A 144,179-nucleotide genomic window follows, 5' to 3' on the forward strand; every position below is an offset into this window, starting at 1 on the left:
TCAAATTATAAACACTCTTCCAGTGAGTACTGCATCAAATGAAAGGTTTTTTTCTTCACTCAAAAGAGTAAAATCTTATCTAAGATCTTCAATGGGTGACGAGCGTTTGAGTGACTAATTGGTCATAGCGGTAGAAAAAGAAGATGCTAACAAAATAGATTTAGATGAGGCAGTAGATAGATTTTCGAAACTAAAAAGTAGAAGGTATAAGCTAGAATAGTATAATTAATTAAAAAAACTTATGAATACTGTACGTCTGTAACTGTATGGAATATTGTATTATTATTAAATTATTTATTATAATAAGTAAATAAATATAATATATTCATTTTATTTGGAATAAATTGCATTGATTAAATGTAGATACCTATACCTGTACGGCTGTACATATGTACCAAAAGGCAAACAAATTATTAATGAATAATTTGAATTCATTAAAATATATTCTTCAAAAGCCTAACCTAAATGATATTAAACGATATCTGCATTTACTATTTTTAAAAATGTGGCCTGACAAAAAAAAAAAATTGGCCTGCTTAAATGTTGGCACCCCTATTATAAAACTCAAATGGCGCCCCTGAACTCATGGTTTACAACATGATATAAATATTAAATAATATGCCATCTCATTTACTAAAAAAATTAAATCACAACTTAATTTTTAGGTACATATTAATGTATTTATTATATATATTTTTTTGTACTTGAAAATGAGGGTGTATTTGTATTTTATCGTCGCTGTATCGGAAACAGCGTATGTCGATTGGCTACCGTTTTCCTTGGAGCGCCACTTCCGTTTTAAGGGGTTCTATATAGGCAATTTTATTGTATATTATCTTACATCGTGTGAAAAATTAAAATTTCCTAGATAGCGAGATTACAATATACTATAGGAAAACGGTTATGCTTGAAAAAAAGAATCATGAAAATACTTATATATAGTAAAAAGCTTTAATGTTTAAACTGTTAAATTAATTTAATTAATTGCGTCGAAAGGGTATGTGCGTTCCATAGTTGAATCCTCTTCAACTTAAGTTGTATTAGATATTTTAATTAGGCAGGAATGCAAAGTTTGAATATATTATCGAGTAACCTATATAATTTCTTTTCCTAGTCAATATGGGTAATGTAAAAGTGACAATAAATGGAATGTTACAAGTTGATTTGAAACGTCTCTGAAACGTTTATATACGTGACAGAATATTGCACAGTGGTATGATTATCGGTCTATTGAAAAGTGTCACCTATTACCCGAAGATTAGTTGAATTTAAGTGAGGGAGTGAGATTTAGGTAAGCGCACATATTATCGTATCACTTATATTATTCACAGGCTCCCCTCAAAGGTAGACTAGAGTTACTCATATGTGTTTCTAAACGACTCTTCGCATTTTGATGGCACATATATTGATATATTACTATAATATGTATTATAGCCTATATAGGTATAGGATTCACATGCACCTACGCACACGTCATGTTAAGTATCATACGAGCACAATAATTTATTTATATAATGCATAATATGTATATAATTAGTATACTCTTTTTCACCAAACAAATTATATTTCAAATGATTATGAATGATAAAAACATTAGTATCCGTAATTTTTATGTCAGTAGTTTAGCATCAGTATAATATAAATCTAAAATGTAGTATTATTATAGCTTTAAACATAAAATGTCCTATTCGGAATCTATTAAACATAATACAATTTTTTTACCGCATAGAACAAATTCTCCTATAAAATACGGCACTAAAAATGAATACGAAAGTACACATGAGATCAAAAAAAAAAAAAAAAATAAGGACAAAAATCAAAACGGTAATATAGAAAATTATTACAATAATACGATATTGTTAGTATTTACTACGGGTATAATGAGAAAAAGGACGTATACAGGGTGGGTGATTTAATATAACAAGCATAATTAATATTATATTCTTACTGTCTAAAATGCGCAATAAAATGTAGTTTTTCGAGCTAAGAAAAGTTGATTTATACAAGAAAATGTAAAAAAAAGAAACAAAAAATTACGAATTATTGCACGTACGTATGGGTATAATAAATATAAATTTTAAATAACAACACACGATAAATTATCTTTACAAAATATGTATACAAATATTATAGACTGCGCGCATGTACATATTATAATAATAGTTTTAGCTACACAAATTTAATCAATATTATATATGATATAATATACCTAATAATACAATAGATACAAACAAAAAAAAAGATTTATTATTCAATATTTTTAAATAATAATAATGACAATATAATTTAGCGAACAAACACGTCGATGAATAGTATTGATTTATTATAATATCTATACATTATTGTTTTAACTTTTAAACCGTCCATTGGAGGGTTTCTTGAAAAAAAAAAATCTAAAACCTGAAATAAATCTGACGGCTGTTGTGACTAATAATAATTACATAATATTGTAATATGTTTAAATCTGTAGTGCAGTCGGACAAAGACATATTTTGGGAATTTTTCTTCGACAAACATGAACTGATGACCTATTTTACACCATTCCCACAGCACACACACATATTATACATCAAAAATCGCCCATAGTTTGTTTAATATTATAACGTTGACTTTCACCGTATGTATTCCTTATCGTAATCTGAATATTCCTGATTTAAAACAATATATTAATAATTATTCACACCTATTATTGTTTATTGCCCATGACCGTCATGTATCTATTGTTTTGTGTAGTAAACATTTATCCAACGGTATCAGCATGTTGTGATATTGATTTGGAGGGAGTATTCGTTTTAAAGTGTCTCGTAATAATATTGATGTTTATTGTTGTGATACCTCCATCGCACCCGAAATCATTTCCAAAAAATCAAGACAGGTATAGAGTCATAACCACGGCCTTAGACTAGTCATAACTCATACCAATATGACAAAGGTCAATATTAGGTCTTGTATATAATATACCTCTTATCCGTAATCATTCCTTAACCCCACCCATCGTGTCACTCCATAACATCATGCCTGAGCGACTGGGGTATAACTGAGAGGTTCACTGATGATGGGTAAACAAATAAGTAACTTACAAAAAAATCATCCGATTACTTGGGTAACCGTAACTATTATATTTATATCATGTGCATGTTGTACCTATGGTTATTTTTTCTCACTAAACGTATGTTGAGACGGTCTCGCACGACTCGTGTAGTACTGGGTGAATATAATTCGTCAATCGTTGTGCTTTAAAAGTAGTGTGAGAGGTATATATTTTTAATCGCTGCAGTAAAAAACGTAGTTCGACTATCGTTATCGGAGCACGTGTCAGAAAAAAATTGTATCGGTGCGCGATGCCATTCTGTATGAGGATAGCTGGGGAACGAAGACGGTCACACGATTAGGTAGCAATATATTAATTAAGAGAACAGACATTGAAGGAGGCGTTTGATTTTTTCTTCCTCAAAACGAAAAATATAAATATATTATGTGAATGGTACACTAATGCTTTTGGACAATATTGCATTTTATACTCGTTTTGAGAAAAAAAATTTAATATCACTGGTCTTGAAAGTATTCTCATATAATGCGGTGATGGTGATAGTGGTACGCTTGTCAGTTTGGACTAGAAGTAAAGTTGCGGAAGATGATATCATTTCGCTTGTTACAACGATATTACGGGCTTTTGGTGACTGTTGGTTGGGGTAGGGGGGGGAGGTATTAATGCTGATCGCGGTGCAGCGCTGCTACCCTAATCGCAAATTATTTTCGAGTGTGTTCGCCACCGCGGTTTGTTGCGAATTCGCCGATGGTCGATCGAATATTTGCAATAATATATTATAATTATTATGTATTGCAAGACCCCTTTGACATTGCGTTGGATGTTTGAAATGATACTGTAAAAACAAAAGGATATTTGACAAACGTCCGATTATGAGATCCTGGCGATGATCATCATGGTGTATACATAAATCGTTAGGTTTTAGTGCGAGGTAGTACACTACAACAGCCGACACTCGCATAATTATTTTTAGAACCCATTTGTCGAGCTAACAACCAGCTACATTCGGCTTTCGTTTAGCAAGTTAGGTTACCCGAAATCGCCTGGTATATAACACGGTACAGGTAGATAACCTGCGTCTAAACGGACCCACAGCTGCGACTGCAATATATAACCAGTTAAACCTACGCACTTCATAATAAATTGCGTTGTGGCGTTCGCCGACATGTCTGCATTTTACGCGCGACTACTCTAAATAATTATTTAATAATAATAAAATGTACACAATAATAATAATAATATTAATAATAATATACATAATACGTTTTGCAGTAAATCATAATGGCGATTAGAACATCGACGACGACGTGTCGGAAGACGTGACCATTATGTCGGAGCCGACCGCCTGTTGCTGTTGGTGGTGGTTCACGCCCCTCACGTTGTTGGCGTTGGCGTCGCAGTCGGCCAGCACTTGGCCACCGCCGGACGACGCCATGGCTACGTCGGCAGCTGCCGCAGCGGCCGCGGCCACGGCCACCGCGGTCGCGGCGTTCCGGCTGCGGAACCCGCCGCCGTTGTTGTTGACCAACATGAGTGCGTCCGCCGACAGACTGAGTATCTTGGCGCTGTGCTCCTGCGCCTTAGCCCTTAGGCACGCGATGCTGTTGTTCCGGAACTCTTCCGAGTCCTGCGCCCGATTGGCGGCCAATTGCATGACGGCCGCGTGGTGTTGCTCCATCTGGGATCGTATTTCTTGCTGGATCCGTCGGTGGGCTTCAGCGTTGGCCGCGCACTGCTGCTGTTGTTGCTGTTGCTGCTGTTGCTGTTGCTGCTGCTGCTGCTGTTGCTGTCGGTCCTGCGCGACTGCAGCGTCTTGTTGTTGTTGCTGTTGTTGTTGTTGCTGCTGCAGCTGCTGCTGTTGGTGCCGCTGCGGTGACGACATGTCCGTCGCCGTCTCCGGACTCGTCCTGGCCGGCCTCTTGCAGGGGTGGTTCTCTTCGTCATCGTCTTCGTCGTCCTCTTCGTCGTCATCGTCTTCCTCCTTGTCGCTCTTTTGGCTGGCACCGCTGCAAACGGTGTTGTCATCTTTCAACTGGTCCGCCGCCTCGATCGACTTGCGATGCATGCCTAAAACATTCAGGGTTACGAGTTAATTTTGACGGTCGTTAATAAGAGGGGATTAATACTTTCATTTTTATGTTACAGGAATAAGTATTTTCCAATATAAATTTCAATTTCAAAGATTGTTACGTTCTCCGTGACGAAGCAAGTTCGTAATGTGTCTATAATATGCAGTCTTTATAGTAAAAATATATGTACCTACCTACCTAGCTACCTATTTTGTTTTGCATCAGAACAAATGGATTTTGATTGTGAATACCAGACTGATATTAGTTTAGTATGGAATAAGATACAGAACGTATTCCGTTTTGTTTGAAGATTATTTCCTACCTTTAAAATTTTAAATACATATAGATATTTTTTTTAAGTAACGTCACTGAAATGCATTATTTTCATTGTATTATAATATATGTATGTATAAATAAGTATATATGTATACTTATGACACGTTTAATGAAATCTTAAAATTAAAATTGAGGTGTTAAAACATTATAAAGGTACTATTCGTACCTTATATTTATTGGTAGTAATTAAAAATTACTCTGAAATCTGGATTAGAATATGTTTCTTTATGTTATAGTCAAGTACCGAAAGAAATTATAAAACATTCCTATAAAATCTATAACTTTGAAAAAAATAAACCATCAAATTGCAAAAGCAATTTGTCATTTCGTATACCTACATATTCCAGTGTAACATTGATGCACCGTCGCACCGTTCTACCATAACGAGACCAACCATTTTAAAGGGAGAAAACATATCAATGCATGATGTATACGTATATTATTATATTTTGGTATTTAGAGGTTTTTTTTTTTTTATTATTAAATTTGAACATCGGTGGAGATATAATAGAATTTGCATGTTTAATGGAGTGGTGCGAGATGTTGAGGAATTAATACAATAATGCACTAAAAGGCGTGAAAGTAAAGTGCATGCCATGGAGTAGAAACCATCGGCCATTACTCTGGTAAAACAATGGCACTGTGATGGGAAACGAATCCTTAACAATGGACATTGTGCTAATTCATGAAGCTCATTTCGGTGTTCCCGTGGCAACCAATTTCCCGAACATATAACGAGAATAATATAATATAAAAGAGCGGGAGAAAAAGAGTGACGGAGACAGCAGCTGTAGCCTGTAGTTGTTGTATTACGCGGTAATAGGTACTTACCGAGCAACCAGGGCGCGACGCATTCATTCTCCTTTGCACTTTTCAGGATAGTCTCCGGCAGTGGTAATGAATGTCTGACCATAGCACCGTAAAGTCCATATTCAGCCATTATCGTGCTTCTTCCCCAACACTTTTCGGTCTTTCGCCACTTGGCTCGCCGGTTCTGGAACCAGACCTGTGCGAAACAAAAACATTGTGGTTTATTATATGGGTAGAATATGTCGCCGTACAACGAGTTGACAATGGGGTACTTGATAAAAAAAAAAAAAAATAAAGGAAATACAATGTATAATATATAGTTACGAGAAAATCTTGTCTCCACAGAATATTATATACATATTGTATTACCGCAGAGAAACTCTTACTTTCTTGTTATTATTATTATTATGAAAATAAAGCGTATTCCTTTCAAATATTTTAGTCGATCAAAAAATATGTAGGTGCACATCAAAAAAATGTGTTCCTACACATCGTGTTTGTATAAATAATGTATACTGCGATTTTATCGTATTCAAGTTTAAAAATATACGAGCTATAAAACCATAGGTATAACTATCAAATCATTTTATTGTCCTTTAATTTATTTTGAAAATAAAAAAGTTATAGTTTGTCCCACATTTATAATCGTAAATATAAACGATACAAATAAACGTCTATTCAATTGTCAGTGTTTTTAGGAAATACGTACGAATTAGTAATTACATTATTTTTAAATTGCTGATAGCCTTAACTATTACAATATGTATAACAGTAAATAATAAATTTGATAATTTAGCATACCAATTTGATAATTATTAAAATGTTCAGTAATTTAATAACTTTTGACTATAGTTTTGCCTGTTAGATTACGCTACTCGTAAGCGCGTAAATGTGACATCAATATTAATTTTTGGTAGATTATAATTACACGCTTCTATATTGCACTAATTACAGTAAGCATATGATATTGTTCAAATCTTCGCGTAATATATATTATACCTTCGAGCGGAGTATTGACAAGATTTTATTTAGCTTTCAATAAACAATATATTATTACGTATCGAAGAATATAATGCATTGTTTAACCGAAAACACAAACATTTTCGTTTCCTACTTCTAGATATAGTTTTCTCTAAAATAAATAATGCACCCCATAATTACAACTTATCATTTTGTAAATCGGTCGATTTGAAATAATTTGACTCTCGGATAAACCACTTATTATTATAGACGATGTATATACTATATTGGCATTATTATCGCCATCGAAACAATAATTATTTGAGTTCTTGTTTTTATTTTTTTTCAAACAGATTGGAAACGAGTCCTGTAGAATACCGATATACAAACACGGTAAAAATACCGCAGTATTGGTTTGGTTCAGTGGATTAACTTTGACCAGTTATAAAAACTAACATATTTCTACGAATCACGATGACGTTGTGCAATGAAAAAAATGTTCATATTTTATACTATATATAATATGATAATACGCTTGTGTGTTATACACGAATAAAAAAATTACGAAATAAAGATTGAATTTTATTTACTCAAAAATAACGGTATAACTCTAACAAGATAGAATATGTATAATAATATAATATTGCGTATACCTATAGCCCAAATGTGTTAAGTCCGATTGACGTACCTACGATGAGTCTTAAAATATTTTTTTTGGCTCGAACAAAAATCAAACCGTTTTTAAAACAATTGCCGGAAAGGAATATAAATCAATAGGACCTGTAGGTACATAATTGGCGCAAATCAATTCATCGTCGTAGACTCGATGTCGCCGCGACGATAATCATGACGTTATCGTTCGGTCCCGTTTCACGCCGAAATCGGAGTGGTCCTTAGTATCGTATAATATTATAATATATGCGCTTATTTTATTAATATTAATAATACTACGCCGTCGCGTATAGAGCGCAGTTGGCCGTGTCGCGGATTAAATCGGCCGGTCGTTATATATAATAAACGTCACGGTGTGAAACGGCAATAATTTCTACGAGTAGATACCCTCCGACCCCAACCCCAACCACCAGCGGCATCGCGGGCAAGTTATTAGAAATTCATTGGCGGCGGCGGAGCTATGGTTTTTGGTGTTCGGGGTAGTGTGGCAAGGGTGGCGGACGGGTGCCGGAGGACTGCTGCTAATCGAAGCACACCCCGCGGAATTCGACTTTATATATTATTGTCGTCGTGTGTTTTTCGGCGAAACTTCCCTGTCATCCTGTACGTATAACACTCACACACACACACACACACACACACACACACACACGTGCACACACACGCACGCACACACGCACACACACACACACACGAGCACACATTGCACGTATATTTAATATTATATATCTGTGCGCGTATGTGTGTGCTTGTGTGTTTGTGTGTGTGGGTGGGTGGGTGCATGCGTTAGAGGGTAGACGATAATGCGCCGGGGGTAATCCGATTATGACGTTTCGTCGTCGAGTTAATTGAATCGGCGTGAAACGTACACGCAGAATTTGTGGGGGTGTACATGGCCGTGGATGCAGGTCGGACTGCAGCGATGTCTTGGGTGGCGAGTAGAAGGGGGTTAATAATAAAGTGCAAATGGAAATATTTCCGAAAACTAATTATAATTTTTCGTCGTCGACGCGCATTCTTTTCCCTGTCCCCGAAACTTCTCCCCACTGGCGAGCTGCGAAAAGGCGGCGACGGCGGCGACGGCGGCGACGGCGGCGGGCTTAAAATATAAAATAAAATAGCTGGACAATGTTGTATTAATATTGTATGCGCATGCGCATTACGCGGGGTGTCAATAATAAAATAGTCTCTTCAGAAGGTCGTACAATACGAGTATAGTTTTCGTCGATGACCGTCGATTAAAATAATATATCTTATACATTCGTTAGAGGTATCTTAAAATACATATCGATTTGTATATATTTTGATCAAAGGTCATAATATGGCTGCAAAAGCTAAACGAAAAAATGCATAGCAATACTTTCGTCTTGTACTAGCGCATAATGACAATAACTGTGAGGTAGAATCGACCGGCAGGTTCGATGATTATCGAAATCAAAATAAAGGATACTAATACAAATTACAAACCGTGTATGATCGAATAGGTGTTTATAGACTGTGCACCACGACAACAGGGGGCGTCGCAGGTGTTGGTCAAGGGGAGTTTACTTAGGCATAAAAGAGATAAAAAATATAACGAAGGTGATGAGTGGTGACGATGGTCATTATGATGCCCACTTATGATGGCTTAGTGATAGTGGAAACGATCAATAAATGCATTAATATACATAAACATGAACATCATCTTTCTTGTCATCATAATAATATTTGGCCGTCAATATGTTGTGAAATGACGAAGGAGACGTATGGTTGGACAAATTTAATCACTTTTGCTGCAGGAAGAGGCACAGACATTTAGTTTGGCCGAAATTTAAGAGTTGGAGAATTTTTTGTGAGTACTTTTCAGTGACTAGGTGGGTGGGCGCTTAAGCTTTAAAAATGACTTTGTCATAGTTGTTTCAAAAACCAATGTTGCCTACCTATACTACAATACATCATATCAAATAGAAGCTCTGTCATTACTAAATGGACATACGGTTGGAAAAAAAAACATATTAATCTGAAAATATTGAATTTATATCTTCGTGCACAACACTGTGCATATCAACTGCAAAAATATATATATTTCATTTGGGTTTGTGAATCTATATAAATCGGCATATTACATCGTAGTTGTGAGTGATTTGGACATCGGAGAGATTACTCTCAATAGCTCGACTGCTGTGTATATTTATATCATTTATAAAATCACTGATTTTTTTTGTTGTCAGTTAGGCCATTTCCACTCTAATATAGTTTTGGGATTTTGATGTAGCTAACAAAGCGGGCAAGGGGTGAAATAATGTTTGGACACAGTCTACTTTCGCGAATTGTTATGTTTACCGACACGAGTTGTACACAACTCAAACCACTTGAAACATTCGATTCGGTAAATATAATCCGACTGGCAGAACTGGACAATAATATAATAATATATTATACGGTCTAAAAGTCATACAATGACTAAAACTTTTGTGTAAAAACTCTCTAACAATATTGTGTTGTTTACCATATTGGCGTACAAGCCACTACAGTTATTAATACACTTAATGCGAATAGTGTAGGTATTGAGTTTATTTTACTCATATAATATATCCTACCTTTATGATCCTTCCTGCAGTATTTTTTAAACGACTTGACTTTTAACTGCAGCAGCTGGTATGGAAAAACTTTTATATTTTATAGGCAATAAAGTTAACCTATTCCTACCTACAAAATGGTATGGGTGCGCAATATTATATAGTAATTACTAATTAGTAGTTCAATGATAAAATTATTATTATATTTACTGTCAAATTGAAAAAAAAATTTAACCCAAAAAGTACGGAAAGATATTATGGAAATTTGATTTTGATATTTTATTAATAACATTTTCAATTTGGTTTTTATTTTATATCAGAAAACTAATTTTGTTTAATATGTAGGAACTTATGTTTTTAATTTGATAATTGAGAATTGTAATTACATTTTGAATATTATAAGCAATAGGTGATCAACTATTTATCTTAAAACTAATAACTTTATATGAGTTAAGAAAATAATGATATATTGGAAGAGGCAAGGTTTACTATATACATATAAGCACTTTAAATATTTGCTTAATATTCAATAAACAATATTAAGGAATAAAAAATAGTTATTATGTTATAAAATATGAATTTAGAAAAAAAAGTTACATTTTAATAAATGTATGTAACAATTAATAATACATATTATTAAAGGTATAATTATTGGCTCACGATGTTGTATTATTATCAACAAAACAAGCTTTTAAGTGATAATTATTTTGTTTTCATTTTATTTCGCCGCAAGTGAACTTATCTTTGCTGCGATTAAACAAAAGGACCCTCTTCCATTGACGTAGACAACGACTATCGTTTGATGAAGTGATTTCTGGTTTAGGTAAAATGTGAGCGCCTGAGCGTGTGTTTTCACCCTCAAGGAATTTATTTAAAAGGTTTTTTGTTTTGTTCAAAAAAGGTTAAGAAATGCCAACGAAAGGTTTTATTTTTTCCTCTATCCTATAATAAACACGTAGGTAGAGGAATATAAATGAAAGCTCCTGAGCAATGAAATAACGACTAATACGATGAATGACGTTTGTAGGTTTGCTAGTATACAATTAAACGTGAAAAATCATTCTATGTTACAACTTACTGAATAAGGTTTGGTTTGGTGTAAGTATTACTCTATGATTATTTATGTAGTATCACGAGTAAGATAATATAATTGGTTTCTAATTTTTAATCCACTATAGTATACATATTTTCATTACATTAATTATTTAGCTATTTTCAACATTTTTAATGTGTATTACTTCATATAAGTGTGGTATGTAATTACCATTTGTATGAAAAACAAATTCAGTTTTGAATATTTAAAACAAGTAGTTTTCATAACGCTTAAATGTTAAAATTTTTCATGTAATTGAATTTCGTGTTCATATTAAGACTGTTGAATAAATTATTAAAATTACACAGTAATAATAAATTAAAAACTTGTTTCAAAAAAAAATCTTGATAGAGGTACTAATACAAATAAACAATGATAGTATTTTTATTTTACCAATAATAATAGATATTAATTATAGACAATAGTTAAAGGTAGTAATCCAATATAGTGTGGCATAGTGCGTATACCTAAACATTTAAAATTAAGTTCTTAGTATCAATTTATTTCAACAACCGTTCCCTATTTAAAGGATTTAATATCGATTATATCTTTCCCTATGCCAGATTGGTGACTCAAAAGTGTATAGAATAATGCTCGAGTATTGACTTATAACGAGTGTGATTTAAAATGCTATTTATCGTAATTTCTAATTTTAAATAATTTTAGTTTGATAAGCTTATATAGATTTACTCGCGCTTTGGTATGGTTGCGGAGTCACGATGATTATTATATGCGCTCGTTTTACACTGGCGTTTGCGATATTAGCACTTTATAAAACGTTTAGAGGTACGCACCTAAGTCGTTGGACGGTGATAATTAATTTGCGGTAAACGCCGACTTAACTAAATACGACAGTGTGTGTATTGATGCTCATCGTATATGGCAGCGTGGTGGCCGAATGTCAAGCTGACCGGACTGGTTAGGAGATAGGAGAGGGATGGTGATGATGACGATGGCGATGCGGAGGAAGAGGGGTGGTCTTGCAGCACACACTAGCGTACACGCATATTCTACATATATTATACACACACACACACACACACACACACACACACACACACACATATACATGTATACATATGGATACGTAAACGTTCGCGTGTACAGATGAGGAATGCCAATACCGCGGCTAGCACATACCGTCCGGCGGACCGGTCGTTTCTATAAGGGTCATTAATTTTGTTTGAGAACTCGGTAAGTGGAGGATTAACGAATTAGCGGGCGGCATTATGTGCGCCGGCACGGAAAAGGGCGTCCGCGAACGTAATTTATGGGCATCCGGGAAAAGTCAATTATCCGCTCGCCGAACACCGCGCGCGCACATTCTTGGGACGCCCCTCCGCTGCCCACGCCGCGTCGCCGCCCCCCGACGATATTATATGTTCCGCCCGCGTATAAGGTCGGCGTTCGCCTATCCGCCCGCAAAAGAATAGAGGAAGGAGCAGGACGACGACGACGACGATGCCGACGACGACGACGACGACGACGTGGATGAGGTAGGAGAGAAGTGAAAGGGGTGAGAGAGAAAGAGCGAAAGATAGAGGGGGTAGACTGAGACAGATAGTGTGTGTGTTTGTGTGTGTGAGAGAGAGAGAGAGAGAGGGAGAGAAAGCGCGTGCGCGAGGGAAAAGGAGAGAAAAAATAGTTTTTTTCGGCGGTGGTGAGTGGTGACTACGACAAAGACCGATTTAATAAAACCGTTCACGGACCGACCAACAACGCTACGAATATATATATATATATATGTATATGTATTGTATATATATGTGTGTAAGCTTTTTTTTCACTCCTTGCCCACAGATTCCTTTTGTCGTCGCTGGCAGCATATGTTTTCCTTTTTCTCTTTTTTCCACGTCCGCCGCAAATGTCGTCTATTATTTTTTTTTTCATCTAGTCCAATACGTGTCCCTTTACCTTATTCAAAACCAGACCAACAGGAATCGATTTTCCTACTTAAATAATTTATATAGGTTGTCATCGAATAGTAGCCGGTAATACGCGTTATTTATATATCCGTTGGCACTGTAGTCTAACACATTATCATTATTTATATTTAATTTTTTTCTCATGGACTTCCAGTCAACTCATAAATATATATTTGGTCAAAAAAAAAGTATAGTGAACGACGTGGACATGCAGAAGTGTGTTTAGTCTATCTTACACTGAGTGCCGTGGCCAGAGAGGGGAGAGAGTTACACGATTTTTCCCTCTATACCATCACTGACGCCCAAAGAAATATATGTAGTCTGGGGAAATATATTGAATTTTCAGAATATTTGAGACTTAATAAACGCAAATTTGTATACTTAGGACGTTTGATTTATTTACATTTACATGATATGATAAACTGCAACTGATATTATACTTTTCACACGATGTAATATCAGACAAAATACAGATCGAAGGGAAGAGAGGCAATCATTCACATCGACTCCCGCGTACCCCTAAAATACGTCCCCGATGTGGGATAAGATTACTTAATAATCGTAAACGACTGCACAGTTGAATGTATATTAAGGAAAGCCGAGTGTTGATATTGGATGGAACAAATTAATGTGTAAGTACGCGTACGATTTTCAGATATCCTTTCCATGCATTAACGTTCCATTGACGTCTTTATCTTAACACCCTTCATTATTAACAGCGTATAGCTGTCGAGGTCTATTGACGAGTGAATAACAAATGCAATTTAAGAGATAAATACAAACGGTATTAATGGTTTTCACTTTTGCGTGACAATAGCCACACAAACAATGGTCGATCGAGAATAATAAGTAGGTATATGAAATATTTATGTACTGTATTATGTTTATATCGTATAAATCCTGGACCCTTAAGCATAATATATTTTATAGGGTTCCCGCGTCATTTTTAGGTCCTACAGGAGTTCTAATTAAGAGACGGCGATGGAATGTAATACGCGAAAACCTTATTTTTATACGACTGCGAATATAATATTACTAAAAACGGTTTTGCAATAAATATACCTATTTAATAATCAATAAAGAAAAAAATATGTTTGCCCCTGTGATATTATATAAAAATGACCGTTATATATACAATACTGTCAATTCTGCAGTTTATATATCAAGTGCATAGATATTATTATTGTACTACCACTACTACCCAGTACCCATTATAATATTGCCGCGCGTTATTTAATTTTAATCACGTATTTGTATTTCATCATAATAATATTATTAACGCGACGGCAATTATTAATCAGTTCATCATCGGTGCGGTGGTCATTGAGGTACTTATTTCAGGGTAGAAATCCAGGGTATCTGCAGTAGTTGACCCGATTAGTTAACAATGTGCTTTGAACAGAGACATCGGAGCTCTGAGGGGCTATCACGGGATATGTCTGCGGATGAATCTTCGGCAGGTATTTTAGAGGATTAACCCTCAGTGTGGTTAATTTGGAATCGATCGGGGCGTTGAATAGTTTATAATATTATTGTACCTAGAGGTTCTGTTAACCGTGGTTTCGTGAGGTATATCGTCATGGACCGCTTCCGTAAAATTAAGTCAGTTAAATGTGGTGAGTCCAGGCCGACCCCTACGTGTGTGCGGTTGTTTAAAAGTACATAAAGATAAATCTCATACCCATAAAGTGTTTATATTATAATATGATATTATTGAAAAATGTCTAAAAACTTGATATTCAATTCAAAGTGAAAACATAATATTATAGATATTGATTAGAAACGACAATTATTGTTAAATTTTATTTTTTCTATAAATATATACAATATATTTTACTATATATTGTTGGTATAAAATTTATTATACACTTATTTTTTATACATTTATTTTTGATGTTAAATAATGCACATAAATTATCTTTGGGTCCCAAGACATAATTCATTGTTCTGGTATATTATTTTTATTATAATAATGCATGTCACAAAATATCTCACGTAAAGCCATGGCTAACCCAAAATGTAGTTTACCTATGGTTATACTAAATTAGTATGGTCTTATGAATAAAGTGTAGATAAATTTAATATTTTTCTCTCTTTATTATTACATTATATTTGATTATGTTTGACATTTTTCATCTAGTCTAGTTGCCCTAGACCTTCGATTTTTCCTCTTGTATTTTCAAGATACTTATAGTTTTACACAAGTCACCTACGAGTTGAAAATCATATCCTGTCCACTGGCGGTGGTACAAATGTATCTTCAAATACAGCCTTAACTTTACGAGAGAAACTGTTTTCATATGTTCTAAGCCTTCATACTGCATTATTGTGATAACTGGTCATATTAATGTCATCACTTGGATGTTTTCACGCTAATCGATTCCAAACGTATATATCAACAGCTAGTGCGTTTTTTCCACATTTTTAAAACTTGTTATCTGCTATAGTTGTACATTAAATTATCAACATCAATTTATGTATTTTACATATATACCACATACGTAATGTATATTGTTTATAGGTGTATCGTACCGACGACAGATCCTACCTGTATTAATGTGACGTGCTGAATACTTCAAAGGGGAATTTACGACTTGCGGGTACGTGGACGTGGTCGTCGTCGGATGAACGCGGCTGTCCCCAGTGCGAAACGAATAAGACAGAGGAACAAAAAAGCGCTTAAAAAGTAACGAAAAAAGAAACGAACAAACGACCGACGGACCGCCGTGGAACAGTGGAGAAAAAATGAGAGTATATCGGCGTGGAGGTAGAGTTGGTGGTGGATGTTTTCCGTAGATTGAGGAGGGGGGAGGTGGAGCGGGTGTGAACCCGACTCGAAAGAGAAACGGATGCGTAATATATACATGTATATGTTGTGTATAAAAAACGGTAAAAAAAAATAATAATAAATAAATAAATAGTGGTAAAGAGGAGGGGACCGGGAGAAAAACCGGGAGGAGGTTTATGGTATTAAACGTATAAACATGATAAACGGGTAGTTTAGATGCTCAGCGGTCCGTGGTTTGGCGTCCGTAATCGAATTATCTGTTGTCGAGGCGCATGTCCCGTCCGCCGCCACCGACGCCGTCGTCGCCCCGAAACTTTGTTAAGTCGATATGTGTGCGTGCCGCACAGCCATCGGGGCCGACAAATTATTGATATTTATCGTCCGCGTTACACCCACAAGCACGTCGTTATAATAATATAACGTAGAATATATGTACCGAACCGTCGTCGGCCGTGCGGTCCGGTGGTGAGGGGTTGGAGGTGGAAGTGGAAGTGGAGGTGGAGTTGTAGTGTATATGTGTATGTATGCAGACAAAATGAGAGAGAGTGAGAGAGAGGCGTAGAAAGAACACGAGAAACAAATGCGAATTTATTGCTCGTGCGGGTTTTGATTTAGCAATATAATATACATAATAATATTATTATTATATTATTATACGTTTATACACGGCGTGTATGCGACTACAGTGCAATACCCACTCGCCCCGACGGCGCGACTTTAATTAAATCTCGTTCGAAATAAACTCCTCTCCCCCCTCGCACATGCACCTCGCAAGCGTATATATATATATAAGCTAGAATACGCAAACTGCAACTTGCCAGTATATAATATCATAATATTTAATACGTATATACATTTTGCTGTGATATTTCCATTGACGTGGGCAACCCAATATCCACTAGCCACTAGGTATATACATAATACGATATGTATTATATTATATAATATTATATATATATGTATGTATATACCTGTCATGGAACAATGTGATGTGTTCGGCGGTTTAGTTCGAGCGAATATGATATCATAACACCCAAAGTATAATACTTAATTATGATTTTAACCTAAAAGTAGGTAACTGCAGTGGGTTTTACCTTCATGATGACTTTACCCACTGTCGGGTTCGGTTCGTCAAAATAAATATAATTAAGCTGCCAGTACCTACTCTGACCGTGGTATTACGAACTTACTTTTTTTGACAAATTAAAGATATATGAATATTAAATACATACATTCTGCCATAATAGTATTATAATACTGTAACTACGATATTTTATCAGGGCAAAACTATAATACATATTGTAATAATTTATTGAACATAATTTAATAATTATATTAAAGCTGAATAGTTATGTACCTATCTGCCTAATTTTCTGTATTTTATATTTAATTTTTGCATAATTAGCAAATTAATACATTTTAATTGAAAATAAATCGATTAAATTGTCATTTAATATTATTGTCATAAGAACAAATCTATCAAAGAAAGTCTTATTCTTATAAATAGTTGGAATTATAAATTATTATTAAAACAATAGAAGACAAACATTAAGAAAACCGCGGGAATCGAACAATTTCATACTATAAAGTCGGTCCCGATTTTGGATTTGGTTCTAAAAATAAATTAAAGAAGGGTTTCAGTGAAATTTTATTTCCAAATGTTCAGTTCGAATAACGAACAAAGTAAAAATAAAAAATATATGTTGATTAAATAACACAGTTTTAGAATTACACCAAATTTTTGATGAGCATCGCTATTACTAATATCTCCAGTTCTGTGTAGTAAATAAAGTAATCAATCAAACATTCAATATGTTAAGTTCAATTCAAATACATTTTTTTGTTATAATTTTTATTTTTAGCTATCTACAATTAAAATATTTTATCTGTTATTGTTATTCATAATCAATTCACAATTGAATACACTGTATACATTATCTGCATAAAGTCTGACCTGTTGCACTCACAGAAAAGTGGTTAAAATCCCAATTAAAATATCCCTTTAACCGATCGAATTACACAGCAATGAAAATTCAAAATAGTGTGGCCGAAGTCAAGTCGTCATATGATTGTTTATATTGTTTCATACTTTGTACCTATAAACTATAGTATGCATAGAATAAATATTGATGTTTAATAGATCTTATTATGTCTGTATTTAGAGCATAGGTACCTATAGTGGTTTATGTATCAGTTAAATGTCCGATTAATACATAACTTCAAATTAAATGATGACAGATGTATTGTGGACTGAGGTTTTATCTCCTAACACTTCAATTTTCAGATTAAAAACACATTGTTAAGTGTTAAAAATAGTTGAAGAAATTAGGACAACGTCCAAATGTCATTTGTCTATCGTGTGAGACAAACACAAGTGCACATCAAAATCATTTCACGTTAATAATTGGACGGGTCTTTAAAATTAATTTCCGTGTTTGACTCTTCATGGCTATATATTGATTTAAATCAAACGAATTTGCCAAAATGGCAAACAGTTATAAAGGATTTGCAATGACAAATTACGTTAATATCAGGTTGTTCAAATTTCAAATTTAAAAATATGCCAAACTCTGATGTAATGTTATTTTAGCTATGAAGTGTGGCAGTTTTACTGGGGCCGCAATGTCGATGTAATATGAAAGTGCTAAAAAAAAAAGCATATTGTGGTCTTACTTTTTTTTTTAGCCATTATATAATATTTGATCACGTTTAAATGCTAAAAGTATACAAGATAATATAAAAAATTAATACTGCAGCAGGTGTAGGTACGTGATGGTTGATTAACTAAAGTAATTTCGATTTTCGTTCAATGTATCTGTTGTATTATTTGCTAACAAAGACAAACGTTTCTTCTGTATATTATATAATATACTCCATTATATACTTCATGCAAAAAAGTTTGGTAATGGAACTGTACTATATCATTGTGCTCACCGCACGCACAAACATACAAACACACAAACGCACACATTAGAGCACATCACGATATAATGTAACAGTGCGAGCCTCGTGTCTTTGCTGCTGGTCCCGCTGTTGGGGTGAGTGTTAACCCTTTTTGGCGAGGGCAATAATTTCGTTTCACCAGCTGTTTAATGTGTGTAATGTGTTTGCCACGAGGGTGTTTGCAATTTGTTACGACGTCCTGCGTGTGAGCGTGTGTAGTGAGTATCATACATATATGTATATATATATAGAAAGAGCGAGAGATAGGGTTTCCGGGCTAGAGTGTATAAAATATATGTACATATTATGTATGTATACGTCTAAACGAAAAGACATATTATATTTTAAGACGGTGCACTGCTCCGCTATATAAATACCTGAACGCATTCTCGGTCTTAAGGTCGGTCCAACAGTCGCCGTTTTATAAGCTCTGATGTGAATTTATGTCGTCTAAACGACAACGGTTATAAAGCGCCACGTCAGATGATAATAAAGCGTCAGTGAGCGGTAAACACGTATTCCTGCTACAACTGTTATGCACTCATACAGTTGCATTGTACCTACATGATACATGTGTAATTGCATGTTATATAATATGTATAAAGCGAATTTGGCGACGTCGGTTGTGAATTATTGGTGACAATAGTTTTGAAGACATATTTTTAATAGCCTATAGTTTCTAGCCGTGTTACCCGGCGTTCCCCGAGTGGATGATAAAACCACTATAAATAAACAACTTTTTACAAAAAATTGTAAGTTGTAGAAATGCTAGAATGTGAGGTTAAGGTTTTAATATTATGTATCGCGGGTAACCCATCCTGAAGTAACTAGTTCAATTTACATAAAAACATTCTTTAATTGTTAAAATTGGTTGAGTATTTTTGATCCAATGTAAGTCTCAGCCATACATTTTGCCTCGTATTTATTTTAACAGCTCCTATTTTAAAATGCTGTTGCCAAAAAATATGTTTGCCAAGTTTGGAACCAATTGGTCAAGAACTTTGCATTTACGTGATATGATTCATTTAGAAATAACCCGACTAATAATATTTGCAGTATCTATTATAATTTATAATCCATCCATCTATCGTTTCGTTTTACTTCAGTTTAAATATTTTCAATTTATTGTTTTTTGTCAAACTTTTTCAAGTAATTTTTAGTGTATATATTCCTCAACCATAAATTATATATAACAGATGTTACTAAATTTTACATTAATATAGAATAGCTTTATTGAGCTAAATTACGCGATATAATACAGTATAGAAAATGATATCTAATAGAAATAACTTTTTTATTATCTGTGACCAATTTCAACCTCACCGATATAATATATTATATATATGAAAAAAAATATTCAATTTTTGTGAGCTGAAACGATATTCACATATATGACGTGTCACCCTATAGTGGTCTATTAAACGCTGGTCGAAAACCAAAGCTACAATCCCTTTCTGCTGGTCTCGAAGAATCTATATTGATATAACTTATATTGTAAACCGCTCAGAAGTAGGTATTTGATTCCTCGATATAGAGGACAAAGAAAGAAAGATTATTTTTTATTTATCATATAGATAACACACAAAACACCTATCGACTACTAATTACTACTATTTAAATATAATATAAACATGAACGGTGCACGAGATAGGTACGAGATTATAATAATATGATATTATAAAACTGCATCGGTATAACGAATAAACTGTATCGGCGCAATGGCTTTAGTTTATAAACTGTGTATATTCTCACACGCCAGCACGCGTATTATACTTTTGCGCGTAAACGATAAATAATAATTATGGTCTGGTCGCAAAAATGTATATATTTTAACACTTATTACATAATGGTATAATGCGGATGGTCGACACGTGTAGTGTAATAATATTCATATTAAAGGCCATAATATTATATACTTTGTTCAATGGTCCCCTGAGTCGTATTCACGCTGCAATAATGGAAAACGATATTATTACGTTACTGCTACAACAGTGTACACACACGACATCCCTTCGCCACCATCGACAGTATATTATATATATTATTATAAAACATGATCTATATCTATACATTTATAAATATATATATATACATATAAATTAACTGAATATATTATATACGATGATAAACATAGTATGTGTATTGTGTGTGTGTGTGTGTGTGTGTGTGTGGGTTCTTCCGACGGGTCAACGCAGTCGAAGGCCCCTATCGCAGCAGTTATACATTTTTTTAACGATCGCCAGAGGGTTGAATAATTGTTAATTTTATTAACTTTTCCTCTCCCGTGTATATAGTAGTCGTACACCGTTTCCATTTGTTACGAACGATTTGTCTCAGTTGAATTAATTTTAGAACAAAAACACACATCGGAAACGCATCAGTGTAATGCCGCGCAGCAGTATTGGGGTGAGCGCCCACTCGCGTTTCGAACAACAATTGCATTAGGTCGCGGCTACACGTCGGTCATGTAAAACTCGAAACTACAAAATATACCATGTTTTTTGTTCAAGTGCTACATTTTATAATATCCGGCACACGAGGGCATTTTGAAGAACCGGGTAAATGATATTACGAACAAAAGAACTACCTACCCTATAAGTTTGGGTATAAATAACTATATTACAAATTACAATATAGTCTCTAAACATTAAGCTGGTAGCACTGTGGAGACTAGTTAAATTTTTTTCAATAAATTGATTACAAATTGTATAGTAATATTGTAAGTTGTGTCGTAAAAACATATAATTAATATTATAGGTAGGTACCGGAGCATTAACCGAAACTTAAAATTTTTATTTTGACGAAACTTAAAAGACATGTTTCTAGTGATAAAAGAAAGACACAAATTATTGCAAGACGTGTAATAAATAAATGTACAGTTTTTCTCAGAATAAAAAATCACCAACATTAAAAATATGTTGTTTTATATTCTGAGTAGAGTGATGAATGTATTCATTTTACAATGTCGGGTCTCGGATGAAATAACAAATATCATTTTTGGATAAATGGTCTTTAAACTTTTGTACTAGACGTACTACTAAAAAATAAATTTTAATTTGTCGATGGTTAAAATTATCGCCAAACATTAATATTAGGATTCTCTAGACATGGTATAATTTATTCCGATATAATATTTTGGTTCCTTTTGAACTTTTAATAATATGAACATAATATTATATTGAAATTGTAGAAATTTTTTAGTATTTTTTTCTATGAAACATTGGGACCTAACTAAGAAAACACCAACAAAATCATACAATTCTTAAAAAATAACTATCTTATATAATTTTATTTTATTTCTTTTCTTTCTTTTTATTTCGTCTTGTAGTTTGCTACTGCTTTGTACTCTAACATTTCTATTGTACAATTTCATACTCTTTTTTTTTTTTTTTTAATTAAGCCCCAGCAATTATGGCCATTGGCAACAAAGAGTTAAACTCTAAATTATTTACATGATATATAAGTTACATATTAAATATTATTGATAAGTTTGGACTTAGTAATAAAGGCTATTATGTGTTTTATGTTGTCCGGGTGGAGGGCTTCTGATAGAATATTTGAAATGCCTATTTCATACTCTTATATTAATTAGTCTTATAATGTAAACTTATATTTAACTGTTGTCAATATTACGACCTTCGAAGTTGAGGATTTAATTTATAAAAAAAAATAACAATACTATTGTTATTACACCATATTTAAATCAGTACTATAATACATTCGATTCAATTTGTTATTGGAAAAAATTAATTTAACCTATGTGCTACGTAGAAAAAAGTAGAAACATAAATTACTAATAGTGCTTTATAAATATAGTATTGGTAATAGGAAATCCTGAAAATACAGTATATTCTGTCAGTATTAAATTATATTATTATATATTTTCATTTTAATAATAAATTTATAGGCGCACAATTTTTTTCTGATTTATATAATTATAGGTATATTATGTTTTTCAAAATTAAATGATATGCAAAAATCAGGTAATTTTTGGCACGTAACATTTCCAGAAAAATGATCCATCCCTGCTATATATATTATATTTAAAAATGTAATGTTGAAAACCTACAACCACAAAAAAAAAAACTACAACATATTCGTTTTCATTACCTGCGTGGACAATATAGTAAAATATATATTATATGGATGTGGAAACAATGTGAAAATTGAATGAACGTTACGAAAATATACATCAAAGCATGTAGCGTGGGTATACCGCTCGTTAATTTGTAGCGCCCTAATACCCCATATAATTGCGCCTATGAGCGTGATAATAGTATATTATATAATACTATACAACTAGCAGTTTACTGGGTACCAAAACATATATAGTGTCTGTAAATGCGATTATCGCGCCCTGTTTCTCTCGACCATTGGATTTAACGACGTCGGGAGAAAAAAAAATGATCACCAAATTTTATACACCTAACACGATATATCGTACGAGCGAAACACAAAATGTATTAAATAATATTGTTATACGTGGTATCAAAATGTATTGTAATGATTTTAGGCGTTGTATGGTATTATAATATATTTTACTATTGAAAACCGTTATAATCATCGTGTAAACGTGTAATATAATATTATGTAAACATAAATTTGTCACAGTTTATAAGCATACGGAGTGATACTTTTAGCGTAAGCTACTCTGGCATAAAGTGTTTCAAAAAACACTATTGTAGTTGAGAATGTTTATTTTGCACAATATTAAGCCAATACAAAACGACATTATTGGAAATACAATTATTTTTTTACTATTTGGAATGTAAAAATATTACAACTTTTAATTGCATATTCCGAGGTGCAATATTATTCAGAGTGTGTTGATCTATATATTCGAACAAGTAATTAATTAGTTATAAATTATAATTATTTAAAGTTAAGAAAATGTTGCAAACTTAAAATAATTACGTATATTTCTCACTAACTACTCGCCCATAATTCTATTTTTATATACATCGACGTATTCGAAAAAATATTTTGCTTTGAAATGAGTAATTAAAAATGCATATTGTCATTAAAAAAATAAAAAACGATAGCGATGAGATATATTCTTTAGCTACCGATTGGGGGTGAAAAATTAAGCTATAAACACGCTACAAATTTCAAGGAAGCTTTTGATGTAATTTTTATTGAAAACGATCCAGTCGTTTTTAAGTATATTTATCACACAGACCAACATTCATTTTCATTTTTCATTTAATGTATAGATAGATATGGTGGGTTGTAGGCAGATGATATCATAGTAGTTTAATGATGCCAATGTATTATATCGTATCGTTTCTTTTCCGAGGTGGGTAGGGAGGGGTTGTCGGAATATTCGGGGTGACTGCCGTGGGTTCTGCGAAACCGACGAAAAGTGCTCACGACCTCCAACTGCAGCCTGCAGCGGCGGGCAATGATCACACGCGCTTACAACGCGGTCGCCTTATTACTCTTACGACGATGATAATAATAATAATAATAATAATAATAATAATAATACGATATTGTTATTATTAAATACAAAATAATAATATTATTCATCCGTACGGCGAAAAGAGCACGCTTACGGACAATACGATAATAATAATATTATTATTATTATTATTTTAACAAGAACTAGGTAGTGTACCATATTATTATAATATTATACTGCGGCACGTATGTATTAGCGACAAACACTACGGGGCAACGTATTCGGTAATGAAACGTTTCGTTATTGTTATTCGCACCACGCACGCGACAAATTTCGCGGAATATAATAATATTTTTTCGCCGTCGGGTGCCTATATCGTTTACGACGACGACGACGACGACGACGACCGTCCCGAGGCAATGGCCGACAGAACCGCTAGCCCGCCCGTCGAGAATTTTGAGCGCGTGCAGTATCTGCAGCAAAGCCACCGACCCGCACCGACTGACCGACCGACAGACAGACAGACCGACCGACCGACCGACCGAGTCGGTTACACGGTACGATGATTCGCGGGCGCAATAATTTGTAACAAACCCGAGCGCGCGCGCGGTATTTATTCGCAATTATATCGGACCCCCGGCGGGACGCCGCCGTCAGTACGCGTGCGTGTCGTCCGCGTCGCCGTGAGAAAACCGTCTCGTTTCGGCGTTGTTATTGCTCGACGCAATAACAATGATGATAATAATAACATGTAACAGCGATACTGTTTTTTTTCCTTTCTTCCCCGACCGTGTTATTATAATATTATATTATTATACATGATAAAAACGCATAATGTTCGTTGTGTCCCGAAATTAACGAGCTGAAAAAAGACGACCGACGACGACCAGATGCGCGTACATCGTTACTGCAACACGCGCGCAAATAACATTAAACTGTATAATAATATATATTTTTTGCAAAACATCGCAAATATATACGATTAAAATAATAATAATAATAATATGCCATATCGCGAAATAGTTGCATGCGATTATAATATGATGCCTACAACTTTATTGTTGTTATTGTACCTAATGATTTTGTTATGAATTGTGTGCTCGTAAAATGGCATCGGTTTATTATTTTTGATATTCACTTGTGTGCATGCACCTACGCATACACACGAATATACGACCAAATGGTGCAAAATCATCACACAATAAACTATTAGTAATATTACTATAATAGTATATAGTTTGATAAATATAATATATATCTTACATTTATTAATAATCGCCATGTTTGATAATGGTTCTGTTGTATTAAGCGTTTATTAATATAGGTACTAGGTAAAAGTTAGTAATAAGAATAATTAGCACACAGTCAATATGTTAAGTAAACAGTTATTTGTAATAGGCAAAATAGTATAATTTAGTCAGTAAGTATAATATAATTAGGTAATAAGTTAGTAATAAGAAATGTTAGATCATAGTAACTAGGGTAAGAAAACAATAATATCATTTATATATAATCAACTAAATAACTAGGTTAACACATTAAAATCAACAGAATGTAATCAATATACAAGGAGGACGAAAACATCCATGAGGTGAGTAATGGTGATCGTGAGATTCGATCGCCACTGAACACCGCGGAAAATAAAGAACTGTTAAATATTTTGTGTGTTCAATTATTGTATATTTCGTATAATCGGAGTATACGAAAGTTCGTAAAACGTCTACAATCCGTCTACAATCCCGTTCTTATCCAAAATAGAAACTTAAAAATGTTTTTGTAGACTAGTTGTCTCCGATGATCAAGCAATTCATGATATTATAAACGAGTTTTGTCCCAAAAATGTTCGCACCATAGTAAAAAAAATAGAATTAAATATAGTGGTTCATCGTTTTCACTAAAAGTGTATTAAATCGATACTTAAATCGATGAATTTATGTTTACGTATTGCGTAATATATTGTGTTAAAATTATAAAATATGAAGTTTACAGTACATATTATATAGGTAATAGCTATCCTGCACGGCGTTGTCCGTGACAAATTAAATGTCCATGAATTAACCATGTGTCTCTGTCTTAAACTCCGTTAAATGTAAACTAGACATATTTTTAACGCATTCATTATAGATTGATTTTTTTTAAATACTAAAAAAAAGGTCTAAAATTATATCAATCATATACAATAACTATTTTATTTTCTGTAACCAATGGCAACGTTATACAAACAAAAAAAATATTCGGTTTTCGTGGGTTAGAACCCTCGAACCCCTTTTTAAGAAGCCAAATGTTAAAAATTGTCTCGAAGTGCACTTCTTCGGGTATAAGATTACCTAAGTACCACACCCAAATTTTTTGATATTTAGAATTACACAGTACAAATAGTGCAATATTAAAAAAATCATGAGTATATTAGCTATTCCTACATTATAAATTATAATAATAATATACATTTCTACAAATAATATACACAACTATTAAAAATAATAATATAATTAGTCAATCAAAAAATATTTGGTAATTACTTAAAATTATAAATTTATATTTCTGAATTATATTGGAAGGAAACTGTATATAATATCTATAACAGACTCTTTTCGTTTACGGTACAATTTAGGGAACGCCGATAGATATTTCGTATAAAAATGATCGACCTTTATATATTTTAAAATTTAGAACTTCAACTAAACTAATATTTACTTGGACATTATATTACTATTCATTTGTTTTGCATTTTAGTATTAAAATATACCAAAACTCATATAAATTACCATTATAGCTTGATAATTTTAGCGTTAGAATGTTAGATGTCGAATCATTATCTGAAAACTCTATTTTAATGAGATAATAAAAATGTAGTTTTTGAGCTTATTGCTTTTTATTATTACTATTATTATTAACGAAACTCCAACTCATAAAATATGATATAATAAAATTAAACGAAATAGGGCTTTAGTTCAATGATTTTTTTTCATAGTTTTATATAATTTTATTTATTTGTTATTCATTATAAATGGCTTTAACGACAACAAAGTCACTGCAGCCGTTATATGGATTAATATTCAAAATCGTACAATTTGCTAACCGTTAAATTAAAACGAATATGAATATGCGTATATTTAGGTGCCTTGGAGTCTACAGTTATGTATGGTTTGTATATTATGCATGCTGCTGGTTACCTAGCTATTCTGCTGCACATATAGTATTTAAACTTAATGGAAGGTCGTACGTTTGCTAAGATATAATATAGGTGGGCATATATACTTAAACGAATTGCTATCATTTGCGTTAAACGCCTTTCACGAATGTAAGTACTCGCACCTATATGACGCATAATTTACAATATTAAAATAACATGCAGAGTATATAGAAGGTACCGCTGCATACAAAATGTATTTTACATAAAGTTAGTAATTTTGTATATTGTACAATGAGAAATGCGAGAAACACGTGATATTAACAAACAAAACAATTATTGAAACTATTTATTATTTTAGATTTGAATATAAAATACTTATAATGATTTTTACCAAGACATTTTTTTTAAAATTATTTAAAGTATACCTATCAGCTGCTTGTTTATTAGCTCGTGATTACATTATAGATACATTACTATTAGATATTTTTGATTCTCTGCAATATAATATGAAATGTATACCTAACAGTAGATTAATAAGGTTAACTTCAAATATACGAAATGATTTCTTATGATAAATTTTTTTGTATTATAGCAAAATATTATGCGATATCTTCTGGACAATTTTAAGGAGGTCGGCTAGGATTTAAAAAATAATTCAACTGAATCAATGGAAAACATTTATTTTATTTGAATTGACACACGAATGTGATAATAAGTACAGATAAAGTGATATGTATTTAAAACTATTGTATATATTTAATTTATTAACATTTTTATTACAACTTTCGGAAAAGTTAATTACACTCGAATCGTGTATATAAAGTTACTGGAATAATAGGGACTATAATCATAGTAAAAGTTTAATACAAAATTTATTCAGAATATAATATTATATTCTGGTTTATAATGAGTTATATTAAATTATTATTCTATATTATATTTAACGTGCTTTATATGTAATATATATTATTATATTACCTACACGTGTACACGTATATATTTTTTAATGAGATGAATGCTCGATACTCATTATATTTCTTTACATAGAAAAACATAATGCCAATTGACTGACGAAACGGTAATGTTGAATAGTACCTAACAGATATTAATTTTAATAATCCATTTTGGTTATACAATTATTTTGTGCGATAAAACAGTTAGTATTCTGATTAATAAAAAGAACTTTAAAAATATAATGTTAAATTAATTAATTCTGAATGCGTGATAATTCTTATTAAATATACGTCTACTATATGTAATTTCATACATTTTAAATTTCACAATGTCAAGTAAATATTCGTAATTATTCTGAATACTTGGAGATTGTTGAAAACTGTATAATACACTTATGATATGTATTTTCTGTTTAAAGTACTTATATTATATTTGAGTATTTTACTGCACTAATTTAACGATTTGAAGCAGACTATTTGTTAATTAAAACTCACACACTAAGAGTAGCAATTTTTATATAATAACACTGGCACATTGTCGTATATTTTGAATAAACTATAATATTTATAATTATACACATATAGGTACGTTACGTACATGATATTATGTAATATATATAATATATAAATAATAATATGTATATAATGTGTATTAATGTATTATTATATTGTTATGGAAACGGTCGGCTCAGCAACGCCCTCGGGCCCAGCATCTCGGATAGCAATAATAACATTTCGGTACATTACTCCCGTCTCTCGCGTAGTTACCCGACCGTTTGCCATTCGATTATCGTACTTAGATCGTTTATCCCGGCGGCATCGGAGTAAAAAGAGATAATAAAGTAAAATATAAATAAAATTACATTAGCGCTTAAAAAACAATGAGAGTATACATATTATATAGGTATATACATAAAAAAAAAACTGCAATAAATAGATATAACGACGCGACGACAACGACGACGACGAAGAAGAAGGAGAAGGAGAAGAAGAATGTAAGAAGAAGGAAAGAAAAAGAGCTGGACCAGTATAAGAGTATAAAAGGGTCGTAAACAGCCAAGTATATAAGAGTTGAGACGTTGTTCGGGTTTTATGGTGCGGAAGCATCCGGCGACGCCGAGATCATTAATAACAATTATAAAATGATTAATTGTGCGCCTCTCGGGTGACCGGCTGTGGATGGGCAGGGGGTGAGTGGGTGCTTTGGCGTGTACACTGTGTATAATGTATGGGTATATTATATATATATATATGTGTTTATCAAAACGCTTAATTTCGCGAATTCTCCCACTCCCCCCTCACCACCCCCTAGACCACTCAAGTCGACACCCCCTTGCCATCATCTCTAACAACGGCGTATAATGGTTTTGGCCGAGCGGGCGCCTATTTTGAATAATAATTGGATTACTGTCGCCCGACGTTTCCCGAAAATGCCCTTTCCTGTGCAGTGGATGGGGAACGAGAGGGCGGGATAGAGGATGAGAGTAAAAATCGAAATACACTGTTTGTTATATACGACTGGAAAAATATAATAAACGAAACAATGAGGGGCGGCTGTGAAGCAGTTGCGAGTAGATTTGTATAATAAATTACACATATTACACATTTACATGAGCGTACCTCTAAAACAGAGGTTTAGACGATGTATACAAAACAGATATATAGTTTCAAAATGGAAATCATTGAACTTGTCGATATTTTATACTGCAGTCTGCGTGCAGTGTTTCACATTGGGTGTGCGGTCGTGTTTATGTAGGTAAGCGATGATCTATGATAATATATTGAACTTTATTCATTGCAATGTATTTATATGTCTTATTATCGTTAAAAACAATTATTCTCGTATAAACTCATCACGGAATACGGTAGGTAGTGTACAAAGGGAAAAATGTGAAAGAGAGTGATTAATGAACGATTTTTTTTTTATTTTCAAGAAAACTCTACTTGAAATTGAGTTATTAAAATTAAATATAATTCAATCGTATAAATGTCATTCATATATTCCCAATGGAAAAAACCAATGAAATATTTTTTTAAGTCAAACATTTTTAAAAGGCATAAGTGTATTGCAGTTATCGTGCACCCTGCAGGTATATATATTTTTAAATTAATAAAACATCAAGATTATATATTTTTTTTTAATGATATTCGATGGTGTAATACTACAATAAGGCAATTATAAATTATAAATTCTCATAATACCATATAACCTTGTAGCAGATACTGAAAGTCTAATATTTTAATACGTCAAAGTTATGTTTACTTATATAATTATATTTATTTAATTTTGATTGATTACAAATAAATTACAATACATGCATGATACGCTATCGATATGTAATTAAATTTAATATGATACTAATTACATTTTTTTCTGAGAAAAAATACATTATTTTTTATTTATAATTAAGTATTCTTTCAACAATAGTTTACATTAATCCTATTTATTTACGAACAGCGCCTATAACAACGATTAAATTCCCTCAAAATATTTAACTTTATAATACTATACATTTATTGACTAAGTTAAATTTAATTATGTAACAGAACGTTGGGTGGGGGATGCAATATAATTTAATTTATCCATTGAATGAACGCTGTATACCCAAATATTAATCCGTTTTTCATCCTCAAAACGCCTTTGTATATAACGTATACTATAGATGAGTATTATTATTAATTACATATCTGTTACATACCCAATATCTATTATATACTATTATTATTATGATATATTTAAATACAATATATACTATGCGTCATGTCGTACCTATATATAACAGTTGTGTTGATGCTAGGGTATAGTAATAATACTATCATGTTAGAAGTTTCTCGTTTGTTTCTCCCCACAAAAAATAAACCCATACTATACAGACAGTCACGTGTATTTTCTCGACGACGCGGCCATTTCTCGCCTATATTCCGTCTGCTACTTTTTCTCTTCTAACGCTCCGTCTTCACCCTGTTATCCGGCACTCTTTTCTTTTTACCTTGTCTCCATTACCCCCTCCCCCCGGTAAGTATAATATAATATTGTTTTTTGTACGGCACGTATTACCGTACGTCGTCGGTTTAATGTCTGTATCTTGATTTGGTCCTGCGCATTGTAGGTATTCGTATACATAGAATATCATATTGTGTAATAATAATAATAATAATAATAATAATAATAATAATAATATGTCCAGACGTTTCGCGTTGCCGACTTTTATTGGATGAGTATAATATATAGACGACGTACAAATGTACAATATTGGTACAATATTAACTGCCGTCGAAAAACCGAACCGGCAGAAAATTCATTACGCTAAGAGTCAACGACGACGGTTTCAAAAGGCTATCGTAAAAGAGCCATTTTCCATTGAAAACCCAAGCGCGCAGAAAACTGTTATAAATACGCCAAAGGCCGAGCTATTCCGGTACCGTTTTATACGTGTATATATATATATATATATATATGCACACACTATACACATTTGTATGTATATATATATAACTGAACGTTGTTAAGTTTATTTACCAAACGCATTAATCCTTGTTAAAGCGCGAGAGCCACTCCTGTGCGAATGTGTTTGTATATATACGTATATACATATTATATGTATATAACACGGACCGTTACGTCGAATTACACCGATTCGCGTATATTATTCAATTTGTGCGAACACACAAAAGTCCGACCACCACAACATCCACCACCACCGCCGTCGACAGATCGATAGATAATATACATACATATATATAGGTACAGCGCTTATCGGCTCGAAAATGATTCTGCAACTGTGTGTACATAATATAATATATTACCTGAGCTGTGTGTATGCATATAACGCTGCATTGCTGCTCTATTGAAACATATTTATTATAACTCATCGTCCCGGATTTGGGGAGCGGGGTTCATTTTTTTATGACGACTGAGCGTTGTCCACGAATTTTCGGGAGATCCGCACAACAGCAAACGCATAATATTGGCTTTTATGTGTATCAGAGATAATAATAATTGTTGTAGTAAAAAACTGCAGGAATATTGCGGTTATTAAAATAATATCATAAAACCATTGAATTCAGCTAAAACGATAAATAACTTAGTATTATTCTACATTAGTTACAATACAACAATATTATTGTTTATTATATTGTAATATGAATATTTTATGTGATATTATGTTTATTGTCAGGTATGACTGCAGATATGAGTTAAAAGGATTAATTCGGATTCCAATAATTAGATTTCCCTTCTTCCATAATCGATTCTTAATCTCCATGATGGGTGGAAAAAGATGTCGCAATAATAATATGTTTTTGGCCCACAAGTTATTATGCGTCACACGTCGTTTAGAGGTAAAGTATTTGTATAGATATAATATTATACCATTTAACCATCTGTGGTAAGTGCAAGCTATTAACTGTTAAATTATATAGCACTGAGTTCAACATTTCTAAGATGTACTTATTAATGTAATTTAGGATGTTGATTAAAATAATATGTTCTATCATTAAATATATTTTGACCAGTTATGAAAATCGTAAACTCGTATTTATCACTATTTTTACATTAATATTTGTATATAAATGGAGAGAAGAAGGGAATAATAATAAATAATATACCTATAGGTACTCACAGGATTATACCTAATAATTTAACGACGATCGACTAATAAATTAATTTTTGTACGTAATTTTGTTATTGTATGTGAATAATATGACACAATGTAATTATTAATAATTATGCAAACGATTGAACCCATTTTTGTATCCGCTATAATAGTCCATATAGGGATGACTGCCACCTCATTCGGTTACAATATTGTTGTTCCAATATTCTTACTGCCGGCGCTAAATTATAGTTATTGTTGTTTATTGTTTAAAATTAAATAAAAAAACGTTCGTTTAATAATACTATAGTCATGTTGTATAAATAACCCCCCATACCCGAGTTATAACTTATTATACATAATATTTTATTGACGTTTCATTATTTGTGGACTGGGGTTCATTATTATTTATTCCACTCAACGTGACATCATTTTGTAATAATACAATATAGGTATCTTATGGATATAAAGTAGAGGCACTCGAGTTTATAATGTATAACCATACTAATAAAACGAAACTTTATTCTTTTATATGGAAATTAATACTTTCGAATAAAATGTGTCTATTTTCAGTTATAAAAAAAATGTTTTTACTTGCTAACAAGTTCTTATTACTAAACCGCAAAAGAAAATAAACAATATTTTGATACCATTAAATGTACCTACGCATATAAATTGTTTTTTTATAATGTTTAATTTTTAATTAAAACTGTAATTTGTAGTAATAATTTCAGAAAAATCAAACGATTAAAGATTATCATTTAGTAAGAATATTATTTAGAGCAATAATATATTATGCATTTTTATACGACATTTTATCCGTAGAAATTCTGAGTTTACATTTCAACAGCTATAATAGTTTGACCATTACATGAAAAGTTTTTTTTTTGATATTACTATTAAATAGTTAATAAAAAAATATGTTATTAGTAGTTGTTGTATACTTAACTATTGCACTTTCAACTGTGATTCTTACTATACTTTGTATAATATTAAAGTTATACATTTGATTATGATATCAATACCTAATTAAACATATTATTTTAACTAAATGTTCGTACAAGTTTAACTGTGACGGTGATGGTGATAATAATAATAATAATAATAATAATAATAATAATAATACATGTATATAAGACTACCTATTTAATTCATATAAATAAAACGTAGGAAAAACACTGCGATCGAGGGCGGGCACTGCAACATTATCCATCGGAATTTAAAGGCAAAACAGCGGGAACAACGAGTGGGGAAAAAAGAAGAAAAAAAATATAATAACGTGTTGTTGGATGCGTTGACAGGTTACGACGGTTATTATTCAAAGCACACAACATAATATTATTGTACCTCGCCCGCGTCAAGGGACACGATTCAACACGAAAAGTGTTTTTTACGACAGGGCACAATATATACTCGCATTATATTATTTGCGGCCATCATATTATTATTATATAATGCGATATTGTTATTTGTAACTACAGTAATAATAATATTATGATGGCAATCCATTCGATATGCGCATGAATAAACTACTATAATGTATATTCTTTAAATTCGTTTTATTATTTTTATGATATTGCGCGTTTACCAGGCATATTATTATTATTATTATTAATATACAGCAGGTGTGTACCTATAGAGCAGTTGTACAATGCGAAAACTGTGTTATTTATAGATCGTATTTTGCTGTAACTGCGAATGAAAACTTCATTCCAAACACCGTAAGAAAAACACAGTCGGGCGTTTCTCATATTATTATAATAAACCTACCTGCCTAAATATTATTATATTTTTCGCATCCACGCACTCACGGCTCATGAACACAATAATAATAATAATAATAATAATTATTATTATTGTAATAAACGCGATGGCGACGATTTCCGCGGGAGGCGTATAGTGGACCGACAACGACTACAACTGCTTTAGTAATTACATATTTTTAACTAATAAAAACGGTAATAACATATTATCATAATATGGAATTATAAAAAACTAGCATTTATTTATGTTTATTTTTTCACGCAGTCATTATAACTATTTACAACGATAATAATGATAATAATTGAGGGAACCGTCAACAATTACAAAACGTTATCGTGCGCAGAGAAAAGGTGTGAGAGAAAGAGGTATATATTTAGTTAGATGTGTATTTTTATTATTATTATACCATCAAGTGGGCCTTGGACCGTAATGCGTTTTTTGTAAAATCATTATAATAGATGATTGCCAATTATTGGGATCCAGTTGTAACGAGACGGCATCCGGGCCGTACGTGGGTATAACGACCTCTCTATCAAACACCGAATACCCGAAGACTGACAGTTACGATGATAATAATAATAATAATCGTACGCGCGCACACCGGCTATTATGCACGCGTGTATAATAATGTAAATACACATATATAAAATATAATAATTGTGATTCAGCGTTTTATAATTTCTGGGTTGACTTGTCTCCTCCAGTAATCAGCCCACACACAACAATGGTCCTGGCAATAATGACTGGGATATTTTTATATATTTTTTTTTTCTCCGGTCCTTGCACATGTAACTTTTTTTTTGTATCTCACCTTCAGACATGTATAAATGCCCATTGCAGGTTTGTCTACATTGAAATTATCTCTGAAATACCTGTATAATACCTACCTACCTGCAGCTGTACCAACAACAATATAATAATATTAAAACCTAATATAAATGTATTATTATTTATTATATGGTATTAGGTAGTATCATTACTATTTTACATTGCTAATTATTAAACGATTTATGTTACCTTCAATTTAAAAATGTAGTACATTTTATACTCGGCACGATTTTACAGAGTTATTTGAAATGAACAAATATACAATCATACGATGCTTTAGGACACAGGATTTCATACACCATTTAATTAATCGTTTTGGGTATATGTTATAACTGCAATGTACAAGTAAATCATCACCACAAATCGTCATAGAAGAGTTTCAAATATTCAGTGAAGTCAATTACTATTTACAATGGATAATATTCTGGAGCAAGTAAATATGGGATGCATTTTACTGTCGGTTATACGTTTTTCGTGGGACTTAGGGAACCCACACTGACACGTATAATATAAATTAGTACTACATTTTTAAAGGTATTATTTCAATTAATGTATTGATCATCACTCTAAATCTGGGAACTTGGAATGTACGACTTTTTAAAATCGGATTAATCATATTGAATAGCTGTCTAGTACTTATTGAAAATATATGTCATGCGTATTTTATGATAGTTACGATTTTGTTTATTCATGACGTTCATAAGATGTATAATTAATTATATACTAATTCTATAAAAATTAATTGTCTTCTAATAGTGATAATAAATTGACATGCTCACATGTCATTTGTATTCAATTAATTTATTCTTACAAGACACGTATTCAATTATAATGTTTAAATAAAAATGCGTACACGTGCATGCGCATGTGTGAAGTTTGTGTGTGTGCACTGTGCAGTTAGTGTTTGTGCTCGTATATTTCTGTACAGCGAACATATATTATATATAGACATATAGTGTATTTCGTTTCGGAAATATACTGTGTGTCGTAAACAGTCAATCATTCGATTTTGGGGGCGTGTGATGGGTGAGAGCTCGAGGACACTATGTTATTTTCACCGTCGCTGGATTGGGGAGTCCTGGAGAGTGAAAGAGAGCGATGGTGGGTGGGAGAGAGGGATGCTCAAACTGACGAAGAAAAGGGAGGAAGTTATTTTCAAATCAACATCGCGGCGGGGCGCCACGGTACGGCTAGTCATAGGGCCCCTAAATGTTGGAAATCTCCGCAAAAACGTCGATAATGAAACCAAACGGACTTGATGACAAAAAAAAATTACAAGGGTCAGTCTGACACTTGGGCGTATCGTTTTGAAATCCACATAACGGAATATAAATTTAAACACAATACAGTATATTATACATACGATTATACGAATGCTATAAAATTTGAATGGAATTTAAATCCCTTTTTAACGCTGCCGCATGGAACATTTTATTTTTAAAATATAATATAATACTAGTATCCTAAGCACATTATTTAGTTTATTATCATGTACCAAATTCATAAATCATAAGTGTCAAAAATGGAGATGCTATACATTAATTGTACTGTTCTATCATACAAATGCCTATTTCTTTGAATATTTCAAGTTTAAAAATATAAATACTGTAGTTAATGTAGTTAATTATAAAATTATAATTTATAGTTAATTATCTCATAAAATTATAATTTAAATAGATTTATAATATAGAAAATTGATTGAAATGTTCTTTTCATTTAGTATCTTTTTCCAATATTGTTAAAAAAAAAAACGTTACTGAAATATATTTTATATGTTTTTTCGTTGAATTAATAATGTACAAACACTTAAATATCAGATAGTTAAGCCTAAGTACTCAATACGATATTTCTTATACTTCTCTAAGATATTTATGTGGGTACATACTATAAAGAATGAGTTATTATTTAATATATATATATATTGAATAGTTATGTATACAAAAATATAAAATATATCAACGGATCATGTCGTTGAAATATTGCAAAATGTGTATACGCGTTATTCCTTTATATTATACCTGATTTTTGAACAAAGTAAGCTATAAACATTGTCCGAAAAAAGGTTATAGTAACTTTGAAGGATTTTCATATTATATATTTTCAACTTCGAATTTGATTTCATATAAGTCTTATAGTATACCGAGTGTCCACGAAAACAGTTTACATAAAACAAGCGAAGTTGTTGCTCATGTGCAAAATACAAGAATTACAAAATTATAAATGATAGGAATTTATTTTTGGTCTCAAATATGTCCCTCAAACAGAATTAAAAATTATGTTTAGGGTATATTGAGTAATATAAGTAACTAGGTTGTAGAGTGTGCCCTGTGGTTTTTGCGGAACACGAATACCTACGTAATTTTAATTTTAAATTTTTAGTGTTTGCGGTAACATTATTATTACGACTTGACGTACAAAAAGCTTTACATTTTCAAACAAAAACGAATACCAACACACGCCGCATCGTTCACTGCAATATGTTTCTTGTAACTTGCAGATTAAATTAGTAGGTGCGCTTTGGCTCATAAAATAAATTAAGGGTGACCCCGGCCTACGTCGCACAAATCAAAGCACTAACTTAATTAAAATCCTACCACACCACAGTCGTGCCCACAGATGTATATCGTTCAAACTACATTTATACGGTTTTCGATTAATTACACGAGCAGTCTGTATGTAGTGGCGGGTACAATATTCGTGTATCATATTCGTATGTGCGAATATGCGATGATGATAATAAAAAAATTAATTTACCTCGCAATACGCGTCATTACAATCATATTATATAGCTGCAATCGTGCTCTTTTCGGTTTACGAGTTTTCAAAATATGAACTCTGTCATCTGTTTCTTAACTCATTCGTGTAGTGTCGTTTTAAGCATTTATGTGGTATGTATAATTATATGTAAATATATATACGGTGACACTAAAGGTATAATTATATATATATATGTATTTGAGAGTACAACGGTTGAGCGATTTTAGTTGTACAAACATAATTTCTTCTACTGATCCCCAATTTTGTCTTTATACACAATTTGTGTCCTTTGCAGTATTTTCTATTGTATATTATATTAAATATAATACGATATTGTTAATATTATATTATCAGACGTATTTAATAAAATATTATTTATATATATGGCCATGTAAAAATAATATACTGTAATCGAACAAACCATCTGTCCTAACGCTCGACACCGCACTAGAATGAGAAATATATTTGAAGCTGAACGTAGAACATATTATATAAAGAATTCGGTTTCAATAATAATGTATGTATTATAATATTATATGTACCAGTGCTGCAGTAATGGTATTTGTTTATTGTGCTGTGGCCATTGTCTATGATTTTTTAATTATTTATTTTAATACCCATTATAAATATTATGTGAAATAAAAAAATCATAGGTTTTAGGTATTGTCGTATTTATCGAATAAATTTAATAGGATTGTATGTACTTTTTACATGACGTGTATTTCCATCCTACGAAATAATGCGAAATTACGACGAAATCGCACACAGGTGGTGCGGGGTAGAATGATATTTAGGTCACTAAAAATAATTTTAAAAATGCTGATGAATCCCAAAGAAAAGAAGATATTTATAAATTAGACATCCAAGCAATTCTAGCCTACATAAATTATTAATATAGATTTTATAATAAAACTTAATATCGATAACTTTAATAATAATGATTGAGAACAGCTTATATGGTTCATTAAGTTTAGTTAGTAAAAGGAAAAATAAACCTAAGATCGCATATCTTTGTTAACTTTTTATGCAGTTATGCAATTACGGAGATTAGATTTTTAATGTGTTGCTAAATATTTTAACTGAACTCGCAATTAAAAATTAACCAACGTTTTAAACTTTTAAACAATACCCTTTTAAATATTATAACTCAATGTCTTCTAAACTTTTTAACCGTTCAATTTGTATTTGCCTTTAATTGCCGAGCGTTTAATTATGATTTACGAGTATCAATGAAGATACTATTCGTATTATTGGCTTGTGTTATCTAAAATTCATACTGTTACCAATATAAAATGCATTTTTGTGTTAGATGTACTGCAATTGTCAACATTTTTTGATTAAGTTAAATCCTTACCTTCTAATTTTTAGAGAAAGGAGTTTAAATAAAATTAACAAATAGGATACTGCAAAACGAAAATTCAAGTGCGAATATAAAACAGGTAGAAGAAAATTAAATATTTTTTATCAAAACATTTTTATTTCTTTTTAATTCGTATGTAATATTCACTTATACTTTATATACATGTGTTAGTAAGTTAAAAATTCCGTAATTTCATGTTCAATTATTATTGAAAAACAATATATTTGGTGAATCACCCTAAGTATTTCTATGATTCGATTAAATATATTTATGTAGTTTTATATTACATATACACTGGATTTTCACATGTAAAATTATTGGCGATAATCATCTATAATTGGTTGTATACTTGTATACATACACAAGAAATGAAAAAAAAAAAGGAATTTTGTCGACGTATCCGGCTAGTCGTAGCAAGCACCATACCGTATACATAAATATTTGTTATAACTTGGAAGTATAATATAACGCGTATAATACAACGCGTTTAGTTTATACACAATATTATTATACACATACAGTTGCATCCGTTGCAGGGTTGACTTATCCGATACAGTCAATAATTTTACATTTCAAACGTATATTATATATGCATTCATAGTTCAATAGTCGTTTTCAACTATTATATAGGTACGACTACAGCGCGTATACTACACCAACAGCTGGTGCTGCAAAGACCTCCCCTTTAAAGAAAAAAAAAAACCGAGCCGACGGCGGTGCATGTTCGGTGTGTGTATAGACTGCGATATTGCAGCAGTGAACGCGGTAGCGGTAACAGTGGTAATAGTATGGTACATAATGTATATAATAGCAATGTATATAATTGCTAGGCGCGCGTTTCTAAATTTACGCGTCGTTCGCCAGTTGTTTCGTGTTTCCCGTCTAATGGGTTCGCGCCGCCCGGACGGCCACCGCGGCGCGTAGACTCCGCCTCGGCCGCCCTGCGCGTTAATTGGCCACTTGTCCAATGGCTGTGCTCCAAAACCATTCACTCGGTTAAATAAATATTTTCAATTTCCTTCACACCCCGCGGTATTGTGTATACCATTATATTATAATTATTATTAAGTGCACGCGCACATACCTGTATTCAGTATACACATGTACACCTCAAACGGAAGTATATATTATGTATTCGGTGCACTTAAGTCGTCGCAATTACATTTCATACATATTATAATATATTATTACATGCGATATACCATCTACACACCACCACTCTTGTGTGCACGCAAATATTGTGGTGTATACACTAATATTATGTTTTATGTGTAAAGGTTTATAATATTGTACGATATGATATTGCGATACACATAATATTCTGTTAGTTGGTATTGTGTATAGTTATTTGTAATATATATTATATATCGCGCAAATGCGGATCTAGAAATCTGAATTGGGAAAACTGATCTATTTGAAGCTATAGTACCTATCTACCCGATTATCAGCTAGACAAGTCGCAATAATATTATGTTTCCAAGGCAGAAAAATAAATAGAACTAATCCGAATTGACGAAGAATACTGATTAAACATGCATTTATAATTTGTACACACCTATAATATATTTTTGTTATTTAAAGTGTAGACTAACCAGCAATTTGTTTTATGATGCGCAGTAGAAATCGCAGTTTAGTGGTTTCTAATATTGACTACAAACTAATTATACATTATCAAGAAATGGTATAAACATCCTATTACAATTCACAATACAAACTATGCATCAATAAAAAATATTTAAAAATATAATTGTTGAGATGAAAAATGATAATTTATTCAATAATACTTCTTAATTAAAATGATATCTGTAATCATTATTTATTCCACGCACTACCACTATACCATCACTCTATATCTTTAAAACAGTTATAATATAGTATAAATATTAAACTATTAGATAAATAAGCACCATAAAATAATATGACTGCGTAAGTATTCTATTAAAATTTGAAACAACAATTTATAAAATACAAGTCAAATTGAATATTATATATCAATTCAATGGGAGGTTTGGTGATTCCGGTAATATACATACGTATCGCATAGGTACTATAAGTGATATTGCTCAAATAATAAATAGATAAAATCTATGGAACTTAATTTACCTCTTAATCCGATACAAAAATAAATTAAGATTATATACTGAGTGTAAATAGTTATGTGTTATAGACATTCACCTCATAAATATAATATCTACATATTATTATTTTATAGAAATAAAAAGAGGATTAAAAATGGATATAATATACATGTTATGTTCCGGCTCCGATATCTCAGTATAAATATATACTTATAATATATGTATGTACTTTTACAGAAATTGAAGACACAATACCCAAATTTACATTAGAAACGAGTCATTATAAACATGATTTCTAATGTAAATTAACACTACAACACTAATTGTATACATTTTAATTTTATTGATCAAAATACAATCAATGTACATAGGTAAATGCAATATTACTAAGTGTCATCATGTGGACCTGCCATAGTCAAAAGATAATAAATAAACTTTTCTTGATCAAATTATCTGATAAATAGTTGTTGAATATAATATATTACATTTAAATTTATCTATATAAAATTATATTGTATATTGACAGATTAAAGTTCGTAATATAGGATTTCACGTTTTGCAGGTGTAAATAGTCACACGCCGTATTTTTATTTTATATGTACTAGATGTACCTATATTTTTTATTGCATAATAAATTGTAAAGTTATTTTCATTATTAAACTGCGGTTTAAATTAAGTTCTATAAATGATTTTTCGGTTTGACCTATAAATTCAAATTTTTTTTTAAATACACTGTAGGTACATAATATTACGTAAAATGCACCTACGAGTATTATGTAACAATTACTGCTCTAAATATTGTTAGTTTAAATTTCATAAATGTATGGTATAATTTATTGTTTTCATAAGTTGTATTGTACATTTATCATACAGCTATAAGTAAAAATAGTGTGAAATAGATAGGACACTATATAATATTGACAATAATTTCCCAAATATATCAAAACCATGTTATTTATAGTGTATATTATAAATAAATATATAAAACGTTGAACATTTGTATAATAATGCCTGTATACACTATATTAAATGATGGTTTTAAAAAGAATAAAATAGATGTAATATCGGAACTAGAATTATAATTACGTCTTATACTTAGACTAATTTTATACATTTTAAATATTGGTCGATTAATATCAATCACGAACATTTTCAAGTCGACATAGACCATTATCATGAATCTGTAAGTTAATTTTAGAACAGAAAATTAAATAACTCAAAAACTACTCGTTCGGATTTTGATTGTGATACAATAACATTTTCAGAAAAAATATCCGCTAAATAATTTACAATAGAAAAGGGCCGTTTTCATTTGGAAAACATAAATTCGTTTCTCCACAGAACACTTTTTAAGGAGTAAAAAAGTCACAAAAATTTAACGTTATAATGTTTAAGTAGGTATGTTTAAAAATCACAAAGATCAGATTTTGAATAACTACAATATAAAAAATAAAACAGAATTAACGTGCTTGGTGCATCATTTTGTATAAACGCTACGGGTTCCGTAAACTTATTTAACCTATACTAAATACTTTGGAAAATTGAAATACGTACCTACTTATATATTATATAGGCTACGATAATTGTACCACTTATAAAAATGTTATATTGTTGAAATTATAGTTGAATATATTATTAATCAAAGGTAAGTACCTGTATTCGATCTTCGGGCAAATCTGTTTTTAAGGATAACATTTCTCTTGCATAGACGTCCGGGTAATGAGCATCTTTGAAAGCTTTTTCTAATTCTTCTAATTGGTAACTGGTAAATATTGTCCTATATAAATATTTTTAAAAGTTATAGATGTTTATAACTAATACAGATTAACGGGGAACCTATAAATATTTCTGGTAAGCCATTGTTTGGAATTTTTTTATTGATCAAATATTTAGGATTATAATTTACGAATATAATAATATCAAATGTCTCATTCAATAACCACTGATATTATCATTGAAAGCGTGGGGGATTTTTATTTAAATGCTTGCCTGTGCCTTCTTTTTTTCTTCTTCTTGTTGGAACCAAATGATGTTGTCATGGCTTCATTACTGTAGTCCTTGCCCGATTCTTGATGGTTTAAATGACTTAATCCTGAAACAAAAATATTATTATTCAAAATAAAATAAAACATATTTTCACGATGAATTGAGTAATGTTTAATAATAATTGATGGTAAATAATTTTAGAGAGTCCTCAATTAAAAGTAAGTACGTCATATTATTTTTGTTACCATTGATTACAAATAGTATATATTTTTGTAATAAATTCCTAGAGAAATGAAAACGTTCACTAAATTAGACACACATACCTATATTTTATTCAATTATAAAGGTGCATTATATATTATTATTAATATTATTTCGTAGGTACGTGATAATATTTTTCTGATATTCCAGAATAACTGATTGACTAATCATTTTAATGTATAGTAACAATATCATTTTTATAAGTTTTACTATAGGCATTTTACTCATAGATACGCTGCTGCATTAGCATTAGCACATAAAGACACTTTTAAATATTCAGAATAAGAATGTAGTTTGAACATTGTCTATACAAATAAAAATGTCTAATACTTAAGTGGAGATAGTAAAGTGAAAATGGTCAGTAAAATATATTTCGTAAACAACATTTTTCGTTCAAATAACCCTCTAATTTACATTTGTATGATATTTATTTATTGTTACTTGTTTCGCAAAAAAAAAACAATATTACACAATCTTACATGTACTTTCGCACTAATTGGGTACTGTTTTTTCAAGTGCCACTTCATAATATGCGCTTTATTGTTTACTTAAACAAATTATATTCTTGACATCTCGTGGCTTACACAATAAACGACTTGCGTTTGTTGCATACCCCTACCTCTATAAACATAATATACATAGGCACATTATAGTATAATTTTTGGTATACATAAATATATTGTATAATGATTATACTGTATATACTTACAATAACAATTTATAGTACAAAATATATCGAACTAGTAAATCTATACCTTTATATAATATATATACTTATTAGTTATTAGATATTTAATAAAATAGTTTTATAAACAAGCCACTAACAATAAAACTAAATGTATAACTATATGTATACGAGTATTTAATGAATAATAATAGTTCAAATAATATAAAATTTGATATATATTTTTAGGTATAGGTATTTCGACAATTTATTTAACTTTACTTTTAATAAAACTACATCATATGTATAGTTACCTCGTATAAGTTCCTTAGCTACCCTATAAATTTTGAAAAATAGATTTTGTATTATTAATTAAATAACCTTAAAATTTAAATCAACGTTTGGATGTAGTTTGAGAAATGAAATATTTTCAAAAAAACTTCTTGAAATTTTCAAGCTGCAAATGTATTATATATATATATATAGTATACGTCCCACAACGTAGGTATTCCTACCCGTATTTAATATAATATAATATTAATATAGAGGAGAAGTTCCAAAATACTGTGGTGGCATGCCCACGGGAAAAATGGTAAAATACAGATGTATTAAATATCATTATAATATTTAACAGATTTATCATTTTGAATAGTTATGCATTTAGTAAGCATAATATAGTAAAAAGTTGTTGATGATACACCGGTACGTGACTACTCCGTGGTAACCAAAAAAAGTTTGAAAACATCTACAGGATACCTAAATAATAACCTATTTTTTATATAGAGATATAGAGTAGAATAATATACAGGTACCTAATATTTTATCCAAGAATCAAATACCATTATCTTAATTAATAATTATTATCAATACAAATTAGGAATTTCGCTACGATTATATTTATTAAGAGTATAATTAAATTTTTTATAGGGAATATTATAGGTACTACTTAGTTATACTGTTTTCGTGCAGCGATCAAGTGCCGACGGGCTGGGAATATAATGTATATAAGGTGTATAGTGAGGATGTTTAAAAAATAAATAATAAAAACAACTTTTTCGCTTTTTTCCATTGGGGAAGAGCGATAAAAAAAAAAATAATAATAATAATAATAAAAAAATGGTGTATACACGTTTGCGCGCGGGTGTGTGTGCACTGCATGACACGGTCGCGGTGTGTACACACACACACACACACACACACACACACACACACACACACACGTATACGCACACGCACTCGATGGCAAAAAGCTATGGTTCGTTTCTGGTAACCATGGTGACGGCAGTACGACCTGCTGGTTTTATTATGTCGTACACTCGCATATATAAAGGCCATGGTGTATGTGCGCTTGTGTGCGTGTGTGTGTGCATTTGTGCGTGCGTGCGTGTGTTTGCAAAAGGGAGGAGAACGTTTGTCGGATGAGAGACGAAATAACGAGAGTTAGTGGGAGAGAGAGAGAGGGATTGTGAGAGGGATAGCTAGCGGGGTGAGAAGGATTGAAAGAGTGAGCGAGAGAGATTGATCGGACCGGGAAAAGAGGGGGGTACGAATAAGTGGGACGGGGCACAGGGGGAAAGATTATATGCGATTGCGTCTTGTTCGCTTATAAAGGGCGGCGCCGCCGCCGCCGCCGCCGGTTGCCTTGTTAACTTTTGTGTGCAAACTGCCAAACTTACGATTACGGAACCAGAATAGACACCGCAAACGGTGTAAAATGTGTGTAAGTATATATATAAATCTATTATTTGATTTAAGGGACACTAATTGGTGTGCGTCGTCGCTGTTGCCGCAACAGTAAATATATATTATACTCCACCGCTGCACCCCGTCGAACGTATATACGCGTAGTGCATATCCTTCGAGCGCATTATATAATATACTCAATGCTCTGCACGCACACACGCAGCGAGTCGTACGCGCTTTCTCGGTTCAAAGTTTTGTATGATAAATGATAATATATACTAATAAATATGATAATGATATTATCACGTTATCGAAATATCATAATAATATTATTATGTACATATTGTTGCAGCCTCCAAACGGTGGTTCCATTCAACAATCGGTCTAATGAAGATTCCCCCCGCATCGCCACAGCCACCTGAGAGCACGCCACAACACTTTTGCCGTTCATTAAGTAATAATGTAGTTAGGTAAAAACGGCAGGCATATATAGTCATGCGGTACCTATGCAGTATGCACTGTATAATAATGTAAAGATAATATGTTTATTGTTTATATTTAATACATTATACTGCGAGTGATGCCGTGACGGTGAACTCAAAGCAATTACATAATGATTGTCATTATTTTTGTCTAAGGTAACTATTATAATATAATATCATCGGCGCGGAGACTACATATCATGCAGTATTATTCAGCTTACACTTAACTGTTAGATAAACAATTGTTATTTTAGGTGCGGGTCAAATAAGAGTATACGACTAAACATATTGCCTATATATTTAGATTATAGGTACCCATCGTTGTTTTATTTTGATAGGTATGCCGCCTCCTAAAAAAACTTATATTAATTGTATCAAATTTGAAAATTAAATCCTTGAGTACAGTTTAAAAACATAAATTTAAAACTAGACATATTATATAGTGACTAGAACATTTATAATTATAACATATAGATTTTGGAAATTATAAATAATAATCAAATATTTCTAATTTTCCTTATTAAGATTCAGAAAATAAATATTAATGTAAAATTATGTATGCAATGTTTAATGCAAAATTTAAAATATTATTTTATAGACACTCAACATTAAACTTGAATTTATAAACCTCACATATTATAATATTTATAGGATGTAAAACCATTATACCCTTATAAATATTATTTATTTTAGCATCAGTTGTTCATATTGAAATCGTGTAATATTTATCATTTGAAAGTAATTTCAAACAAAAACAACTGAACTATTATTATTTTGTAAACATAATATTAAATATCGAAACTAAAAATAACCTATGATTAGCTTAAAAAGTTCTTTCTGTCTACTAGAGTACGGTTTCGATGTCTGTTTTGGTCTTAATACAAATTTAATAGAGTAGAGATTTAGGTTTCATGGTTCAAAGTTTCAGTTCTACCTTCTAATTCTAGTATTTCAACCCCTAAATCAAGAACGATTAAATCACAATATCACACAGTATATTCTGCTATTGACAAACGACTAAATTAATTCTGATGGCAATCAATCTAAATCAATCTATGAACATGGAAATGAATTCAAATATTATTTCTAATATTAAAATAATAGCCACATATATAATATAAAATGTTATTTATTTTGAAAGTAGGTTGAACATTCAAATTACCGTTTTATATATTACTTTTTCTACAGCACATTACTAAGATTGTACCGATAACGTATTTAATATGTTTAGTAATTAATTTGTATTCATACTGTTTGAAACAAATTTATTAGTAATTAATATATTATTGAATACTAAATTAAAGAGTTATTAAACTTAAATATGACGAATCGAATTCATAAACATAGTTAAAATGAGCTTTTGTCCTCAAACTAGTATGTAATACTTTGTATACATGTTTCTATTTCTGATGAAATATGTTTTATTTTATTTAGTATTATAGATTCACTATACTCCATTCACTCGGTATCCTAACTAATATCACAACATATAATATGAATGATAGATGCGGAGTACTAAATAAAGTTAAGATAATTTCTGTCAGTTAATAAATGACTAAAATAAAAAAAACTAAAATGACACGAAATCAATATTATGTATTTATGTAAGAGTATACTTGTCATTTTAAAATTTAATATTGACGACAAATTAGTTGAAGTGATATGGTGAAATAATATATTATTATGACATTAAAATTGATCAATCATAAATCACAACAGGGTCATATCAATGTCCTAAATTCTTTAACATTAAGAGAGATATTGTATGAAATAAAACAATGGACAAGCAAAACTGTATCAATCACTTGTTCAGAATAATAGACATGGGATACATTATTTAATTATCTTGCCACGTGTATATGTAAACTGAATGAATTGCTCATTATTCACGAAATAAATTGGAAAATAATAATAAATCGACATAATGTTGATTAATATTTATTGAGTAAAGTTAACATCTGATAATACGGGAATTTTTTTTATTAAACATTTTTTTTTAGATACTGATAGATTTGAGAAAGTATAGACGAGTTCTTTGGGGAGCTGTGTTATTTTAAAAAGTAGATACTGCAGGATCAGATTTTAATTTACATTTTAATTTTATAATATCTTATAGCCCTATACTTATGGGAATAATAATTCTGCAGTTTATGCAATTGTATATCAATACAAAACTCGTTGCAATTGAATGGAACAAAAATTATATACATTTAAACAATTAAATAAAATAATTAAAATTAAATTTCAATAAGTAACATAATTGGCAAAAGAATTGTAAATGATAAATATAATGATTTTAATTGTTGGTCTAGTTTTACTAAATAATGTACTATTTTTTTTATTCTTACTCACAATATTGTAAGGTAACAGAATCATATTTTTGTGCAAAAAGTGCTATAGATGTAAAATTATCAATCGATTTGAAATAATTGGACGAATATGATACACAAACAATGAAATATTAAGAAGTGTGTAGATAATACCTATAACTCATTCAATAAACTCACCAAGATTCATTTTTTGAAGGCGAAAATGTATTATTAGTTTTTTAACTTTCAAGCATACCTGTACATAGCAATAGTTTAATTTATATTATTTATTATAAGTACATATTATCTTGTATCTAATAGACTAGAGCGAGACGAGTGTTCAATATCACTGTTTCTTTATCCCGATTGGGTTTTAATATATTCAGTTAAAAAATTGATTATTTATGTTAAACAATTTTTTTTTAAATAATCAAGTTATAAAGTTTAAGTTTAAGCAAATATTGAGGTAAGTAAAGAATCTGTTCATATAGAATAATATTTTAAATAAAGTATACTTTTAGTAAGATAAACTTTTAAGCATATTTTGTAAAAAATATCGACAAAATATGTGATACGAGGTACCTATAGCACGGCCTCGTCTTCGAGTAACAAACAATGACCGCACTAGAATGCCCTGCATATTCTAAATTATTCTAAAACATAGACATTATATATTTGAATACATATTGTAGACGAACAATAATTACTTCGGCCACGGCGTATTGAGTTGTATTGTTTGCTGGAGTTGTCGGCACTTCCGGTGAATCTTTAGGCCGTCATCCGCGTTTGCGCCGCCACAATATATATATATATATAGCCTCACGAGAATACAAGTTCGTTATATTAGATTATTATTATTATTATTATTATTATTATCGTCGTCGTCGTCGTTCCTCGGCCGTAGGTAGAGTACTTAGGTATATTAAAGCGCATCGGTTAGACGTGAGTGAAATCGTTAAAGCGGCGCATATCACACACATATTGGTGGAGGACGAACGGGTTCATTCTTCGAACGACGATCGTCGTCGCTTGCCGCGGAGAGTGCATTATTATTGCCATAATTGTTCGTGAACGGATATCGCGCTGCGCGACACGAATAATCGCGATGTTTCCGTGTACAAATCCACTGGAAATCAATAGCCGACGTTTATATAATAATAATAATAATAATAATAATACGTGTTACCTACAACATGTATACATAGGTAGGTGTTGTACATCCGCCGTCACGGCTTAAGGATGCGACGAGCGGTGAGAGGAGGGAAATGCGTGCGTGCGTGTTGGCGTTGGGGTTGGGGGTGTCTGTGAGGGTGTTAAATACCGATTTTCGAGTGTATTATATGTGTAGGTACATATATAATAATGTAATACGCGCGCCCATTATATTATGAGTGTTGGCCGGTGAATAATCCTACGGAAAGGTGTAACTTTAGCTAACCCCTTTTCAATTTTTGGCAGTATAATATAGCCATCGCATTGTCCGCCCGCCGTTGACAGGTCGCTAATCAAAATATTCCGCCCACCAGTGTTGGGACCAATAAAAGACGTATTTGTCCCGCAAACGGTATGTGTGTGCACACTGTATACCTACCTGGTATACTCACCTCGGTACACGCGTATATAATAATAATAATAATAAAATAAACGTTATTATGTGTTATACCGCAGCAGTGCTTTTATTTTTCAAAAAAAAAATAATAATAATAAAAACGGTGGGCGTCGCGTGCAACCGGCGATTCATTGTTGCCAACATTTTGTCAGTTCCCTGTCACATTTCTTTATTCTTCCTCGCCTTATATACATCTAACCCTTCACTTACGGCTCACACACACTCACGTAGCAGATGTTCCCTTGTTCAAATATCATTTCCGTTATTGTTGGCCAAAATATACGCGAAGTGTAAAGCTGTGTTAAATGTGATAAAGATCATAATCATAATCGATGTACCTACCAATACAAATAAATATATATATATATATATACCTAATAAATATGTACCCACTTCCTACCTTCAATAACTATACATATATATTTATATGTAAAGGTGCAACCACATGCGGTCGTTTACAAAACTCTCAACAATACACATCACTTAAGAGAACGCGTAATACCCCCGTCCACCACGATATGTTCTGTCAGTCTCATTAACCCATAACATGGCAAGTTCCACGTTATAAGAAGAATCCGTTTTACTCTGTTATGGTTGATATTTCAATGAAATGACCTATTGTCAAATTTACAGGTAAGAAGATCGTCTACAGCACGTAGAGAGGGATTTTGATATTTTAATTCTGAAGCAAGTTGAGCATTTTAAAATTGTTAATTTTGTACACATTAAAATGTTTATAACATGTGCCGAAATTAAAAAATCATAGAAAACCTTTAGACACGGTATCCAGACAATATTCTCAACTTTTAATTTCATAATAGGTCAATTTACTTTAATATTAAAAAAAAAAAATTAAAACGAATGGCAAAACCGATTCTTCTTAATGTAACATATTTTGCCTTGTTATGCGTTACCTAATAAGATGAGGCAACATATTCGGATATAACTTCCAGTTAACAACGTAATGATTGAATTTGTGACTACCCAATGTTTCTATATTATGTTAAATAAAACTGCTGAATACGTAACATCGGCAATTTGGCTAACAACTTCACGAAATCGGCAACGGCGTTATAGGTTAGTTTACTACGTGATATTATTCGTTAAATATCATTTTTACTATTGTCCTTGATTTGAATTTATGAAACAAATTACTGTGCAAATATAGTTGTTGTATAATTTAAGTTTATTGGTATTTTTGTGAGGTTCGGTCTACACTTGGCATTCCAAATCCATGTATTATTAAATGTAATAATATTCAGAGCCTACACAGTTTCATTCATACACTCGAAAAGTATACCTATATTATTATGGCAGATGCGTTATGAATACAAACAGCATCGCAAGTCATTAGTGAGTCATTACCACAGAATCTATTACCAAAATTTACTAAGCTTTTATGGAAGCTTTTCATCCTGGGTGATTAATCTCTATAAAGTGTACTATGGAAGAAAACGTTTATTTTTACTGAGGTTGGGCATTCGGGAGGGGGAATAGGTACTTTTGTTTGAAAGAGAAAATGTATAGTATACAAAAGTGCTCACTGCTCTAATCGATTAATATATCTATGTTCGTATCATATACTATTCATACTAGAAGCCCGTGAGGTCCAGACTCGTCGCCAGCCACAATATATTTTTAACACACATTATATTTGTTTTTAACTCATTGATAAATTAAACTTTTCAAATTAACTCACCAAAAGTCATATACATATATATAAGTATGAGATGCCTATTAGCCTATACACATACATGTCTGGTGTTAAAACTAATTTATGATTTCAATAATTGTATAACACAAAGTAAATTTACTTCATTCTAATCAATACGAAAATACTTAATATATGTATTCAATATTTATCTATACATTATGAAAAAAATATTTCATTTCATCATTAGGAGGTACCTATTGTTTAATCTAAAAAATCTTATAATTTGTTCAATAGATAGTTGAGAAAATATGTTGCAAGTCATTAAATCAAATATATGAAAATAATTATTTAAAATAAAAAAGTAAAAATAATAGTTATTATACATTGTAATATTGTTTTTTCTTTTAACGAAAACAATAATACCGATATCAATATTAAAAGATTCTTCAGTGTCTGCACACACATATATATATACCAATATAATACCTATGTATATATATGCTATAATTTAGATTGTTATCCATTTTAATAATTTCTAAATAAGCAAAATGAAAATTATGCCCACACTTTACTTCATAGTTTTTTCACTTATGAATGGATTTGAACGTATACTAATATTATGTGAAAAAATCGACTACAATACACAGTTGAATACTAAAACTCTTCCTACGTATTGCATATGCTATAATTTGAAAGCGTTTATTATGTTTGGTAAAAAAAAAAAAAATGAGTGAGAGACAGACAGACAATTAACGTCTCAGTAAATTCGATAAGGTCTGCGTTACAATGGGCACGTTGACAACATGTTTTCCCTACTTCACACCTACACCCCTGATTCATTGTGTCCCTAGAATCTACAATTCATAAGAATATGATTGTGTGGTACGATTTTCCAAAAAAGTATTAATAATAATGATAATTATTATTGTTTTAACACGTCCACGTTATTTTTCTCGTCGATGTTTATAACAAAACATAAATATATATTGAATACACGCTTGGGGTATTGTGGCTATAAATATATGCGTGAACGGTATACATATAGATGGTGAACTATTGCACACCGTGAGGTGGTGACAAGTGACAACAATTATTATTTTAATACTACCAGACGCGAATGAATAAATCAAAAATCGTAATGTTTGCCCAAAACACTCACGTGAGTACAGCGTGCAGTTAAGGTACCCCAATATTGTATCATATTGTACAATATACATATGCGATGACGAAACATGTGACATATTGTAACGAACGCGGGACATGTCGCTGCAACAGTCTCTTGGGACGACAACTACTGCTGTATATAAGAGGGCAAGCCGGAACCGTTTCTTGGTATACTGCAACGCCGCGGTATATGTAGTCAATCGACCACGGTGTAGTAGCGGTGGTGTCGAAATGTGTGCCAAAATGGGGTGATGGAGAGCGAGGGAGAGGGAGGGAGAGAGAGCAATCGAAGTGATGTAAAGGAGAGGAAATTTTGGAAATTCAATTACAAGTCCGTTGTCGTCCACCACTTATGTCGATGAGCCGAACACACATACAAACACATACACAGCTCGTACATGTGTATAATGTTTCGATACACGGTGAAATCCGATGGAGTGTTAAACGTCTGGTCCGTCGGGAATTGATACGAGTGCAGCACAAACGGCGGCGACGGTAGCACATATAATATTATATACGCGCGAGCAATGCATGTGGCGAGGGAAATAGATTGGCCGTGTGAATGCTGTGCCGAACACAACAGATGCGGTGTAAATGGGTGGTTTGTAAAAAGGTCTCGGCAGCTATCTCTCCCTCGCTCTCTCAAACCCCCCCCCACCCCCATTCACTCCTTCTTGATCTCTATCGCCGTGTCTGCTGTCTCTGGTGTCATCGATGTCATCGCAGGTCGATGATGAAATCCCATCCGGCTGCAAGTTCACAGGTATATATCGCCTAGCTATAGTGTAGGTACATACATTACCTAGTGCATATACGATACAATATACAAAAACATTATAATATAATATAATAGTGTAGGTACCTATGAAAATTGCCGCCGTATAGGTGATTGCAGAAACGCGAGAGTTTTCGTGTGGATATTAGCGCTCTTTAAAATATTATAAGTCGCCGCTTCTGGCTGAGATTGCGTAGTGTATTTAAAAACAATTGTAAATTCACGCTTCGACGAAAATATGATTATTAGCGATATTAATACTATACGTAATATTATGATAGTTTTAAAATATCATATTATAATATTATTATTAGGCTAAGAGACGAGGTGACTGGACGATTAAAGTATATTGATAACACGCTGCAGACAATTAATATTCAATACTTAAATAAGTTTGTAGTAATAAAAAAAAACATCACCTATGTTTGATGTAGGTAGAGATTTGTAATAAATTATAACGATCAAGAGTTTGTTTTTCGTTTGATATTCATTGAATAAACAGATACATAATATAAGTATATAAGTACCTAATTATAATTGTAATAAATACGTTCATAAATCATAATGTAAAGAACCTACAAGTTAAATAAAATATAAAATATGTGATCGTGATGAATTATGAATTTATGTATACATGTTTCTAATTTAAACATACCCCATATATTTTTAATTTTTTAAAATGTTACTGTGGAAATTTGATGTTTTTGTTTAAAATGTAATGATTAGTCCATATTATTGTGGGTTCCTATTTATTATGATATTCTCGAGGTAATATTGAAATTTTTTTTTTACTATGATAACTACAGAAATAAAATAATAAATTGTCAGTCATTATGACGATAAAATGAATTGGATCGTATGGGATGATATTTGTTAAAACAATTATTACACTTCTAATCAGATAATAATTAAGGAATATATATTTTAAAAAGCACTGTGTTTATTCCATATATTTCATTTTTGAAAATATTCTTAAAAATAAATTGAAAAATCAAAATTTTAACTTATACAAAATATAACTTTCAGTCCAAATCACATATAGTTATGTAATAATCAATTCTTTAAAACTTTTAAGATAGTATTAATATAGGTGATAATATTATTATAATAAAAAAATACCCGTCATTGTATAACCAATAGCTTCCGCGATCCACTCAGAATCTAGAATGAGAAAAAAAAATGCTTAAGAGGTTATTTATTTCAAAACTAGTTTAATTAGGTCCCTAAAAATTTTTTTTTTAATTTTAGATTGAACTCAATAACACTGTGATTACGTCTTTCAATATCAGACATAACTTATGTATGTAAAAAATTGTTTACAAACAAGAATATACAGAAAGAGTTCATTTATCATTTTTTCTATAGTCCATATAGTCTATATAGGTAAATTACATAATATTATAATAATCTATAGACAAGTAGTATTATATATGTGATACTTTTAACTCATTCACCACGACTAACCAGAAATACTACTAAAATAAGTCATTGAAAAAAGTTAATTTTGATTTAGTTGTTTTATTTAGTAGTGGTTTTGGTTGGTAGTTGTGGATTTTGTTTTAAAATATAATTTCTTCTTCATACCAAAGTGGTTAAGAAATACAACTTTGTGTCTACTGATTTATTAAAAAGAGAAATATTAATAACATTAATTAATATTCGTTTGTTTTTATACGAAATCATATGTTTATTGAACGTAATACGATATCCATAACAAAAAAAAATTAACGAATTTTTAATTTTTAGTTTGACAACTTATGAATATTAAGTATCAACATATTATTTATATAATTAAATGAAAAAAAGCTATAACAATAGTCACTTAAAATGTTAGTTAAGCTATTATATTTTAACAAAAACGATAACTTTTTAGCGTTTTTAAGTTAATTATTTGCCCTGCACATTTTCATATAAGTGTAAGTAGCAATAGGGTCATTGATTATAACGATAATGGCCGGGAGGGGGGATAATGCATACAACTGTTGTGGAAATAAACTACAGTTTACAATGATAATGATGATGATAACATAATAATAACAATTGTTATTGCCATATTGATTTCCTTGGGTGCGGGGAAAACTCGGTGGCGACGAGCGATCGACTAATAATATATATATATATATATAACGATGATAGCAGCGACCGACGAACCCCGTAAGTATATAAAAGGGTGTTTGGGTGTTAAATTGAAAAATATTTGTCCGCCAATAACCCATTACGGGTGGCTTATCGAAATGCCTCGTAATTTACTCTCGGGGACGACGCGCGCACGCCTGCAGCACCTCACCGCCTGGTCGTCGCACACCCGTCGCCGGAGGACGCCAAAGTAACCGTCGGCGGCGGTGGGTGCAGTGGCGGTAGTCATATGATTGCTAATAACAGACGAGTATTTTTTTGCCGGGACGTCCATTTGAAACGAGAGAATTTGGCTTACGCGCGGCCCGCGGGGGATTTGTCCGCACCGCAAGACGCACGACGACGCAGCGAGCGAGGAGTGCAATAAACGGAAATACTTTAAATAGCTTCTGCGATCCAACATGGCGACGATCACCTAATCCTCGCGTCGTCCTCGGGCTGCTGACAATCGCGCGAGCTTTCCTCGATCCAATCAACCGGAATTCCGGCGGCACCGCCACCACCACCACCACCACCACCACCACCCCCACCGCCATCCGTTTGGATTCTCCGATTAATTCGTCTCGCGGCCTGTAACCCGGTGATTTCTTTTCCGACCATGCTTCGTGGCTACGACGCATATAAATATATATATATATAAATGTGTGTGTGTAGGTGTGTGTGTGTGTGTGTGTGTGTGTGTGTGTGTGTGTGTGTGTGTGTGTGTGTGTAAATTATATAGGTATAGATTGCATGTGGCTGTATAATATATAAGGTTATGTCGTACGACACCGGTTTACGGTTATCGGGTTATTACCACGTGCCAGAATGATTGGCGCCGATGAGTTGGGTTCGTGTAATACGTGCGGTTGAGGTGCAGTTATAATGCTGCTGCAGTGTACCTATACGTGAAACTCTATGGGCTTATTAAAATATTTCACAAGGGACCGCATGGCGGATAGAAGGGGTTAATTTATACATTTGGTTGGTACAATACAATAATCGAGTTGGTAAAAAACTATGAGTCGTCCAAGGTCACTGCAGCGGTACGTATAGAAATGAAGGAAGCGGTTATATACATCATTTGTGTTTGTTAGTAGGTATCGTCTTAAAAGCTGATTACCAAAAAGAAGGAAGAAGATGAAGAAATATTTGATAACCTCTCATTATATAAACCTGGGAACATTAAGACTACTGTGGTAACGATATCTCACTGATCCCACTATTATCAAATTATGCGCATTATATGACACTTAATACGCTCATAAACAATATAACGACATTATTAACAATATCACTATCCATCGTTTTCTCGCTATAATAATCTAATGACCGAAACGACCGTACTTGCGTGTATCGCAGAGCTCACATACAACGGCATACTGCATCGGGTGTAACTAGAAATTAACAGCTAGTTACAGGGGCTAGAGTGCTAGAAAATCTAAGTTCAAAATAATCCGTGTGGTGCAAGTGCCATCATCTTAAGCATCATTAGAGTTTAGTAGCCACAGGCCAAGTCGAAAACAAATGTTGAAAATGAACCATAGAGGAAAACTCAAAAATAAAATAGGTATCTAGGTATGTTATATATTAGGTATATATATTTAATAACTATAGTATACACCTGGATCTAGATGCAAATTTTTATAAAATATCATTTTATATATAATATTATAATTGAATAATTCTCTTTTTATAATTATTGTTTATTATATACCCAGATCACTGAATCTGTTTCGTATCGTAGCCGGCATGAACACCCGATGTATGTTTTGAATCTCATTTTACATAAACTGTGCGAGGCGTACATCCACAACATTAAAATAATAAATTGAACCCATGACAGTTTTTCTATGCTGAGATTTGAATTTTAACTTGCCAGATGAGCTAAGACATAAAAACGAATTGTGGGGGAGGGGGTGCTCCTATACTCTCCTTGTCACGTCGGTGCATACCACGCGCACAACCATTATAGAGCACAATAATAATAATATTAATATTTTAGGTGTAATATTATAACCACTAGTCGTCGTCGTCGTCGTCGAGGGGGATGTTCGGACTGCGAGCCTATACTACCATACTAATAATATTTAAGTGACGCAAAAAAGTATAATATGTATACGATTTCGCATGCACCGGCCACGCTGCACTGCACCGCGGTTATCAATCGCGTACATCAGGTATAATAATACAATAGGTCTACAATGCATTATGCTGCACGTGATTACAATAAATTTACAACAATAAATAATTGCATATTATGTTATAGCCCCGCGGAGAAATCAATTACGCGATGACCACTCGGTACAAGCACACCGGGACACTGCAGCAGCTAATCGACCGTACACGACTGCACCTCATATAATATACAACTAACGTGTACAAATAAGTATTATACGACGTCATGTGCGCCACTTTATATTATATAATATGTATATAAATAACGCGATACGTGTAACGCAGGCCGGTTCCTTTGGGAATACTGCGAGGGTGGCGGGGTGGAGTGTAAAACTCGATACGCGAGACGACGCGACGCGGTCGGGCGGGGGTTGCGTCGGAGTCGGGATAACGCATGTGCGCGCGACTTTCCAGTCGGGCGATCGGGAGGGCAAAACACCGTGAAATCTCTAAATGGAGCTACTGTATACTACAACGGACCCCCCCCCCGGATACACATATACCTATGTACGATATAATATACGACGAGACTGCGAGCTCTCCGGTGGCGAGGCGCAATCGGCCGGATTGAGTTCATCAACTTAATGTAAGTCCCTCATCGCCTTTCCATATATATATATTTTATAAATTTGGCTCGCGTGTGCGTGTGCCGACCGACCAGACTAGAAGTACCTACCTATAATACCTATTTTTCGAAATAGTCTATTGAGAATACCACTGCGGCGGATGACCTCCGGGATCGAGTGCAACCGCCAACCATTCCAACGATACATTGGTTATGTACTTTTATGATGTAGAATACTATACGTTAGTGGGTAATACGTTTCTTCTTTTGTTACTTAGTTTCGCGCCAATACCGTTGCACTGGATTGTATCACAGCATAATTATTAGAGTGCCAATGTAATATAAAATAGGTGTGTATAATATAATAATATTGTAGTATACGATATCTGTAAAGTTTATAAAACCAAAATAAATGTTTGTTTGTTTATTTAATTTGGTTGCTTGTTCGTCGTCCACGGACTCAAAAACTACCGAATCGTTTTCAATGAAAATGATATCAATAAATTCTTTGACATTCGGTCAATATATAGCTTCGTTTTTATCCCGCAAACAGGTCGCTATAGAGTGGCTCGCAGGTGAAACTTGATTCGGTTCACAAAAATCGAATATTTTTTTGATCAAATATGGGTTGTCATTAGTTATACAGATAATAATACAGTTATTCTGATTGGATAAAATAATTGTTTGGTTATATTATATTTTTTCGTTGAAGCCAATAAAAATAATCAAAATAAATGTGAAATTGAGTTAAAAATTACTTTTTAGTTATTAGTTATTACTATCTGTATACCGCTGGTAGATTTCCCATATCGGTTTTATTTAACCCCGGATAATGCTGATTAATATAGTTAGTATTATTATACATGTATAGTTCATTAAGGAATATCAACGGTGTAGACTCTACAGAAATCACGAAATACTTTCCTGAATTGAATATTGAAAAGTATGATTGGATACGAAATCCATTTTCTACCATCAACACGTCAAGTTATGAATTTACGTTAGAAGAAGAGGAAGAATTCATAACGCTAACAACAGATCGAACTCTAAAAATAAAATTTTCCGAAATAACAGTAGAAGAATTTTGGATTTCAGTTCAAACCGAATTTAAAAAAATTTCTGAAAAAGCAATTTCAATATTATTACAATTTTCAACATCATACTTATGTGAGCTTGGATTTTCAACACTGACGAATATCAAAACAAAGAAACGAGAAAGGCTGACAAATATTGAAGAGGAAATGAGAGTAGCAATATCGTACATACGGCAAGATATTGAAAATATCTGTAAAAATCATCAGGCACAAATATCTCATACAAAGTATTCAATTTCAAATTTTTAAATTTTTTTTAACTCTTTTTATTATTTTATTATTTTTTAGTGACTAACACTAACATGTATGGCATGCAAACAATTTTATGCTATACATTCATTGTTTAATATATTAAAAAATTAAAAATGTATGTACTACTATTTTATTTTACAGTTGTGTTCCTCGAAAATCTTGTAAAATGTTAAGTGTTCCGTCATTCGAAAAAGGTTAAGAACCACTGGTGTAGAGTGTAAGTATATAATCAACCTAACATGTAGGGTTAGACTATTTTATGTAATTTAACTCCCAGAAATATTTTATTTATGTGAAAAATAAAACTTAAATGTTTGATGTATTTTATTAATTAAAATTGGCTACCTTCTTATTATTGTTTAATAATTATTTAAATGTATAATTAGTTGATAAAATCATAGCAGTATTATCAGTTATAACTTATTATTATTAATTTGGATTGTTATGTCTAACAAAGGAGACATTTTCAAGACATATTCATTACTGAAACACGTTTGTATAAATTACAATCATTAGTACTATTATTTGGCTCCAAAAAGCATACAACAATTAATTCAACTGATTGATAAGTGATAAAGCTGTAACCATTAACAAGGTATAATTCCTGAAATACGTAGCTATCAACGTTAATAAATCATTCATTATTAATGTTTGCTAAGGGTAAATGTCCAATGACTAATTGATAGGGTTATGAGTATGAAATATTTTCACATGAAATGTTCACCTTTCTTGAAATATTTCAATGAAATATTGAAAAATAAATTATTTTAACTTTCCGTTTTTTGGTATTTTTAACAAAATCGTCACCAGATGGTTTGACTGATTTCATAATATCGGATTAGTGATTACTTGTTATCAATATTTAATTTCCGATCGATGTAGAAAAGATAATAATATAATAGGTATATATAAAAATAAGATTGATAGTAATTTATATAATGTACGATTTAAGCGATATTTCTATTACATTTTCAATTTGAAATTTAACAATAAGTAAAGCTGCATTTCTTACTGCCTGTAGTTTTAAATTACAATTTTATTTTTTATTTTTCGTAAAACTGAAATATTAAAAAAAAAACTGTTATGACATTTTAGAACCCTACTAATTAATACTGAACATAGGACTAATATCAGAATGTTTAATTTTTATAATATTTGTACATAAAAGAAATATTTTTAAAAATTTCACGAAAACTAACATTTTTAATTGAATAATTTCGAGTTTAATATGTCAAATTCAAATCCCTATGTATTTGCCGGTTGGGTATGTGATTTGATCGAAATGTTCCAACTGTGACTTTGTCAACATGCAGTAAAAACTAAAAGTTTATGGCAAGATGTACCTTTATAGTTAAAATATCCGCTGCACGTGCTGAAGACGACTTTTTAATCAAATTTATCAAATTAAACACACATCCCATGAGTATATGTGCTTATTATTTAAAAAAAAAATATGTTACATTGTATATTTTATATAACTGTTATGTTTTGTATTTGTATAGCATTGTATTTTTTTATTTTAACAACCTAATAATATTAATACCACTGATCAGAATAGCGGATTTAAATTAATTCTGCTGAGTGCTGACATATAATATTTATTGTTACTTTATCGATCAATATAACATTACCGAAAACTATTCAGTAAAGTCATTATATCTTCTGTTTCTGTAGGTATATATGGTTGTATCTTATTGATCAGTAATACTTGTGATCTCTCTTGCAATATGTTTCCATACATTTTTTGAATATAAAATCTATTATTCTCGTTCTAGGAGATACTGTTTGATGTAGCTCATCAATAAGGAAATAACCGAACTATATATAAGAATAAATATATGACTTCGTTTGTCAGAAGACGGACTCGGAATTTTAAAATACTCATATACATTTAATGTTTAAACCATAAGCCTATTGACCTTCTTTTGGTATTTTGTTGCTGAGAATGAGACAATGTAATGTAGTCCTTAGAGAAAAATTGTATTGTCGTCATATAATATGTCTATATACAGTTTTTAAAGAGTCCGAACATATTGTTTATGGGGTTGTTAAATCCGCGGCTTAATGTAAATGATTGATAATTTTTGATTGATTCCAAAAGGTTATGGAATAAAATCGTATATTTTAGATTTTATCTGGCTCATTATATTATATCATTAGGGTTTATAAATAATGTATAATTGCTGTGTAAAAATAACAAATGCAAGTTGTTAAAGTATCAACTCTACACCATTAATATTCGTTATGTTTTCTTATTTCTAATTCTTTGTTTTATTCCGCATTATCTAGATGAAAAATATATAAACTTAAAATTAATGGAATATAGTTATCATCACATAAGACCCTGTAACAATAATATTTTAAACCTAAACACCTGTGGTAGGTGAATACAAAAATCTTGTTTGATATATATGTATACAATATTATATTATATAGCTGATACCTAATATAGGTATCCTAAATGTAGTGTTTTCGAGTATAGTGACAACATTAATAATTGTTTTGTTACATCGTTATAGGTAAGAGCAATTATTTATATTTACTATATTGTATATACGTATTCGACGTTGATCAAAACGCTTCATCGGAGTGAATTAGATTTGTTTCAGCAGCTGCAGATACCCCGATGGCGCGAATGACGATGTTTATAGCTACTAAAGCGCACCGTTTTATTGGCCGCCCGTTAATGTAAGCCGGTTATGATGCATTTAAAAGCTAAATAATCCTCTACTTGGTTTCCGGAATCCGGGTCTCTTGAACCGTCCGGAAAGACGCAATTTTCCGGTCTCAGTTAACATAATAACATAATCGGATTGATTACGCTGCAAGCCGTATGACTATATATAGGACGCTGAAATTTTTTTCTTTCTTCAAAATGCTACCAGCTCTGCCGTAATAAATGGTTTCGTTAGGTCGACCAATGGCAGTGTGCAAATTATACATTGAACGCATAATATAAAGGACATGAAATCCAATTCAGCAGTATTATATGCAGCAAAGCCAAATAATACCATACAGCACCTACATACATAATAATATAAACGTATTGTAACTTTGATTTAACATGAAGTTTTCCAGCATTTCCCCTCAGTCGTTGTGATAGAATAAAAATAAAAAAACTCAATATTATCTGCTATAGCCTATAGGCATTGGAGTAAAAACTACAACAATAATTAGTTAATATATACTGCTTATATATGTGTGCCTTGCACTTAACGTCGTATGTGACAATTATAATATTATGTTTTCAACGAACTGTAGGTACCTATATCATTTAAAATTATGTTTTAAATTTAATATTCTTAAAAGTCGAGTATTGTGTAAATATAGATTCCTACTCGATATATACTGCTGAACCCTTACTTTGTATATATATATTATATATATAGAGTGAATAACCAAACACGCTTACCCCAATTTTTGCCTTGATAATGAATTAATTAAATTTCTGATTTTTAGTTTTTTTTTCTAGGTTAAATGGGTTAAGCCAAAGCTTGTATCTTCAAAGGGCACTCCTTAAGTAGTGCACAAAATCTCAAGAATTTAAAAACATGGTCTTATAAGTATACTATAGGTACTATACTCGTAGGAATATTTAAAAATATTAAAAATCATATTTTAAATAATTACATTATTGGAGAAAATAAGGGAGTTAAGTATGCTTAGAGAATCACTCTGTGTATATTTATCCGGTTATAAAATATCAATAATTTTTTTTTCTTTAATTCTTGATTGTCATTGATAAAACAAATTGTACTCTTACTATAATATAGATTAATTATTAATTTATTGTGGTTTATACTTCCTGAGAATATATGTAGGTTCTTACACTGTCTATATATGACGAAGTATTAATATTTTTAGTCTATATATATATATATATATATATCCAATTTAATATAAAGGTTATTTATACATAAATATATACAATATACATTATTTATATTTTATAGTTTGGAATGTTGAGTATCAGTATAAATTAACCATATATATAATTTAATAGGTAATAAAATATATTGTACTGTTTTAACTAATTTTTAAATTTCTTACTTTAACTAATGGAAATGTTTTCAAATCTATTTAATTTTTCAAGATTTTTCATATCTTGATATTTTATGCGAATAAAGAAGATATGATAGTTACCTATATATAATTGTATAAATCTGTTGAACAATAATAATATTTTTTCATATTTGAAAATTAAAATAATAATAAAATATATGAATATATAGATTACAGATATCTATAAATATAAATAGTATAGTACAGGGATGGCAAACCTTTTGAACACTACGTGCCCAACATAAGTAATAACCTTTTTTTTTTAGAGCGTGCCATGAAAAAAATATTAAATTTTGTTATACTATAATTTGATTGTATAATTAATGTATTAGTATAAAAAGGTTGGTTTAGGTTATTATAGGTCCTATAATATTCGAGGAAGCAATGAGAAAGCAGTTCCCACGGCTTCGTGGATTTCAAACGGAAAAAAAAGGTCCTATAATATTATATATTATATATATAACGCGTGCCATGGATTTGCCATCCCTGGTATAGTATAATATCTAGTAGTAGTACTAATAGTCGGAGGTGTGTGATTTTAAAATAAATTGAATAACAATTAATATTTGACAGCTGACAACTGACGAGGTACATTGATGAAATTAGTGATTATCATAATACAGTTATAAATATAGGTATTTGGATACCTACCTATCCAGTTAGTGATCAAAAAACGAATGATGTGAGATTCTAATACCTCATTTTGGTCTAAAAATTGCTATTTTTTTTATCAACATATTCTAATAGAGGGGAATAGTTTAACTTAATTTTTTTTTAATCTGAAATAATTAGGTTATGAATTTCACCTGCTCACTAAAAAAATATAAACTATAGAATTCGAGCGAGCTTTGAAAGTAGAAAATGTTTCACGAAAGTCCTGTAACAAATTTTTCTATTCACTGTTGTAGAAAACGAACGTTTTGCAGATTGTGAAAATGTCGACATGATGCGTAGGTGATTCGCGTTTGGAATAAATTATCAAAAACCCGCTAAACAACGGACGTCGGGACGCATTACCTATACTCTACATATATCCATTATTAGCGTATTATAATATTATTTTAACGTAGGTAGTGTTTTAACGAATGCCCACAGCCCACTGCCGAATGAACGATGAGCTGCAAGGTTCGCGAACGGTGTGCACAACCGCAGTAATGGCTGCCAATTAAACCGCTTCAAAGGAACCACTCGTGAAGCCGGCCCCCCACCCCAATATGGCCTACCTTTCAACTCCATGCACGCTCACACACGCTCACACACGAATACGTTATGTATATATTATTAATGTTTACACGGAATTCACCCGCGGACAACTTCAATATACATGTATATACAACATTTATTCAACTTAACTTCTCCAACACCTTTATACAATGACTACTATTATAATAGGTATATGTAATATGTAATAATATTTATAATTAATTGTCGTTCGAAAACGACCGAAATAATTGTAAATTTAAAATTGTTTATTGTGAGCGTTGCACTCCAATGATTGCATCGGAGGAGATTTTTCGTCCCTCACAAATTTCATAACCTACACAAGTAAACATATATATGTACAAAATGTGTTTTAAAATCTTTAACACTATTGTAGTGTATAAAATGTAGGAACCTGGTTACACAATACACGTGGTTGTCGGTTTTGCAGCGGGCAGAGAAAATAAAAACAATGCGTAGAGTAAGCATCTGTATGGCCGTACCAGCTTTATATTATAATATTAATAATAATTAAAAACTATTAAATACAAAAAAAGTGTTTGTTTTTGACTTATGATACGCTTATAAAATATCTGCACTGTTACATAAAAAATTAAGACATTAAGAACAAAATAATGAACTGTTCAACTTATTATAAAGTTATAGGAATATTATATTTTTAATATAAATATTAAAGTGATTATTTACTATGTGTATAATATTTTTTAATTGTTAATATTACTTTATCGTGACTGTGAGGTGTCTAGGCAATACCGTGCAACTGAAATTATTTTAAAACTGACTGTTTTGTATCACTTTATAAAAACAAATATAATATTCCGAATCTTTTATGTTCCTTGGTGTAGCCAAATAATATCAATATTTCAGATTTCCGTAATTTTTTTAACATTTTGAGCATAATTCAATAACACAAATTTTCCACGAAATGAGACCTTGACCATATTGAATTCCTTTTATGAAAAATATCTAGTTCCGAAATTCCAACGACAACCGTTATTCGGTTGGCTTATTTTTGAGAAAAAATGTACAGATCCACGAATATTCAATTATTGCTCAATTAAGTTGTATAATAAAGTTATAATTTGTAGCCATATAGGAACCTGTATATATATATATATATATATATAAGGTTTATGATATTGCTTATAAGTTAATAACCGAACAACAAATATCGTTTATTATGACATATTTATATACTTATATAGGCAATGATAGTGTTAATATAATATTCATATACCTGCTTGAAAATATTTATCATGTGTATTGTTATATATTATACATGTCATAATAAGGGATAACTTTTATTTATACTTCCATTGAATTTTGAAAATATATTTCTAAACATACACAAAATAAGAAACACGTGCTCTTATTTTTTGCCAGTGGCAAAGTATGAAAGTACTCAAGAACTCTCAAGCCGCATAAAACGAAAACAAAATACTACCCTTGTTTTCAAAATAGTTTTAATGTTAATTCAAGTCAGTACCTCAAGTATGGTAGTTTGGGACGGATATAAAGAAAAAGGACCTCATTTTATCAAGCCCACAAACACGCTTTATGTCGAGAGTAGACATAAGACGTCCACTAATGAGCTTTAGGACGAGAGTTAACTGTTAAAAAATAAAAAGGGGAAAAGTAGAAAACTATAATACAATAAGATTACACATTCACACAACTGGTGTAATATTTGTGTACCTACTAATTAGTAATTACTCGTAATATAATAATAATTATTAAAACCTCCAGTGGACAGCAAGTTTGGTTTTTAACACAGCTGTACATAAAAAAGATTAAATTAATTTCATTAGTTACATCTTTTATGTAAAATATTATAGTGATTGATTTTAATGTATTGTATTTATCACAATAGAACAGTAGTATACAAATATTTGTTATAATAGTATGATTTTTTTGACGGTAAACACTCTTTATATCTCAAAAAGTATTTTCGATTTTGAAAATAAAGTGCACCTACATTTTTTGAAGTCATTACAAAACAACATATTATTTTTGTATTTTATTGTTAGGATTTTATTAAAGCTTACTATTTTATTGAATGTATTTTTAATTTTATATTCCAAAACAAAGTATTTTCTTAGAATTTTGTTACATGAACATCGAATTTCAAACTAGTTGGTAATTATTATAAGTATTATCAATTGTTTAGATGAGTGGAGTAGTATAGACCAACATTTTTCGGGGTACCGATTTTCCAAATATTTTACTTTGGGACATGAAATTAAAAATGTTCGTTGGTAAATAAAGGAAACCCTTGAATAATAATGAAAATAACAAATAGTAAAAATATAACTGGTTTTCAAAAATGTCGATTTGTAATGACTACGGAACAAGTAAGCAAATGTTTTCAACAACCCTAATACTTTTTGAGATAATGAGTGTTTACAGTTAAAAAAATCACTCTGTAGTTTGTTTTCAACTATAAAATACATTTTCAGTAAATTTATTTAGTGTAGGTATTATTTTAAAATTAATCAACTAAATAATAATTGTACAAACTGCGTTGTGCTAAATATAACTTTTAAAAATAATTGAGAACAAGCCCCTATATATATAATAGGTAGGTACATCTGTTATTCTGTTACAATATTCAATTTAAACTTTGTCTTTGTTTATTATGGTGACTAAATTATATATAAAAGAAATCTTACTGTTGAACACTAAATAATTATAATTTAAACAACTTCTTGTCCAATTTAACCATTAAATTATTGCTTTACCCTGGGATTCGCGAGCATAGTGTTGTTTTATTTACAGTTGGATATCATATACTAAATATATATAGATATGCAAATATGGAATCATAAATTATTACGCGTTACAAAATTGTATTTATTTACACAATACCACTCGTCATAATAATATAATCGAATCGTTATTTATATTGCTATTGCGCTAGGGGTCTGATTGAGGTTGATTTCGATATTGTTTATTGAACATCATATGTGCTTTGTATTTTTTAAATAAGTATTTGATTCTTTCATAAATATTGTTTTAGCTTAACAGTAAAACGTTATAATACAATGTAGTATGTACCGTAGTGCCTATTATGCAATAACTTTTAATTGATGAATATTAATCAATGTATACAATTTAACCATACTGCCTGTCCGTGATGTGGTTTTAAATATTTATATAATATTTGTAGTGCAAAGGTAATCAAATCAAGCATACTTCCATTTACATGATTATATTATAATAATAATTTGTTATTTGATGTACATATTGTATACAGCATATAAACGATCGCACCACCGTTTGTCCACAAGGAGTGGAGGAGAGTAAGATAACGATGATAATAATAATAATAATTAGGCACAATGATAATAATATGTAGTAATTACGATGCAAATTTAATAACTCAGGCAGGTAGATATAATAGGTGCTTATATACATAATTGTTTACACGCATTCGACGATAATCATCCCCCGGCCAAACGAAGGTCGCGTCCTCGACGTATGATGAATATAACACATTTCATTGTGACTATACGGTCCCACCATATAGGTACAATATGATAGATATATGGGTAATAAATTATTACAATAATAATACGACAACAATGACCATAATGATATAATAAATGTGTGTGCCTGTGTTTGTGTGTGTGTGTGTGTGTGTGTATAATACTAGTGAGATAATAATAATAACAACAACGATAATGGACGACGTGATTCGGTGAGATGGAAAGCGCCGGGGATTGACATATTGCAGACGCGATACGAACGCGTTATTGTTGTACAACCACCGCCGCGGAGACGCGAGCGCGGACATGAGAACATCCTGTGACCGCGCGTGAGAGCCGTTCTCCTGTTGAACGTTCCGACTGCGTATAAAATACCGTGTAAACCTGCCGATTCCGATGTTCGTTTGTGTGTGTGTGTGCGTGTGCGTGTGTGTGTGTGTGTGTTTTCTACATACTCGAATATTATAACGCGAGACGTGTGATGAGTATGTGTTTGGAGATATGGAAAAACGTGAAGTAGCCGGATTGAAAAGGCGGCGAGGGGAGGTGAGAAGTCAGGATAGGAGAGAAGAGGAGAGGAGTAAAGTGTATACGCAACGTAGAAAAAGGAGATCCACCGACACCACACCGCTTGTATATTATTATATACCTATACGTATGCGATGTTGAGGTCAACAGGTGACGGTGGCGCCATACGACGAATGCCGCCCACGATTTCAGTCTCTGGTACGTTCTTCTTCTCCTTCTGTCTACATGTACGTTCACACACACACACGTTCTATACGACGACGTCTCGTCCGTGACATATGGCTGCTGTTTGAGTGATTTCGTTATGTTTATTATTATTATTATTATTATTATTATTATTATTATTATTATGTTATGTTGCCCTTCGGTTTTGTTTTTGTTTTCCTTTCGTCGTCGCCGCTGTCTGAATTCTCTGTACCTATACTTCAATAGCAGCTACTGCTGCTGTTGCGACTAAGTAGACGACGACAAATAATAATAATATATCGTCACGATGACAACATGCTACTGTTACCGCTTCTGCTGCTACCATACACACCGCTATACATCCACCGGCAAAACGACCTTAGGGATACGTTAGGCGTATCCAGGTTCGGTTCCGGGACGACATCTCCACGACTTCACGCACTTCCTCTTGAACCTTTTTTGTGTCGTATTATTTTATATTCTAATCTAAGTCTCGTGGTTATAATATTGTATTACGTTACAACAATAATAATAATATTGCTACAGCAGTCAAATATGCTGCAACAACGATAGTGAATACAAACGATTATTATTAATTCAGAGTGGTATTCGAGCAATTATTATAATCGGTTCGGTGTACCTATATATATTGTATGGTATTTGAAAACGTATTTCAACGTTTTTGTTATTATTTCCCCGATTAAATCAATTAAATTGTATAACTGAGAAAGTAAGAGAACGATATTATCCCGTTATTGTGTATGTAGGTAGCACCATCGTTTTCTCATACTTGCAATATTATTATATTAAAGAGTACTAAAAATCATCGGCACAAATCAGAGTCTTCAGTTCAGTATTACAACAATCAATTTATATATAACAATATTTAGTCTAATCAAGAATATTGTATAGAATCACCATTATATTAGTACAAAATTTAGAATTATCGATAGTGTAAAGTACTTGGCTACTTTGAAGTATGTAGCTACAATCTATAATCTAATTTAAAAGAAAATAATAAAACTGAGGCTAGACAATTTGGCACTTGAAATTTGTCATTGAAATTTAGTATTTCATTGATGTTTACTTTACAACTTGATGGTACATTTAACTCATTTAAGTAAATATTATTACATATTACAATATAATAAAAAAGCCTCATTTATTAAACTATAATAAAATATATACTTATGCATTTTTGTTACCATCATTAATTATTTATAAAATGTTAGAACTATAGAACTGAAGCATCATAAATAATCGAAACATCAATATGATGGCTTGATAAATAAATGTAACGAAAAGAAAAAACTAAAATAATAGATATTCTGAACGCACTTGCGGGACAATATAGCATATTTAAAGAAAAACAGAAAAGTCGTGGGAAAATGATCAAGGACGAAAAACCCTAAGCACCTACACTGCAGTATTCAAATCCAGAAGAATTTAATTTATTGTTATTATTATTATTATTATTGATCAGACGTGGTCCGGTGGCGCCAACAACGACACGTCTTGGGTTGTCCATCATGTTGCAGTTGTAGGTACACATAAACGCGTTTTATTTTATTAGATGTATTTTTTAAGAGCGCACATTCATTATATTATTATCATTTTGTTTGAATTTGTCTATTAACGTGCTTGTCAGTACACGGCAGCGTTCTACGATCGAATTAAATAATTTTAATAATATATTTTAGGTAGGTACATATTATATAGGTATATTATAATGTATACCTATGTACCTATATCTTAATCTAAAGAGCGACATGCTATTGAAATGGTATCTCAATAGACGACAAGCGTGGTTGAAGAGCTATTGAAGACAAACCGGTATTTTTCAATGAACGTTCCCTATTGCTCGTGACAAGAGGTTAACACCACAATCGTGTTATTTCATCACACGCTGCAGAATAATCGTAATTCGTATATTATAACGTATTCTTCGAACATTCAGGCGTGAGTTTTGGCGTAAAATAAATTATTCAAATCTAATTATTATCTGCACACTGACAATTAAACATTATTATGTTTTTATTCACGCCAATAACATCTCCAGGTTGTATAATTTTCTTCCGTACCGTCGTATTTATACCAACTAGTTTTAATAATTGTATTTTATTATAATATTACGTAAAAGAATGATATAATTGTTTATTGTGAAGTAAGTATGTAAATGAAAACAATTAAAAAACAATAGAAAACCCAATAGACCAAAACAATGATAGATGAGGTCGTTATATTATACCATAACGACAATTTAAAACTCTTATTAGGTACCAAAGCCATTACCAATAATCCTAAAATAAAATTACGTATAATACATACCTACATATATTATATATTATATTAACTATTAAGTAAATTAGAATTATTATAATATTCAGGTTACCTGACATGCAGCTGTTGGGACTGAACGCTGGATTCTTTTGTAGTTGTGAAAATCCTAAAAAAAAATGAATAACAAATGTTGAAATAAATGTGTACTTTAATTGTATATTACAAATAATATTTTTACTCGGGCATATTATATATATCATGGATTAACACAAAACACGTACATTTATATGCTATAACTTATAGAGTTAAGGTTAACATTTTACTCTGTTATTTTTCATTTTTATGTCTGTACAACTATTGGTCACAACTTGCATGGCGTCAATCTCTATACACAATAGTGACAATCTATATAATATGCTTAATATGTTATTATATTTAATATTGATCAATTAACAGTGAAGAGTATTATTATCTATACCAATAAATACCTATATAATAGTACATTTCACAATAATATAGACGAGGCTAACAAGACTAAACACAATATAGATAGGTACGTATATAATATACATTGGCATATAAATCTTTTTGACTTATTATCTTTAGATTTCCCAGGGTATCTTTACCCAATCGATGGCGTAAAAAAATCGTCTTTATATTATTTCTTTTATATTCATAAATTCAGTGAATTTCTGTGCAAACTGCACGCACCCGTATCGAATTACGACAGTAGGAAGGTACCTATATGTGTTTTGATTCGCAAAGGTCTCCACAGTAATCCGACCTGACAGTTATCGTATTTCTTTGGTTCGTGTATAATTATATATATACATATACACTGTCTATTATTAAACTTAAATCGTTTACCACGATACACTCAATATCCTATATCCGGAGGTATTATAAAACGTTCAATAAAAGATTGGTTTTTTTAGGGGAAAAATAGGCGTTTTGTTTTCAAAGACTTATACGATAAGATTATCGACGAGAACAAAATATTCAATACACGGTGGTTAAACATTAATTTAAGAAGTGCAACGAATTATTTGAACCCAGCCGTTTAAATTTTTTATTTCTTTAGAAATAATAAATTGGTAAAAAAAAAACTATTCGTATATAGTTTGTGTGGTGCAACGGGATATTGTTTTGCAGGTTTCACGGACATTGTTGAAACTATAAATAAATTATTCTAATCGATAATACTCACCATGTCTTAAAAAGTATATAACAGTTATTTTACTGTTTAATAAGTTAAATTAATAATTATTAGCATTAACATTTAAAGACAACGACCATTACTTATTTTATTAGCTGCAGATTGTTAGGTACATACTATAGCTCAATATGACAATATACCTAAGTAACTACTTAGGTAATGTTCTATGTAGGTACCTACTAGGTTTACTACAACAGGCATAGAAACATATTTTATTTTATATTCCATTACATCATGGAATATATTTTTATTATCATAATATTGTCATTATCTTCACACAATTCAAGTATGCAATACTATATGACCAACGTGGTTTTTTTCATTGTATATAGTTAATTGTATTGTTCTAAATATTTTATTTATCACCTATAAGCAATACTAAATTATCAATGTACTATGCATGTTTATCATAAACAAATAAACAATAGTATACTAAATATAATTAAAACTTTGAAGGACCAACTAATTATACAGAACACCTACTTATTGCCAATCTTTGTATACTTTGCAAATTATTTATTTATTAAACTAAAACACCAAAAGACAAAATGTCACCACTGGGGCACTACATTTTATCATGCTTGTATATAACATATATATTATAATTCACCACTTAATAATATAAATGCTTATTGTGAAAAACAACATTCAATGATTATGTATTTAAAAAATAAAAGTTAAAAAAATCAATACAAAATTCTACAACGCATAAAATAAAATTTCAGGTTTAATATAAGTACAAAAATGTATGCACGTGAATCACAAACTAATTAAAAATAAACAGTACAAATTATTTGAACCTTTTGCAGATTTGAACAAAAAATAAATACCTACTCTTGGTAATAGTTTTTTTTTCACTCTAATATGCGCACAACAGAATTTTTTACATATTTTTTAATAGCTGAACAAGGCAGGTTCAATTACATGTTATATATCATTATGTTTTAACGCAATGCCGGCACACGTAGACGTAGCTGTTAACGAACATGTGAATAAATTGAATAAGCTTTAAACATGGAATTAGAATTCGTCGTGGCCATTCTACCCTGTGTTTAAGGTGCCAAGGTGGCCAACCATGAATACTTATTTGTATATAAAAATAATTAATGTGGTTGGTGGGTCGTCGATGTGAGGGAGTAAAACAAAAGTGAAAATATGCATGTCAATTGTACAAAATAGTTCGAGTTGTTGCCACTGAAGGTTTACTGTCAATTCAGCGATTAAAAATTTTCACAGACTATAATTTTGTTGAGTTTAGATTCGATATTATAGTATTAACTATATATTATTTTTTATTATGGTATTATAAGACTGAATTTTATACTTTTAGGAATATAATATTAGTGGATAAAAAATTAAGTATTTTATACGAAGTAATGAGTGTTTATTCAGAGACAAAAAATGTCACTTGGAAATTGTTATGTAACACATTGTTATTATTTGTATACGTCATACAAATCAAAATGATTCTGATGAAGGTATATCCTATATGTATTTTGGACTGTCTCCAAATGTTTACATTTGTCTTTGGGTAGTATTACAAATTACAGTTTAATTTATTTTAATTACAGGCTCATGGTATTATTAGCTTCCTTACACAAACAATGTTTAAAATAACAGCATATAAGGTAATAACTATAGGGCATTAAACAAATTTAAAACAATCATACAATATTGTATAGGTAAATAGGTACCTAATGAAACACTCATAACGTATGAGCATTGTTTTAGACAACACAATTTTAATAAATGAAATTGTATTGTAAATTAGTATATGATGGAGTTAACTTTTACAAATAGAAATTTTTTCGAAATAACACATCATATCACGTCAAGACACTAATATTTTCAAACTTCTTTTATGTAATACATTCACATGTTATGTAACGAGAAATAAAAATGATTTATTTGCTTTTCTATAATTTTAATCTAGATTTTGGCGTAGCAAAATAAACCACGAATATACCCATATAATTATGCGCTAAAAGAAATGTTTAAAATCTACGCAGTCGAAACTTATGACGTGTATTTTAATGTTTGTCCATGAAAATTGGTTTATATTTAAAAAATAATAACTACATATTAATTAGTGTACCTTGAGAATTATCAAGTGCGTCTTCACGTGATGCACGAAATAATGTTTAAAATTGTATGTACCAAAATATAAATCTTAAATAAAATAGTGAGAAGTGATGAATAAAAATATCTTGAACACATTATTTTCCCTTAAATTAGTTTGATGCTATCGATTTAAATTGTTAGTTATAAATTCGAAATTGTGTAAATAAAAATAAACCAATAATGTAGGTTGTAGTGCATAATAACGAACACCAAATTACGCTATATTGCTTATTTTAATTTATACAATAAAATATATTGACTACATCTTAACAGTTTATTGAAATTAGAAAGTATTTACAGTTCTTAATATGATATGTTAAAAGAATTATCCTTTTTTACAATATTGTATGTCAATAATGCAATAACCAACAAGTAGTTATCATTGTATACGTCGTTATTTAATGGTAATTTTAAAATAACCATACATTATGCATAGTAGGTTTATAAATACGAACCTTTTATATTGTTTTTATAAATATATATAGAAGTATAGCTTTTACATAGTTTTTCCCAGTTATTTTGGTGATGTTGGTATTGGGAATTTTCAATTTTTCCCTTCTAAAAGTACCGTCTAATAGATTTTATTTGTTAAAAATTAACTTCATCGAAGTTGATGATCAGAGCATTTTTCTAATAGAGAAAAACAAATTGATAAAAAATCGCACATCATAAATTCAGTACATTCATCGCTCCTCTTAGAATCTAAAATATGAACGCAATGACTTGTTAAATATCATAATATAGGGTATATCGTGTTTGGTTAAATTATTTAACTTACAATGACTAAACTTTTCAGCTCATTGTATTATTTTTTTTTAATTAACCTGCCATAATAGTCATGTAGTGACCAACCGAATCCATTATAATTTTTAGTTTTTGTGCCCTGTTGGGGGAGGATGTTTATTTGGAGATGTTTTATGACCACTAAGAAAATTGTACATGGATGTAGTAATTTAAATATTTGTACACCATTAATAACAAACATTTCGGGTGTGAGCGAGGGAGTTTGAGCCTGTAGCCAGTAACCCTCCCACTGAATATAGACATATGAATAACCCCATATAGTGTACCAAACAGAAAAAATCAAGACTATTAAATTTCCGAACATTGATCACTGAAAAGTGTATATGAATATATGATATTAACTTTCAGGACTAATTGTGTCGAAAAAAGTATACAATAATAAAATAAAACATTTAAATTTTTTAAAACATTTTTTGTTTGAAAAAAAAACACAAATTAATTTCCCTTCGTATACATAGGTACAACCAAATAAAACTTTCCTGGACCTTGGTGTACGACTTGGACGTGAATCCCTCCTAATCAGTTCTATTTTTATACATACTCATTTGCACTGATGTAGGGCAAAAATAAAATAGAAGGCAATATTATACTTAGGCACTAAATTAATGAGAATCTGTTAACTCTGTTTAATAATGACGGGCCAATAAAATCAACAAGAATAAAACGACCAAAAATATTTTTAAAAAAACTGAGATATCAGGTTTGTTGTTGGACGCCCTATTGAGTCATTCTATTTTAATTATCTGCAGGCAGTTGATATTTAAGGAACTAGGAAAAACACAAAATTTAAAATAAATGTTGTATACTACGACTATAATTGACTATACTGCCAATCTATCTAACGCTTTTAAGATTTCACACTGTTTCTGCAGTTGTATGAGGCATGAACGCCACGAACAAAATAAATATAAAGTATTTTATGTACAATTATTACTGTACATAAAGGACGAAAAGAAATATTACAATACTCTTAGTGAATTGTGTATAAATGAATATACTGACTTCACTAGGCTGAATACCGCGTGATTCAAATTTATTAACTGTATATACCTAGGTACTCTAGTATCTATAGTGTAAAATACTGTATGTATGTACCTATCTAATTGTTAAAACGTGCAATAAGAAAAATATATAAATATTTTCTTAAACGAATTTATTACACACGTCTTTTTTACGGTTTTAATAATAATAAACATGTTTCATAAACACACCATGCCACATTGATAGTATTATGCACCTACAACATGATATAATAACACTTCGCATGTTTTCGTGGCACTAAACTTGAACGAGCGTTCGTAATATTTAATAAATTCATTGACATTGCGTACTATAATGTATAGTCGTATTTTGATTTCTTCTACTTTTTTAAAAGCGAATTTACCCGCTCCGTGTCGCCGTCCTACCCGCTGTACCTATACCCCTATATTCAGGCACTAATGCGAGGCGACAAAATTACAAAACGACGGCGGCGGCGGCGGCGGCGGCAGCCACGCCCAACAATTAGCAACGTCACGTGTCTCCGTGCGTTTCCAGGATTGCGTGTGACAGCCTCACACTATTCTTCTTCGCCTCTCGTTATAATCAGTAAATAACTGGTTCCAGACCACCCTAATTCGTTTCCGACGACGACCTGTTAGTGACAAACCCCGCGAGGGACTAATAATAATATTGAACGATAACGAATAATAGTCAACTTCGCCGGGTTTACGCCCACGCCACATTATAGCATGTTGTACAGCGTAGTATTATATACGTAGGTAACCGTTTTTATAATAATAATTATAATTATAGTACACGACCAGCATTCAACGATCGCATGGACCGCATGTGATATGATTATTGTAGAGCATTTGAACGCCTAAACACTTAATAATTTACTTTTCTTTTCAATCAACCATAAGTATAATACTATTATCAATAATATTTTATAGCTGATGACTGACGTGACAAATCTTTGAGGTTGTTCTGCGAAAACGCTGCCTATTTGTACGTCACATTTGTTAATCATTTTTTATTAGGTAATAATTAATGACAAAATACATAATTATATATATATATTAATTGTACGATCTCACTGGTTGTATCTTATGATAGGTAGGTATGTTATTATTATGTAGGCACTGAGTGTAACAAAAATATGTATTTGATAATTAATGTACTTAACTGATTGTGACACTGCATAGGTAATAGCTTTTTATCAGCTTGGTATATGTTGTGTAGGGAGGGATTCACCGAACATACCATCCGTATTTTTCTCTAATGATGGATTTATTAAAATACTGTTTTTTGGAATTTTGAAGTAGGTATAAAGTTAAGGACCATATTTTTGATTATTTAGATTGTTACCATTTAAGGAGTGCTTGGCGTTACAAGTATCTTTTTATAAATGAGAATCGACCTGTTTTTGCTGTAAATTCTTAAGAAGATGATTTTATTCAAAATATTGATGTATCTTCATCAAAATTTGAACAAGTAGTTTCTGAATTATTAAAATGTGTATACTTATAGCTGACTATAAGGATAATTATAATACTTAAGAATGGTTTAAATAATATAAAATAGATATGATAATAGATCTAGTGCTTATTATACATGGATAATTTGTACAAATTATAAACTTTTAAATGTTGGAATAATTAGCATAATTTTATTTATCATAGCACCCATATTATTTTCCAAACCAATTATCATTGGCCTATATCTTTAGCACCGCAAAGTTAAATATCTCAAAAACTCCTCGTTTGAATATCAATTAAGATACATAATCATTTTTAAAAATTCTTCTGATTAACAATTCACAGAATAAATTTGTATTACCACTCCTATTAAATAGTAAAAAAAAAATTTCAAATATTTAAAAGTATAATCTTTAAGTATGCTTGAAAATTCCAAAAATCCAAATTTAAATAAATGTATTATTAAATGAAAAATGAGATTGAGTGTGCTTGATAAATACCTTGTGTAATGTATGTATACTATAAAGACTAAAGTGTCGTTTCAACAATTTGCTGCATAATTAATATCGGTGAGGTATTTACGAATAAATAAAAATTAAATAAATAAATCTCAACAAATTAATTTTTGTTATAATTTGATAGATCGAAAAAAAATGTGTATCTGTTGTATAATTTCTGCAGTTTCAAAGGCAAAAAAAAAACATTAACAAATATGATAATATTAACCATAATATTATAAAGTATTTTTTCAATACTCTGAAAGCGTTTCTCGTGAATCGTTATAAATTAAAATGAAAAAAAAAAATCGTTTATAGGTGTAGGTATACGACATTATAATTATTTACAGAATGAATACATAAACGTAAGCGAAACTAAAAAAAGAAAAAAAAACGGTATAAATGGTCATAATAATAACATGCCGATTATCGACAAAGGAAGTGTTAAAGAAATAATGTGTATTTATGTACGGTTTCCGAAGTTTGGATAAACCGATAAGCTTAGGTACTGCTGCCGTTGTCTTATTCGTTAATATTCCGACCATTAGCTTTGCCGCCGTCACGCGTAGTCGGCCTCCGCCAGCATAATAGCTTTGTATTATGTACGTATATAATATAATATTATTATTAATAATAATAATAATAATAATAATATATAAAAGGGGGGCCGTCGAACACTAATAAACGACCCCGTCGTCGTCGGTTAACCAATTTTGGTCAAATCGATATGTACGGCGGCCGGCGGCGCGTGGCGGGCCGACGATATAACAGTCGTGTCAAGGATGGAAATTCGATATAGGACGGAAAATGTAAGTACGCGCGGGGGGTGGGTACGCCTAAAAAAATACTCCCCCCGCTAGTTCGTCTCGGTTAATAATAATATTGATAATAATTTCGTCATAGAGTATGCGGAGTGCACATAATAAATTTAATGAATAATTATTATATTATGATATAATCTACATGCCAGTAGCAATAGGTAACCGCGGTAGACCGACGTCCGACACATAACGTGAAAAAAAAAATGAAATAATCGATAGCCGCTGCTGTGAAATATAATGTACACATACAGGGTGACTCACCAATTATGCTCACCCTAATTTGTTCGCTAATAAATTTAGTAGAATTCTGATTTTTGGATAATTTTTTAATAAAAATGTAATTTATAATTTATTTCTAATTCATTTTTTAATTTTACGTATAAACAGACCACTTTAAAATAGATGAATATTAATAACTAACATTTTCAACTTCCCGTAGCCAGTTCCCATAAGTTCTAAACACATTGACATGGACCCATTGTATTGCCCTTATTAATACACACAAATAAATAACTCAAAAACTACTCGTTTGAATTTCTATTTTGACACTCTAACATCGTGAGATAAATTATCCACTAAATAATTTACAGTAGAAAACGAGCTGAGTCGTCATTCGAAAAATAAAAATTTGGTTCTCCACGACTGCAAGAACACTTCTTCTACAAAAATCTCACAAATCTCAAGAATTTTAAAACCGTATGGTCTTTAGGCACCTGTATCTAAAAATTTAAAAACGCAGTTTGTGAATGACTGTAATGTCGGAGAAAAAGATGAGGTTGAGTGGTGAACCATCCTATACATAAAACGTATACACCGCACTGTCACAGTCGGTACAGGCATACCCAAATATTTCAACGTTCCTACTTATATATATTATGACATTGTATTGAGGTAGCAGAGAGGTTCCTTCGTGATAACAATATTATAAGGTATTACAGTAGTAGGCATATAATATTATAATCGAAAGTGAATGGGTTTAGGCGTGTCTGCGCCCCCGACACTGAAATTGCCGCGTGTTCGGCTTTTAAGCGCTCTTATATTATACCGTAAATAGGTGCCAACCAGCTATATTGTATTATTAGTCGTGTTGTGGCAAAAATCCGACACCTTCGCACTATACTCATTATATTATTATTACATACCTACGCATTAGATTATCAGCTATAATGCTATATATATTATTATATGCGCGCGCGTGTGTGTGTGCGTGTTCGATACCTCCACCGCCTCCGCCGCAACCGCCGCCGAGAGATATTAATATTATAATAAACGCGCCAAGTGCCGTCGATGGTACGTTACCGTGCGGGGCGAGTGTGTGCGTGTGCGTACACAGTAGTTGTGGGGGAAAACGCGTATACATGGACAATATAATATTTTTATTATTATTATTATTATTATTATTATTATTATACGAGGAGTTGTCCGGGGACTCGGACAATGGTCGTCGTACACGGCCACTTAAAACGTCCGCTCGTAATCCGATTTATATTCGTAACGCGATTATATATATTATTATATTATTTCGATTATCTATTGTGGTCGCGATATTTCTGCGGCGTTTTCGTTTCCGATAAAACGCCCTCTACTTATACACGAGTGCATACACATATACCACTATTATTGTCGTTACCGTGCAGAATTACATATAGCCGCATATACCTACCAGCTACCTATGTATAATATTGTAGGTAGGTATATCGATTGTCCATAATTCAGCACCTATAGCGGTGCACGTGTGTGGGTATGAATGCATAGAATAATGCGTGGCATACATGTATGTTGCCGGTACGTTAGTGTGTGTATACGCATTATTATTATCCTCGTATAGTATACTATCAATAATATTGCAATAATGCGGCGCGTCGTTATTATAATATAACACGTATTGAAGGATACTTAGTCGTTTTTAATTGAAACGATAATATTATTATAATTACCACAAAAATAAAAATTGCTCGTAAAAAATGTAGCGCGACGAACGCACAACTATATGTGTGGGTACGTCATCCTCGCTATACTATTTATACATATTATAATATGTATATATAAACGATCTGCGAGTAAAACGCGTATATATTACACTTCACCCACTGCAACACGCTGCACCTATATAGAACAAATAATGGCCCGAGAGGCGCGTAAATAATGTGTATACGCGCGCATAATATATGCTGTGCAGTGTATGTTTTTTTAAGTGGCGTTATGTTAAAACAACAACAACGGCCGAATCTAAAATGGATTCCGACTAATTGGAACTTGAGATGGCTGTTTAAAAAATGTAAATAGCAACAATAACAAAAAAAAAACAACTTATATACGCACGCGCTGCAGTCACTACTACAAGTGTGAGCTCCTCCGCGCTATATATATATATATGTATGTATAATATAACACTTATATGGTTTATTGTATATACATACTATATATTATACGTAGGTATACGTATTTCTTCTGTGTAATATGCATGTATGCAATGAAAATGTCTCAAATGCAAAATTGCCTTTTATGCGAGCATATAATATGTATACGAGTATAATAACATGGACAACTATTACACACTTTTACGTTTAACTTTTTTCACTGTACTTTTTAGAAGTCTGAAGTGGCAAAAATCAATCATATAAATCCCACATAAATAGGGATTCGAGTGACTAGCATGGGTATATTATAATAATAAAATTATATTGTCTATTATACCTACCTATATACACTCAGTTTTTTTTGACGGTTTTTGAAGTGTTTTTGCAAATTGCCAGAAGAGCATATTTTTTCGACAAACGTTATCGAAAATGCAACGAACCATTGCCTACGTATTAAACGCGTTTACTGAAGGTTAGGTATTTTAAAAATGTATATAATATACTAGGTAATAATCGTTTTGAGGACACGAAAGAATGACTTACACAAGGCTAATTTGCATGTTCGTTGCTCTCGAAAAACCGAATGAAGTTTGTCTTTTCCCCGTTTAATTAGCATTTTCGTATCAAGTACAATACAATGTACGTACATAACACATTTTTGTGTCTCACCCCGCACGCTCTATTCCCGCCTGATTCCCTTTCATGTGTACGACCTTAATAATTAGTACGCTACACTGGTGGGTTTATATGTATATATGTATAAACTATACGCAGATACACACATACACACACACACATATCTACATACACACGCGCATGCAAACACGCGCATGTACGCGTAGTGGAGGTTTCTGAAGTGCAAAACAACACAACAACGGATTATTACTAGAGTGCCTGGAACCAGTGACGCGGGGTTCGGTCGGGGTGGTGGTGTGTTTTAAAATAAAAGGCCAGACTTTTTGTGAAGCCTGGTTTATTCTGTAGAGGCGACGGCCAGGAAGAATCAATAATTTGCGGATGCAAAGTAGTCCCGGAAACCTCCCCCCCCCCACAACAGCCATCCCATCACAAAACCCACCTACCCCGAATACTCTTTCACACGTGTAATATATATACATGTACAACGTGCGCGTGTATATAGCTATATCACACTTATAACTACACCCTTTTTTTTTTCCATTTACCCCCTCCAATCCGCTCATAAAGCAAAGCAAACACCTCGCCTGACACGTAATTAGGTCGACATGAATTCTACTTCCGCGTGTCCCCGCCAAAAACTGTGATGACGAGACACCGATCAATTTGTAAAAAATGCACGGAACGCTCTTAACTGGATATCATTTATTTTGTTTCTTATGGTTATTTAAATTAAAATAATAAACCTATGCTCATGTAGTCATGTACATAATATGTAATATTGAATAACCCCCCTTCCACGACTTACAAGGTTTGAAAGGTGTTGTTAATTAAACGGTCATGGTCTATACACTTGTTTTTTATGTTTGAAATAATTTTTCAAGATTCACGAAGACAAAGATAATAATATGTGAACTATTATGCTGTTTTTATATCTCCAGCATAACATAAATACATATAGTGAATACATTTTTATATTATATTCTTTTCGTGTTTGAACCGACCCGACGATGCAGTGAAACTAGTCTATTAGCTAATAATAATCTAGTTATTACTATTCATAGGTACATATTTTATACATTTTAGGCGTTAGTGAAGTGGTCAGATCAAATTATTTTTCACTAATTTTATATTTCATTAGGCTTTTAGATATTTTAATTGCTTAAGCGCTTCGCTTTATTGTTAAAAGTGTATAGACGAAATTAAATTGTATCCTACCTGCTAAGCAATAATTAAGGTTGTTCTGGAGTTAACAAAATTAATCAATTCGTTAGACAGAGCCTAGAGGTGCCGAGAATTAAGGGATTGAGTTGTGGGGGTGGGAGGGCGATGACAAAGAAAATTACGCGCTCACAATAGCTCCCGGAGTGGCGAAAATAAGTTATATAATTAATGAAATTGTTGGAAGACGGCGGCGCTTTCCCCAGGCGACGTAATTACTTGTCAACGGCAAAACCACTGTGCTGAAACGTTCGTGAAACTCTTCACCCTATCCAATGTGACTGTACTGGTTTAAAAGAAAAGAAATGAAGGAAGGGCGAGAGAGAAAAAAACAACAAAAATTAAACCATTTCCTTGACGGAAAAAATTATTATAATTGGTCTCAAATTTATCAGAACCGATGTTGACGGTGAACATAAATAAATACTCTAATAACATAATGGCTCACACTTTTATTTATATACTGCTATATTATTATGATACCAAAGATAGGTACGAAGTGGTATAAAATATTATTACACATTTCATTAATTATTTTTTCATGATAAACACAGCGCATGACGTAATACGGGAGTATGTGGCAGTGTTATGATATTCAACAGCCTATTATAATAATACAATATAATATTAACATAGGTAGCTCAAATTAAATCACATTTGACACAACGTTTATTCTATTAGGCACGACTTCGTTTTCGTTTTTGTGACACAGATTTAATGGCCGAGAACAAAAAAAGTTTTTTTTTATTTTTTAATATTTCTTCGCTCACTGACGTGGAAATGTGTTTCCTTTAATTGCACGTTAAAACATATTTTAAAATGTAATTCATTCTAAAGCTACGGCGACGGTGATGGGTTTGAATTTTTACGTATATACAAAAAAGAGGAATGAATAGCGACCGGGATTTGATTGCGGTCTTGGCTACAAAAAAAAAAACATTCCTCAAGGGCGAGAATCCTTGTAATTAAATTACACCCGTTCGTGCAAATCGGAACTCCGATAATTAACACTGGGATTTAATTACGACTCGCGGGGGGGAGAGAGTAAAAAGCCGACGAAAAACGGGGTTTTTCGTGGTACGATAATATGTATTATTTCGGCTTTATTAAAATCTTCTTAAAACTGCAGCCGAGTACGAGAATACCTACCCGAGATGCGTAGGTACGTACAGTATTATAAAAACGAGTTTTTTTGTTCACGCGTTTTATTCACCATTTCACGTTTTGTCTCATTTAAACGCTCGTGGTGTTATTCTGTATAATATATGATAATAATATATGGTACCTACCCATATATATATATATATATATTGTACACACTGCAAATTCATATAATATTATAATGCGATATAATATATAGTATACGTATACATACGGCGGCGATGATGAATACAAGTTAGGACTTAAACCGCATAATGTGTTTGATATAGGCTGCACAGTCGCCGGAGGTTTTTTATGAGCCCCGTCGAAATTAATGGTTTAGTCGAGCAAAATGTGCAGAGACGTAATTTCTGTCGCCGATAAAAGCAGGCAACAAGCTCAAAAATAAATTGTTTATTATTCTATATGAGTGTAGGCGTATAATATATGCGATGCACACGGATACGGTGTAATAATTCACACGCATCATCGCAGTATAGTCTAAGCAGCAGCTGATTGTCTTTTAAGTTGTATCTTTAACGCGGTAGCGGGTGTGAATGAGACGGGGAAAAAAATATAACGTATATACGGGCTTAAAAAATAAATAATAATAATAATAATAAAAACGATTTGTTGTTTTAAAACATTCTTGTTAAGTACCTTTTATACCTATATATTTTATTTAATATTTATAATATGCTTATAAAATGCTGAATAATCGTTGGAGATTGTTGAAAAAAAAATTCAGTCTATTCCCATACCATCACTAGTCTCTCAGAATACCTCCACCATATACTATACATATTATTATAAACCTTTTTTTAGGGTAAAAAACACCAATCACGACTCTAAGAATTTTCTGACATCGACCCTTTTGACCCTTTCACGCGCACATGACGAACATATTAATAATAATATTATGACTATCGTTTTCAACATGTCTCTTAATCTCGACCTGCAGCAGTTATTATAGTGTTATCAAGTACACGTTTTCAATTTTTTATGCACAGTAAATACCTACATAGTAATATGTCTACCTAGGTATCTATAACTAGGTAGTTATCCATGGATTTTGGAAAATGAGAAATTTCGTGACATACTCGAAGAATACAAAACATTTAAATATTTATAAATAATGTTAGCACCACTAACAAAATATATGAATGCATTATTTATGAGCCAAACATTATTTAGAACCCCGTCCTCCGACCGTCAATAATTAACGTTTCTAACACCATAATATTAGTTATATGCGCGCTTAGTTAAAATTTATCTAAATACGCTTGTTATTCAATAACGCCAATTATAAACATTAACTGTAATAATATATTATGGCGATATGTAAATTTGTGACTGTTCATTAGCCACTGTTTACGGATAATATTATTCAGTATTTCTATTTTGCAGCCGGCTGCACGTGTGTAGACATTGTGTATAGTAAATATGTTGAAAACGTTCACACCAATGCCGGACGATATAAAAATGAAAACGGTTCATCTACCTACTATAACTTATAAGTATATCAATACAACTGATTTGAGATATTGTCTTACAGTTGTTCTGGACTCTGTAATATGAATCGATTAATCATTTATGAAATAACGGAAGGTAAAAGAACAATATTAACGATCTAATTAAATATAAACACATTTGTAATGCACATGCACTGCCATATTGGTTGTATTAGTTATTATACTTATTACTAGTTATTAACTTTTATTACTATTATTGTAATTTGTACTTATTATTCCTTGTATTATTATTATTATTATTATTATTATTATTATTGTCAAGTAATCGTAATAATTGTTCTATTTACATTAACACGTGACGTAGGTACAAATATACTTATGGTAGATACCATATAGATACAAATAATATAAAATAGGTATCAGCTGTAAACGCATGCACATTATATAATACATTAATATATTGTAACAACCGCATAATATTGTTAAAGAAAACTGTTTATTCAAAGTTAACAACATATACTTTAATTTTTATTAATTTAACAATGCATCTACTAGAATCTCCATTGTAATAATAAAATACAATTAATATTATGATTGTGTGTTACTACAATAGTCTATACCTAAGTATACATTTGAAATGCAAATAATGCTTTTTCTACGTTTAAGAAATACAATTATTTTTTCAGTGAAACAATGTTGAATATAAATTTAGTTTTACATAATAATATGGTAATGAATACTTTGGATTCGAGAAAAAAAATGTATATTGGCCATTTTTGTGCGAAATTAATTTTATGTATGCAACTATAAATTTGAAGTAGGTATCTGTGTATACAGCAGTATATCAATGGATCATATAACATAGGTATAATATAAACTGCTATACATACTAATAAAATCTGTTGGAATTTTTTTTACGCCATACAATCGTTTTATAATTATATAATAAAAATTGAGATAGTTTGAAGTGAATGTAAAAAATAAATTAATATGAATGAATACCATTATTCCATAATCCTGTTGACTGTTGAGCGACCTCCAACAATCTATTGAACACAAAATAGATTTTTGTTTTATGTGATTATTCCACTGATCATCGATTATGCTAACTGTCTGCAATATTACAACTTCGTTCAAACAAACATTGAAACATCGTATACATCGATACGATTATTATATAATATTTACTTGATTAACACTCGTGTATGGTAAGTAGATCAACAAAAGTCAAAAGTAATTCTATCATTTTAGAACGAATTAAAGACTCACACGTTTTACATTTCATTGTAATAATTTATTACTTACGTAAAGTAGGTTTTCGATACAATAACATACTTTTGTTCAATAACTATTAAGCAAATACAGATTTAAAATGTAAAGTAAAACATTATTATACTGTTGCAACTTGAAATGCAGGTGAAATAATTTACAGGCGTTTGTTGTGAAGTGTATTCAAACGATACAAGAGGTACCTGAATAACATTATTATCATAATAAATTAGAACATTTTTATTAGTCTGCATCTTACTATATTATAAATTTCTTAAAAAAAGTTTGAACCAGTATTTTTAAAAATTTTATTGATATCCAGTGGATGTGAACGATAAGATAATAAAATCTATCAAAATCCATAAATATAAGCCAAGCCCAAAAAATTTACATTAAATTGAATGCCTACACATTAATGCGATTTGTACAATTTACTATGTATAGAGGTTCGACACTATACATTTATAATATATAGCCCCATATAATAAAAGTAACTATATACATATATTTATATATATATATGTACACTACAATATTAATAATAATAATAATAGTATAGTTACCTACCAACGAATTAATCCAATGATCTTTAGGTACCTACGTTGGATTTGTACCCACGATGGGTTTGAAAATACGTTGGATTTGAGAATACGGGATCGGGTGTAAAAAAATGTGTGGTGTTTTTGTTTTTAATTCCATGTACAAGCAGCGTGTTTTATATAAAAAGGAACGGAATGAAGGAGCTAAGAAAAAAAAAATTGTGTTAAACTCAATTGCGAAATTAGCTGTGGACGTGTTCGTTGTTTACACCAGGCAACTGGTCTTTAACAAATTAGGGGAAATATGTTTTTTCTACTTTTTGTTTTTTGTTTTTTGTTTTTTTTTTTTTTTGTTTCACGTTTAAAAGAAATCTGAAATGCAATACGGGGCACGCAAGACAATAGACGTGTTCCAACACTTGCGTGATCTTGAACTGTCAGATTTTAAGCTATAGGTACCTATATATAATGTATACTCGCACTGGTGTCTGGGACGTAGAGAGGATTGGACGATCAAATATGAAATTCCTAATTTAACACAGAACAAAAAACTTGCCTATTTTATAATAAAAGTGGTTAAAACTACTCAAGTTTGACGTAACTGTGATGACGAAATTATTATTTTGTGTATGTTATCTCTAAACATAAAAATAATAATCGTACTCGTCGTTGCGTTTCGATGATGATTTGCCAGATTTTACTTTTAAACCATATAGCTATATAATAATTTGTAAACAAAAACCAAAATTATATTCACCACCCTGACGATTTTAATCCTTCTGTGAGCTGCTAACATAATATAGTTAATTTTATAATATGTTGGTACCACCTATATAAATAATATGTGTACGTTATTATACATCAAACCTACTCGCACGATAAGCTGATCAAATTGCCAACATTATCACATCATACATTTTTGAATGTACAGATATTAGCAAGTAAAATTAATTTCAAAACCTTTTTGCGTATTTATAGGTAGGTATACTCGCGTACTATATTATTATTTCGTTCGTTATTATTTGAACAGTTTATAAAATTTGAAATGTCGACACCGGGCACTTATTACTTTATATTATATGTGGGCCGAAGGGAGTAACAATGGGGCTATGGATATAATAATGTGAAATATTTGCCTTGTTCCCGCTCGGTCCCTCATTCTTTCTTACAAACGTTTACACTCCTCTCACTCTATACCAGCAGCAGAGCCGTGTATATTATAAAATAATATAAGACAAGCGATATACATACAACAAGGACTCGTTATGTAGATTCGTGCATTTTAATCAACAAAAAAGGTATGTGTGTGATTGTGTGAATATCTATACATACTTTAAGTACGTCATATTAGTTAGAAATATGTCATAACTTAATTATTTAAACGTTTTTATCAGTGATAGTGGAGTACCTACATATTTTACTAATCACACTAGCTGCTATGACATGTTAACTATATTATTTAATTTATCAAAAAATTATTTTATTTTTATTCCATTATGTAGGTATCGGTTTTTGCCTATAATAATTATTTTACATGTCAATACAGAACATAACATAATATTTAAAAGCAGGCATTATGGTATTTAGTTATTCTAGTGAAAAAAGTGTATAATATTTAGGTAGTATAATATGCGCTATATACATGCGTCTTATGTCTTCACTTATTGGCAGACTTTGTTTTTTTAATGGAACTAGTTTAGTAAAATTGTTTTTTTGTATGGGATTAAGTACTTCTCAGTGGTTTCCAAAATATCTTACCAATATTAACTTATATTAAACTCGGAGCGTGTCGTATTTTTATTATATTTTCGATTTTATAGAGCCTGCTCTGAGTGAATGAGTTAAACCTACTGGCACCTACCTACCTATTATGTAAATGTATTGTGCATAGGGAAATCATTTTTTAAGTTGAGAAAAATTATTGAATAGTTTGAACCAGTGTTTCTATATTAGTTATGTCTGAAGATTGAATTTAACTGCGAGTAGTTAACAGAATAATATATTGTTTTCCTTTTAATAATTTATTTTCTTACGTTCGCTCTTTATTACATCCATAGTAAATTGGTATATAAATGTGCTCCCTATACACTTGTATTTAAGATCTGAATATATACACAATAGGCGTATCAATAGATCTGCACGACTGCACGTATTATTATAATGTGTTGATTTTGGTTTTACATTTTTGACAATTGTTATCCGATTATCGTTTGAAATTTTTTATTTCTTCAATTAAAATACAAATCATCTTGTCCTTTGTATAGTCATAAATAATAATATAAATACCTACGTAATAAAATAAGTTTACCAGTAATGATATACAAAAACGGCAGCCTAGCGATCACACTATTGGAGTGATAAATACTCATCTCGCCCACGGCGCATTTAGAGCCTAATTAATTTATACACCGTATACCACTATTATTGAAAAACAAATATTATTTATAGTTTGTTTGGTTTTGTTTCACATAGGTACTCTAATGATTTTCGTAGTATTATATGGACTCATTTTACTCCTTTATCTATATTTATAAAATGATAAAATAATTATAATATTTGAGACTCGATTTACCTTGCTAAGGCCCCTAACTTCTCAATATTTATTAATCGCATATGTTAATGAAGTTTAAAAAAATCTGTAAATAAATGTAGTCAATCAAGCTCTCATTTTTATAAAATCTTTAATAAGTTTTAGGTAAGCTAAACGCTGTTAAGAATTTAGAACCTTTTTTCGATTGTAATAATTGGCAATTGTCAAGCTATTATCGTAAGTAATTACATAGTAGTATAGTACATTATAATTCTATGCCGTAGCCTGTAAATGTCTACCTTAAAATTGTGCCAATGCTATAAATAATATACATAGAGTATAGACATAGGTTGTGAGACTTTGAAAATTGAACATTAAAAATTGGATACATTTGTAAATATATAAAATTTTAAATCATTTTTGTTTGAAAGTGTCATTAATTTCCTTTTAATTAACGAAATGATTTTTTCTAAACTAAACATATATCTATTAAATGCATACTCAACGGTCTATTCAAGATAAAAGATAATAATACAAATGACTTACAAGAAGTATAATAATTTATGTTAGAACAAGTTTATAGTAACCAACTTGGAAGTAATACTAAAAAGCTATGCTTATATAATATTTTCGAGTTTCGCTGTTGAGTAAACTGTGCACCTCACCTGCAGAAACATTAACGACTGTTGAAATATATCAACTTACCATACTATAATATTATGTGTAGATTATCCAAGTAGTTAACCTAAATATTTACTAAGATATTTGAAACTAAATCATCTATAGTATATAAATATATTTATTATATAAAAAAATATAAATAAAAAAATATAAACTTAATACTTAAAAAACTGTTTTTGATTCAAGAGAAATGGTTCTTTAAAACATTTGTCTGTATAGATCTACAGTGCTTCCTAAAACTTGTGCCGTATATTGATGTTAAAGGTGTATCGCGAATTTGTGGACTTTTATGAAAATAATATAACATTTAAATTAAATAATTCGAGAAACAATTATTTTAAAAAAATAATACTAATTTGTGTTACTACAATATTTTACTATACTTGAATACTGAATGTAGTTAAATTATGTATTACATAGCTAATCATTTACATTAGATTTTTTAGATTTGCATTGAAATTATTTAATGGTTGTAAGTTAGGTAGGTATACCTACTATTTACCATAGATAAAATACTTAGTAAAAATGCATATATTCTATTATGTTTATTATATTAGGTTAGGTTGCATCAAATCAACTAGATTTAAATTTACACCTAGGCGGTAAGTTGGTATTATCATGATAACTTTATATATTCAACAACTATTCCCCTTAACATTTGAGTGTTTGTGTGTGTGTGTGTAATTTTAATTCTTATATGTTTTTAAATGCATTATAATTTGTAATATGAAGTACCTTTTTTAAAGCATTTAAAAAATTGTATTTTCTATAAGATTATCATCACCTCGTTTACAACATATACCTGCTTATTAATTCAATAATTCAGTGAATATTTTATTATTATTGTGCATGAAACCAACCTATTCAACGAGGACTGGATTGAAATAAAACAGTTCTTCAGCCATTCTGTACTTCCGGGTGGCTAAAAAATGAATGAAATTTATTTTTCACTGGTACACATATTAAGGTTCGGCCCTTCGAATATTTTTGGATATATTTCTTTTGGATGGTTACAGCGTTCTAATTGTATTTCAATATTAACTATTTTATACCTAACACCGATCAGAATTGTTAATCGATTGTAATCGGATACTACACATCAGTTGTGGCTGGCGGAAAATGCGGAAATTTTTTAATTTCCTTGTTACATACGAATTATTAAATTAAGTCAATTTATGATTTATGACGAGTCTTCCGACCGGGGAATTGCATTTGAAAACTTTTCGATTTCGCATAAAAACTATATGCATGTAAAGGAAGCCCATCCCCCTTTAATATAAATTCAATTTCGACCGATTGGTTGCTAGGTACGGTAAAAACCGAGTATATGCCTTCGTACGAAATTGGTTGGTAATTTCAACTCGGAAGTAGGAACTTGGATTTGCTACAAGCTGTACTAAAGCCAATAGTATGCATTCGGCTGAAATGCCAGAATTAAATTGACACAAACATATAAATAAAATTGTGCTAAACCTCTAAAATTGATACGGATTAATCTTGCATTTGCCTGAACAATATTTTATCAAAAAAAAAAAACGCGCTTTAAGAATAAACATAAAAATCATTACATTGAGTTTAGACTTACGTAGATATAATTCGAGGTGTATAATAATGTTGATTTTTAAAATATATTTAGTACATCTTTTATATAGAAAACCAATAGGTGTACTATATTTAGCATACTATGGTGAAACTTGTAGACTGTAGAGCTTATGCCTGGCGGATAGTGAAATAATTATTTAAGCAATATATTTTATCTTAGTAATATCAACATTTTTGGAATTATTAACTGTGAATAACTGTAGTGTGAAAATTAAATGCATATTTTATTTTAATTAATCATTAAATTAATATGATTTTGTTTATACAATAGTAATAATGTTTTATTTTACACTTGCTCTCATTTCTATAGTTATTATTTCTAACTACAGTTTATTATTAACATTTTTTTAAGTTAAAATAAAAGTAGGTAGGTACTTCAGAATATTAATTTGAATTTAAATTTACTACATCATTATTATGAATTATAATATCAAAATATTTTTGTTAAATGCCATTAAATATTATACTACTATTCATGAATACTTTTTCAATTAATTAATTAATCAGTTTGATGAATAATGTGTTATAAACCTATAACTACCCAAGTTAAAATGTATTCATATTCAAAATAATTGTATGTGTTCGATTTAATTATGATTTGTTCAATTATTTAATTAGATTTTTAATTCTGTATAGAACGTTGATAGCAAGTTAATTTGAGCAATAATTTTTTTTTCAGTGTGTATAATGTGTAAATAAAATCGAAAATATGGCACATATACCATTTAAAAGCTGAACAAAAGAATATATTGTACCTATAGGTGTCTTAAGCTACTTAATTTAATTATATGACTTACACAGTTACACGCAATAATTTTATAAATCTATATATAGCTTAATATAGTTAAGGTACCTACATATTTTTAAAAATATTTCCCTATTTATTTAGATGTATCAATAGAATAATTTCTGTTGAAGCACCTCCTCTGGGAGGCCTCCTTTCTGTCTTTCACTATGCCATTATTTACTATGTTTATCACTTAAGCTCATTTTTCTGATTGAAATAGGCGTCATAATATAGAATTTTGAGAAAAAAATAAAAATGTATTCCTATTTCTGTTATACATGTTATTTATTAACCGTACAACTTCTGAAGTGATCTATGACTAGATAGATACCTACAATCGAAATAATTGTATAGATCATATATCATGTAATATTTTATAAACTAAACGAAATCAGATTTCTTATAATAAAATAGTACCTATCTACTATAACTTTAAAAAATATCTAAAATTTAAAATTGATCTTCTACATACGCAGGATCTATTTTTAAGTAGGTATATATATTTGACCATAACCAATCAACTATAAAATACCTATATCTTATAGGACGCGCCTAGGTATAGTACTTGTCTTATATTACGACCTACCTACTATATTACAATTTGTTTTAAGTTAAGACTATAGGGATTACAATGGCATCCTGTCATATTATATATACAACATATTAAAATACATTTCATATCACATCAAAATATTGGAAGTTGTATTTATGTCATAGTTAAGTGTAGGTATTTATAATAATTCTACTTTTAGATGGCATGTATAGACTATAGGTTATAGGTATCTAGCGTGTTGTTTAATCATAGTACTTAATACTATAATTATAAAAAATAATGTTTATTTCTGAATTCATCTTACTTGAATCCTCCCTAAGTATATGTATACATTTACGAATTATGATGTATTTATTGTTAATTACATTCAGTGCTCGAATTCATTATAAGCCTATAAAGTTGTATTATGCTTTACATAAAAAATTATAACCTGTGACATAATTTAATCTAAGCATGTAAGTCTAATAACTTATTTATATCAGTAATCAGAACTTAAATTTATTATATTTTATATTATACTCAACTCGTATTGATGTTGATTGGCATAAATATAGGTACTTTGTATTTAACTGAACTATTATATTATGTAGATGCAATAGCACATAATATGTGCAAATTTAAATTTTGACTTGAAGAATTATTGAAAACGTTTTTAATTATAGAACATAGGTCATAGGTATATATTATACTTTTCAAACGATAAATGATTTAGTTCTAATTTAAAAATTATATATTATCTGATTAGTATTTAATAATTGTATTGGTGATATTGTGTATGTTTAAAATGGCAAAGAATGCTTAAATAAGCTTTAACGACAACACACAATGTAATTAATCCTTATTCGTTGTTAAACAATACTTGAAGATCGATTATGAACAATATAACAGAAATAATATGTTCCCAAAATAGTTATTACCTACTTATTCGGTTTGACACATCATTTTGTCTATAAGTAAAAATCAAATCAAGTAAATATAATTGGTGGACAAAAGAGAACAGAATAACATTTGATGTACCTATTCACACCAGCTTTGGTATGCACTGATAATGAACTAAAATCTAACTCTGTATAATAAGTGTATATATAAAACCATTCTCAATTCATTCGAGCACTACTGCAGTAAAATTTAATACATTGCTTATAGATGTAATAGGTATAACCATGTACAACGACCTAACCTAACTCATGGCGGGAGATTCGATGTATATTTTTCTCAAATCAAGAAATTTTCGAATGGAAAGATCCTATTTGCGGTGAACACCCTGCAGAGCAACGGCCGTGGTTGCTATATTATCATCGCAACCTTATCTTTCCACCAAGACGGGACACACGCGGACTTATATTGATGATATTGATATCATGATGTGTCCATCACCTATATTGCCATCGCTTGGAACATGAAATAAACGAGTCTCACGAGCTGTATAACATTACTACCCTTACTCTTTTTCGATGACAAGCCAACATAATATCTAATATTCTGCAGAACAATTAATACATATATGGGCACGACGTGCGGATAATAATATTTTCTGACGACTTACCGGCAGCGGCGGCGGCTGCAGCGGCGGCTGCGTGATTGGAGGTAAGCGAGAGCGGCGCTCCGCCGTTGTTGTTGGCGGCCGCGGCGGCGGTCATGCCCACGGCGGCGGCCAGTGAGTTCATGTTGTGCGGTAGAAACGCCGCGGCCACGGCGGCCTGGGCGTTGAAGTACGCGAACCGGCTGGCCACCATCTGGCTGTGGTGGCTGTGGTGGTGGTGACCGTGGTGGTGGCCGTGATGGTGGCCGTGGTGGTGCATCCGGCTGGCGTCCCGGTCAGCGGCAAAGCACGACGACGGGCCGGCGGGCCCTGGCGCCGACGGCGGCGCCGGCGGTTGCGGGTACTGGGGTGTGACGGCCGACACGGCGGCCGCCGGGCTCCTGTTGCTGTCGGTCAGGCCCAACAGCTCCTGTATGGCGAACGGCGACCGTTGCGGCATCGTCTTGTCTTTGGCGGCCGCGCTCATCGCGCGCTGCACATCTGCACCCGCTGCGGCCGTCGTTGTTGTCGTCGTCGTAGCTATGCGTGCGTATATACGCGAATTAATGATGTTCTAATATTTTATTTCACTGTCGCGCGTGTATCGGTAATAATTATTTATAACGACAAACACAATATTATAATATATTAGGTATATTATTGCATATTATTGCATATTATTATTGTTATTATTTTAGACGTGTGGTGAAGCGACCGTTATAATATCACTATATATTGTTATTATTGTAATAATTATAAGGTATTTTGTCGTATGTCGTGCCCGGCACGTGCGCTCCCGTAAGCGTTTGCGGACGGTGTATCGCTGGTCGGACGAAAACTGCAGCGCGGCGGACGGCGTGCGCGCGATCGCGAGTATATTGTGCGAGTACGTGTGTGTATGTGAGTGTGTCTGTGAAAGTGTGTGCCGGCGAAACGCACCGCGTCCACAGGGATCCAGTGCCGGTGTGCGCGCCGCGTCAGTCGCGCGGTCGGACCGGCGGCGGCGTCCCGGCGGCGGCGAAACGGGCGTGTCCGCGGCCGTCCCGCGATTGGCCGGCCGGGCGTTCCCGAACGGAGCGCCGCAGCGATGGGGACCGCGCGCGCCGTACCGCACCGGCGGCCGCGTAACACCCACTTAGGATTTTTCCGAAAGGAGGGGAAAAAAATACGGTACGCGCGCCCGAATAATACCCTCTCGCTCGCTTCTTCTCTTTCTCGGCGCATTGGTGCGACGGTCTTTTCCCTTCCCTCACTCCGCTACCGCAAGTCCGCGCGCGTCGTCGTCGTCGTCTTCCTCCTACGCTGCCGCTGCTCCTCCTGCAGCCTCTTTTCGTCCTTTCTTCTCGATTTCCTTACCACCGCGAGGACTCGCGATATATCATAGGTACACAAGCGCGTGGTTCATAATATGTGTTTAGGTATAGGTGGGTAAATTCATCATCATCATATAATACGATATCGGTCCACCATAAAATAATAACATAATAATATTATATTATTGAGTAGGTAGGTTAAAGCTGGTCTCGTTCTTACTGATTTATAATAATATTAGCTTTGTAGGTAGGTATTATTACAAAGTATGCGCATAAACTGCCCATCGCTAGGTGCTGCCCGCGAGTGTATGATATGAGCCTCTTTAATTATAATGAACCAATGTTGGCCCAAACTTTCTAACTAAATTTTTATTTTTTATTAATGATTATGTGCAAAAACTATTTAGTTTTTCAATAACACATGTGAATATTGCCAATGTTAATTTAATAGATATTAAAACCGCATATTAGTTAATCATTCTATTGTTAACCAAATTAATAATATAAAAGTGGTAGGTACATACTTAAAAGAACGTTCAGAAGTTCCTAGCTCGTCAAAATAATCATAAAACATACAATATTGTATAAGTATTAAGTTATATAGGTACCTATATATTATACAACGATAATAATGTTACCGTCATTTATAATTTATAGATTACACTGATCATATAGACTTATCATTGGCTGATAATATTTCTTGCAGTGTCGTAAGTGCATTTTAAACTATTTTAATCTTGTAATTTACCTACCTATAGCCATATAAATGCGTATAACTACTTAATATACTTAGGAATAAATGCATATAGTTATAAGTTTAGTTGTGTATAGTATAGTTATTGCATAGTTGGTTATCACTAAGGATTTAGGTTTGGTAGTTACAACCCTACCAAAACTTACAGTTCAAATGTATCCTGATATTGCCGATATAAAAAACAAATCGATTGATTGGTTATGTGAGCGGTCTATTTTGACTCCCAAAAATGACAGGACAGCTGTGATTAATGAAATTATTCTTAAATCATTTAAGGCAACTGAAATGTAGTATAAGTCTATAGATTTGGTACTGCAGAAGACAGATTATGCAGTTCACTATTATTTGGAGTTTCTCAACACACTTAATCCTCTTGGTTTTTCAGCACATAAGATATTCCTTAAAGTAGGAACTCCAATTATGCTGTTGTGAAATCGCCATCCGCCCAAACTCTACAATGGTACTAGACTGTGCGTGAAAGAGCACTCCAAAACAATGTCATCAAGGCAACAATAATTACAAGTTGTGCTCAAGGAGAATCAACGTTTATACCACTTTTATCACCAAACTATAAATTCGAGTTTAAAAAACTGCAGTTTCCTATTAAGGTATCTTTTACAATGATCATAAATAAGTCGCAAGGGTAGTTGTTAAAGATAGCAGGGATTGACTTGACTGATGACTGCTTTTCACATGGGCAATTCTATGTGGCATGCTCCAGAGGTAGTTCACCTAGCAGCTTAGGCATTCCTACCCCAAACGGAAGAAAAACCAATGCGATATATGAGGAAGTGCTTTAATAATAATACAAAAATAATAATAATGAGTCTAATGGTGCTATATCAATTAACACACACACACACACACTTACACAATGAAATTGTGGATTCCACGTAATATTAGCACCATCAATACAAATAAATTAAATACTAACAGACGGCTTACGAAAATGCCAACAAAGAAACTAATACAAGGGCAACGCAGTGACGGGACAGCTTAATATATATATATTTGTCATATATTGACACGGCCACACTCTATAATTTGGTACCGGAATCGTAATGATTTAATAGGTCTTACAGTTTAGGGTAAAAATACAAAACTGAGGTTTTGGTAACGTTGTTGGCGTGTTATTAACTGGTATTCCCAACCTAACCCATTTTGCGTTTCAGACATTGCTTTTTTTTATTATGGTTGAGATATTGTTGAATACTTCGTAATTTAATATGATATATCTATTATCTATAGTATACATAAGTAAAATATAATATCGGTACACATTGTATAATATTATTATGACTGCTGTAGTATTTTTTTTTCTGCAATCTAGATTTAACTCATTTATCTTATAAATTATTAATTGAAATTAGTTTCATAACGAGATTTAATATCAAAGTAAAAAAAAAAACTATTATTTATTTTTACAATAATTAAAATATACTGTATGGACCTCAGATTATCAGCCCATATGTATATTCGTATATCTATTTATTGGTCACACAAAAAATAATGTACCTTCAAGGTTACTTTTAAGTACAAAGTCTGTTACCGAGACAATTATAAAAACACTGCATATATTATACATAATATTTACAATTACATGAATTTCTGCAGAGATCTCTATACTGGTGCATGTCAGTGCTCGTGCACATCGGATGACAGGCTGCATAGTGCATAGCAGTGCAGTATAATATAATAATATATTAATTATGCCGAACTGAACCGCGAGTACTTGTAGAAATTGAACGCGGCTGCTGCAGACACGTCATGCAGTGCATTCATATCTCGCTATATATATAGGTATACCTACCTATATTAGAATTTATGATGATTAATAATAATTTTTTTAACACCCCCTGAAATGTATACACCTATTATATTATAATATATTATACTACAAAGATGAGCCTTACATAATATAAAGTATATAATAATATAATGAGAATATTTTTATTTTTTAATTTGTTATGTCGAGCCTAGAGTTATAAAATATATACTATATTGTTCACACATATATGCAGAAGTATACACATAATATTGCAGCGTTTAAATCAAAAATAAGGTTTTACCCGCATTAACGATAGCAGTTACTTTCAATATATAGTTTCTTAAGCGACTAATTTATTGGAGTGATACATATTTTGTATTTATTGAATTTCTATAGATATCGTATGATTGAATTGCCTTCAACAATTCAAAAATATATAGATATACCTATATGGTACATATATTTTATAATACAATTTGTATTTTCTCATTAAAATGTTTAGGCTGGTTAGGTATAGTGCGTAGTTACTAATAATTTCTCTCTGAAGAGTTTAGTTTAAAATGTTGCTGTATGTGTTTAATTTTCAATAATTTTTTTTTGTACTTGACAGATATTGCTTTTTTATTAAGTCACGCTATACGCCTATTTAATACCTTCACCAGCTGTCAATATATATTAAACTGTTAATCTACAATATCTAAACTGTTATATTTGTCTATTTGTTTTAATGTCAACAATGAAAACGCGTTATGAAATTAACAAATAATTTTACTGTAATAAATGTAGGTTAGACACCTATTATAATTATCGTATTTAGTATCATTATAATTTATTATTAGGGCTCCGATGAAGAATCTATCCAAAATATATTATTATTTATGAAATGATATTAAAATGTAAAATTTAGTTTAAATTATTTAAGTACCTATAATATGTAAAACAAGCCAATGGTCACATCATCGAAGCTTTCTTTTTTAATAAAAAGAAATTAAAAAATATATATAATCAGTATATTTCAATTATTGCATTATAATATGCTTAACCTTCAATACAAATTAAAAAATATCTAAAACAATTATTTGTTGATTTATTCAAATCAATATAATACTAATTATTAATGTGTCAATAGTAAATCATATACAAACAATTAATTTAGTCAAACAGAAACTATTAAATAATAAAATAATAATATAACAATAATGTATTACAATAATAATGTAACAAAAATGTATTACAATAAACGTGTTACTATAATGTAAAATAATATTATTTAATTAAACCCATAATTATTGTAATTGTTTACTTAAAACAATTAGATGGATGTAACAAAATACTTTATGAATGTATATACAACAGTTATACGGGCACTATAATAATATTACTATATAAATTATAAGTAGGTAGGAATGCCTATATTGAATTAGAAAATTGATAAGTATTGGTGAATAATGTTTTTGAACACTTGTATATATAGGCGTTGTCTCGTAGTACCTACCAACATGTACGTTGTGTACATCATATACCTACTAATATCAACGAATTAAATATAATCATTAATTCGGATTAGAATCCATAATTATAATACCCATGAATGCATAAGTTATGCAGAAAATACATTTTTATTTGACACGTGCAGAGTGGGTGTTTTTAACGAAAGCCACTCATTTCCTCAAATAATTTATATAATTTTGAAAAATGTTCTTACCTTGCCCACTTAAAGTTATAGGTACAAACATTATTTTTATAACCATTAACATGCAGTTAGTCGAAAAAAGTCACTTTTAGATTCTGAGTGAAGTGATGAGTATATTTAATATACACGATGGTTTAAAAAAATATTGTTTTTGCACTTGCACATATTTTTGGGCGGATATGAGATTAGAAATTTGTTGAGGTATCCTTTAGTAGTATACCCTCTAGATGAGTGATTTTTAATAATCCTACACAAATGCTGTGCTTTTATATACAATATAAGAAGATTTTTAAATTAGTATACGAAATATTTTTAATATTTTTGATGTCGTAAATAATCTTTGCATGCCTTTTACATAAAATATTAAGTTAGTCATGTAAGTTTATGTTGTTTGAATCAATCTCTATCTCTGTTTTATTATTGTTGTCAATATTGTTCTAAATATTTACCTCGCACGTAGCTATTCATTTAAATACTCCGAGTGTCACGCATCTGCAGCGACTTAGTGATTCTGCCCAGTACAGAGGCTACTTCGTTTTGCATATAATTATTATACTAGATATCATCTTGTCTGACCCCGGGAAAGCAAATAGTTATTATTAACAATTATAACATTTTACCATACATCATGGATGGTAGAAAAGGCCAACCGCAGAGAATTGCTGTTGGTAAATTACCAAAAGGGACAAGGCAAGTTAATGAATAGGCTTATATATAGGAGAACCCCAAACGGCCCATTTCCCGACTTGATTTTACTGAGCTAGTGCGAGCACATTCACGGTAGTTGATCTTTTCAATTTATTATTTGGATTTGGATGTTTTGGACTTGAAAAATAAATGAGTTAAGCACTTAAGCCATGTGTTTTCTAAACACTTATAGATTATACTTTGGTCCGAATATTTAAATTTATCTTTATCAAATGTAATTGAATTTATTGTTAATGGTGAAACACTTTAATATACATTGGAAAAACTATTAGGTAATTGTTCTGGTATTATTTTGTAAATTATTAACAACTCCGCCTTATTCTGTCCTGTCATCCGCACCTGTACGCGAGCGAACGCCACAGACGCTGTAAGCTATATTTCCCGGCAGCTTTTAAATTGTATTTCCACTTTTTTTTATGACAGATAATTTATAAGGTTATTTGTAGCATAGTATATTTTCTAATGGCTATAATTTATTATTAAAATCATAATACTATGAAGACTCAATGAAGAATGAAGAATTCAAAATTGGTCTCATATTTGATTAATTAATTATTATTACTAGTAAAACTTATGATTGTGCGGAATATTGTTTGATTGACGACTAATAAAGAGTAGGTATAATTACCAAACGAATATTTTCCAAATACACTCAAATCAGGTGACAGCTAACTCTATGCCTCCACCAAAATCAAATTCGACGCTGCTTCCAATTTACTCAACACACTTTAATATATTTAAACTGTTTAAAATATATAACATTGTGGCAGGTATTTGCAGTTTACTGTGTAAATTGTATACGCGATGAATATTGATTTAAATAAATAGAATATATTATTATTATTATTAAAATCTCTTCCAATGGCTGCCTAGACTAAAACCCTACCTAACATACCTGTGTTACTGATAGTTTTTAAAAAAAAAGAATATCAAAATATAAAATATATTATGTGAAAAACACTAGAATAATAAAAAAAAATATAAATTTTAAGTTGTTAATTTACTTGTAGATGTAACAACGAATATATTTCTTACATTACATTACAGATTCAAGGACTTAGCCGTCACGTATTGTTATATTTTAATATGTCATCTGGTTTCATTCCTTACCATGAGTTTATTACGCTGATGAATGATGTATATAATATATTATATATAGAACCTCTTAATTAAATAATCTACTGTCTTAATCACCAAATACCCAAAGACCGTTCCAACACATATTCTGGAATTGGATAATACATAATAGCTATTAGCTTCAATAAAACAGAGCGAATAGAGAGATTATTCTAATAAAGTTTAATATATTTCGTTAAGTTAAAATTAACTTTTCTTTGCTTATTTTTACGATATTATGTTATGTTATAAATAACGACGAATGCTATGTATAGAATATTATACCTTGTCAATTAAAATACTGTTTGAACTATAATTATCTTTGTATTACATAGATACATACACAATAATGACCCCGCAGTTATAGATGTATCATATTCTAAAATATTATTTAATTTGTGTTTGTACAAATGCGTAAATACTATGACACAGGTAATATCCTTGTTGGTAACAGTATAGATATTTACAATGGTAAAAATATTATTTCGAAGACATCTGCAGCAATGGCATACTAAATTATCATGCGTACAAATAAATAAATAAAATATAATGTTTATTGTTATCTCGTAGATGTGATATATTTTAATGTTTAACATACTTATTTATTCGTGTACAATATAGGCTCAGCGCCATATTATATTACACTTACTAAGTTCCAAAAGGAACTCCGACGCTTAATATATAATATTCAAGAGTCGGGTTTTAGTATCACATAATATAGTTTCAATATAATGCACTTAAGTTTATTATTAATATCATGATATTTTTTTTTTATACAGATATGATATTATGTCATATAATATATTTCAGATATATTATGAGCATTATATCATTTTTATCATTTATCATCATACTCTTTTCATAATACGGAAGCTTTTATAAAATTTAGTGAATGAATTTATAGTTTTTACTTTGATACAATTATTATATACAGTTTATAGTAGAATAAAAGAATACTACCTATACACATTATATACAATGTGTTCGCATGAATTAAGAAAAATTATACATAATACGTTTTGTGCTCGTGCGTGTACATTTAAAACAAATGCATGTCGGAGTAAGAAACCACCATCGTAATTCACGATCCATTTATTATGATTTTTTTTTTTTTGCAAAACCACTAAGAATAATAGCAATAAGCAAGCAAGTGGACATTTTTTTTTTTAGAATTGATGTCACACGTCTTTTCTTATGATATATGTACACGATGAATATAAAGCCTCCACAAACATATATTACTACAATGAACGCAAAGTCTGTGGTAGTTAGGCATATCTCCATATCGGATTTATAATATTATTATATATATTATGGTATATTATTATAAGCACCACTCGGTTTTCAACTATTTTATAATAATTGGTGGTTTGTAAATAATATTACATATTGTTAAAAGCGTATTAATCTGTTTAATTGATACATACAATATTTGTACAAAATATTATAATTTATAATATAGGTGCATGTAATTGCTCTAATTGCACATATAAATGTTCTTATCGCGAGTGGATAATACATATATAGTACCTGTTGCTAGAATAATATTTTAGTAATCGTTACTCCCAATAAATATAAACTGTTGTCTGAGAAACAAAAAAGTAAAACTAAAATAATAAACGTAACTATAGGTAGGCATAGGTATAACTCGTTAAAAAAAAAAACCACTTGCGAGCCTATGGCCTCAAAGACTTTGGACGGGGTGGTAAGTATAAACACAGATGACACGCTTCATAAACCTAATACAAACCTATTACGTTCGTTTGTTATTTATTTAAAAAAAAAAAAAAAAATTACTTGGCATATTGGTCGAAACACACCGTAACGACATAATAATATTTCATTACAGTTTACGGGCGAGTGTAAACAACCGAATGTTTGCCCAGTCATTTATCAATCATTAGTGTGGTACGAACGGTAAATCAAATAACGACAAAAATTGATGCTATATAGCGCGTTGACGTGGCACTGCGACAATGGAGAGGCGTCCTGTCAATTATTATTTGGTTTTACATGTCAGCCGCCCGCCGGTGTATAATATAATATATAGTGGATTATATTATTATTATTATGGTTTTTATAATTTATTGGCCGGCTACAACAGGCTTTCGACACCATACCCAGTACCCACCCCATATAAGACACACGCAACCCGTTTTATATTAACCCGGATCCATTATCAATATAAATAATACGTTCGCATAAATGTAAAATTGGGTTATAACTTATAATCTTTGGTACGATTTATAATAACATAATAATATAATATTATTTAAAAAAATTATACGTAGTACGTATAGGTTTTAAGTTTTACTAAGTTATTAAGTTCAATTTTAACGATTGATATTTTGATCGAAAAATAATATAATAATTTAAATAGGATTAAATCCGTTTTGCATAATAATAATATCAAAGTATTATATCGATGATATGTGTATTTAGTGGGTGCCTCGCTCCGTTCATCTTCTTTTTAACTTACAGCTCGCATCAAACTACATATTTAAATACTCATTGGGATAATTACTTGTACGAAATGTGTACGTAAATAATTGACAGTATTAATATTTATTGCCTATTTCAAATTGTAAGAAAAGGGAGACAGAAACAATTTTTTCTTTTTCATTTGAGATTTAATAAATCAACTGTTATAATTATATCAACTAAATATATTATTATTACGACGTGTCTAGTTTTCTGATACATTATCAATCATCCACAAATCAAAATCATACTTCAAAAACACTGAGCAGGAAAGAAAGTTATTGATAGAGTGTCACTTATATTATGTAAGTATACCTACAGTATTCAGACAGCCAACGCTGGTAAAACTTTTTTGCAGGACGTCTGGTGTACAAGTTTATATATTATATATATACAGTAAATGTATATCTATTGTAAATATTATGTGTTAGTGTAGGTTAGAAGCACTCGTATATTTTGTTAAAGGTATTCAGGAAAACTTCGGTCCATTTAGTCTTAAGGTATTTGTATACATGAAAAAAATCATTTCATAATGTCAACCAACGTGACGTAATGTAATTGGATCGTATACCTACCTATATTTCATATAAAGTTGATCTTATTTAAAGTTTTGAAGGAGTATAAGCCGTTTAAGAATATATTTTTATATCATTCTATAACTGGTCGGATCACGAGACTTTTTCTCATCGTTTTTAAAAAATAATTCTTGGATTAATAAAATGCAACCTATTTGGATCAGTTATGACCGTATGGGAACCCACTTAGATAAAATAATATTACCTGACTTTTTCTTCGTTGTGGTCGAATTAATGAGTACAAAAATAATATTTCATAACATCATATAATTCCTTGGCCATACAAAATATTAACTATATTGGAAATAATGAGTATTTATATCCACTTTATACCTAGTTATATCTTATGTTTGATAATTAGTTTATAATAAATAACAAACTATATATATACATAAATTATGTATATGATACGGACTCTCGTGGTACAGTATATTATATAGTGCTTAGTAGTCGTGAACAATAAACTACCCATCAACTAGCAACTACATAATATACTGTACCACGAGAGTCCGTATCATATACATATTAATACACACGACCCTATAATTCAATAAATACAAACATCATTTTATTAATTCTGGATGAATCATCTATATTTTATTACATAGTACTGCGTTCCGGGGATTTTATAAATATTTGGGCCGAGATTTGTCTGTGCTATGGACTTATTTTACTTGCCCAACAACGAGAATCACACGATCGTTACTTCAAATCCCTTCATGAAACAGAAAATAACTTTGTTGACCCCTAGTCGCAAGTGCAGTATAAAAGAATAATATATGGCCAAGCTCAGGTCCTCACATAGGGAGGGGCTGTTGGACAAGGAGTCCAGGGACCGTTGAAATAAATTTTGATAGGTTACTTATTTTACAGAGCCCGCAAAAACATTTAGTACAGGGGCCCAAAATTTAATGTGGGGGCACCTGGTCAAGCTAATACCATGGTCGAACAGCGAGTACTTAGAACCTCACTGGATGTCGATGATAAATCTTTCAGCGCCAACGTCTGTCCATGAATTTCATAGTGAGGATTTATAAGCTCGTCATAATTTTCCTAACGCCGGTGAAACCATATAGATTATGGTCAGAATAAGAGCAACCGCCATTACCGTATACTATACAAGAGACGTCGTGACTTGTGAATGTTGGTCAGAGGAGCTACGTGGTAAAAAAAATAAAAATGTATAGTAATCATGATTATCTATCTGGTTTTATTTTTAACGCACAAAACATATATTAATTTTGGTTTTCTACGCATAATCGTTACATTTATTTTCTGATAATCGAATTAGATATATTTTATAATATAATGCAATTGAGTTATTTTATAAATCAATGTTCACACATTTATAGTTTAAATTTGTGGAGAGATGATAGAGCCAGTGGCTCATACCGCTCGCGTTGGATGAAAAAGTTTGAAAATCACTGCGACTTATACTGACATACCAGCTACTCTAAGGTGTATGGCGTACCTCAACACTCACCTGCTTTTAATCAGTTGGTCGTAACGTTAACATCAATAATTATAACGAGTGATGTCGTCCACGTGTTCTTCACATCAGAATTTCACTGTGCGAGTGAGCGTAGGATATTATATTTCCGTGTTGTAGCGTGCCTAGAAATCATCCCGGCATGGTGTAGTGAAGTCTTGTCAAAACTGAAAACAATATAGGTTAACGAGGTGCTAACAGGTTAGGCTATACTCTATAGGATTGGTATAGGTTAAGTACCTATATAGTATAAAGGTTCCATATTATCTTTCATGTCCAGCCTCACGAGTAGCCTGTTTCACGAAGTTTACGTCTTACAAGTCTCGTAAAGGTAAAGGTATGATATGCACATCACTATTGTACATCACTTTTTAAATGTAACCAGACATTATTTACAGGTTCTCGAAAAAGGAATATGTAGCGACAAATCCAGAAACACACTTTTTGATTAACACATTCACATCATTATATGATTTATGTATAATATGTAGTTATTTTACGGGATGATTCATTTAACATATTGAGACAATCATTATTTCGGAAATCACTAAAGTGTTTAAAAATATTTCTTTTACATCATTTTAAATCGTTAAAAAACAGCATTTATGGGGGTAAATTATATTTTATACTTTACTTAAGTGTTTTACTCTTTTTAATGACAATATAGGTACATTTTAAATTTCATATTCGGAAGCGAAATATTATTAGGAATATTTTGAATTTTGATCAATAAAATTGTTTTCAACATTTTGGATTAGCTGTTTGTTAGTTATCATTTAAAAGTTATAAGTATTTAAAGTTTAAATGGGCCGTGGTCCTGTGGAGTAGTGGACAAACATTTTTTGTGGTACCCTTGTTGTACTACTCTACTTGCTCTTCAAAACATTAAATATTTACTTATAATTATAACTAATAAAATACTCGTCTAAAATTCGATGCTTATACATCGAAGTATACTGGAGTTTACTTCAAAAAATATTCTACTACGGAATAAGGAATTACAAATGTTGTTACTGAAAAATTAAAAAAAATTAAAACCGATAACAATAATAATGTTATTCACAATATACTTATTAGGAGAGTGTTGTTTAACTACTTAATGTTGTGTAAAAAATGTTTTTCAAGCACTTGATCAATTTTTGAAATAATGAGTGTCTTATGTAAATGGATCAATTGGTTGACACATAGGTTCGGAAAAGTCATGTACAACTTTTATTAAAATAATAAGCTGTGCGTTATACAAATTATGTTATGTATATCATTTTACCGTTGTTTCTTATAATAAGAATCGTATTATTCGTTTATATGTACCGATATTATATTACTGCAGCGGCCAACGACAGTCTAATTGGGTATAGGGTGCATTTTTGCGAGACGAAAGACTGAATAATCACCCCAATTTATAAGACGTTTTTAGTCTTTGCCGGATAATGGCGAGTGTGTTCCGATAATGCTATACTTAAAACTGATTTAAATCAATACATTAATACAGCAGCATAATATGAGATATTTTTATTTCTATATTATTTGTGATAATATAGATACTCGGCTTTAATGTCGAACACAGTAACACTCAATAAATCACACCGCATCGTAATTATAATATACTTTATTGATAACAAGCTAGGATAATAAATAATACAACAATATAAAAAAGATCAATTTCTGCTAAAATATGTAAATAATTGTTTTGAACCAATAGTGTGAAATTTTTCAATTAGATTTTTTTATTTTTAAACAATTAATTGGTCAATATAAAATACTTAAAAAATCAATTTTGAAGTTGAAATACTTTAAAATAAGCACGTACCTACAAAATTGTAACATACACATTAATAAGCAAAATTAAATTTATTTAATTAAAATCAAAATTAAGTTAAAAGTATTTATGTTTAAATCCTATCAAATATAATTATACTTACTCATTCTAGAAAAAAAAATAATAATTGTATCGAAACGATATTAGTCATTGTAATATCATAATTTTTACCATAACTTATAACTTATATAATAATTATTATGAAATTAAAGAACTTAAATTAAAATATAAGTTATGAAAACCTGCACAGACGGCAAGACGTTGGTTCCAAAATGTGTACCGAACTACCGAATACCGGTATAACTATATATTATTATATTACGTAGACTTTAATATTATTGTATTGTTTAATGAATAAAGTATGAATATACTTGCATATAATTCTCAATGGATTTTGATTTTTGATATAGTGTGTTAAATTATAATTAGAAAACATAAATATTTTTTGTTTACAATTTCCTATATACTTTCCAGGAAACTTAAAATATAATAGAGTAGTGCCGAAATTCTGTGGATATTTGGCTATATTTCGATCATATGAGTCAAATTACTATGAAAATTATAGAGACCATCATTTCCTTAACTTTTTCTCCATCAGACCTCTTAGGGTATAGGAAAAATGATTGCGGACCCGGTAGTGCAAATACCTAACCTAAAAATAATAGATAAAAATAATTTGCGGGTCCCCTTCGGTACACATGAGGATCTCTAGGGGTCCACGGACCAAAGTTTGAGAAACTATGGGCTGTCTGGTCTAGACCTATAATATGTCAATGCAGGGCCCTCTCGAGGAAGGCCCGGCTATTTCAAGGCCCCGTAAGGCCCGTTGAAATTTATTTGTAATTTTTGAAATTTTTGTAGAAATACTTATTTTATATTAAATAATATTGTAAAATAACATTATAATATATAATTTTCATTTTGACAAAATGACATTCAATTGTCATTTTCATACTTTAAAATGCGGGTTAATCATTGGGTATCTAGAAATTAACGTAGTTGCTGCTTGTGTCTTCCTTATCGTTTGTAAGCGAGATTAGACCTACCTTTTGTTTTTTAAAATTTTTTTTTAAAATAAAAAATACATTATAAATCTTGATTTCTTATAGTTTACTAGCTGACCCGACAGATGTTGTCCTGTCTTAACTATGAATTTGAATTTGAATTGGTATGATTAAAAAAAAATATATACCTATTCCAGAAATTATTGTATTTTTGGAAGTTTTTCAAAGGACCCCAACAAACATTTAGTACAGGGGCCTAGGATTGTATGTGGGAGCCCTGGGCCAATGCTTTATTACCTAGTAAACCGCGGAGAGTAGATAATCCAGATTTTCTCAATTTTTCATACCTGTATTATTATGAATTTAATTTTAACTTTTTTTGGAACACGAGTAGGTACACCAAATATTTATCACAATGAAACAATCCCCCCGCTGTTTCTAATAGAATATCATTTCGTCCAATGTTTCGGGCCACTTCCAATGATGTGAACGTACGTAGGTGTATGTCTGTAATAAAATAATATCGGATTACCTTTCATTTGAATAATACGATTTTGAAAACACAAACGCATTCAGAACGATTCGTATTGTTCGGGAAACATGCACGTGAAATGCAATGGCGACAATGTGATTGTTGTAGTGCGCGTCTACACGCGATGCAGTCTATACGTGGTAGGGGCAACGTTCCGTGGAAATTAGCATAACAGCTAGTGAATTTCAAAACAATGGAATAGGCACGGTGGGGGATAGAATCTACAACTGTATAATGCGTACAGTAGTGGACATTTTAATATCAGTGAAAAGGAAAAAAAATTCTAAGTCTTAACGCCCCTCCCTCCTGTTTTGCAAACCAATGGTTCGAACGCAGCGAATACGCGCGTCCCGCGGTGCACTCGGGACGTGTTATATACATATCACACCCTATATATGCATGTATATATATATATATTCCTTGGAAACATACACTTGAGAATATTGCATTCGTTTAAAGGCCATTAGCAAAGACGCGTATTTGTGAAATTATTAATGTAGGTGTGGTGTACGGTGGCTGAGCCGCTTTGAAAATAAAATTGAATTTTTTACACGTAATATTGCATAATATAATACTCTATACATTATAATATACATATAATATTTATATACCTATAATTACACAGGTATATAGGCGTGTATAAGTGTATATACTTTAATAAAATATCATAATATGTGTATATCAAAATGTATGTGTGTACTGTGTATATACAAGTGTGTTTGAGCTAAAGCTCTGATTCTACTACCAGGTATAATAATATTATAGAATAATTTTAAATTTTAAAATATTGTGTAACGTATATTTGGTATTTACGACTTACGTATATTACTATATATATATATATATATAGCTAACAGACTGCAGCTCAACACAATTTGTTGAAATTTGAACATTAATAAAAATGCTTTTTGCGCTGTGTGTCCATGTCAGTGTGTCGGTGCACATTATTATACTTTAATGCCTATAAATAATTATTATACACCTTTTATATCTTCATATTATAAATTATAATATGGCACTACATATAGGTAGGTACATGGCAGCCATTCTATATTGCCCGCGTAATTATTTTTAATAACCCTTTTTGCATTTTACGTTTATTGTGCATATTTTATTATAATTATCTACCCTCGTGATTTTTATTTGACACGTATAATCGAATTAATATATTCACGCGCATATAAAACAATTAAATTACATAATTTGTTTGCCCTGTTACATATTCATGATGGAGCAGCACAGTGCACATATCATAGCGTCGGTGTACTAAATAGTTGGAATATATAGACGTACATGTATATAACACTGATAAATATATTTTACTCGTGGAAATCCCATTCGCATTACCATGCCTCGATTTGAATCCCGATTGATTTGATTAAAATATATACATATACCGTGAAGTCATGTCCGTCGTGAAATATAATATGTAAAATAATTTCATACTACACAGGTATCTATAGTTTTTTATTTTTTGCCTTTCCAGTGTGAACATTAATAATTCAAAACGGTATTTGACGATAAAACGAATACGATTGTGAAACATAAAACAAACTAACAAGACAATAATTAAAGTTTAATTTGCACATTGCAAAATTGTACCCACAAATAACGCAATGCCTACAAAAAGCACGAAATATACAATAAATACAATCGATTTATTTTAGTATACGCTAATCGCTTCCAACGTACACTATTAAAATGTAACACTTTATTACTATTTTGTCCAACAGTGTCTCAGTGACCGCATAAAGCTTCACCCCTGAAGAGTTCTCATTTTTCTACTCCTATCACTATTATATATTATCCCTTAACATAGTTTCTATTTCGCTTCATCTGCTAGAACTTACTGACTAAGACTTGATACTAAATTTTGTTACTCATTACATATACATTATGTTTACATCACCTAATTAATTGTTTTAGTATTCATAATATTTATGTAAATATATTATATGCATGATACAACAGTAAAGTATTATATTTTACTAAAGTATTAAACATAATATTGTGAATTGTAATTTAGTTACTAATTTTTGAAGAAGAAGGTTGGACGTTACCTGTCAAAATATACAAACCATACCTACAAATTTAATGTTTAAAAATTAAAAATCATTAGATCTCAAAATGAATTAAACCACGTTAATTTGTATGTACTTTTTGACAATTTTTCAAATAAATCAATTTTTATTTATTAGATATTTTATAACATTGAAATATTATATTAATTGTTTTTTAAACAATTAAATAAATCCAGTAGTATAATATATTGCACTCTAGTTAATTTATTTCCTTCAAAATGAACGACGAGAAGGAAAACAAATCTTCACATCAGTATAATTATATGTAGGTACCTATATAACTGCAGGCATCGCGTTCTGCTTCATTCCCGTGACAACAATACATTAAAGTATTGTTACACGCAGATACCTACTTCTTATTATTATTATTGTAATATTTTATGTGCATTGTATATATCCGTATGGTGTGTATAATATAGCAGGGACTATGTACGGAACTGTAAGCGCAGTGATCGGTTTGTCAAACGAGAATTTATTTATTAGTCGTGAAATGTACGTGATAATATTCCGAAAATCTTCGGTTACTCCTACATACATATTACACTGTTGTTATTTTCCACATGACACGTCTATATTATAGCGGGGTCGGAGACGTTCCGTGCATGGCCGCCAGTGCCAGTCCGTCTGGGACGTACCTTTTCATATAATCTTATTATATTATTCTTCTTTTTCTTGTTCAAACATTGTCAGAGGAATGTTGACGCCATCTATATATACACGTAGAGACATAATGCCAAGGAACAATGTAGTGCACACACACATACACACACACACACACACACACACACACACACACCCAATTCGAATTTGACGAGTCACGACGATCGCCGGTCCCGGCAGCGTTTCTCACAGTGTCTTTGGCACCACACGCGCTGCTGTTAAAATATACATTATATTTTTATTATAATAACGTAATAATCACACACACACACATATATGTATATACACATATATAGCTAGGTACCTACCGCACTCGGATCGGTGTAGTTAACGCTGGTCGGTCCCCTCCTGTTGTCGAAAAACACATCGACGTCAACCGCCAAATCGCTCGCAACTGTCCGCCGTCACCCACTCGAACCCATCGTCATAATCGTACTTTCGAGTACATAATAATATATATACAATATTAAACAAATACACACACATAATATATATATATGTGTGTGTGTGTGTGTGTGTGTGTGTGTGTGTGTGTTGCGGGGGAATGCGGGATGTTCGTCGGACGCAATGCACAGCCACTGGAGGTCTCTATATTGCCATAGCAGGACAGACCGCACTCGTTCTTCAACGCGGGTGGTGCAGCGTAGTAGTAGTACCCGCGCAGTGGGGTGGTGAGGGTGAAGGCTAGCCAAGGTTCACGATAACGTCACACTGTTATTGTTTACGAAAAATCACCGATTTTAATTGACGAAATGAACACACAAAAGACGTATGAATATTATGCTGTTTATGCTGTTGAATATAATATGGGTACAGGCTTCACATTTTTCTTGCCTTGGGGCCAGGGGGCTAGATAATATCATAAACGCTTTCAACTTTATTTTATTTCTGATCATTCGTGATGAAAAACAAAAATAATATTGTATTAGAATATTATTACTATTACGTTATAGGTATACCTACGCGTGTAATGCGGACAACACTAATATAATAGTGAACACATCGAATTGAGATGATACAACTTACAAGGCTACAACTGTAATATACAGTGTACTTATACATATATATCCAGATACACTGTCTACAGTGCTACGGTGTCCTGCTACGTCTTGGAATGTTGAAAATAATTTACATTCAGATTCAATATACAGACAGAATATTATATGGGGGGGGGGCTCCTCGCACTAAAATACTGGGAGATTTCCCTTCGACTCCATTACATCATTCAGCGTTTCCGCGGGGGTGTAATGTATTATAGGCTAAGAACGTACTATACCTTTCTTATAATAAGGAAGATGTTCGCTAAAAAAACAGCTACTGCAGCTTGTCGATCTCACCACGCCGTGCCATCATTCAGTCGCATTACTGCAACATTTGCGTTTCACGACAATAAGATGATATTTATCGGCTATGCACGATATAATAATAATAATATCATAATTGATTTAATTGAATGTCAGTTATAATTGATCAAAAATAAATAAAGTAATGAATAATAATCAATTGTTATCAGCCGGTGTTGTTAACCTCGCGCGGAAATAATAATACAATACGGTCTGCCTTGAAATCTAGATACAGAGTACAGAGATATAGGCCCGCAGGGCCATGCCCATACATTGATATCAAATATTATTATCATCTCTATAGGCCATATTTCGACAGTAACAATAACAACATAATATCAATGTATGATGACATCCAAATATATTGATACATGACGTATAAACTGTATAAGCTGCAATGTGCCATCACTTTCTTATACTGCTATTTGGTACCTGCAGCTGACCGAATAAAATATATATTATACTCAAATACAAGAATTATCCTGGATTTCGGGCTCACAAATGGTCGGTGTTTAAAATGTGTTCGTCAATAAATAATACTCTCAGCTCTATATTCACACAACATTTTAATATTACAAGTCCACAGTCTCGAATCAAAACCACAGACAATAAATTGTTCCAGGGACCAGGGGACAGTACTTTTAGGAGGTTTTATCTACTAGATGTATATAACGATTAACAAATCAATAATTGGCAGGGAGTTATTTAACAAGGCACGTAGCAGTCATTATATTGAATATTGCAAGCCATGATTTCACTGTCAAAACAATTATTTTCATAAGACGTCAACAGTTCAACAATATATTTTTTCTTCTGACATGTTCTTATTTAAACTTTCAAAAAAAAAGAGCTCACCAACGTCCAACACTTGTTTTTCCTCGAACATAAAAATTGTGGTTTAAAAGGCTTAATAATATGGTTGGCAAATCACTTTTAAAATTATGAAATTTATGCAAAATTATGCAAATCATTTTTTATTTTAAGATTCCCAATTAGTATAAGATCAAATAGATTTTATGCTTGCCTAGCGTATATAACACAATATATTAGAAAAAATATGCAAATGCGTAAAAATCAAAAGAGATACTCGAGTTAAAACTTTTTGCTAATATTAATTTTTTCAAGATTGGCTATGTAAAAGCTATGTAATAGGTTTCTCATTTTAATAATTCACGACTATAATTTTCAAATTTTCATAAGTAGATAAGTTGATAAGTATAAATATAATATTTTATAAAATTACTTATGAATTTAATTATTACAAACATTTATTTTTAATACTCAAATCTATCGGGGTCCCAATGATATATGAATATAGATTATCAATAAGAATAAAAGTTGATATTTTTATTTTTCAACTGACTATTTACATAACCTTTATTCGTCACTTGTATTAGTTCTGTAATTTGTAATTAATATTTTTGTTTTCAAATAGGAAAACTGCCCTTTAACCATAATAATAGTGGATGGTCGCAGTGCATTTCTAGTCAGGAAAGAAAACATTTTGCATTATTATATTTTCACAACTCGTTTGGTATAATATCAGGTATGTATATATATATTAAGAACTTGAAATTCTAGGCAACTTTTTATGTCAGCGTTCATTACATACATGAATTAAAACAAAAAAATATTACTTCAAACTACACCAACTAATTTATTAGATTAATTTTGTATAGTTTCCGAACTGCAACAATTATTATTATGTTTATAAATGTATTATTTAGAATATATATTTATTTTATTTTAAACCTAAAAATTGCAAATTTATCGTAATTTTGGGTTTAATATGTTAATGTGTGTGCTGCAGATAAGTCTTAAACATTTATTTTAAAATCTAAATTCATTTGTATTTGCTGTATTTAGATCCAATAAATACGATGTTAAAGAATATTTTTGTATAACAAATTAATAGAAAAATAAATATTATACTTAAATAATGTATTAAATAATAATGACTTGTTTCATTTTAATATTCGGCAATATTAAATTCGAACTTCGTGGGTCTTTGAGCGCTTCTTTTAATCGGCCGATGGACCATGATCGGATTAAGAAAAAAGGATAATAAGAATTGAAATACGAGTTTAAAATGGTTTAAATACCACCAGGTTGTGGGTAAATTATCATATGTCCATCACGTGGTCCTGCTGAAGCAATCGTCGTAGCTATTCCTGGGATTACATTATTAAAATCCTGTTTACGCCCGATCGCACGAAATGTAATTACGGGCATAATTTATTTTCTTGGCGGAAACTTCAAAAGAAACTTGTGGATAACTTGTATTAAATTTGAATATTAATACTCGGGACTGCATAATAATTTTGGATTTCTTGGACGGTAGCCGAGATTACGTTAAGTATACTCGTGGAGCGCGTCCTTTTGACTTGAAAGTGAGCAATTTGAAAGTTCGGGCAAAACGCACTAGTCAGCGCGCCCGTGGATTATTATTTAATCTGATCAAAGGGTCCCAAAGTTTTCCGATTCTCTCTCTCCCCCCTCTCACTCTCTCTCTCTCTTTCAATCTGTCTCTGTCTCTCTTTCTCTCCTTGTATACATGTCAGAAACTGGGATGCAACTTCTTTCGCGAACGCCGGGCTGAGTGGGGTTAGAATAAGCGGTTCGCGGAATTATATTAATTTTTTTTCACGATATCGTCTCATTTCACGTCAAAGGGAATAGGGATTTCTTTCTTTTGACGGTTTATTTAGGTCTGGATGAAGTGCGTCAAAGCGGAATTATTATTATAATAAGAATGTAATATATCTATATGACAGCAGTAGAGACGGAAAGGTACAGATGGATAGAGAGAGAGAGAGAGGGAAAGAGAGAGCGAAAATGGGTGGGAGAGAGAAGGAGGGAGAAAGACAGAACGAGAGAGAAATAAATATGTGGGGTAGTTTATTATTATTTTTTACATGGTCTCGTGGAATATCGGGTGACAAGCACGTATTCTGAGTAGTATTATAATTTGCATGCGAACTCTCAGCGTACACTCTCTTGTCTTTACTTGGCTACGGTTATGCGAATACAATATATACTATATACATATATATATATTATATATATATGTGAATAACATCTATCATATATTCATATGTATGTTTATATTATGTATGTGTGTATGTATGCATGTATGTATGTATTATTAGTGTGCATGTTAATGCGTATATTAAAATATACATTCATGATTGGGGGGTGGGGGCTGTAACTTGTTCTTTAGCACCTCCCCATGAGCAAATCGACGTCTTTCACGAATTTGTTCTTCTACTACACACATGTTCTCCGTTCCTCTTTACACTTTACAATTTTCAAATCAAATATAGTAGGTATGCCTCTCTCGTATACTATTCCAATTAAAATGGTAAAATAATTTTCAGGAATACTACAATACAAGTGGTGAATATTTTTAATTGGTTTTTCAATATTAATATACATCCAAAACCACGATATCTCGATACCGTTAAAGTATAAAGGGGAAATTAATTAAAATAAGCCACACTACTAATATTGTATCAATTAATTACTTTTGCACAAATCAATAAGGAACAACCATTATTGTAAGAATATAATAACACGAACGAGTGCTCTACACGTGATTGATATTAAAATTAAATAAGTTAAATCTCATAACTTTGGTTTATCTCAATCAATTTTAATAGATAAAAAAAATATTATTTTTAATGCACTTTTGTTACCTAAGAGTTATTGATTTTGAAGCAAGAATATTGTATTTAATCCAGTATAATATAAATAAAGTAACGTTTATAGGTTTTGGTACTGTTAATGATTTCGTCGGTAGACTTATAGTTGTTATTATTAACTCACATAAAGAAAATATATACCTGCCTATTACATCAATTGAACATTTACAGCTCAAAACTATAGTTTATGTTAATAATATAGACATATATATTATATATAATTATATATACTTCAATTGATTTCTTGCATAAAATATATCAATGTATAGACACAATTCACTACAGGTTTGTTTTAATTTCCTTGCTATTTTTATATTATAATAATTATTTATAATAGATATCAGTGATATCATGCTAATATTATTTTTCAATAAATAATAAAAACAAATATTTTGGACGTTCATGAAGTCAAAAATTGCTTTTCTCGTTATATATTTTATTATTTGAATATCTGAAATATTTATTTTATTTTGTGCTGCATCTTTTGTAAGCTACATACTAACAAATATATTTTAAACGGGTACAAGGCAATTTATGGTTGCTATATTTTATTTAAGGCAATTTACAATAAATTACACCTTTTTATAGTATAATCTTTCATAATATGTATTAAGTATTACGGTCTAATAGGTATTCTAATGCATATTATAATAAATGACGATCTCCACGATGGCGTTGTTTTTATTTTATAGATTAATTTAATAATTTATCATACTAATAATAAAATTGATTTAATTCTGTGATAGAAAACAATTTAATACTTTATAATATACTCTACGAGGATAATATTCTGAATAAGTGGTACCTACTGAAATACTACTAATAGTACAATTTTTATTATATATAGTAAATGTTCTGTATGATGTTGTTTAATATAATGATTATGGACTCTTAATTAACATTGGCATGTATCTATGTTACAAATTAATAGTTTTCATTATAATTTATAATTGTGAATTTACTTTAATAATATATTTGTTGTATAGTTGTACTTAATGTTTTCCAAACTCGACAAATAAAAAATATATTGTCACCGAATTTCAATTTCCGTGTTTATAATTGTTAGTTAATTATCACTTAATTATCATTTAAAATAGCAGTATTATTGTATTAAACAGTTTAATACTTTGATGAAATAAATTTTAGTATACTTTCATTTTTGATATTAGTTTTATATTAATTCATTAATATTTCAACAACGGTTAATTTAAATCCTGGTAGGTATATCTCATGAATTATTATATTTACCTACCCATACATCATAATATTAGTATTCAAATTGGGTTTATGTGTTTTTACGAGAAACGGTAATTAATAATTGATTATAAAACTTATAAAAATATATACTTGCTGTTATTACTCCATTGAGTACTGATTTTTGGATATTTGGTCGAGGTGGATTTGAATACCATTAAATGTGTGCTTGCATTTTTTGTAAACGCAAAAGAACTCACTTTTGTATACGTTAACACTGTACATCGATATTTTGTCTTTGAATGGAAAACATTAAAAATGAATCTAAAACTCACTTTGTGATTTGAATAACAACAATATACTTGACAAATCGCAAAAATAAACTGAAGTAGGTATGTCGGAGGAAAAAAACGAGTCGGTGTTGTATTACCTTTACGAAAAGGCAGCCTCCGAAATACTGCTGGTTATTCATTCGCCAGACAGTCAATATCCGTTTATTTTACTGTTTGTCCCTTTATTATCGCAAACCAATATATCGGCAACTTCGATCCCTTTTGGGCGTTTCCATAACACAACCTAAGGTCTCTCTATTGTTTTCGTTCATTGTTTTTTTTTCTACTAGTTCAATGCAATTCCCCTTTTTCCAACTTGAATTTAAAATTTTGGCAGTCATCGAATTGCCATTCCATTGTCGTTATAGAATTTTATACACGCTATCGGATATAGGTATAATAATCACACGTCTATTATATGGTTCATTGTGAAACGATGATATCACTCGTATCAAATGGCGGCGAATATGCGCAAAATAATTGAACTGACATGCTATACGTCTTCAATATGCTTACCTATATATAGAATTAATGGAAATAAGACGTTTAATATATTATGAAATTCACTATAGTATAGGTACTTTTCAAATAAATAAAATCCATGACTTCCAAAAAAAACAGTGGTATTTTAATAACTTAATGTTTTTGATGTAAATGCCGAGTCCATTATTACAATTGTAAATCAATGTTTACTGTTTTGGATTTGTCATATCTTGACATTTGAAGTGAAAAATGTAAAAACTATATTTTATATTATTATAAAATATTATGTACTTATTGGTCGTACGCCATAATAATGTGTATTTTTTTTGTATATATTTTGTTACGGTAAATGTTATCAAACGAAATATAACGTTATTCACCGGTCATTAACATTATTGTTGTTCAAAATAATTATCTACATATTATGTAACTATCATTATAATTACTTATAAAAAATGTGAACTAGATATATTCTCACCATGCGTGAAGTTGGCACCATCTAAGACCAATAAATTATTTGAAAGTTATGTTGTATGTGCTTACTATTGAAGTGAATCACAAAAATGTAAAAAATATCGACTGACGAAAATTAAGTAAACAAAAATTTGGGAATACTTCAATACAATAGTTTACCTACAACTAATCAAGATTGAAATTTGTACTCGACAAATAATCCACAACCAAAAAGTTGTGATGATGTTGGAGTAAAGTTTCTAAAGATAAAAAGTTCTACCAACGAAAATAAAGTTCAACAAAATTGGACAGTGCACTAACAATGTCCAATAAATCGGAGCACTATCCAATTTGAATTTAATGCACTGCAACTATAACACTAACTTCTCAACTTTTTAGTTGTGAATTCTTAATCTCTCTTGTTAGTGCATTTACCTTAAACTCTTTCGTTTAGTCATAGATAAACGTTATAATTAAGATTCACACTTATCCCATAGGAACCTGATTATTATCAAAACTTCTCATTTCATACGGTTATTAAGATGATTCATTAAAATATCTCGTTATTCTATTTCCTCGTTTATTTTATCAAAACAACGGTAATGACCATCGCATATAACGTTATACTCCATGTAAAGTCATTTATGTGTATAAATATATGTACAAGTACATCACGCTATTGGACTTTTCTAGTGGTTTTTTAATCTTTAGAAAACTTTGAAAATTTAATAAAGAGATTAAAAGTTATCAAAAATACATAGACATAATCTGTTTTAAAAACGTTAAACATTCAAATTTTAATATTTGAACAAAAAAGTGAGACGGTAGGTGACCACACAGCTGTAGATAATATAGTGCACTTTTAGGGCTTTATACATCGAGTTATACCTTGTTAATGAGTAAGTAGTAACTTCCATAAGAAAAATTGTTCTTTAAAATATCTTTAATATTTTTAAATAGCTATAAATTATTATAACAACTTATAATGAGGAATTGAAAAACCTTGTATTTCATTTTCAAGCTTTTTGACAGATCGAACAATTCCTTATCAATTTTTTAAAAAATCTAAAATTTCAAAGTTTATAAATAGCTCAAAAAGAGTAAAAATATTTTTTTAAATTATATCATGTAGTAATATAGTAATATATCTAGTCGAGTAATATAGACATTTGGTGAGATCATATTATGTATTTACGGATATTCGTTTTTGAATTAGCAACAAAATAAGAAAATCGATTATGTCGTAAACTAATCTTGCATAAAATTTCAGTTTTCTCTAATTTCGTTTTTTTCCTCGTTATTTCAAAAAGTACATAGAGTTTAAAAATATTAAAATGTATGGTAAGATGATAATCTTATGATAAGTGATAATAATTATGTTAAGATTACAAAATGTAGATTGTGCGACGTTATGTCAATAATTGACACAAAATAATGTGAATATCTATATTGAGTTAACTATATTGTAGTCAGGTAACAATGTTAAAGTCATATAGCAAAGAGACAAGTAAATAACAATAATTTTTTTTTTTACTAGGTGATCCTGTGCGGTGTGGCCCGAGATAAATCAAATTCCAGTGGATTTACCCTCACTTCGTTAAATGTAAACACAGATTTTTAACACAATTATTTGTTTTGTTTTTATAAAATATAAAATACAGGTCTAAAATTATATCGTACCATGATAACTGTTCGATAATTAAATGGACAGTGATTTTAATTTTTATATATTAGCGTTTTTATTTTAATATAATACAGAATAATGATCTTAGTCAGGCGGTAGTACAGTGTTCGAGCGACTAAGGCGGACAACTGATTGGCGAACACATTATTGTTAACAAGATTGTCATCGGTGCATAAATGTTGTCGCAGGTAGTGACAGTCGAGATAATACACTTTATTATTATAACGATATACCCACCTAACAAAAACATATTTATTTTCTGCAAGTAAACTGCAATGTCAATAATAGATAAATAAAACAAGTTCAAAGAGTTCACTCTGCAAGCGTGCTTAATTTCTATTTTCCATAGCTATTTCATAATTTCAATACAAAGCAGTATAAACTATAATTTAAAAACAATTTGGTAAGTTACCTAAATTTTAGTAGTATGTTTTGGATAGTTTATGTATCTATATTAAATACTTGTTCAACAAGTTATTTATCTTAATATCGACAATCGCAATGAAACATCATTTTAATAAAAAAAAATCGTAACTAATTAAACTTAGTAAATTGTAAAGTTATTATATGAGCAATGGTGAATAAATACATATCTTAATATCAACTACCTGCAACTATGCACTGGTAAATAACGGACGGGCGGATGGACACACCGGGGATATAAGGTATTCTAAACTTATGTTTAGAAACTTAAAATAATGGTTTTTCTTGAGTTAACTACATTTAACATTCGTGTGTTGAATAGTAAAAAGTAAGTAATAAAAAGTAGTCCGTGTCACCATACCGTGGGTCGTCCTGAATTAGTAACAAATATTTTATGAAAATCGTTGGAAAACTATGTGGATTCGGATAAGGCCAAAAGGGTCATCCAGCTTAGACCCTAGATTGTACCTATAATATACTATATGATAATTTATAAATTATAGCTGATGCCGTACTACGGCTATGACAAATTAAAATATAATGCCAGTGGCGTTACCCTGTAGTCTTAAACAACGTTAAATGTAAACCACGTATATTCATTTGAATTGAATAAATACCAAATATAAAACACAGGTCTAAAATTATATTCAATTATAATAATTATATTATTTACTGTAATCAAAGGCAACACAATATAAACAAAAAATATTTGTTTTTCGTGAGCCATCAAATTTCTGTTTGTGCCCCTCTTTGCAAAGTTTAAAAATTGACTTAGTACTGCTCATCACACACATATTATACATACACATACGTCATACACATTTCTTTTATTAGATATAGGTGGACACTCTTGGCATAATTTGGGGGGGGGGGGAGTACCTTGTGCTATCAAAATTAAAAATTGTAATAAAATAACTGAAAATGGGAGCTCGGAGACCTAATGTTGATGATAATAATTTCCAGGGCAAGAGTTACAAACTTTTTGAGTAATTTTTGCATCGAGAAGCGGCACGATTGCACCTACTAACTGGATAAAAAATATATTTTATAGTAGAAATGGCGCATAAGTCATAACTTAGCTATAGCTATGGACAGCACTCAATATTTAATGCAGTTTTATAATTTTTACAATTTGTTACAACATTGTATACCTAATGAATATTACATTGTATTGCTTATAAATGTTGTTGCTGCTATGGTAACTAGTAATCTAATTAGGTACTTAATCAGCTTGACGCACTTTCTTGGTTGATCCCTTATACGATATACTTATAATCTATATGTAGTATAAGCAGGCTCTATGGACACTATAAAATAATTAAAAAAATTAACTGACATTTTTTCGGATTAAAATAATATTTTAATATTATATGCAAGGTCGCTCATAGGTAAAATTTTAGAGTGCGAATCAAAATAAAAAATTCTCAAATTTATGATAATAAAGATTTAATGTTATTTTCACATATAAATGTAAATATGAGTGTTATATTTGTATTGTTACATAATAGGTACAATTAATTAAAAAACATTTTAATAAGGATAAGAAAAAAATAGTGTGTTGACCTTAGTCTAAAAATAACGAAATAACGATTTTTCTTATCAAACAACTTTATAGTTATGTTGCTGTGACTAAAAAAAAAATACTGATGCTTCGAATTAGGATTTAATGTCTGCATATTTTAAAAATTTTTAATGTCAATTTAGCGTAGTTTTTTTATAACAATTATTGAACATTTTGATGTTGTACACGCTATAATTCATTATAAAATAAACATATAATTATTACACAAATATACATTTACGTTATTGCTATATAAACATATTATAACAATTAATGTAGGACTGGTAGAGTCTATTGCGTTTGACTATTTGGATAAATAATGTTTTGTTTAACCAAATGGCCTTTATTTCCGATAGGGTACTTGTAGTTGTATCTATTATTTGTTCTTTGTTACTGTTCTAAACAAATAAATAATAAATGCATGATATCAAAAAAATATATATATTGATAGGAAACCAAAATGTTGTTTAAAATGTAAGTTGAGCGTACCTATATAATATGTACATAGATACTTTACGTACCTAATTAGTAATTACGTTACCTATCTCTTTTTTATACAGTCAATCAAATTTAGTAAATTAGAAAATACTATAGTAATCAAGATGGTGTCGATAACTTAACTATTCACAAAAAACAAAAATTAAAATGTCTTGCATAATATATCTTGCAATATTTTCAAAATATTAGACGTACTAATTGCATGATATTATATTACAACATAATCATTAATATTATTGAATCGCTAAATCATACTCTCCCTTATTTAATTACTTACCATTTATCTGTTGGGTTCCGAATTTTTAATTTTTATTTACATCGTTTCAGAATAAAATAATATAATACAATGAGTATTTAGTATTTATCTAGGAAATATATAAATACATACGCGTTTTGGATGAATACCTTTTGTAGCTACAAGTTTGAGCTATATTTATTTAGGATCCAACAAAAATGTTTAAATTAAGTATAACTTATCATTATCTTAAAATGAATAAATTCTACTTTGTACAATAATTATAAGCCTGGCTTACGTACTATCGCACTGCGTTGTGTCGAACGATGCGAGGTGGAGTGCCCTACTCACAATCTGTTGGTATATTTTTTATTTTTTGGTCTCTTGCATATCCGTTAGCGCCATCTATGACTGCTCAATGGTAACAATCTACCTATATGACGTATTATAAAAACGTTGTATTTCGTAATAAAATATCACATACTGCTAATAAATAATAATTAATAAACTATACTTGACAGTTTAATTTTATATAAGTGATATTTTTAATTTTATTTTTTTTATAATATTTATTACATGAATTTATCTAGGGAAAACACATATTTATTTAATATATTTTTTTACATAATAACAACACGATCCAATTAAAAATGTAACCGTCAAGCGTATGATGATAATACGAAAACGACGTAATAGATAAATAATAATAGAATACGGGAAACAACATATTAAAATAGGTACTTAATGCTTCATTTTATCTTTCTGATGGCACCCACATGACAATACATTATTTTGTAAATATTGTCCGTATTGCTTCATAAGAACTACAGAAATAAACAACAATTTTTACTTAAGCAATATTTAGAACTCATTGAATTTGATTAATACCTACACCTATAATATTGAGAACAATTGGTTAATATTATACCTATATCTCAAATATATTATCTATACAATTTTAAATAAATTGATATTGCAGTAAGACATCATTGTTATCTCATGTAAGTTAAAAAAGTACAGGTACAATTATAATTTATAATTTAAATTTAAATTTACAACCAATAACCAGCTACTATTGATGTAGAGATTGACTTTTAAGCCATCTGCGATCGACCGGTAGATCGCGTTCAACCGTAATTCAACGGGAGATCAACTCCTTATTAATTATTGGCTGTACATTAATAGGTAGGGACGAATAATAAAATATAATAACAATACAATTTATCAACAATTATTTATGGCACACGACATTTGTATCGTAAAATATTATAATAAATAATAAGTTTAATATTTGTACAGAAACACAAGAACACACAGATTTTTTAATTTTTTTTCCCATATGCATATATTGTATGTACTAACAAAATGAGTATAGAAAAAAAAAACAAATTTGTATTTGGTTTTGTTGCAGTTGGGTAGCAATTATGAATTTGATATTCATGGTATTAATTGATTGAGAATGGCAGTTCAGTATTTCGGCTATTGAGTCTAGATGATTTAAATTGGTTCTATGGTGTTATGATAGGTTTGGAATTCAGTTAAAATGTGTTTGATACCATACGCACTCTTCACGTAATAATACATATCTCCGGTATTTCATTTACATAACTGTGAGAGAGCTTTGTGTATCAGATCTAAGACGATTGAGAATGACTTTAATCTGTCTATTTGAAATCGTTAAAAAGCAGGGAACGTTCAATACTGATGATTTGGGATGAGAAGTTATAGGATTTTGCATATTTTTTTCTATATCTTTTATTTATAGCTAGGTGAGCTAAAAATCTGTTCTTTAACCTAATGAATTGAAATCTGTTATTTAAATTTTGCATATTTTTGCATATATTGGTAGTTTTCTTAAAAGTTGCATATTCATGTTTTTTTGTGCATAAAAATGCGTATTTAGTAAAATGATTTATTATTTTATGGAATTTTATAAGTTTGTAGTCAATAACCAATAATATTTAGTAGTATATATAAAAGTAAATATAGGACTAGTATCATTTATTATTTTATGGAATTTTATAAGTTTGTAATCAATAATCAATAACATTTAATAGTATATAAAAGTAAATATAGGAGGATTAGTATCTTATATAATCGTTTATAGCTTTATGAATACTTCAATTCAATTAGTCTAGTGACAACCGTTGTTGTATAATCGTGTGTTCGTTCGTGTGTTTGTTCGTATGATCGTTTAGAAATCTAATTTAAAATGCTGAAAGTGAATGGAATAAAGAAATACATTACAGAATTTGAGTGAACAAGTTTTTTCTACAGATGGTGACATTTTATTTTGTAAAATTTGCTCCGTTAAAGTTAACTCTGACAAAAGATTTACCGTTACGCAGCATTTGAAGACATCCAAACATGAGCGATTGCTGAACCGTAAATAGACTTATAAAATTGTATTTTTATTTTTTTAGATTAAATCACCTGACTATCAATATATAATCAATACACCTACCAATCATTTATCATATCATATTTATACCTAGTATTAATTTTTTATCAGTCAGTTGAAAATTATTTATATTTTAATAGAATCAAATTTAACGAAATATTATTTATATTAATTTATTGTAAATATGTTTTTTTATTTATAGAAAAAATTGCATGTAATTATATATATTTTGCATATTTTCAAATATTTGATACATATAATATCATAATTTTTCCTTGCATATTTTTTTTGTCTATTTTTTTTTCTCATCCCTACTGATGATATTTTGTTGAATTTACTATGGATGAGATAGGTATCCCTGATTGTTGATATTTATTTATATAATATATGTGTCTCTGGTCGATGTTGGTTAGTCAGGATAAAGCAGGAGACTAATACATTTATTATGTGTATGTTTTAAAGAAGAATGTCCAAAGAGCACAATAAAATGGTTTAGAATAAAGGAATATCTACTCGGAATGGAAAAAAACTTTCAATGACGGCAAACAAAATACGCGAGAAACCGAAACAACGAGATAACACAACAGCCGCAGAGTGCATTTATTTAATGAAATATTTTTGAATAATATACTTATATTATATATATTATTTAAATATATTTAGTCATATTATAATATAATATTATATTTATGTAGTAGGTAGTACTTATATAATAACCTGATATTATAAAGTCGGCTGTTGTCGGTATTTCTGGTCGTCGAGTTTGGGAATCAAATCTTAAAAAAAAATAAAATTAATAAAATATAAGTGCAGCAGCTATAGATAACTACAGTTTATGATTGTTATTTATTAATTATTCGCAAAAAAAACAAGAATACTAAGCACAACTGAGACTCTCTTGTGGTGGCGATTACCGCGAGCCCGTACTGCATAATAACGTTATAAAAAAAATATGTATAATGTGATATACAATAATGATTAACGAGTAAAATACCCACGAATATTATGATAGTGAATCCATCAGAATTTACATTTATAATTAACAAGGACGAAAACGTAGGATACGTATATCCCATAATGTGTATCTAATTACCTTACAGTTTGGTTGAAAAATAATCGTTTTAAATAATACAAACGAGTAAAATATGATTAATTATACTACATTTTTGCTTTAATTATTTGTTTCACAATTAATATTCGTAGGCTATGCCTTTCTATATATTATGTGAATACTATTTTGGATTTCAAGACACATGGTCATCGTTGACTATTAAATTTGTAACTGGGGTCGAACTAAGAACAACCGGTACGGAACCGTTTAGTATAATTTTATTTTACTTTAGCCACTATATTCTTGTTGTATAAAAATATTATTTAATGACAATTAAAAACCATTTCAATATAAACCACTGATAACAAGATACAATTATTACATAACTTTGGCACAATTAGTAAATTTTATTAAAAACTAAAAACCGTTTTATATATTGTAGAAGAGTACAATGTGCATTTAATTTAGGTTTTTGAAAAACACATATTATACACCAGTTTAATCTATAAATCCATACTTAATAAATTATTTTTTATGTCACAGTTAGAACCAACCTTTTCTCGCTTAAATAGACTCAAATGTCTCAAATATTATTGATTAGTTATTGTGTTTATCTTAAATACGGCTAACCTTTTTTCAGGTAGGTACTCTGCAGTTACTTACATCATAGTGGCGTCATGTGAATGTAATGGCGTATTCGAACAGACCCCCCCCCCCCAGATCTGATTGTGATATCACAACTTTCTGAAACGTGCATGTGACGGCTGGGGACGAGAAACAATATATATTATGTTTTATAAATAAAATTAATCATCACACTATTATTATTATTATTATTGAATCGTGTATATTATACAACGGCAGCAACAAGGTTTCAGTTGGCTCGTTAAACTGCACTCGGAATTACTGTGCCCGAAGCGTTTATACGCAGCTCTACGCCCTTTGCGTGCGCGTATGTGTGTGTGTGTGTGTGGGTGTGTGTGTGTGCTATAGGCAGACTTATGTTCGGCGACTGGATGTCTGGCGTACGGCCGCCGTGTGCAATGGCGAGAAGGACGTGGGGGAGGATTTGCTGGTGGCGGCGCGGCACGCTTAGGGGGCAGGACACCAATTATTATTATTATTATTATTATAGCCGGGACAGGGTTATACGGGTTTTGTCACGAACTGACGCGGACGGGGCCATTTTCCGATCCAATTATCGGTCACGCCACCGTTTTCCTATATGTATAGGTGCACGACGGGAGTTCATATTATTACAATGTTATTAATTATTATTATTATATTGCGATATTATTACGCTTACGTCACGCGTTTTATACTCGTTGCATTTTTATTATAATATAATATTATGTGATTCCGGGAGTTCCATCAAGTGTATAATAAATGATTTGCACCGATCGCCACTTAAAATCTGAGCAGTAAATTTTGATACGAATTAAGAATCATTAAAACCAGTCAAACTTCAATAATGTATAAATACAAGTATACCTACAACCAACGCAATCTTATAGAAATATTATATTTCTATTTTAACGTCTTGTGTGTTTTTATTATTTTTAAATGAAATGCAAATTTAAATTTAAAAAAAAGAAAAAAAACGTCTTATGTGACTACATATTTTATATACATAGATAAACATTTAAAGTACCTATACCACCTAGTTAAAAATATAACTTTATAGGTACTGTAATACTTGACAATTGAACATTCTACACTTTTACAGCTAAACTCAATATCGATTTTTGTAATAATAAAAAAATATAATGCAACTTCCCTAGTTAGTATAAGGCCCAACCAACCAACAAATAAATATAGGTAATATTTAAAAAATTATAAAATTATAATAGTTGTACATTGAAATTAAATCATACAGGTGCGCACGGCTAACGAATACAAAACAAATTCAATTTTAAGGTATGCAGTCATGAAGTTAATTTATTGTTTACAGAATTTCAGTTGCTTAGTTTATCAAACGGTATTACATCTGTATTATTTTCAACAAAACACAAGTCTAATATAATTGGATGATACGTTTTCTATAAAACGATTAGCCATTAGGTACCTTCACCTATTCTATACCTGTGTATTATGACCAGCTAAATGTACTTCAAATGTGCATTTAAACAGAAACTAACGAAATAAATAAAAAAAACTTTTATAATTTAAAAACAAAATCAATATTAAAACATATATTCAAAAATGTATTGTTCTCGCTTAAAAATAATCGTGATTGACAGTTATAATACATTGTTAAATTATAATTACATCGGAAGTGTTAAAAACTGACGGTATAAAACTTAATGGATAAGTGGTAAATACTTTTGTGATAAGCGAAGGATGAGAAATTGTGTTGTAACCCTTTTCAAAAACTATATAATTGAACGCTGTTGAAAAGTAATTGGAAAGACAGGTCTGACAATAGCAACATTGGCAATTTATGTAGTAGCACCCTCACAAAACGTTTTGCTAATGACAGCCTGTTTGACGCACAATGAGGAAGTTCATCGCGGGGACGCTTATTTAATAAATAATAATTATTATATACTGACATTATTGTCATGTCCACTTATAAAGTATATAATATGATATACCTGGGTAGGTAAACGGACACCTAATGTAATAATATAGTGTACGCTGTGTACGGTATAGTACCTATACACACACCAATGTATAATGATTTAATATTAAAAACCTTATTTATTTAATATAATTGTATTAAAATATAGTTATTGAAGTATATATTGATACATCAACCTAAACTGGAAATTACAGTAAAAGAATCGAAAATGTGTATTTTATGCCCAACAAGTAACAGTGTGAACGTCACTAATTTTTTGAGTACCTAATTTTGACATCAATAAGTTACTATGATATCAAGTGACAAAAAAAAAAAATGTTTGTATCATAATTTAAATGGTTAGTTAAGGAATTCTGTTTAAAGTATCTTGATACTACATTAAGAACAATAATATCTACATTTATTATTGTCGGTTTTTTATATTTTTATTTTGTAATATATTATTGTATTGTTTATTGTTGTGGTCGGCACTATGGAAACATAGTAACCTAGTTACTCATTTTATGTGACGAAAATGAATCTCACGAATCGTCTAATGTCTTAGTTTTAGACCTCCAGCACACAAACATGATCATTGATCATTTTGATATATTTTGTTCTTGTGCAAATAGTAATGACTGATTGATAAGATAATTAAGCAGTTCAATCGATGGCTGCTAGCAATAAATACTGATTATTTGTTGCATTCTCACCCTCATTTTTCTCTTTGATAGTACGTTTATTCGAATTCTGATTTTTAAAATCTTTAAGTAGACTTAAAGACCATATATTCAAATTTCTGATATTTTTTGTGCTACTGAAAAAGTATTCTGTGGCGATACAAATTTCTATTTTTAAAACAAAAACGTCCCTTATTAGTAAAAATTTTTTAGCAAAAACTACAAGCTTGAATTTTGATTTAGTTACGTAGATCAAAATTCTCAAAAAAAAACGGCTTGATAATTAAAAATGAGAAAAGGAGGTTTCTATTTAAGTAACTGAAGTTGCTTCAGGATCATCCTTAAGTTGTACAAAAAATGCAGATGGTTCGAAAAATGATTTTCAAGTGTAGGTATTTAAAAATTTCAAAAATCTGAATTTTAATATAGGTATGCATTTTTTAACCATACAAGTAGGATCAGCATGCTTAAAAAATGACAATGTAAATGTACACATTTTTTTTTCAATTAGAAGGTTATAAGGTATACAATTAGGGTATCTAACAAATTTATAAACTATATAGGTAATATAGATATATTTTATAGGTGTACGTGTTTATGCTTTCCATTTTGTTCTTTTTTACTTTTATCTCAGCTTCATTTTCAATCACCAAACTGCTGAATGAACAAAAACTTATTAAAAAACTAACGGCACTAGTAATTTAAATCAAAAATTAATCACTCAATGAGATTTTGAGGATTTCCTACTCCATGGCTCATGAGTCATGAGTAATGCCACTTGATGTCGGAGACAAAAATTTTCAAAAATTGTACTGTGTATAAGGTTTTTGAGGACGATAATTCTCATGATGCCTTTGATTACTGCAATAGTTTAAAATCGAATGAGATGAAAAATAATAACTTACCATAAGGTATTAGTATAAATCTTATACTTGCAAAATAAAAATTGGTTTTTGATTCCCACTTGCCGACTGAGATCAATCCTTAAGTTTGGAGGGATATATCAGTAGACATAACTTGTAAATGATATATTATATAATAAGGTATATTTACCTCAAACTAATAATTGATCATCAAGTCATGTGAAATTTACTAACCTTACTTATATGGTTAATAATTTGTAAGAGTACTAGAGTCGCTTGAAGGTAATACTTTAAAATTTAATAAATGGGTAAAACACGACTATGAACGATTCTCTTCGGTATGGGAGATGGTAAACTGCTGCAAAATTAACATTTTTCTAAGAGTAAGAGTCAGTATGTAAGTTGCAACAAATTTTAACATAATACAATCTGCTGCAATTTATTTTATTTACATACTGTATAATATATATATTGATACGATAACATGAATTATGTATCCTACATAGGTACCTAAATCATATATTTGTATGTGTCATTATGTAAATATAATTATGTATTTTCGTTGTTAAAGACCAATTTGCCCCTGCATGTTTTATTCGAGCATTCCTTCGTTTTTAATAACCACTTATTTTTGATTCATATTTAAATTTCAAAATTGTCTAATTGTTTGAACGGCTAAACGTTGTTGTGAATTCCATGTTGAATTATTATTAAGCTTTTTGAACTACTTCTACAGACATCTAACACTAGTAAGTAGTTACTTAGTAGTATTATAACTAGTAGAGAAACTGAGAAACTGATATTTAGTATGTTGCGTTGAGACTCAAAAATACATTTGGAATTACCTTACTAATTTGCAATTTACCTATATAAATTATTTTATAGTATCGATATGACGTATAATGTATATACAGTATACAGTATAAAGTAGGTATAAAAAAATAAATTGCAGCAGTTTGTATAATGTTAAATTTGTTTTTGCTACAGTTTATATATTGACTTTTAGAAAACGATTAATTTTGCAGCAGTTTACATACAGCACCGACATCATCTTTTTTAATACATGATAATATGATTGCAAATATTTTTGCCTTCTAAATTGTATGACAACGTTCATGCTGTATCGATAGTATACGATACATACACAAAATAGTAATAATAATATATTAGTTAGTCATATTTGTACTTTGTGATATATTTGTTGACAAACTATTTCTATTTAGTGCAGTTATTGGCTCATTATTTTGAATTTAACTTACCTAGTATACCAAAATCATTGGGTATAAGTTTTTCATCGAGCTCTTATGAGGTATTTTCAAGGCTCGTATATGGTATAATATTGAAAATCACACACATCTATATATACATTTATGTATATGTAATATGTATGCACTATACATACTATATATTTTAAACACTATAAAATATTTTGACTCTTTTTGATGTACTAATATTTAATAGACATAAGACATTTTAAAATTGTATTAGTTTAAAAAAAAAATTCTGTCATATACATTTTTTCGCTTAGTCAAAGAACTTGAAAATTGTTTGCTAGGTGCCACATAACTTTTTATTATTGCAATTTAAAAAATTAATATGAATTCAAAATAGGTTTTTCATGAGCTTCTGAAGTTAGAATTTTGGCAATATTCGTCAATGATTTCGAAAATTAAAAAAATTATTTTGAGTTAAAAATTCATGAAAAAAATAATAATTTTATATCTAAGGTTTGAAAACCAAATGCAAGAGTCCTCTTAAAACCAGACAAATTTTTACCTTAAACAAAATAAAAAAGTTTATTTTACAGTCAAATACATTTTTTATGACTAAGTATCAACTTTTTCCGAAATTGGATAAACTAGCGATTTCTTATGGAATGATTTTCTTATTTTGTTTTAATTGAAAACGAATAACAGTAGGTACAGCTTGAAAATTTAATACAATATTCTTCATACGTGTTTATATTAGCAGGTCGAAAATAGTAAAGCTACATAAATTCACACATTTTTGTTATAAGCATTTAAAGTTAAAAATTAAAATATCGACAAAATTCATCACGCTCCCGAAGATATTTATCACGGACTTAAGACTTTATACGTCAACGTGTTTCTAAGTAATATTGTTACGGAAACAAATAATAGGGATAAATAATACACATATTATTAAAATGAGGTTGTCTACTACAGGTCATATTATTTTCTACTGTCTAGCCGCTAGACAATAGTGAATATTGTGATCATTGACATAAAAGCTAAAAAATCAACTACCTACATCTACAATGTTACAGTTTTCGCAGTTATTTATTTTCTAAGAACAATGCATACTCACGTATTAATTTATAAAAATAGTACCATGTAGGCTATATATATATATAAAGCATATATTATGTATTTTATTTATTTTTTAACAGATTTAAAATTTTCTACGGCAACGCGTTTTAAGTAATCATTACACCCATAGTGGCATAGTACCGAGTAATATCATTGAGTATTACAATATATTACACTCAACGATAATAACATCTACCTAAATTATGAAAAGTCTTCTGTCATTCTCATTTCAACCGACTAGTTTAAAACGTAATATTTTGATCATCCGACGTCTATGTCGGTAAACAATATCAACGATGAACGCGTCAGTGATTTGTCGGGCACCAGAAACAAGTACAACAAACCGTCCCCGAAGTTCAAGCGGAAAGCGATTGGCCATCGTTGGCCACGACCACGGAGCCAGCCTGCCCGAAGCGGCGGCAACGACGGAGAAGGGCGCGCCGGCGAATGCGCCTGTGGACGGGGTGTCGGGGGGCACCGTCGGTTGTCGATCCATCTTGACAGATGTCCAACAACGCTTGGAACAAGATGCCACCGATGACCAAGCTGTCCAAGCTGATCGCGTGCCCCGACCAGGGGGAGGCCGAGATGACGAGGGGTGACGGCACCCTTGTACACCTCGCTGGACGCTTCTTCCGTCGTGGCCGCCGCCCCGGGCAGGCTGGCTCAGCGGCCGTCGGAGATGGAATGGCTGCCCATGGGTTTCCGTTTGGATTTTGGGTACGGCTTGTTGTACCTACTTGTTTCTAGCAACGCAGGGGTCGGACGCGTTCATTATTGTAATTTTTTGAGCTTCCGCGTCTGACGACGGGATCGGAATCGCGTCCTATGTCCATTACGTGAACCGTGGCCCGTGGCCGGATATGAATTTTTCGTGCCTGGAGAAAGTCGGTGAGGATGACAAAAAATGAAAAAAAAACTGCCCTTCGGCAGTTCCATTAGACAAAAAGCAACATTTGTCATTTAGTTTAATATTTTGGGTGACCGTGTTTATTTCACACTAACCAGTTGCATTTGAATCATATAAATATAAAATAAACCATATTCAAATAATCAAATAACATTAATAAAAATGTTGACTCTTTTTCTTAAAAGATAATAATTCACAATTGTCGCATTGTGAATTTTACATAATATACATGATATTAATATGGATAAAATGCGTTGAACTGATACATATTGCAGTAAAATAAATCAGCGTTTTTCACTTGCAAGGTTTCAAAAACCAAAATAAATTTAGTTTATATCTTAGATTTAGCAGTCGTATGACGTTTTTCAGTTAAACTCGTAACTTAATTATTGCAATAATTTAGCTTAAATTGTATGTAACAAGCTAAAAAAAAATTATGTAAATAATTTATTATAAGGTACAAACTATTTTCCTAAGAATTTCTAAGGAACTCCTATGTAAAATATGATTTGAGTGCCTCCGATAACTGTGCTACCTAAAATCAGACCGTACCGAATTGATCAATAATGATGGCACTCGTTATACACAAGACAATGGTGGTTTCGGCATTGTGTAGGTAAGTTTCTCGATTTAAGTCAAGTGCATGAAATGTGCAAGAAATAACGCACTAAACATCAATAGGTGTTTTTAGACTTCATCACATACATTTAAGTGAAGATTGCCAATTAATATTTAATACTACGAATGAGTCTACTATAGCTACCACATGGTTGCCGTATATTATGTATAACTAACTGAACTATAAAAATTCGGAGTTTGTTTTTAATTTAAGAGAATTTCATTTATCTGGGATCAATGCACTTTCCCGGCATCAAATTTTTCCAGCAAGAATTTTTACCGACAAGACATTTGCTCGACACTACATTTCAAAGACAGTATTAATATTCATACAAGCTACTTTTGCAATTTATATTTATACAATAGACATATTATACTATTATATTATATAATGTATACAATAAATCGATATGACGAGTGTCATAATATTTAATATAAGCTGATAAAATGTAAAATTTACAATTTAAAATTGTTATTGGTTCCATTTAAAAATAACAAGATCAGACGATTTTTTCAGGTATTTATAATTGCAGTTACATATTTATGCTGTTCAATGTATTGACTGCGAGTAGGACAATGTTTCCTTCGATGAACATATCTTTTGCACTTCATCTGGCCTGAATTTGTTCTCTTTTCGATCGCTTCGTTAATTAAGTATACACCTGCAACATGACATTTCAAAACGAAAGTTCCAAATTTCCGGTGCCATAATGTTTCTACACAGCGGACGAGCGGATTGTGTTATTTATTACTATCAATGAGAAGATAATAATATGTATAAGATGTATCGTTAGTCATTAGTATATCATATTTAAAAAACTTGCTCGATTATAAATTATGCTAATATTACCGAATTGGGACAAACATATTAAAAAGATTCAAATCACATGGAAGCATATTATATATAATGTCTGCTCTTCGCTTGCATAGTCACACATTTCTACGGTCTACCACTCAAAACATCAAAAATTATGAGCATTACACCACTGTGTTTAACGTATCATGTATAATTTATAGGAAATTAATTCGAAAATATAAAATGTTAGTCGTATAATACGTCTGCAACAGTATGACGATGTTCATAGACCGTTGAGCAACTAGGCGTAATTTTCATTACTAAACATATTATTCTTGCATAACTATTTTGAACAGTTACAGCATCTGTATATTCTTGATATATAAAACGAACCGTAAAATTAAAGACCAAGGGGCAATGAATGTGTAAGTATGAACATTAACAGTTTTATACTTCCAATAAGGCTATTATATTATCAATTTATAAAAGACTGGAATAAATAAGTAATTAATCACATATACGTAGCATAGGTGTATAAAATATTACATAATCGCTACAATGTATTGAAAAATGGACTAAAACGATTTAAATCTAAAATCAACACGCAGATAGGTTTTTTTAGTTTAAATATTAAAACTCATAGAAGTTTCATGTTCAACTTTAAAAATGTTGAAAAGTTTATTTCTATACAAGGTTGTATTTGGTGACTGCGTTTAATTGATTTTTTCTTCGGGAAATTCATATTGCTTGGTTGCAGGCTGTTATTGGTTAATTAATAAAATAATTCAAATGCAGATGAAACTTAAATGTACAACTAAAATAATGCAGATATAACTTTATTTCATCAACCACTGCATGAATTGACATATTTTATGGTATACTCGTATTAAGTAGTGTCAAAAACCGTAAACATATCGTTGCGATAAACAGGACGTACTTACTTATTATATTATTTACATTATATTATAATTTTGGAAATATTGCCATAATATTAAGTTTCACAATTATTATTGTGTGCCGTTTCTTGGTGGGGTGAGATGTTACACAAATCTGTACCCGCCTTACAGGGAATGACAACAAAAATTGATCGACGATAATTTGTCAAACAAGCAGGTATGTAGGTATAAGAACATATTTTGTCAGATACGATGATTTATGTCACCCTCATAAATAATATAATAATGCCGACCGATACAATATTATGTGTACCAGATATCGAAGGTGATTCTATACACATTCTCGCAGGGGCTGGGCGAATTCATGTCATCGTGTGTTATTTTTGTGTTAAGAAAACGAACAAAGGTGTTTTTAGGCAGTCACTTGAAATAATATATATCTACGCGGATGTGTATGTGTGTGAGAGTGTTTTGTCGTACACGCAGGGGTTGTATAATAAATAAAATGAATTATTTTCGTTGTATGGACCCCGTTCAAAGGACGATAGGATATCCCAAATCCCATATTCACATCGTGCACGACCTGTCAAAACAAACCAAAATACTTCCACCGTGTCATTTTCTACGTTCATGAATACTTTTGGTACACAACAACATCCTCTGCCATGAGAATGAGACGAGAGTTTAGTGTTCTAAACAATCGGCAGTGTGTACGACAAATCAGCCTACAAAAATATAATACAATTAAAGAAAACATTATCCAAACAACGAAAAAAACCCGGAGAAGTCGCTTTGCTGTACAGTGGTAGGTTCCGTTTCGAGTGTAGGTACCTCGTCATTTTTGAATAGGTAAACGTGAATGTGGTTAGGTTAGATGATCTAAAAAATTAAATGGTCAGCCTCTACCTAAGTATATGTATCAATATATTTAGGTATAGTTATTAATTACTAATAGTAATTAATTTTTCTATTAGGAGTAAACAGTAAGTATGTTGAACTAGTTTTTGTAACAAACGTTATGTATATAGGTATATGTTATACTAATAATAATGATAATAAAAATATATTATAGTGTTACTAACAGTAATAAATCAATACCACTTACTATAACAATTAATGCAAATATTTTTAAAACAATTATTATGTATTGAAAATAATAACATACGTAGGTAATGATGAAAAGTTTTAAGTCTTTATTTACGATAAAAGGGTGAAGAAACCACTTTAGTAAACTACCTAACATAATAATAAATATAATTACACGTTATTTTATGTTTAATTATTCAATATTGTCAAAATTATAACTTTAAATGACTATAAAATAAAATCGTACTTGTTTATTTTCGATATTCTTAGAATGCCGCTATCTAAACTTATCAAGAACTTTGTTCAAGATTTTAACTAAATTTTAACTTTTGTTAAAGGCAATTAAAATAAAATATGTTATGAATATTAAATTAAAAAATAAATTACAACTTTGTGTGATGATGATAAATTTCTGTCAACATTTGAACTTAGTACGCTTATAAAAATAAAGTTAGGTATTTAAATACATGCTGTTTTTCAATGTTTTTTGTGTTTAATTACTAGCTGGCCCCGTGCACTTCGGTGGCCTTTAAAATTGCTAACTTTATATGATTCATACTTTTTTTAATTTGGTATTCAATATTCGGTGTACCTAATAGTGTTTATCACTTAAAAATGTTCATCATTCATCTTGAGTCTCAAAAAACTTGTGCACTTTAAAATGCGAATTTTAGAAAATACTTTCATTGTTTAGGCTCTACGTTGAGACACGCTTGATTATATTATATTATAGCCAAGTGACCAGGTATCATACAGGTGTTGCTCGTGTGACCAGCTTGTTTAAATTTAAAGAATCAGATATACGAATTAATTTTAACAGTATTGTTGTTGTGGTTTATGTTACACAACAAAGCTTGTCGTGAAATCTTATTTCATACATGCATAATGTATAGAATTTTTTTCGTCCTATTTTTTCGTTATAGTAAAATACCATTTTCGGGGTACCTATATAAATTCCGCCACTAGAGTTTCATAGAGATCGAATGAATAGTGTAGGAATGCATACAGGGTAAACTAACTGACATACACTCGCTTTTACATATTATATATTATATTTATTAATCCAAGTATAACATAAAAGCAGTACTTTGTATCAAACTTTCAATATTTTTGTCACAGCCTAAACATTTTTACAGACATTTATAAATACATAAGAAAATTTCAAATGCCTATTATTAAATATTAAATTAGTAAAAATATTTTGAAGATCTCATTTAGTGTAAAAAACATTAGTTTAAGTACATAATGCAATAATTTAAGTAGTTGAATGTTACCAGTTTCGACAGTTAATGTTTTCCAAATTTCAATTTTTTTAGTTTTTCGAGTCGAGATGACTCAAATTTCAATCAAATAACTTTATTGTTTAATTAGAAACCGTCGAGGATCTATATCAAATTTTTACAACTCATAAAATATTGTGAGTTGCTTTACACATTTTTTTTTTTAATTCTAGTAGGAACAACTTATGAGGAACATTTAGTTAAATATAATATTATAGATAATCTTGGGTATAAAAATAAAAATGTTATGCGCTACAAAATATGTCGTAAATTTTTGTGACTTTGACTAATATTTTCAAAAATTCTGACTTCAAAAGATTCTGAAAAAAATAATTGCTTGTAAGTATTTTTTATGTTTCTAATTTTGTTGAAAAACAATTGTAATTTGCCTTGTATCCAATTTTAAAATTTATCGACTAACAGACAAAAATGTTATCATCACAAATTGAAAATGAAACTAAAAAAGATCTACTGTAGTAATGGCTATGGAATATGAAATATGGCTATAGAAATACAGGTAGCTCGAATATACCCAAAATGATTTTGATAAATATAATGATATAAATAAAATATTAGTATTAAGTATAAACATTAAAATTTTGACCTAAAAGCAGCAATTAGATCTAATTTTCTACCAAAAACCATCAACAAAGTTTTACATTGATGCTTTTTTACTGATACTATTATATAGTTATTGTCACAGCTGTGTATACTAATGTATATATATTAATTAGTCCGTTTAGAATCTCAAAACAAATGTCATGTTGGGAAACAAATATAGACAAAACAATATAATTTTTAATGTATTTTAAGTGAATTATGAATGTCTTATAATGTATACCTATAGGCTATAATTCTAATAAGGTTTAAATTTTGAAAAAGAAGTTTCACGTTTTCGTGATAACATAATTTTTTACTTTTTAAGTAATTTATTTAAAATCATAGGTGACTTATTATACGTTTTACACTTTATTTTATTGGATTCCATTACAAACTTCTTGGAGCTGTGATAATATTTATTCACTATAATTTTAGTATAAAATACGTGAATTGAATATTCATACTAAGATTCACAGAGTATATTTAACTCGTGTTGTAATAACTATCGTAATCAGAATTATACAGTTTTGAGACATATTGAGTATCTTGGATTAAAATGGTGTATAATAAAAAATCTTTGTAAATATTCATTGAAATATTTTATTGTATAATTAGTATTTTATAAGCAACCTGTAATAATATTTAGTAAAAGATAAATTAAAAATATTAATTTTTCTTAAATTTAAACTTTGTAATTTACAATGAGTTTCAACAGTTGTAAAAAATATTATTCAACAACTTTAGCCGTGTAGTATACCTACAGTAAATATTTTACTCCCTGTACCTAAGTAAGAGTTAATTTGTATTGAAGGCTATATTTTATGACTGTACCTAATATTCTGATTTATGTACTTCATTTTTCCAATATAACTGCAAATTAAAAGAATTAAAGTATCTATATTATATTATTATAATTTAGGTGTACAAAATATGTATAGTACTCACCTTAATTCTAAATTAAAAAATCATTAAACAAGCCAAATTTATAAGCATATTAATAATTAATAAAAAACGAAAATCAGTATTTCAAATGAGTAGTTAATAAGAATTTAAACCTAGGATGAACATCTCCGATACCTGTGCCACTCAACTTTAACAAATGTTGGTCCACTACTCTGTTCAACAACACCTTACATTAGTAAGTTAGTTACTCGTTCAAAATGAAATTATTATGTATTGAAGTTCTCGGGAAAATATTTGGTTTTGGAATATATGACATTGAAAATAAAGTAAAGATTTAAATATGATAACAATACAAAATCGCTAAAAATGATTAACATTTTGTTTCATCGTGACTTCAAATTATGTAAAAATAAATGTTTCTGAAAAAGTTGATTTTATTTGAGATGGTTA

At 30.8% G+C, this 144,179-nt stretch overlaps 1 protein-coding gene across 3 annotated transcripts; it reads right to left on the reverse strand.

Moving 5' to 3' along the window:
* Positions 1–3,734: 3,734 nt before the first annotated feature.
* Positions 3,735–97,817, reverse strand: LOC111037827 (diencephalon/mesencephalon homeobox protein 1-like). 3 transcript variants are annotated; one of them, XM_022320606.1, is made up of 7 exons: positions 96,880–97,817; positions 72,738–72,791; positions 55,779–55,820; positions 44,068–44,164; positions 43,726–43,849; positions 6,286–6,460; positions 3,735–5,116 (listed from the first exon to the last, which is right to left on the reverse strand). In XM_022320606.1, the coding sequence occupies exons 1-7, from the start codon at positions 97,340–97,342 to the stop codon at positions 4,338–4,340; spliced, it is 1,734 nt and encodes a 577-aa protein (XP_022176298.1). In that variant the 5' UTR covers positions 97,343–97,817; the 3' UTR covers positions 3,735–4,337. The 3 variants fall into 3 exon arrangements, with proteins under 3 accessions (XP_022176298.1, XP_022176297.1, XP_022176299.1); XM_022320605.1 differs by having other exon boundaries at positions 44,062–44,164; XM_022320607.1 differs by lacking the exon at positions 55,779–55,820 and having other exon boundaries at positions 44,062–44,164.
* Positions 97,818–144,179: the final 46,362 nt, after the last annotated feature.

This window comes from Myzus persicae, unplaced genomic scaffold (genome assembly GCF_001856785.1).
Source record: "Myzus persicae strain clone G006 unplaced genomic scaffold, MPER_G0061.0, whole genome shotgun sequence".
Lineage (NCBI taxonomy): Eukaryota > Metazoa > Arthropoda > Insecta > Hemiptera > Aphididae > Myzus > Myzus persicae.

Excerpts from the sequence above, each read along its gene's own strand:
- LOC111037827 (XM_022320605.1), bottom strand. The coding sequence starts at position 97,342 with ATGAGCGCGGCCGCCAAAGACAAGACGATGCCGCAACGGTCGCCGTTC. Across the intron at positions 55,821-72,737 it reads TCCCAACAGCTGCATGTCAG|ATTCTGAGTGGATCGCGGAA; the intron begins GTAACCTGAATA and ends TTCTCATTCTAG. Across the intron at positions 43,850-44,061 it reads AAGAAAAAAAGAAGGCACAG|GACAATATTTACCAGTTACC; the intron begins GCAAGCATTTAA and ends ATATTTATATAG.